The 121,439-nt window shown below is 40.8% G+C and overlaps 3 protein-coding genes and 2 non-coding genes across 5 annotated transcripts; 4 read left to right on the top strand and 1 right to left on the bottom strand.

Moving 5' to 3' along the window:
* Nucleotides 1-9,249: 9,249 nt before the first annotated feature.
* LOC149300448 (ATP-dependent chromatin remodeler CHD8) lies at nt 9,250-30,976 on the top strand. The gene is made up of 37 exons (XM_089484975.1): nt 9,250-9,936; nt 10,087-10,449; nt 10,729-10,843; nt 11,088-11,361; nt 11,514-11,628; nt 13,487-13,672; nt 13,847-13,915; nt 14,065-14,120; nt 14,212-14,413; nt 14,719-14,856; nt 15,444-15,565; nt 16,642-16,885; nt 17,327-17,503; nt 17,831-17,974; nt 18,067-18,322; nt 18,819-19,029; nt 19,128-19,323; nt 19,415-19,582; nt 19,758-19,940; nt 20,191-20,301; nt 21,229-21,422; nt 21,539-21,738; nt 21,859-22,015; nt 22,260-22,349; nt 22,665-22,768; nt 22,902-23,028; nt 23,306-23,378; nt 23,473-23,524; nt 24,113-24,314; nt 24,421-24,629; nt 24,722-25,234; nt 26,449-26,579; nt 26,768-26,968; nt 27,105-27,212; nt 27,893-28,039; nt 29,961-30,077; nt 30,572-30,976. The coding sequence occupies exons 1-37, from the start codon at nt 9,250-9,252 to the stop codon at nt 30,974-30,976; spliced, it is 7,047 nt and encodes a 2,348-aa protein (XP_089341101.1).
* LOC149300449 (small nucleolar RNA U6-53/MBII-28) lies at nt 23,086-23,192 on the top strand. The gene has a single exon (XR_016272310.1). It is a non-coding gene; the product is annotated as a small nucleolar RNA U6-53/MBII-28 (small nucleolar RNA).
* Nucleotides 30,977-35,797: 4,821 nt separating the features above from the next.
* On the top strand, nt 35,798-52,785 carry LOC149300446 (FACT complex subunit SPT16). Its single transcript, XM_089485081.1, has 26 exons — nt 35,798-35,863; nt 36,693-36,785; nt 37,582-37,752; nt 38,756-38,911; nt 39,319-39,465; nt 40,599-40,750; nt 41,051-41,223; nt 42,659-42,749; nt 43,468-43,541; nt 43,756-43,868; nt 44,091-44,156; nt 44,273-44,374; nt 44,549-44,664; nt 45,142-45,295; nt 45,446-45,573; nt 45,655-45,790; nt 45,884-46,010; nt 46,092-46,210; nt 46,313-46,438; nt 49,709-49,821; nt 50,391-50,466; nt 51,011-51,180; nt 51,519-51,648; nt 51,891-52,020; nt 52,121-52,198; nt 52,676-52,785. Exons 1-26 carry the CDS (start codon nt 35,798-35,800, stop codon nt 52,783-52,785), a joined length of 3,117 nt encoding a protein of 1,038 aa, XP_089341207.1.
* Nucleotides 36,394-36,490, top strand: LOC149300447 (small nucleolar RNA U6-53/MBII-28). Its single transcript, XR_016272311.1, has one exon. It is a non-coding gene; the product is annotated as a small nucleolar RNA U6-53/MBII-28 (small nucleolar RNA).
* A 4,125-nt stretch (nt 52,786-56,910) lies between the features above and the next one.
* On the bottom strand, nt 56,911-82,232 carry LOC149300445 (protein fantom-like). Its single transcript, XM_089484973.1, has 25 exons — nt 82,072-82,232; nt 77,874-77,998; nt 73,250-73,382; nt 72,029-72,324; nt 71,846-71,945; nt 71,282-71,425; nt 69,203-69,308; nt 69,077-69,100; nt 68,703-68,849; nt 65,714-65,787; nt 65,408-65,547; nt 64,986-65,161; nt 64,641-64,757; nt 63,892-64,009; nt 63,273-63,722; nt 62,583-62,722; nt 62,104-62,452; nt 61,541-61,701; nt 60,031-60,222; nt 59,782-59,908; nt 59,618-59,703; nt 58,376-58,568; nt 58,108-58,198; nt 57,137-57,267; nt 56,911-57,050 (listed from the first exon to the last, which is right to left on the bottom strand). The coding sequence occupies exons 1-25, from the start codon at nt 82,230-82,232 to the stop codon at nt 56,911-56,913; spliced, it is 3,921 nt and encodes a 1,306-aa protein (XP_089341099.1).
* Nucleotides 82,233-121,439: the final 39,207 nt, after the last annotated feature.

Raw genomic sequence — 121,439 nt, 5'->3', positions numbered from 1 at the left:
TACCACTGTCTTATTTATTGAGTTATTATGTTTACAAAGGGGAAAAAGGGGTTTGGATAAAATAAAAAAACGATTTCCGTTTAAGGCTTTTAGTGCTTACATGTGCTGCAGATGCATAATGTTCTCTGTATTTGAATCATTCTTAATTGTGTTTTTATAATTTACAGATGATTTGAATTGAATTAATCTACTTGTATTTATTAAGCATAGAAGGTACCATGAAGTAAAGCATTATATCTTATTTTTTTGGTTGCCAATGAAAATGTGTTAATAAACTTTTCCCATATTATGAAGAATTGTGCGTATTTTTGTTTGTTTAGTTTAGGACTATATAATTTTTATTGTGATAAGGAATTATGCAAAGTCTAATTGTATGAGCAGAGGATTACCGTAAATGTTTATTCCGTTATGTTATTGATTTAAGCTAACTATTGCTTATACAAAGTGGAGCCATCTGTGTTAGTGTTGAAGTTCTTTTCGTGTGTCACACCATCTTGGTATTGGAAAGAATGATATGCTGGTCCATCAGATCCATAACAGCACCTGCCACCCATGTTCAGGAGGAGCAAAATGATGTATAGTATTTTTATAGTTTATAGAAATAGACATAACTGGCAATGGAGAGATGCATAATATGGATGCCTGGGTAATGAGGAGGCTGAGCAAAGTGAGATTGTGTTAAGAGTAAAGGAGGGGGTCACCTTTGTAAGGTTATTTTAGCAATTCCACCAGACCCCTCTAAAACCAGAATTTAACAATGTTTTATCCGCCATAACAAGGGAAAACCAGACAACAAATAAGCAACATTTGTTAAATGCTTTATGTTACATGCAGCACAGACTTAATTATTATTGCATTGTTTAGGTGATTATGATGGCTAAGATAGTGGTAATAACATCTTCAGTGCATGTATATAATATCACATCAGATCTACATAAGTTACACCCTGCCCATTTCTACTTTATAGTTGTTTGCTAATATTTTATTAAAAAATGCAGTAGAGTTTTGTTGTAATTTTCCAAACGACACCGAAAGTTTGTTAATAAAAAATTTCAGATAAATGAAAAACAATTTGAAGGAACCCACTTGTGTGCAGTGCTCGAGTTAAGCAATGATTGCACGGATTACTTGCAGTGATGCATGTACCAGTGTTTATTTTTTTTGTTTTTAAAATGCAGGTCTTAGGGCTGGGGCCTTAACTGTGACAGGGCTTGGATACATCCTCCTCTTAGGAGGATGGGGGGAAAATATTTTTTGCTCTGGCTTCATTTATGTGGCAAATATATATATTTTTCCTCAGGACAAATTGTTTACAGGACATCTCATAACAATATATACTCAAAAAACCCTAAACCAAATAGTAAAAGTGATAGAAACCAAAGTATTTTCTTAAAAGCCCCCGACCCACCTTAGGAAGTTTATCCAATAAATGTGGTTGTACGTCTATGTTGTCTATAACAGTTTAGGCACCTATAGAAAGGGATAAATCTGTTAATTGTGCTCAAGAAATAACATGTAGATACCAAATATACATGGTGTTATGTTGAAAAGTATGCCATCTGTTTGGCATTTTAGTGCACCGGCTTTCGGGGGCTACAACTCATCATTCTGAAGGCAGTTTTAGTCTATCAAAGTTAGTCAGTCTATATTTTTTGATTGTTCATAGATAAAATTTACAAAAGAAATGTGTTCCTATTTTTTTTCCCTATTTTGGTCGGTGATGGACAGAAAATTGCCTTTTAGCTGACGTTGGTCAGAGGAGATACAGTTTTTGCATGCACTGAAAATTCCACAGTAGAGCCTGATCCCTAAAGGCTTGGCTTTCGGTTAGGGTGGAGAGCTGGCATTTCGGCTGCCACCTCCCCTTGAAGACTACAGTGGTAGCCCCGTGGGTGAGTGGGAAAGCAATGAGAAACAGAAGTGAAAGGTCATCCCACCAGAGGACTGGAGACTATGTGGTCCTCCGTGGATTGAGAAACTGAAGTCGAGGGTCTAATGTAGCTTGTGGTGCCCTCCCCCTCACAGGTTTGCCTCCACCATTTGATGTGTTGCACTAACCTTGCATAGTGCTCTAGCACAGAAAGCTTGTGTATTTATATAACGGTCTGGGGCTGGTTTGGGCTAATGTTAGAGCTACAGCGTACAAAGACAATTTACAAAATCGTATGCTTCCAGTTTTCTGAAGGCTCTTTCCAGCATGACTTTGTCACTGTGCGCAAAACAAGGTGCATGGAGATAGTTTGACAAGTTTGGTGTGGAGGAACTCAAGTGGCCTGCACAGAGCCCTGACCTTAATCCTACCCAACACCTTTGGGATGAATTGGAACGCTGATTGTCCAGGCCTTCTTCTCCAGCAGACCTCACTGGCTGACCTCACATAAGCTTTTTTGGCTAAATGGCCACAAATTTCCACAGAAACACTCTCCTACAAAATCTTGTAGAAAGCCTTCTCAGAAACATGAAGGCTATTATAGCCACAGTCCATATTAATACCCATGGTTTTGGAATTGAATTAATAGCAAACTCTTAAACTCTAGAATAATTAATGCAAAGTTGTCACGAGGATTATAAGGATTGCTTTGAATAATGGTGGGCTGTTTAATGACACAAACATTTAATGTATTTAGTATGGTGTTTTGCGCCATAAACAAGGTACAGGACACTACATTATGACACGGTTGGCAAGACATAATATTGTAGCTACAACGCCCATTGGTAGCAGTATCACGTAACACTCTATCCTTGCAATGGCGTCTTGCCCCTTTAGTGACTGTCTAAGGTTGATTAGTAGTAGTAGGCTAGTGGGGTACCACAGGGGTCAGTTTTGGGTCCTATTCTTTTTAATATATTTATTAATGACCTTGTAGAGGGATTGTATAGTAAAGTATCAATCTTTGCAGACGATACTAAGCTCTGTAACGTGGTTAACACAATAGAGGACAGTGCACGATTACAAATGGATCTGCATAGGTTGGAGGCTTGGGCTGGGATGTGGCAGATGAGGTTCAACACAGATAAATGTAAGGTTATGCACATGGGGAAGAAAAATCCAGGCTGGAAATATGTATTAAATGGGAAAACACTGGGGACGACTGACATGGAAAAGGACTTAGGAGTTTTAGTTAACAGTAAATTTACCTGTAGCGACCAGTGTCAGGCAGCTGCTGCTAAGGCAAATAAAATCATGGGGTGCATCAAAAGGGGCATAGATGCCCACGACAAGGAAATAATTCTACCACTGTACAAGTCACTAGTCAGACCACACATGGAATACTGTGTACAGTACTGGGCACCAGTGTACAAGGAAGATATAGTGGAGCTGGAGAGGGTTCAAAGACGGGCAACCAGAGTAATAAGGGGAATGGGAGGACTACAGTACCCAGAAAGATTATCAGAATTAGGGTTATTTAGTTTGGAAAAAAAGACGGCTTAGGGGGGATTTAATAACTATGTATAAATATATAAGGGGACAGTACAGAGATCACTCCCAGGACCTATTTATACCCAGGACTGTATCTATAACAAGGGGACATCCTCTACGGCTGGAGGAAAGAAGGTTTCTACACCAGCACAGACGGGGGTTCTTTACAGTAAGAGCGGTGAGATTACGGAACTCTCTGCCAGAGGAAGTGGTTATGGTAAACTCAATAAAAGAGTTCAAAAGGAGCCTGGACGTGTTTCTTGAAAGCAATAATATTACAAGTTATGGATATTAGATTAATAGGGACAGAACGTTGATCCAGGGATTTATTCTGATTGCCATATTTGGAGTCGGGAAGGAATTTTCCCCCTGGTATGGGGCAATTGGCATCTGCTTCTTAAGGGTTTTTTTGCCTTCCTCTGGATCAACACAGTAGGGACACAATATGTATATAGGTTGAACTTGATGGACTTTGGTCTTTTTTCAACCTTATGAACTATGTTACTATGTTAGTATATGCACATAGTACCCAGTGAAATGGCCCAAGGCTGGACAATGCCCTTTAAGAAGAATGGTGTCATTGCAGCTGCCTTTAGCTGACAGAGGTAATCAATGGATACCCGGTAACCATTTTTTCATACTATTCTTGAAAAGCCATCATAAGATTCACTCTGAAGACTATCCACGGAAAATGAGAGTGTCTGGGAGGTCTAACGTAACACTGTATGCCTAGGTAATGTTTCCATAGGGAAATACCAGGTAACGATATGGGAAAAAAATAATTAATTTAACTGGAGGGATAAACACAGTTAAATTGTTGTTAAAAAGTTAGTGGGTGTATGAATACTTAATAAATAAGCTGCGCGACCCATATAACCCCTACAGTATACATTTATACAACATCCAATCAGGCGTCAATAGGGCAGCTATCTGAAGGACCCACTTGCCCTCTTTCCCGTGAGTACTTCCTGGAAGGGACACTCTACCTTCTGCGTGTGACGTACTTTGCGTACTTGATTGATGGTATTTCTGGCCAATCGTTTGTCGGTATGGGAGGGTGTTCTGGCATAGAATGCGATGCCATTGACTTGCGGCCGCAGTGACGTAAAGACCCGTGTGAGGGTGCGCTGCGCTGCACTGCCATGCTCCGTATAGCCGGGACCAGCTCATAAAGGGTCAAGAGCGGCCGGGATCCGGACAGTGTGACGTCACGAGTTAGACGGGGCTTTGACGTCACGAACTGGGGTCACAGGTGAGGCGTAGTGGGGGTGGAGTATGCCCTAATAACATAATATACAGATACCGGCAGTCACGTATTAGTAAAAAAAAAAAAAAAAAAAAGCCCTTAGTAGATCTATCACGTGCACATACTGCCACCGATATCAATGGATGTAATTCATGCTACGAAGACCACCATCCTGTTATAATAGATTGCTAGATGCACTGCATTGATCTGTAATATACACACATACACATACACATATATATCTATACACACACACACACACACATACCAGATCTAAATTATTGTGTCTGTACACACACTCACTGTACGCAATAGCTGTTCCTGTTAGTGTCGCTGACCGTATACATGTTCACATTTGTGTGCTGAAACACTAACTGAAATGATGTCTATATACTTCTCTCTTTAAGTGATTAGCGATCCCGAGCGAACGTGTGATAGACATTAACATACTCATGATTGAAACAAAGTAAAATAAGTCATTTCGTAAGGTCTAAAAAATAACTATTTTATACATGAAAAATATCAAACTCAAACATAGAATAGCCAACAATTTAGCAGTTGGGCAAATAATGCAATATACATAAAACATCAAAATATAGAATCGCCAGCAAACCAAAGAGAGATGTGCATACCCCAAAAACTGCCTTTCATCCTTTTTGAAAAGTTATTTATTTTTTTTCCTAAATCACACAAATTTCTTTAAAATCTTTACAGAATATATATATATATATATATATAGTGTGTGTTTAAAAAAACCCCTTCTTCCAATGTTCTCTTTTGACAGCTGTTCCGTGGTTCTTTATACCCCCTGTAAAGTGTACGATATGCATTTTTAATTCACAATTGGGGCATTTGATTATTTTTGGTAGTTTTTAACAAGTGATTGAAAACGTAAAACCTAGTGTGCTGTAATTTCTTAAATCGCATAAATTGCTCCAAATCTGAAGACTGCTGCGAGGTATGGACGTAAAATGCAGTTGGTGATACTTGCAAACTGCAGATTTTGAGTATAGCGCTAAATGCTGAGAAATCGCCGCCATGGAAACTGACCGTCCGCATTAGTAAATAGTAACAGAATTACTAACGCTGGCACTTTATCATTGAAAGGCAAGAGGTTATCAACCTTCTGCTGACACCGTGTTAATAACATAGCACGTTATTATTTATTTTCTGTAGCGCCATCAGATTCCGCAGCATTGTACAAGGGGTAGACAGGACATGATTTGTATTATTTATTGTTTTATATAGCACCATCAAACTCCGTAGCGCTGTACAATGGACAGGACATAAGTAGTATGTAACATAACAATTTGACTTACAGAGACAACAGGTGAGGAGGGCCCTGCTCAAACGAGACTACAATCTAGAGGGATGAGTTCAACCAGATTTTTCATTAGAACAGCCCCACATAGTGTAGCAATGGGGGGGGGGGCACTTGCAGTATGTAAATTACATTTCAAAATGTGTGCAGATATTTTAGGTTTGCTGGGGCGAACCTTCCATCTGACAAGACCTTTGAGCCCCCCAAAAAGCTCATGCAACTACATCTTTCTCCATATCGGCCCAATAAAAGGCATATAGTTCAACCAAACACTCTGTTTCCTCTTTGGCTAAAACCTCTTGTTAACCGTAACCCCTTAAGGACAATGGGCGGTCCCTAAACCCATTGAAAACAATGCATTTTGAGCCCGTACATGTATGGGCTTTGCCATTAAGGGGTTTTAAACTTAGGCAGACGTATATTTCCCTCCAACAAGGAGCCACGTTTGGAATATTCAGTAGACACATTTGAATTGATTTCTGGGGAAGCAGTTACTAGAGAGGCCGTGTAGTTCGGGTCTCCTTCATGATCATTGATACATAATGCCGTTTGTTTCTATAGTATTTAGGTTGTCAGTGGACAAGGGTATTCTGCATTGGAAAGATCTCTCAAAAGAACATATAACTTCCACCAAAACCCAAATTCAACCAGAGATTGTATTCGACTGTCCCTTGATGCCCGGGATGATCGTAGTAGTTAGGTCTCAGCCTATCCACTAATACTATTCCTTTACCAATTATGCCAAATAAGGAATTATTCATAGTGATTTGGTTAAAGAGCCAAATAACTTTGTTCCCCTCTTTCATATTTTAGTACCTTTTAGCGATGACATTCTAACGCAACATTTATGTAGAGTACCGTAGAGTTAAAATGTAACAATTTCAGTGGACGTAACAAAACGTTCTTTATTATCCCTGGAAATCCGTAAATGTGCATAATCTGCATAAATGTGACTCTTCGTAGTTATTATTATAGTCCAGGTGTAAGGTTGCCCTTGCTGGTGGCCACACATGAGGAATGCTGTTCTAGAATAACAGCAATATGTTGTTCATGATGCGTTCACACAGTGGACACATTTACACAATTGCATATAAATCGTTATGAAATGATGGTATTTTACGATGTACTGGTTTAGTAGGGCGATCGGATCTCTCCATTAAATAGGGACATTTCACAGATGCCCTGAAAGACTAGCTGATCAGTGCGATGGCTTCTGTTCTTGTGCTCGCAGTTTCATGTACAGCAGTGTACTCTGCACTGATCTTTGTCTTATAGGTAAAAACACATTTAATTTAGGAAACCGCCTGTTTGTTCTTTTCTGGTAGCTGTTTCCTCGTGTCAGTAAGAGGGGTTCAGCACAGTTATAGAGACCCTCTGTTTGGGATTCAGCTGTTGATTTTTTTTTTCCCTTCAGCTAATTGTATATTATCTTATACTTTCCTTTCTTTCTTTAATGTGTGGCTCAGCCAGGGTATGGCGGCCTTGGTACGCAAGAGGGTACAATGAATGATTTCCAGGGAAAAATGGATAGCATATATGAGGCTGGAATTAAACTGTGAACATAGATAATATAAGTTAATTATGAAAATGTATTCTCTTTTGGAAGTTAGCATTCACCCAGCAGGTGAATCAACTCAAATATTTAGCCCAATGATTCATGCTCTATACGTAAATATTTGGTGTTTTTGTTTTTTTCCAGGGACACATTATTTTACAGGACTTCACATGTCCATGCAGCGCACCCTCGAAATGCCATGCATTAAGTCCAGGTTTAACCCTTTGCGGAAGCGTACAGAGGAGACCTAATATTGTGCGCCCTGCTCGCTTCCCCCGGCTCCCTTCCGCTCAGCGATACTTTGCTTATATTGACTTTCGGTCCTTTTAAGTTGGTAACCGGTTCTGGTTTCACACTCCCCTCCTTTCATTCATTCACTGGTCGCTGAAGCCAGTTAAATCGAGGCGGGTCTCAGACCGGCCTTAGATACGACTAGGCCTCAGAGTAAATGGGAGGAGTAAAGCGCTCAACCTAGAATTACTTTGCGGTGACGCGCATGACAGACTGTTGTGCCGACTAATGAAAGAGCCGCGTGGGTTCCTGGTCAACGAGTGGGTGGAGCCTATGTGTGTTAGGTTACGCTGTGTGTATCTGTATGAGGAGGAGACCGTACTGTTGGAGCAGCATGTGTGTAACCGGGAGACTATGTGTATGTACGTTTGTGTACTTCATAAGTGGGAGGGGTGAAGTTAATGCGTGCTTCTCGTTTAATTAACATGTGTTCAAATAGCGGAGGGGACGTAGTATATGCTGTTTAAACTGCATGAGAGTCAAGGCATAGGTATTGTGGGAATTATCAAAACAGGGCCCTAGAAGAACATGTTGGTGACACAATGCACGTTTTTATTTAGACATCTGAGCCCATGTGCTGATTTAGGTTGTGCTTAGACCTATAGTCCTCAGTGATTTCTGCATTAAATAATTATTTATATGGAAAACTGTGTTTCAGTTGTATATAAAGAGGAGCAGACCTGTTCATATATAATTTGCGTTTTTTGGATGAATTATTACTTTTTTGTCAATTATTGATCTTAAGCAGCATAAGGTGGGATTTGTGCTTATCAGTCCTGTTTAAAACTGTGTGTGTAAATTTTATAAACTGCCCAATTATATAGGACAGAAGCAATCTAATAGAAAGTACTGAACAAAATGTTATGGCATACCAACATGTGCATGATATTGGAGCGCATGTCGATGATACGGTGCTAAAATAGGATGCAATGTACTTGCTTTTTTAAAAAAATTTTAAATCTTTGTGTACAAGTGATATGTTATTGAACCATGGAATATATACATGTTGAATGACCTTTCTTCTTGGTGTACTTGCATGCACACAGGAGAACAAGTGCCCCTTGAAGTGCTTGGTGTTCTTTGTGCCAAAAAAAAAAATCAAGTAGTTTTTGTATTGTGTGGCTTCATAATAAAGTTTGCCACATTTTGTATTTATTTTGATTTTGGAGAGTGAAAGCAAGTAAGTTACTGAATAATTAAACTAATTAGCAAAATCAGTTTGTAAATATTTTTCCCTTTATTATGAAATGACCGGTTGCTAATAGAACACCTTGTTTTCTCTGCAGGGTGCCTTCTGGGGGTTTCTCGCTTACCCGTGGCTGTAGAATTAATTAAATTCATTGCATTATCACTCTGAGACTGTGGGGAAGGCTAGTAGCCTTCCCCATTGCACAACTTTCTGGAGAAGACCAACCATGGCTGACCCAATCATGGATTTATTTGATGATCCAAACCTGTTTGGCTTGGACTCTTTGACATCAGATTCTTTTAGCCGGGATGAACCTGATACCATAGATGAAGCTCTAGGCCTGGGTAGTGTCCTGGAGCCTCTGGAACAGCTTACAACAGACAGGAGAACTGATCAAACCACTGCAACTAGCACTGATGTGGCTGAGCACCAGTCAGTACCTCCGGTTCTACAAGAGATCCCTATCCCTGTTGCTGCAACTGAACCAGTGCTGCTCTCCCAGCAAGCAACAAATCAGGATCCTCTAAGTCAAGGGAACCCTTTTATGGGGACCTCAAGCACTGTAACAGGGGCTCCAAAAATAATGATCCTGAAGGCACCTCCTGGAATGACTGTTGGGGGCTGCCCGGTCACACAGATTCAGACTCTGACTCCTGGTACATCAGGTAATGGAGGAAAAGTGACATTCGCAAAGGTGCTCACAGGAACCCCTCTAAGACCTGGGGTATCCATTGTTTCTGGGAACACTGTACTTGCCAAAGTTCCTAACCCTGGTGTTGCTGGGCAGGCAGGAGCAGTCAGACCGGTTCGTCAGTTGCTACTGCAGCCAGTGCGGACTTCGACAGCCCCGGGGGGCACTGATGGCACCTCTGGAATAAAACCTGGAGTGACTGTAACCTCTGCACCTCAACAGGTAATGGAGCACAGCGAATGAACCTTCTTGTCACTCCCTAGATTCTGTGGTTTATGCTTTACTCTGTATCCAAATGTTTTTTTTTTTTTCTAACTCTTATTTGTATGGAACTGCTGCCTGTTTGACCCTTCTTTTTGGTCTTCCTACCAGGGGGACTCTAAGCGTATAACATTGGTGCTTCAGCAACCTTCCCAGGCAGGCTCTGGAGCACCACAGGGACAGCGTCACTTGGTGCTAGGTGGCCTCCCAGGAAAGCTTGTTCTTCAGGGGAATCAGCTGGCAGCCTTGACCCAAGCTAAAAACCCCCAGGGACAGCCTGCCAAAGTCGTAACCATTCAGCTACAGGTCCAACAGCATCAAGGGGCCACAGGACAGACACCACAGAAGTTTCAGATTATACAACAAGGGCCAGGTGGTCTGACTCTTGCTCCTGCTGGGCAGCAAACACATGTGTTAAGTCAGCAAGGAGCACAGAGGGTTTCTGTTCCTCTCAAAGTTGTCCTGCAACCACAGGTAACCCATAATGCTTGAACAATAAGAATTGACAGATCAGTGAAGGATTTACACTAGAAAGATTAAGTTATCTTGTACTAATAAGATCAATACGTAATTTATTTCAATTGGCATCATGTATTGTATTCGTCTTTTTGTTGGCTAAACTGTTGACTTTAGTGTTGAGAATTTCAAATAAAACAGTTTTAAGTTTGTTGATGAGAAATGGGAGATGCTTGGTCTAAAACGGTGTCAGTTGATACATTTAAGAACATTTTGTTACTCCTCTTTTCCTGACAGGCTGGCTCCTCGCAGGGAACTACACAGGGCCTATCAGTGGTGAAAGTCCTCAATGCCAGTGAGGTGGCAAGTCTCACAGGTGGCCAGACTCTAGTAAAAGTTGGAACATGTGGCGGTACGTTACACATGACTACCACACACTTTTCTGGTTTAGTTTAGATCTAAGGAGGTTGACGGTTTGAAAAGTGACTGGATCTATTGCAATGGACACATACTTACTGTATCATTCACATTTTACAACATCAGTTGTAGCACATGCTGTATATGTTCTTAATGTTTCTGACAAACCATTATATTTGGTTTTGGTAACATCTTCAATACATAAGTCTTTTTGATGTTCCCTAAATTGCTACTTACAGGTGAGCCTCGCAAATTAGACCATCAGAAGAAACAGGAGAAAGCAAACCGTATTGTGGCCGAGGCCATTGCCAGGGCTAGAGCACGTGGGGAGCAGAACATCCCACGTGTCCTAAATGAGGATGAACTGCCACGTGTCAACCCAGATGATGATGATGGGAGCAGAAAGAAAAGAAAGAAGAAGAAGGGTGAAGTTGGGGATAGCTTAATTAATGAAAAAAGTAAGAAAAATAAAGGGAGTGGGAGCTCCAGGCCCAGAAGCAAAGGTAAACCCAGGTAAGAACTTTGTTTATTGATGGAGTGTCAATTGATAATATCCTGTGTGTGTTGGGGGGGGGGGTGTTTGGAGTTATTTGGACGTTGTAGTCATCCAACCATACATCAAATGTGAAAATCTCTGGCCTTTTTTTTTTTTTTTTTTTTTTTAGTACAATTACCCCCATTGTTGGAAAGAAGAGAAAGCGGAACCCTTCTTCTGATAACTCTGATGCTGAGGGGGTCCCATCTCAGGCTTCCCCTGCAGAGGATGAAGATAGTGTCCAGGTACTGTTTTGGGAAACCTAGACTCTCCTATTGAGGAGAAAATGTGAGAGCTCAGCTATAGTGAGCCTTTCAGGGATGCTAAACTGTGCCAGAGGTCCAGGCTCTTTATTCTCTAGTTTTTTTTATGACGTTTTGCTATACCTTGCTTTTAAACAAAAGCTAAACGATTTTAGTGAATAATATAGAAAAATATACTTTTCAGGAGACGTTTCATCTTTTCATTAGTAGTTGGCTTGAGGTATATTGCACAACATGTTGCCATATATGATGTCATAATGACATTTTTTTCCTAATGTTTCATAATATTTAATTAATCATACAATATATAACTATTATATATTCATCTTCTGTCTTCTGAATACATAAATTGTAAAATCTTTGCATGACCACCCCCCTCCCCCCCCGGATATACTGCAAAGTTGTGTAAACTGTAACATCAGAAACATCAAAATAGCCTACACAAAGCATTAATTGCCAGAAAGCACGCCCTTGGGGAACACACTGAGAATAACACTGAAACTGTTAGTATCGCATTTCTTAAAAGGTGGGATTTCAGGTCTGTAGTGTGTGTGTGTGTGTGTGTGTGTGTGGGTGGGGGGGGGGGGGAGACGGTCAAATACGATCCTCACCTTGATCTAGGGCAGGTGCTGGAGTTTGGGTCTGTAGACTCACATGGCTCAAAATGTGCCTCATAGCAGTCAGTTATAATCAACAGCTAGAATGAAAATACTGGGTGAAAAAAGGTGTATATATGAAAAAATTTACTTCAACGAAAAGTGCAATGAAGTGACGAGAAACAAGGAAGTAATGACAAAAGGGGGATGATTGTGGCGTTTTGGAGGTAGAAAGTTGTATGTTGGTGGAGATAGAATTAACAGTGACAGCTGGGAGAACGGTGTAAAAGAGATATCGGTAGTAAAGGAACAGAAAAGAGGACATTGATAGTATAGGAAAATATTAGTGATGGAGGATAGTGGAGATAAGACTGTAATAGATGGGCCAACAGGGTTTGGTGGTAGTGACCAGGGGTTAGGAATTATACTTTTTACTTGTAGTGCTAGGGCAGTGGGATGTGTGTATTTATTTTTTAATTTCTTCTGCATTGTAATCATTGTAATATGGATAGAGATCTCTCAAATTTGTGAACTCATTGATGTCATTGTGACATCACTGGCATACAACAGTATTGTATTTATTTTTATTTATTTTTCATCAATAACAAATGCCTTTTTTTGTGTGATCAGTTCATGTGGGCTCACAGACAGGGACCAAATCAGGGCCTCTAATGACCCTGCAGCTCCCTGGCTGAAAGGTAACCACTCAATTAAGTCACTAGGGACATGCCCAAGTGTGGGGTGTTTAGGCATGGAGCACAGCACTTGCTGCTATGCATTCAGAGATCATACTCTAACGTGAACACTTTGTGATCACATCGGTGAAGGTTAGAGGGGAAGACTGAGGGTCTCCCTCTCTCTCTACACACGGATGTTAGTAGAGACCTGATGGAGGTCACTAAAGACCTCTCAGGTCCCTGCTGTAACGGCAGTCTGAAGCTGATGTCACCAGTGACATCAGAGTGGACATGTCTGAACCCAGAAGTTTAGCTAAGCTTCCTAAGAGGTTGCTAGGAAAGGATCCATGGGCAGTAGCAGCTACAAGGCAGGCTCTGCTCTGCAGGGACACATGTCATTTTAAACCTGCAAATGCCTTGAATGTTTTTTTTGTTATATATAATATATCGTTAAAAAAGCCCATTTGGCCATAATTGGCACTCTAAGTTACTTGTTGGGCTCATAATTGCTCCTCAAAGTGGACCTTAATCTCTTGATAAACTCTTTAAATGTTTTTTTCTTCTCAGAAAAGACGCTCAAACCGCCAAGTAAAACGTAAGAAATACACAGAGGACCTGGACATTAAGATAACTGATGATGAAGATGAAGAAGAAGTAGATGTTACTGGACCTATGAAAGCTGAGCCTGTTTTGTTTCCTGAGCCAATCCCAGTTCCTGATGCTGAGATGGCGCCCTCCATGCAGTTTTTCGTGGTGAGTAAAGCAAGTGTACAGAATGAAGACTCACTGCTATTTTATTATTTTAGCACAAGGTCAGACTGCTAATATAGCTCTAAAAGAAAAGGGATTATTTTACTTCATGAAATTTTCATAGTCTAACTTTTCTTTTGTTTGGTTTATTGACATGCTTATGCATTATGCCTACAGGAGAATCCAAGCGAAGAAGATGCTTCAATTGTGGACAAGATTCTGTCCATGCGTGTGGTAAAAAAAGAGGTGAGAAAATGCAGTTCTGTATTCCAAACTGTAAATTTGTACAGGCTTTTTTTTTTCCCAGCTAGGATTTTTTATTTTATTATATTCATCAAATTGTACTACCTTTTTTTTTTTTATTATTATTTAATTTTTTTTTTTATTTTTTTTAGCTTTCATCTGGAGCTTATATTGATGCTGAAGAATTCTTTGTGAAATATAAAAACTAGTAAGTATACAGATATTTCTGGACTGTGTTCAGATGAGCAAGGCTTCTGTGTATCTTCTGAACAGAGCATTCATGTGTTACATCCTCTTAGCTCGTATCTCCACTGTGAGTGGGCCACAATCGAACAATTAGAAAAGGACAAACGCATCCACCAGAAACTAAAGCGGTTCAAAACCAAAATGGCTCAGATGCGACATTTCTTGCCGGAAGATGAAGAGCCCTTTAACCCTGACTATGTTGAAGTTGATCGAATCTTGGATGAGTCTCATAGCATTGACAAAGATAATGGGGAGGTGAGTTATCCATACAAAATACTTTTGTTCTTGTTCAGAAAACTAACCGTTTTGAACTGGGTAGTGTATTTCATTCCTTTCAAGGGAAAAGCTTTAAAGATATGAATAGTTTGGAGTGTGGATCCTCAAATCACAGTAGATTTCAGTTATCGAATAAATGCTAAAATATTTTCTGGATAATTTATCTCCTCTTATTTACTGTAAAAAATTGAATGAGTAGTATATTTTTATGACCGCTATTAAAATGTATTTTATTTTGCTTCTGTCTTGTGTGTCCCTCCCTCTTCTGTTATTCTTTCTCTAAGCCGGTTGTGTACTACCTGGCGAAGTGGTGCTCTCTACCCTATGAAGACAGCACTTGGGAGCTTAAGGAGGACGTAGATGAAAGTAAGGTGGAGGAATTTAGAAGAATTCAGTCTAGACAGCCCGTCCTCAAACGTGTGGTGAGTTACTAACAACCAGCTACTCGAATAATGGCCTGGCGTGAAGTGAATGAGAGAAAGGGGTTTAAATGTTCTCTGTTTCGTGGGTAAGCTCCAGAAGGTCCACTTCCACTACCATGAAACTTTATACATTTTGTGTAGTCAGTGCCAGATTTTGTCTGCTGCTCTTTTGCCAGAAATCTTATTCAATCACTTATTCGTTACTTTAAAAAATAATAAAAAAAAAAATCATAAATACTTGGGTAAAATATTAATATTGCATGTCTAAAGTAAAGTGTCCAGGTACCTTTATGTCTGAACATCTTCTGCTAGGATCTCAAGCTTACTGTTTTGGGAAAATGTCATCCCTTGCATCTATATCGTACCAAAGAGCGGCTGCGCTTTAACATGTGTTGCCGAGGACATAAACCAAGAGCAAGTCTGCCTTATTTGAACATGTATAATGGTTTCTTGTACATTGCTTCTGCGATGGCACTTATGTGTAACATATGTTTTCACCAAGTACTGAACTTTTGTTGCCCCCCCCCCCCATGGACTCTAGATTGATAATAGTAGCCTTCTTTTACACATTTTTGTTCCTTCCCAAGCCCCGTCCAGCAGCAACATCCTGGAAGAAATTGGAGCTGTCACGAGAGTATCAAAATGGGAACCAACTGCGAGAATACCAGCTGGAGGGTGTCAACTGGCTGCTCTTTAACTGGTACAATAGGTGAGAGCTGGCAGTCAGTGTATTTTCTGATCAAAGTCTGGTTACAGAGCTTAAAGAAAACAAGGCGTAATACACAGTATTATGTGAACACAATTCCTAATTATTATTTTGGCGTTTTAGCCGACCCATTGCTAAAAGGAGTATAAAATTAAGCGTGTAGGCATGTCGTATCTCTATACAAACTTTGACAGTAGAGTGGATCGTACCGAATAGCTCAGTGACTTTAAACATGTCATAGGATGCCACCAGTCAGTCAAGACAAGTTTGTTGTAAAGGAGCCCTGACCTTAACCCACACTGAACAGCTTTGGGATGAATTGGAAGCTGTTTGGGAGCCAGGCCTACTAAACCAGCATCAGTGCCTGACGTCACAAATTCTTTTGTCTGAAGGGGCACACATTCCCACAGACACTTACCAAAATGGAGGCTGTTGTAGTTGCAAAGGAGGAGAGTTCCGTGTTAATGCCCATGGTTTTGGAATGGGGTGTCCAACAATCTCAAATAGGTGTGATGGTCAGGTGTCCACATACTCTTGGCCAAATACTTAAATTGAATTATTTTGTTCCTCGTAATTGGTCCTTGGCTCCTAGGAAGAGTTAGATTCACTGTGGCACCTACGTTTTACAGACAACCGTGAACCTCTGTTACAATTCTGTGGCTCGACATCATGCAAAACACATACTCTGCATGCACCTGAAAGTTTTGCATAGTGTGCCTTATACACTAGATTATTTCTTCTTTTATCCGTACTATTTGCTAAGATAAAGATACGTGTTGAGTTGCAGTGAGATGAAAAATATCCTGTTACCTAGATTGGAAAGCTCCAACTTGTTTTTTTTTTTTTTCCAGGAGCATTTTGCGATAAGCTTATAAGCATTGTGAAATTACTTACAGTAATTGCTGTCTAAGGCAGGACTTGATACCTAGTGTTGCACCGCCTGGAAACCCAAACAAGGGGCTACACACATCCATCTTAGTAAGATGGCATGTTATAGCTCCTGCTGTTGTGTCATGGCCTAGGTTGTGTAAGTAACTGTCATGCTGCTATGTACCTTATCTTGTTTCTCTCCTCTACAGGCAGAATTGTATACTTGCAGATGAAATGGGCTTGGGAAAGACCATCCAGTCCATCACGTTTCTACAAGAGGTCTACAATGTGGGCTTGAGGGGTCCCTTTCTGGTCATTGCGCCACTCTCAACCATCACCAACTGGGAGAGGGAGTTTGCCAGCTGGACGCAGATGAATACCATTGTGTACCATGGCAGCCTAGCCAGTCGGCAAATGATCCAACAATATGAAATGTACTGCAAGGACACCAAGGTAAGCTGTGTGCAATATTTTTCAGATACATTTCTATTTGTCTTTAAACCTTAAAGGGGCACACTTAAGCCATCATATGCATTGCCATGCATACGATAGCTGAGGGATCCCTTCAAATTTCTTTGGTCTCCCCCTTTGCAAACACACGGTGCGTTTACAAAATACATCTACCCCTTCCCCCACCACTCAGTTATTTTCCTTGCAGGAGATGTGTTAAGCCGAACGCCTCTCCTTGAACATGATATACTTACTGCCAGTAGGCAAACGTAACAGGCAAAGAATGCATATTAAAGTAAATTTGTCTCTACTGGGGCTGTCGTGGATATTAAACTGTCCCTTTTAACAGACCTGAAATTTTTAAATTAGTTGCCTATTAAATTTACCCAAACTAGCACTGAGCCAATCTGTTTTATTTCATCCTTGTCTCCTATCTGCTAGCAGGGCCGTCTAATTCCTGGAGCTTACAAGTTTGATGCTCTGATCACTACCTTTGAGATGGTGCTGTCAGACTGCCCTGAGTTACGTGAAATTGAGTGGCGCTGTGTCATCATCGATGAAGCACATAGACTGAAGAACAGGAACTGTAAATTGCTGGACAGTTTAAAGCACATGGACCTGGTGAGCATGTCCACCACTGTGAGCGTTATCAAGCAGAAGACCAGGAATTAATATTCTCAGAATAAATAAATGCTGTTCTTAAAGGGGCATCTCCCACAATTTTAATTAGTAGTATTGGTATAAAAAGTATTGTGCTGTTTTAACTTTATTTTGGACACTTATACCGTGTTATATACATAAATGAGTTTGCATTGCATGTAATATATGTAGACTTAGAATTTTAGTCTTACATTTATGATGCTTGTTATGTGTTCAGTAAATGTGATACGTAAAATGGTATAATCGGTGGTAGGGTCTATTATGGATTTTTTTTTTCCATCCTTCCAGGAGCACAAGGTCCTGTTGACCGGGACACCTTTACAGAACACTGTAGAGGAGCTATTCAGTTTGTTACATTTCCTGGAGCCTACTCAGTTTGCCTCTGAAGCAGAGTTCCTTAAAGACTTTGGCGACCTTAAGACAGAGGAGCAGGTACTTAAAGACCACATGCTATAAAAAAATGTAGACACTGTACATACCTTTTTAACATCATTGTCACAATTTACTGTGCTTCTTTCCAACAGGTACAAAAGTTACAGGCCATATTAAAGCCAATGATGCTGCGACGGCTTAAAGAGGATGTGGAGAAGAACTTGGCTCCGAAGCAGGAGACCATCATAGAGGTGGAGTTAACCAATATCCAGAAGAAATATTACAGGGCGATCCTGGAGAAGAACTTTTCCTTCTTGACCAAGGGAGCCAGTCAATCAAACACTCCTAACCTGCTTAACACAATGATGGAACTAAGGAAGTGCTGCAACCATCCCTACCTCATCACAGGTACAATGCATTTCTAAACATGTATTTCTTTAACAGATTTTCATATTTATCATATCTCCATGTAGTCCCACCTATATATATTTTTATATCATTTTTTATATTGGTTGAATGAAACAAATGTGCATATTTTCATGCTTTTCATTTTTTCCTGTTAATATGTGGCAAATGGCTAACTACCTTACTTTTAAATTGGTTATCCATTAGCCAAGAATTGGCTTGATGATTCCTAATTTGACAAGGTATTGATCCCCTTTGGTGAAAGCTTCCTTTTGAAAGGTATAGGGGACATCTAATAATTGCCACATATATTGGCTTCCTGGATGTAACAGTCTCAAACTTTTTTAATTAAAACACATCCTAATATGAAGTGATTGAAAACAAATGGTGACATCAGCAATGCTGTAGGTGATATGGTTCAAATGTGACAGTTCTTTAAATTCAGTCTTTGTAACATTCCTGTCATAGTATAATTTGTTTCCTTCTTCCCACTACCCAGGCGCGGAAGAGAAGATCCTGTCTGAGTTCCGAGAGGCAACCCCAGTGATTCCTTTTGACTTTCACCTCCAAGCTATGGTGCGTTCCTCTGGAAAACTAGTGCTCATTGATAAGCTGTTACCAAAACTGAAGTCTGGTGGCCACAAAGTACTCATCTTCTCTCAAATGGTGAGATGCCTGGACATATTGGAAGACTATCTTATACAGAGAAGGTAAGTGCCACAAAAGTAGAATAGCATGCATCCGCGCCATTGCTCGTACCAGTTATCAGCAGTTATACAGCACTGCTTATTTTTTTCCAATTATCCAGATACCTGTATGAACGAATAGATGGACGTGTCCGTGGCAACATGCGCCAGGCAGCCATTGACCGCTTTAGTCGTCCAGACTCTGACCGGTTTGTGTTTCTGCTGTGTACACGAGCTGGGGGCCTTGGAATTAACCTTACAGCTGCTGACACTTGTATTATATTCGATTCTGACTGGAACCCTCAGAATGATCTTCAGGTATTTACTTTTTTTCTCCATGTGTGCTGTGTACCTCTGCTGGTTCATTTTCAAAGTTTTCAGCTTCTAAGATTTTTTTGTTTTTTGTTAGGCACAAGCACGATGTCATCGCATTGGGCAGAGCAAAGCAGTAAAAATTTACCGTCTCATAACCCGTAATTCCTATGAGCGAGAAATGTTTGACAAGGCTAGTCTGAAGCTTGGATTAGACAAAGCTGTTCTGCAGTCAATGAGTGGTCGAGAAAATCACTTGAGTGGGGTAAGCAATGTGGACAAGGATGATAGCTTAGGGAAGCAACATAGAGAAAACTACTAGAAAAAATGTTTTTAATTTTTTTGTACATGTGACAACAGTGTTGACGATACATGTGAAAGTAAAATGTTTAGGAATGTGATTTGAGACCGTTTGGTATTTTTCTTTTTTTTTTTAGCAGCCCATCCAGCAGTTTACAAAGAAAGAAATAGAAGACCTCCTACGAAAAGGTGCCTATGCAGCTATCATGGATGAAGATGATGAAGGCTCCAAGTTCTGTGAAGAAGACATTGATCAGATCCTGCTGAGAAGAACAACAACTATCACTATTGAATCTGAAGGAAAGGGCTCCACCTTCTCAAAGGTCTGATACTGGCTTGTTCATACCTAATATATCTTTTTCATGTTTTATGTAGCTTTGTTGCTGAATGTCATGTCATATACATTGCACAAGCTGAGGTGTGCAATGTTTCAGAACTTTGATTTTTGTAATTTATGCCCTATAATTACAGTCACCCAGCTGTGTTCATCCCTTTGTAATATGTATCTTCAATACGTCATATTGATTTGAAAGAGTGTTTCCTACTTTAATGTTGATCCTTATTTCACACCAGGCCAGTTTTGTGGCTTCTGAAAACAGAACTGATATATCACTGGATGATCCCAACTTCTGGCAAAAGTGGGCTAAGAAAGCTGATTTAGACCTGGATCTTCTCAACAGCAAGGTGAGTGATAGGTAGTTAATAGTGATAACCTATGACCACTCTATTCTAAGAAATGAAAAGGTTAAAGCTGTCATGTTAAAAGCTGGCATTTTCCATCCTGATATGGATCAAAATATTGGGCAGTTCATTGCAATTAATTTTGAGGTTTTGTAACATTGGGTGTTATTGCTAATACTAATATTAACCCAGTAAAAACTTAGAAAAGCGATCAGCGATTGTTGCTGCAATACCTCGACATTGGGGCAAAGCCACAAAAATCTAGGGGCCTAGTGTGACCTATGCTTGGATGGTCTCACAGTACTTAGGCGATGTTGCTGAATGCTTATTGAAGTTTTTTTTTTTTGGGCAGTGGCATATGCCAGGAGTTTTACATTTTGTTCCTGAAATACCATATGTGTGGGGGGAAAATCCCTAACTTCAACAAAGGCTGGTAGTAGAACTAGTGCATGGGTTAAAATTCCACTGTTCAAGAGTACCCAGGGTGTCTAGTTCTTTTATATTTTTAAAAAATATAAATGGTTTAATGTTGATTAATTGAATTAGGCCAGCTTCAAAGATGTCCCAAATATTCCAAGTTAAACTGAAATGTGCATGTCCCTAATGTGGTCTTTTAGTCCGCAAAAACGTATGCATGTATGGCATTACAGTACTACAGAGATGTTTCTGAACACAGTTGGGGTGTTGTTTTTTAGTAACCCTCCAAGTTCTTTGTAAATTTTATAACTTAAGAACAATGGGCGGTCCCTAAACCCATTGTAAACAATGCATTTTGAGCCCGTACATGTACGGCTTTATCATTAAGGGGTTAAAGAACTTCAAATCCTGCAATGTGGAACGCAGACTGTAGTAACGACTGAGAGAAGGGAGGTGGTGTTGGCCCGGTGTTCTTTCAGGCCCAGCACTCATCACGTTCTCTTTATTCTGTAGAACACGCTGGTAATAGACACGCCACGAATCAGGAAGCAGACTCGGCACTTCAGTAACAAAGATGATGACATGGTCGAGTTTTCAGACTTGGAGAGTGATGATGATGATCGACCCAGGGCTCGGCGTCAGGAGAGAAAGCATGGTTATGGTCGCACTGATTGCTTCCGTGTTGAAAAACACCTACTGGTTTATGGGTGAGTTCCCAGTTCTCCTTATTTTCTTCCATGCATCTCTGGCAATTAGTTTATTATTATTATTTGTGGAAAGCTTAGTAACCTCTTCTTCTGCTGTGTTTTAACTGTTCATTCAGATGGGGTCGCTGGCGGGACATACTCGCTCATGGTCGTTTCAAACGCGGGATGACTGAGCGAGATGTGGAAAGGATTTGCCGAGCCATCCTTGTTTACTGTCTGCTGCATTACCGGGGAGATGAGAATATAAAAAGTTTCATATGGGACCTTATCACTCCAGCAGAGAACGGAAAAACTAAGCAGCTCCAAAATCACACTGGTAATCAGTCATATATGTACATAAGTAGTATGGTTCATGGTGGATGCATAGCTTTGACTTGATCAACATGTATAGGTACAATATTGATCATTTTACATGCTGATTTCTCCCCTTACCCAGGTTTATCAATCCCAGTCCCCAGAGGGCGCAAGGGTAAGAAGGTGAAATCCCAAAGCAGCTTTGATATACATAAGGCTGATTGGATCCGCAAGTATAACCCAGATACCCTGTTTCAGGATGAAGGCTACAAGAAGCACCTAAAACACCAGTGCAACAAGTGAGGATATATAATTGGGTGTACATAACTATAGATGAGTGATATGTCATTTTGGCACATGTGTTCCATAATGTGTGACATGCCATAATTGGTCATACCAATCTTAAAAATATGCGAGTAATTTAGAAGCAAAAAGCGTAACATGGGAATGTCTAAAAGAATTATAAAACTGTGCTTGCAGTCTTCATAACACAAGTAATGTTCCCAGTCCAGTTCATCTTTTATCTGTCGTGGCTCTTTTTAGGGTGTTGCTGCGTGTTCGTATGTTATATTATCTCAGGCAGGAGGTAATTGGAAATGAAGCTCCTAAGGTCCTGGCAGGTGTGGATGCTAGGTAAGATCTTTAACAAGAGCCATGCCCTGTCATTTTATTACACGCACTTTGTATGTAATTTTATATAGAACCCAAGAATTTGACTTATTTCTTCTATCTTGTTGAAATTGTCAGGGTGGGTGAAAATGGGGAAGTGCACAGGAATCTAGATACATAGTTACATAGTTCATAAGTTTGAAAAAAGACCTAAGTCCATCAAGTTCAACCCTTCTACCTAACCTTCCTATTCTTGATACTTTGTACAAAAGAAATGGTACAGTTTGAGGGAACGGATTTGGTAAATTGCTTAATGCCTATTTAATATTCTCTGTACAGGGAGATTGACATCTGGTTCCCAGAGGTGGATCAGGTAGAGGTTCCATCACTTTGGTGGGATAGAGAGGCTGACAAGTCTCTGCTTATCGGGGTATTCAAACATGGTGAGTTCATCCAGTTTAAGAACATTATAAACGTGGATTGTGTCAGACAGACTATGGATTTGTATTGTGCTTCTTAAGCTCTCATAGCTACAGCCAATTATAATACATGTTACATTGTCCTTTTTCATTTTAGGTTACGAAAAGTATAACACTATGAGAGCAGACCCCGCTTTGTGTTTTTTGGAAAAGGTGGGGGGACCAGATGCACAAGCCATTGCAGCCGAACACCATGCCCAGGACTTTGCTGAGCTACCTGAAGGGTTAGTTTGGACGTACTATAGTCTTGTAGAGAGTAGCTTGTTTCTGCACACAGTTGCTTCCAGTGATGAGTTGCCATGCTAATACTGATGCAACAGCCAGATCCCTGGGAAATGTGCTGGGGGCAAATGAGTTTAACTAAGTTCTCATTTGAACTCTGAGGCTAGCAAAACGTGGGCACATTTAGGGGGAAGTCTTCTGATATATGTGGGGGTTTTGTCAGTGTTGGCTATGCTCTAACCACTATGCGTATCTTTTTTTACTATTCCTCTAATACAGAGGGGAGTTTGATCGAGATATAGAGGATCCAGAATACAGGCCACTCCATGCACAAAAAGAGCCCGAAGATGAGGTACGGCTGAAGTAAATTTGCACCTGATACTTGCATCCTGCAGAGGTGGATTCCAGTGTCTTGCTTCTAACACTCTTACACTTTTGTTTTCCAGGTTGATTCCCTAATGATGGATGAGGAAATATCAGTTGTGGATGGGGAAGAAGGTGAGTGGAGGTCAAAAATCAAGGGTGGGTTGGAGTTTAAGGAAAATATTGTTCTGTGTGTTATGCTTTTTGTAAATATTCATATCTACGTAATATACTGTATGACATCTTGTTAGTAATGTGTTGACTAAGTGTATTACGCCATGAGTATGCAAGGAGACGAGACTGCTGGGTTCAATCCTAAGCCAAGCCATTAAAGAGAATGCTTTGGAAGCGTGTATTTGTACTATCTACGTTTTTATACGATTTGCTGTCCCTATAAAATCGGGAGAAATCGGATAAAAAAAAAAAAAAGTACTGGAAACTGTAAAAAGGGCTTGGAATGTAAAGTGAAGTAAATGATATGTAATTAATGCATGTTGTAACTTTGTGGTCCCTTTAAGTTTTCATGTTGTCCCTTTTTCAGTATTCCCCAAATGCATTTGTGTCTTTCCCCATGCTCCAACTAAATGCAATGCTCCCCTTTGCTGACTCTGGGAAAGTTGCTGTTCATATACCTGCACGCTAGCATAATTAACCTTAACAAATGTGGATGCATGTACTATAGACTAGATTAACTCTTTTCTCCTGCTTTCTTCACTACTGAAGCAACCCCAATGCCAAGTGGTATGTTATGGCCCCCTGGCTCTGCTCTGACAGCACGCCTGCGTCGCCTCGTCACTGCCTGCCAGCGCAGCTACAAACGTGAGCAGCTCAAGATTGAGGCTGCCGAGAGAGGGGACAAGCGCAGGAAACGGTGTGAGGCAGCTTTCAAATTAAAAGAAATTGCACGCAGAGAGAAGCAGCAAAGGTAGGCACAAATAATTTGTGAAAGAAATCTGTTTTGGGGTAGCAAGAGGATAAAAAACGTATCTTGTGCTGCACTGTTCTCAATATTTTTCCATTGTAATTGTCAGGTGGACACGGCGTGAAGCATGTGACTTTTTTCGTGTGCTGTCCAGTTTTGGTGTTGAGTATGACCCTGACACACAGCTCTATGAATGGCAGAGATTTCGTAGTCTGGCACGGCTGGACAAGAAGACTGATGATTCCCTCCTCAAATACTTCCATGGATTTGTGGCTATGTGCCGACAAGTGTGCCGCCTGCCGCCAGCTGCTGGGGATGGTAAGTTCTATGTGTAAAATTGTTTTGGTGCTTCTAGATCGATATTTAGCTTCTGGCCTTTACATATTTACATTTATCTTATTCCTCTTTAGAACCACCAGACCCATCTCTCTTCATTGAGCCCATTTCAGAGGAACGTGCTGCTCGTGCTTTGTTTCGCCTGGACCTGCTTCGTAGGGTGCGAGAGCAAGTGTTGTGCCACCCTCTCCTTCCTGCGCGTTTGTCTCTTTGCCGACCAAACCCAGAGCTTCCGGAGTGGTGGGAGTGCGGACGTCATGATAGGGAGTTACTTGAAGGAGCGGCTCGCTATGGGTTGAGCCGTACAGACCTTACGCTTATGCCAGATCCTTCCTTCTCTTTCCTGCGCTGCCGGCTCAACTACCTCCAGACCAGAGGCATGTCTGGGCTTTCCCGCCCTTCTACCCCCAGCACTCTTCCTTCACTGACTTCCACAGACCTCCAGCCCACACACCTCCTCTCAGTACCCTCATCTGTCAGCTCGTCTCCTGCTCCACGTAGACCCTCATCCTGTTCATCTTCCGTTTCTTCGCATTCAGAGGACTCCTCCGATGAGAGCAACATGAGCAGAGCAGCTAAGCTAAATGGTGAGTCGGAGAAACTTTTGCATTACATTTGTTTACACAGAACTAAGTAAACCTAGCATACAATTTATAGGATTACAATATACTAAAACCAAAAGCATTTTTGTGGGTCATATTTTTATTTTTTTCTCCCAAACCAATTCAATATCTACACACTTGGCAGTGCACGAGTATGACCTGGTGTTCCCAGTTGGATGTGTCTGAGCAATGAAGAGTTGGTCCCTTTGTTGGAATGTTGGTGGCATCTGAGGAATGTCATTTCTCATCCTTCTTTGCCCGAGTTGTGTCTTATTTAAAAAAAAAAAAAAAAAAGACTTATAATGTAAAAGGTTGTAGTTTGCCAAAGCTCTCAGTGAGGCTCTCTGGATATATAGGACTCTAGGATGAATCTCATCCAAGTAGATATCTTGTATTTAACCTCTAACATCGCAGTTTAGTAAATTCTGGCATTTTGTTGTCACCGCTTTTAGCATAGCTAAATTAATTTATTAAGACAACTTGAATTATATCCTTTATGTTGTCAATCAGAGGAAACGTTTGGCAGGGCCCAACATTCTCTGATCAATTTCTTGTCCTGAAGTCGATTTTAATTTTACCATCTCAACCCAACCTTAAACATTCTGTCAGAAGCTTAACAATAGGAGTGATATTACATAATTGGGAGCTGCAATCACATAGATCCAGAGAAAATGGATTCAATATAACTTGTCTCTTCCCTGCGGCAGCCAACAGCTAATACTATCAATTAATTAATTCATTCAGAATGACCAACTCCCGAGCTTAGCTCAGCCTCCCCTTAATGTTTGTTTTGGTGGCGGTGGCGGGGTCTGAAACTCTGTGGACTGGAAATGAGCAGTCCTTCATTTACTAAAGGAAGCGATGGCTGTGTACCTATGTTTTAGTCAAAATTCTATTGGTGCTGGCTAGATGCCAGCATTTTATGTTCCCTAGTGATTGTTTAATTTGTAGCAATGAATGAAATGCAACAAAAGCTGCAACCAAATCAATATTTCAGAAGGATTAATCACACCACTGTTGTCATTTCCCCCCCTTCCATCTGTGCTGCCACCTGTTACATTATATAGATCCTCTATGTAAGATGAACAATTCTGATGCAAGGCTTGAAAAGTGATCTTTATCGCCATAGAATCCAAAACCGCATACATTGCTATGGTGGCTGCCTTGTACAGTACTGTAAGTGTGTGCAATTTTCTCAGCAGGTGTACCTCACTCGGCTCTTTTTGATGATGAGAGCCGCCTGTCTCTTACTGCATCCCCTGCTGACCTTACCACAGAGGACGGCGCTCAGACTGCTTTGGGGACACCACACAGTACAGAATGGCCAAAGGTAACCTAATCTATGTAGAACCTAAATCTTCCGTTGTAGATTGGGAGGTATAACACTTTGCTTTATAGTGTATTTTTACGCTGGTGTTAGTGGTGTTGATTTGAAGCCAGCCATGGGGCTGACTGATCTTATTGAATGCTGCATAATTACATATCTGAGTGGCTAAAGTGAATACTCTTGCCTTTCAGGATAGGGTTCTGATTTGTCGCATTGAACAAGTCTGCAATGCAGTGTTAACCGGAAAATGGGGTTCACCACGAAGAATTTCAGACCCACTTAGCGACAGCCCTGACAGCATGTCCCCAACCCCAGAGGAACAAAGCCCTGCCCAGTTCACGCAAATACGCTCTTCTCCTGATCCCAAGGAGTTTACTATACAAATCAAAAGTGTAAGTACGGGGGTATATGCATAAACCCCAGGAGGCCTGAGGCTGGATACAAAATATGTACCTAATATCTGGTAACCCCATCATTACTTCTGCTTCTGTTACTTTGTGTTGATATTTTTCCCCTCCTTGCTTATAGGAAGAAGGGCTGAAGATTAAATTTCAGAAGCACAGGCTTCTGGAAAACGGTGCTCTTGAGTCCACACATCATGTCCACAAGAAAAAAAGCAAAAAGAAGTCAAGTCAGGTAATTAGGCCTATCTCTGGCACTCTGATTTCCATGACAGCACAATTTCCTTTTATAGCCCGGCAAATTATTATTATTATTATTATTACAGCATATGTCGGCTAAATATTTTCTTCTCTGTTGAGACAATTTGTCTTTATTTTCCTTGTATTCGTTTCCGTGCAATAAACCTTACTAGCCTTTCTGCATCACTGCCCTGGTCCGCTATTATACCGCAGGAGGCAGACTCTTGCTCTCTGGTTGTACCTGGTGTTTACATGGCTTCATATCTGGACCTATGCATTCTTCTAATATTCACAACCCATTCAATGATATGCTTATTTGTCTGACAGCATGGCATCGGCTGATTGGTGGCAATTGGCTCTGCACATGTCTGATCCCTTAAGCATTTTATATATTTTTTTGTGGTCGAAAGAATACAGCCGCTCAGGAGTTCATCCCCTCCCAGCCCTCATGCCAGTCTTGGGTAGCCAGCTGCACTCTATGCATTTCAAACAGACGATGTTCTCCGCATCTTCAGTTTATATCCCAAGTAAAGAATGGCAAACTTTTTTTTTTTTTGTTGTTTAAATCAGTGGCTCACAAATGAGGAGTTTGCCTAAAAGAAACACCATTTCATTGGATCAGCACTTGATGTAGATCTTTTACCTTTCTTTAAATCAATATTTTTTTCTTCCCAGGTTGAGCTTGACATGGACGCCAGGATTCCAGTGGTGAATCAGAGAGATGGCACTGTGCTGCTAGGAGACGAAGCACCTAGACGCAATCAGCTACATGAATGGTTGCAAAGGCATCCAGATTTTGTGGTGGATGCTCGCTTTCTTACGGTAACATATCAAAAAGGACAGAGATTCTGCAATAGAGTTGCTGTTTTAGGATTTGGTGCAAAGTATCTATAGAAATTTATTTTTTCATTTATAAAGCACCATTAAATTCTGCTGTGCAATGGGCAAACACAATACATAGTGCATAACACAACAATTTTGAACTTGCAGAAACAAAAGGTTAAGGAGGGTCCTGCTCAAATGAGCTTACAATCTAGAATGTTATACATGGCATTTTGCATGCAGCTTCTAACTGTTTGTTCTAAAATACAGAATTTTAGAGTGGCACTTTATTAGAACAAGTATTAACAGTAGGGCTGCAACTAACGATTATTTTCATAATCGATTAGTTGGCCGATTTATTTTTTTCGATTAATCGGGTAAAAAAAACCAATATGCACGCTTTTTGTTTATTTAAAATAAAAACTTATAATTTTACATTAAGATGTGCCATTAACACTTTTATCTCTTTATCACAATGGCATTTCACAATTTGCCTTTCTTATTTTACTGACATAATAATTAAAGCTACATTTTAACGAGAACCCCAAAAACACCAAAAAAGCTTTACTAGTAAATATTAATTCATGTAAACTATTTTTTCCCAGTTATGCACATATCACCCCCACCTTGCCTCTCTGCCCCAGAAATGCCTTATACCCCCTATATGCTACTGTGCCCCCATATATGCCTTATACCCTCCTATATGTCAGAGATGCCACTGTGCCCCCTTATACCTCCTATATGCCACTCCGTCCCCTGATATGCCTTATAGCCCCCTATATGCCACTCTGTCCCCTGATATGCCACTCTGTCCCCTGATATACCTTATAGCCCCCTATATGCCACTGTGCCCCCCTGATATGCCTTATAGCCCCACTGATATGCCTTTTACCCTTGATATGCCACCATGCCCCCTGATATGCCTTATAGCCACTTTATGCCACTGTGCCCCCCTATGTCTTATGCCGCCCCCCGATATAAGAAAAACTGACATCGCTAAGATAGGTATAAAATATATAATTTAATAAATATAGACAAAAAAAAAATACACAATACAATATATAAATATATGGACAAAATAAACAATAAATCAAATATTACAGCACATAATTAATAGATCCCCAAAAAAATTCTACCTGCCCCACCAGCGGTTAATATATCAACAGAAGAAACACGGGGCAAATGAGCATAAAAATAAAGATAATACCCCAGGTTTAGCTAATCTAGTGGTGCTTACTTGTCCTGTTTTTCTTCTGTTGATATATTAACCCCTGGTGGGGAAGGTGAAGTAGCGGAGGTTGCGCACATCGCGCACTAAAATCCAAATCCCCCTGCAGCGCTGCAGGGGACCTGGATCCTCTCTGGCAGCCGGTAGGGGTCTGTGCGATGCGTGCAGACACCCTCCGCTTCTCCCCTCCACTTCCGTTGGGGCTTCCATGATGGAAGCCGCACCGGAAGGTCACGTGACGCCGGATTCAGTAATAGAAGCCCCAGCGGAAGTGGAGGGGAGAAGCGGATGATTTCTGCGCGTTTTGCACAGACCCTCGCCGGGTGGCAGAGAGGGTCCGGGTCTCCAGCAGCTCTACGGGGGATCTGGATTCTAGAGTTATAATCCGATCTCTATTTGAGGTCGGATTATAGAAGGAGGGGAGTTTTTCAGAGCATTTAGTAATTTAGAAGGTCCTGAAATTCAACTCTTTAATAGGGAAACTTTAACTGTTTTACTTCTCAAACATTAATATTACAATACATAACATTTAAGGATTCAGGCATACTTCACACACACATCAGGGCAGCTTCTAGGAAAAGGTTATTTCCTTACGTAATGTAAGTGGTGTGTGTGCACATATATATCAATCCAAGCACACAAGTATAAAAAGTTTCTGATCAAATGTCCGTCGCCCAATTTATTTTCCCGCAGTATATGGAAGATCGAAGGAAACGGAAGAAACATCGAAGCAAGAAATCCAAATCGTCGTCAGCAGGTGCTGTTAGTATGGGAAATATGCAACCTCCACACCATCACAACGGGAAGAAGGTAAGTGCCTGAAATAACTAGGATGTTATATTTATACACATGTGATTGTCATTGTCTGTGCGCTTCCGCAAAAGGGTGAAGCCACAGGGACAACCTGCCCCGGGGGAGAGGGTGGGCAGGAGGCTTGGGACAACCTACTTGCCAAATACTGTTTTTTTTTGTTTTTTTAAATGATAAAAATAAACTTATCGTGTCTGTTTTTGAAAGCATTTTTTCACACCTGCCTAAAACTTTTGCACAGTACATTATGTGGAAGAGTGTTGGGTGTCTAACCTAATTTTTACAAAGGCATTATTTTCCATTTAAATTATTGGTCATATATGGCATTTTTTATTTGCTTTTTCTTTTGTCTCTAATTAGTAACATAAATAATTCCTGCACTTTGATATGGCAATGTAACATAGCTGATTTGGTACTGGTGAATGGATTGCTACCTTGCTAGTGAATAAAATGTTTACTATGTTTTAATTTACCATTTTTTTTTTTTTCTTCAGTCTTCCCTTGCAGAGGGCACATTAGACTCCCGACACCTCCACACAGCAGCCAAAAAGAGAAAGAAACGGCCACCGTCAAAAATCATCTTACCACCTACTCTACAAGGGGCTGGTGACTCTTCCCATTCCTTTCCTTCAGAACCTCAACCAGAGCCCAATGCTCCCACCTTACAAACCATGTATGGAACATCAGGAGCAGGAATGCTTCACCCTGCTGGACTTGGAGGGTTAGGTTTTTCCCGCTACCAACAACTCCACACATCATCTGCAAACCGGATGCAAGGAACCAATTTTAATGAAGATTTACCTGGCTATGACCCCCCACAGCAGCACTTCTCTCTGCTTGATGACCCAATGATGCCGGCAAATTCTTCCTCCAGTGACGACGACCTGGACAGACCCTGATGAAATCCACCCCTGTGGGGGACAATAGACTACACCCCAGGAAACTGGGCCAAATTCCCGCTCAAAAGAGATGCCTACTCAGTTTTCCATCTTCTCACTGGAAGCCAGTTCGTTTTTTTGGGTTTTTTTTTTTCCCCCCTCCTTTTCATAACTCACTGTCTTTATTTTATTTTTTTTCCTTCCTTCTGAAGATTCTCCATGGCAGGATTCACACTGGGTCATTAAAGACAAATAGTAAGACTGATTTTTTTTTTTTTTTAATTAACTTTATTGCTGGCGCAGAAGATCTGGGACATTTCAGAAGTCTTAACAGTGCAATAAGGCACTTCTGGTTCTGAGTGACAAGGTTTGGGTTCTCCACTATTCACTCGGCACTGACGTGCACAACTCTCATAGGTCACATGGTGCGGGAGTTTGATGGAGAGGTGTCATAAAAAAGTGGGTGGCATCGTACTGTTCCACATATGGCACAAGAAGCTTTGCAAAGCAGAAGCTGGCCTGTGCAGTAGGACTTATGAGGAAGAGTCGGGGCATTTGTATGTGCGGGATGTGTATGTGCGGGACCTAAGACTGGGGATCAGAAGCGGCATCCCCGAGCCTTCACTTTTCTTCCTCGGTCATCTGGAATATAAGTAAATTCCTTGATTGAATATATTGTCTCTCAACTTGAACTGATGAACAGGCAACCCATTTCCTGTGTCATACAGCATTTCCCCTTTAAGATATCCATGCACAAATAAATGAATGCAGGTCTAATTATTCCTAATGCCATTTTTTTCAATTAAATATCACATAAAATCAAATATATGTTAACGTCTTATTTCTTATAATGTGTACAGTGAGTGGCGTATTCACACACAAGTGTGTTTCCTTTTGAAGGGTTTGAGCCCACATGAACAAAATGTCCCGGGAATTAATAAACCTTTTCTGATGTAAATCAATCCCTACAGACTCGCCGTTTAATTTATAGTTTTATATGCCAGGTCAGACTTGTTTTCTAACCAAACAGTAAAGAAAAAAAAGTGGAAAAGAGGGTAAAAAAAGAAAATAAAGGTATTTTCACAGAACATTAATTGTATTCTCTAGCACAGTAAGGAAATAAACATTTTGTCCCTTCCTCAAAGTTTAATCAAATAAAAAAACCTTTTTAAGATGCTGGGGGTTTTTTTATTATTATTCTTATGGCCACAACCTATCGTGTTTGCTTGTGTATCACATGACAAAAAAATATGAATTGGGTAAAATGTTCCTTGTTTAATGACCATATGCAATGTACTCTAACGCCGACATAATATATTTGGGCATAATAGCTGGGAGATCAGACTAGACTCTCCTGTGTCGGCATTACCCACTTCATGCTGACAGCTTTAGCATGCAATTCCCAAAAATACTGAAAATCCGTAATACAATTGCAATAAGAATACTAGTAAATAATAATTAAAAACTGTAGGAACACCAGTGATATCAACCCAAAGAGTTTACGGATTTAAAAGTATTCCTATTTAACAAATGTTTGGATTGGTCTTTTATTGGGAAAATCTGGTATGATTGGGGGGGGGTTAAAGCATTTCTGGGATAGGTGCCAGATGATATTAGGAACAGTGTTTTTAATTGTGCATTTAGTAACCATAGTGTTAAATTAGGCAGAGTGGGTTGGACACGACAGAAGGGAAAAGGAAAGTGGGGTTGTTGAGATTAAGTATCTCAGAACTGGAGTTCTGCAGCAAGTAAGGGAGAGCATCCTTTATCCCAACACCATCTTTCGGTAGTTTTGAATTGGCCAAATATATCTATCTGTATACAGCAGAGAGGTTCTACGTAAGGCAGACTAGGCACATGCCCACAGTGGCATGTTTTAAGGGAGGTTGTGAAACAAAGAGGATGTGCCAATAACTGATACATCGCTAGCAAAATGAAAACCAGGAACCAACAATTGATATTGGGTGACATTGGTCTCATGATATGTAGCATAGTGGAGGCCGCTTACCTTTGTGCTAGTTATCCTCTTATATTTGAAGAGGATGCCACACATAAGTCGTAGACTGATCAGCTGCCTCTCTAACAGTACTGGCTGTTAGATGTGTCATACACCACACACCACACACGAACAGATCCCATCTCCTACCTGGATCTCTCTTCCTGTAGCTGCAGGACGATGGCTGGGAGATGGCGACACTAACTCTGACCCTGGGCTTCATAAGAGCCGCCACTCTTACAAAACTGTAACAAGTGACTACAGAAGGAGCTTCCGCCTGCCTCGTGACATGGAGTTGGAAGCTCACTCTGTCATCACCACACCTGGGAACCTTTTTAGGCTCTGGCAACCTGGAATGGGCCAGGACTACCCACTGACGTCCGCTGAAATATATGTGTACGTGACGTATTAATGAAATCAAGGGATGTTTCTGATCAATAAATTGGGTCTCCGGTATAGAAGAAATTCTAGGCAAAATTGTAAAAAATAAAAGCGTATTTTTTTTTTTCCATTTTAGTATAGGTTTTTACGTATTACTAATTATGTTTCATGTATTTATATGATTTCATAAGAAGGCCCTACTTGCCCTGAAAAAATAATGTATAATAATTTGTGCTGGTATATCAGATATACGGAAAAAGGAATTATGGTTTAACAAACATGCTAAAACGCACAAAAAAAACTTGGGTATAAAAAAGTGAAACCAAAAAGGTGCATGATGAATGGTCCTAAGTGGTTATGGGGCGCTAGCTGGCCCATGCATATGTTTGAAAGAAAATGTGTCCCGCACAACCCCCTAAGTGCACTGGTGGACCTTAAGGCCAAGGGATCAAGCTTTCCCTCTCACTAGTACTCGCTTGATCTTACTCAAAATGCAGAGACTCGATATAAACACATTTTTAATGCATATTACTGTGTAAACCTGATTGTTAGAGCTGCTTGGCTGCTGGATAATTGTCTCCAATGCGCATACCTGGCAACTCTCCGGGTTTGGCCAGGAGAACTGCAGAAGAAGCGCCCAGTGGGCAGTCCTGGCCGTGTCCCACAAAGGTAGGCTTGGGGTAGCCGGAGCCCACAAACTGCCCTACCAGAGACCTTTTTGTCACCTTGCCCACCATAACACGGGAAATCATCATATCACATATGCACACAGATGCATGCATTTTCCACCAGTATTGTTATTGATTCCCGTTTATGTTTGTGATTCGGTTCTGGCCCTGGCTTTGATACTGTCTGGTGTCCTAACTGGTTTCTGACTAGGTCATGGTACCATCTCCACAGTAATACCCACTGAATACTCAAAGCTCAGAAAATAGAAGCAAACAAAGGAGAAATTAGGTCTTTTATGAGAGGCCTAACCATAGGCTTTATTAGACTGTGACCTATTGCTATTAATATAACTGATTAGGGCATTTTGAAAGAGGGTGACATGGATTTATGACCCAAACTGCTAATGTCCATCAACAGGAACACTCTAATTATTTTCCCTAATAAAGACATCAAGCGTACCCTACAGAGACCACGTAAACCAAGAAATACTCCAGGAATCAAGACATTTGAAGAATGGTTTTGTTGTCTTTTGACACTTGTTCTTATGAACATTTTTAAGTTAAGGGCCACTTCTCCAGGTCATTAAGGAGAAGCTCCAGGTCATGTGAATGGAGTTGCCGGAGCCAGAAAGTTCCCGGATATGCTGCTCAATGACAGGGAAATAACGGTTGGTCCTTTAATTAAATATTGGGCCATATTTACAAACATGATTTTAAATTATCTATAATTCAAATTGTTTGGTTTAGTACCAAATTCACAGTTTGATGTAGCCCTGGCGTATAGTAAAGCCTCGAGCTGTTAATCATTGTTCCATTATGTCAGAGAATTATCACAGCGGTGTAGATTAGGAAGGAGTCAGTTCCAGATTGTGACCCTAAGAATCTGCCCCTTCACACTGAGATTGGGGCAAAATGCCTGCTATTTCCCAGATAGGCAGAGAAGGCAGTCTACAATGTGCTTCAGTCTATTCCATTTAAATCTAAAGGTATCACCTCCTCCATATTGCTAAGTGCAGTTACGAGGTCCATGCTGATCTCCTTGGCTCCAGATCACTCACTTTCTCCCTGGTTTTCACGAAATTTTACCTTTGCTTTTCTCATGGGATTTGGGACGATATTTACCTCAGGCTAATCACGGACTCCAAATCCCACAATGCCTGGCGGGAAGAGATAGGGTTTTAGCATCATGGGAATTGTAGTCCAAGCTTGAAGAGAGGCGGTAGTGGTTGATATACTTTATCTTTTCCCGCTGGTGAGCGATTTACGCCGATCGCACGAGGGCACGAATTTTATGATGTTTGATGTGCATATCCGATGCCGATATAAGTTAACAAGGCGACATGTATACATAATTCATTTCGAAGCCAGTTTAAAAATTTATATATATATATAATATATATATATATAAAATGTGTGTGTATATATATATATCACCCTTTAGCATCCATATAGTGTAGTAGGGCATACACATAGGCTGTACACAATGAGGATATATGTTCATGGCGTGTATATATTTTCCGTTAGGGGGCACTGTAGTTTCCTCTCCCTGCTCCTTTTTGGGGCCTTTCTCTCCTCCCCTCGGTTCTCTTTCCTAGGTCCCCCCGTTCGGGCTTTCCCGCTCTCCCTTAGACCTGCTCTTCAGCTCGTGTTTCTCTTTCTCTCAGACCTCTCCCAGACCGCGGTGTTTCCAGGAAAGCTTACCGAGGCCACGAGGAGGGCTTCCCGGCAAGTAGAGCAGGAAAGACACGCGGGAAGCCCGGCCTGTTCCGGGCGGGAGGCGAGGAGCACGGGTACAGGATGGCGGTCAGCCTGGATAAAGAGGCCTATTACCGGCGCATCAAACGACTGTACAGCAACTGGAAGGTGGATAACTTCATTAGTATTACTGTTGGAGTGACGCATTCTAATAACGTGGGAATATGCCTGTGTGCTTTGTTAAATCAGTTGATTTTATATATATACATATATATATACATATATATATATATACACACACCAAACCCCACGTCTTTCTTACGTTACGTGTTTTTTGTTAAATATTTAACTACTTTGTAATTGCACATACTATTTATCACTATCTTTACATACAAGTGCTTGCTGTGTGTAACCATTTGTCTTCCCCCTGACGGAGATGTTTTCATGGTGGACAATAGACTACTTGTCATTTGTTTTAGCCGAATAATTTATTCTGTTCCCCCCCCCCCCCCCCTGCAGTTGATAAGCTGATAATTACCCATGCTGTTATGTGCGAATAGGCTACAATGCTTTACAGCTTTTTTTATCCCGGTTGTTTACCTTTTCTATGGGTACTGTAGTTCAGTTGGGAGGTGGAATGCTTTTCGGCCTTGTTGTAAATGACGTGCATGCCTGTCTTTGTTTTCCTGCCCTGGCATTGCCTGTGATGAGTTGCCATGCTAATACCGACGCAGCAGCGAAGAGCCATGTGCTCCATGCTGGCAGCGGCTGAGTGTAACCGACATACTGAGGCTGCCAACGAGGGGATTCATCTGTCAACCTCTCACCCTGCTACGCCAATTGGGTGCATTTCGTTTTTGTTCTTGAACAAAGTAGTTACAATTCTTCTACGCTAAAACAAATGATATTTGATTTCCCCGATGTCTGTAAGACTGTATATTTAAACTGCAGAAGATGCTTGTATGATCTGTAACTTTTGTTTTTCAATTTTCAACAGAAAGGTGAAGATGATTTTGCAAGCGTGGATGCCATTGTGGTATCGGTGGGAGTGGATGAGGAGATTGTCTATGCCAAGTCTACTGCCTTGCAGGTGAGAGGCCTGAAATAAGTGTGCTGGTATGTCTTTAAAGGGCCAGTAATGTATATTTTGTATCTGGACATGTGAATATGGTGTGAAGTACCCTTCAGGGCAGCTACGCCATCCCCCTTTCCATTCTCTGATGCCTATGTTGCATCTGGGTTCAGTCAAAGGAATGAATGCTTTGAATTGGATGGCACAAAGGGGACTGTTAACTAAATAGGGAGTTTGCAGGAGAGTTCTTTCCACTCCTATGAAAGCCCATCCCCGGTGAGCTTCTGCGGCAGGGAGAGCTTGACAGGCCCTGTACTATCTGTGAGATTTTTTCCAAAATGTCTGTGACCGTTAATTTATGCAGGGCTAGCTCATCCCTTCTAGCCGGAGAAAACTAGTGGTCTTGGCCCTTCACGAGAATAGTGAGGTGAGAGAGAGAAAACTAGAACTCTGCTGCAAATTTCCAAACTTACAAACCTCTCTTTATGGAATAGACAAAGTTTAGATGACTACAATCTTGCAATAATGAACACGCACTGTTAACACATTTTAGCACATGTAATACATTTATGCGCGGTGAGCATTATTGTTGCCAACCGATATTGTTCTTAAAATTAGTTATGATAGTTATTTGTCACCTGTTTTGTTTTCTTGGTGGTTTGCATTTATGAATTTGAATTCTTTTTGATGTGTTCCTTCTATAATCCTGCTTTCTTTTGATTATATTTAATTTCCCAGTAAATTACTAATGTAACCATATAGGTTTGATTAACTGTTTTTTGTATGCACTGTGTAATGTTTGTAACTTTTATAGACATGGCTATTTGGGTATGAGCTGACTGATACAATAATGGTGTTCTGTGAGGAGAAGATCCTATTTATGGCCAGCAAGAAGAAAGTGGAATTTCTCAAGCAGATTGCAAACACCAAAGGGAATGAAAATGCGAATGGCACTCCTCCTATCACACTGCTTATCCGAGAGAAGGTGAGCTTAAAGTCCTTGGGACTCATTGCTTAAAGGGAGTCCCCTGGCAAGATGTTTTTTTGAACATTAAGTACAATATTGTGTAGACTTATGCATTTCAGTTGTTGTTGTTGTTCCAATAACATTTGGTTGACTCTCCTTCTATGGCATAATTGCAGGAATATATGCATGTGATATTTGAGCGGCCTCAGATAAACTGAACTGATTGCTTATGTCATTGCTAATGTATACCTTTCCCACCGCAGACTTCCATTAAGGAAAACTGCTATCACAATTTGTTTGCATAAGTGAATGCGTTATACAAAGTTACATGAAGTTTGTCACGCTTTGTTTCAATCTAATTGTCTTTGAGATATTTAGTCTAAACATTAAGCTCATGGATGTTGAAATTGGTATACAACTGGGTCGGGGGCAACATTACAAAGGATGCCTGAACCAATCGGCAACTTAACACTAGGCCAAGGATACGATATATGAACAAAATTATAGTGACATCCGACATTAGCTTGTTGGACATCCCATTCCAAAACCATGGGCATTTAGTATGGCGTTTGATAACGGCCTCCACTAGCATATGTTTATGGGAATCTTGTTCTTTGGCCTCTGTGCAGCTGCTCAGCCACTGGTTTTTTTGTTTTTTTTTTTAATCTCATATACAGGCGCTATGGCCTGCCATACTCTGCGCGTGGTCTACCGCTTCGTGGGGCTGAGCCGTTGCTACCCCTAGACGCTTCCACTTCGCAGTTATAGAACTTTCTGTGAACTGGGGCAGATCTAGCAAGTCAGAAATTTCAAACTGGCTTCTGACAATAGTGGCGTCTTATGGCCATGTTTTAAGTCGCTCAGCTCTTCAGTAATAACCGTCATGCCGCTTCTGTTTGCCTATGGAGATAGCGTAACCTTACCATAAATATCAATTCAGTTATTCTAAAACTGGCTCTATGGCTAGACATAGAGAAGTGGCTTATTTTGATTTTTCTGTTTCTCTCCATCTCCTCTGTAGCAAAATGAGGGGAACAAGGCCAACTTTGATAAGATGATTGAAGCAATTAAAGGGAGCAAGAAAGGGAAACGCATTGGCGTTTTCAGCAAGGATAAATTCCCTGGGGACTTCATGAAAAGCTGGTATGACTGCGTAACTAAAGAGGGACTGGAGAAGGTGAGTGGTTTTTTTTTTTTTTTTTTTTTTTTTGTGTGTTTGTCCTAACATCTGCACATATACAATATCAGACTCCTAGAACACACAGATATACCACTAAAAGTTTAAATATAGATTTCAGTCTATCAAGCTTTTATATGCATGTATGTGGAGTGGTTTGCCCTCTGAGTCTTTGTATCAACAGTGGAAACATGAAACAGTTTGTAACATGTGGGGCCGTATGTCAGTCAGAGGGATCTGAGGGGCTCGACAGTATTAATAGATTTCCAAGCACAATGTAAATGGAGGAATTATATAAACCATAGATGGCCAATGTGTCTTTGTGGTATGTAAATGGATTAGATTGGTGTCAACTCGTGGTGAGTCTGTATTCCCAGACACTTAGGCGCCATGTGTTTTTCTTCCAGGTTGATATCAGTGCCGCTGTAGCTTATACCATTGCAGTGAAAGAGGATGGAGAGCTGAACCTTATGAAAAAAGCAGCCACCATCACCTCTGATGTTTTTACCAAGTTCTTCAAAGAGCGTGTCATGGAGATTGTGGACGCAGATGAGGTGAGGTAGAAAATGCCTAATTTAAATCGTGCCCAGTGTGTGAAAATTTAAAAACCCAAGGTTAATGATGACTGTAATCTAAACTTTCAACTATGTGTAACAAGGGATTTCATGTAATCCAAGAGTGAAACGTTTTTAATTAAGGGTTGTACCAGAACTAGAGGACATGACTTGGTTGGTATAGACTACCAGTTTAATTTATTGACTCTGCTTGCACTAATTTAAAGCTTGAGATATGCATAAACTATAGTATAATCAATAGTAATCAATTTTTAAACGGCCGACTAGCTGCTGACTTTTGCTTTACCGCCGTTACTGTTTCTATACATGAATGCATTTAACATTTGCCTTAAATGTTTCCCTTACAACACTATATAGAAAAGGTAAACAAAATGTGGAAGTATGCAGGAAAAGTGCAATTAAAATTTGTGTTTTACCCTTTTAATTCCAGGGGTTTTAGATTTTTCGTACCTTAGGTCCCAGAACTATTTTGCCATTTTCATCATAGATTCCCCCTTTTCTGTGTTTGGTGTACCCACACAAATTATACATTATTTTTTTTCCCAGCACGAAGAGTGTTTTAATTTGAATCCGTATGAAACATGCAAAAATTTAAGTGCTAGAATGTAACAAAACCTAAAAAAAATTAGATGTCCCTGTTGATCATTCACTGAATTTATGCAACATCCCTTGATTAGACCTGTCCGTCTCTTGCGTGGTTATGGTTTTATTGATTCGGAGAAACATTTCTTCCTCTTTTCCCTGCACTGATCACAAAGCAAGTGCCCATAGATGTGCAATGTGTGTGATCAGCCAGTAGGGAGGGAGACCCTTCAGTGAAGTCTCTCAGAAGAGAGAGCCCGATCATGTGCTGGAAGCTGTTTACAAACGCCAGACTTATCTCCAGTGTAGCGGCAACTAGATGTCCCTGTCGGTGCAAGAAAATCGGGACGTGTATGTACGTAAATAGGGGACTGAAGGTGTTGCGTTGTGTAGCCACATTAAGCTGAGCTTTGCCAAGTGTTTCCTTGAGATCCCATTACACATATAGAGGAACAATTAGAAACTTTTGCATACACTTGGCTATATAATGGGAGTATTTGTTGCTAATCGGTCTTCTTTCTTTGTTACAGAAAGTTCGACACAGTAAACTGGCAGAGTCTGTTGAGAAAGCTATTGAAGACAAAAAATATCTTGGTGGCACAGATCCCTCCACAATTGAAATGTGTTACCCCCCTATTATCCAGAGTGGAGGCACTTATAATCTCAAATTTAGTGTGGTTAGGTGAGTGTTCTAACATAGCATGCTTGCGGGATGACTAGTGTATTTTTGCCGGCTAGACATTCTCACCGGGGCTTGTATTTGTCTACATGTGCGACGCTTAGATATGGAAAAACGTGTTAAAATATGCCTTTCAGGTTTTTGCAAATTAGTCTGACAAGATATATAATCCCAAATAGGTGTAAGTGAATACAAAATTAGGTCTTATTGTCCTTTCTTAAACTTTTAAAGTGTCTGGTCTAGACAAGAGATTGGCAAACATGTCTTGTGAGCCTCATATGAGATACATGTCTCTACTTCCAGTGACAAAAATCACATGCATTTTGGAGCGATCACATGTGCGATGGGGATCCGCTACAAATCCTACTGTTCCAATCTGGTACGAACACTTGTTGTAGATCCTACCCAGGAAATGCAAGATAATTACAACTTTCTGTTGCAATTGGAGGATGAGCTGTGCAAAGAACTTAAGCACGGTATGTGGTTAGTGTGTGTGTGTTATTCTCTATAAGCGTGAATGCATTGTCAATGAACCCTTCTTTACTTATGCTATTTTGTACCCAAAAACCTAGGGCTTTTTTTTTTTTCTCCTCCTCTTAATCCACATCTTGTGGACCCACACAAATTATATAGATTTTTTTTCAAGGACAGATGGAGCTTTCTTTTAACCCCTTCATACCAGGGAATTTTCATAACCAAAGGACCTATGTTAAAGCATAATTCCCCTTTTCCATATGTCATGAACCCACACAAATGATAGATCATTTTGAACAGAAGTATGGCCGACTTGTAAAAGACTTGTGCAATCCTAAATTTTCTTCTAAGCTGTTAGCACCACAGCTGAGCAATGACCCAGTTATATACAGCCACATCCATGCTTTACTACCCTATATTGCATATTTTTAATACTGACTTAAGGGGTTGGGCTAGTGATTTTTTTTTTTGCTTCCCCCCCCCCCACTTATAGTGGATGTTTTAAGGGATAGGTTTTTAATTTTTCTGACCCCTTTGGCAATAAATTATTTTCCCCATTATAATTGCAAGCAGCCATCAGGGGGAGCCCAGCAGGGTCTAGAAAGACTCTGGTGAGGCTCTCCTGTCCTTAAATGAACTTTCGGTGGGTATCAGCAGTGACACCTACCGGAAACAAATGGCAGATGACATGATCAGTCATTCCTTGAATGTTAGTGTAGCGGTGCTTGCGGTGAGCATGATCAGTTGGCCTGCCGACGAGGGGGACCCGGTGTAGAAGCAGGGAGATGTCTCAGCGGCTGCAACATTCAGGACATACCTTTACATCCTAATGGGTTTCTTGCCTCAAGTACAGATATGTCCTCAAGGGAGTCAACTGGTTACATTTTTTTTTTTGCACTGTTGGCCTATAATTGTGCATTTGGATACTTATCATGCAACCAGTTAGTCACTGGTCCCTGGCAAAGGGAGTCACAATATTAACTTTCATTGCTTTTCACCTTGTTTCTTAGAATTGTTTGCACAAATTAAATACATTTTGGTGGGTTTCTCTGCAATTGTATTATCTGCATCTCCCGATTACAGAAATACCCCACATGCATAGGTTTTTGTAGAATTTTTGAAATCTACAGGGCACACTGATGTTCGTTTCAATGCACACAGAAAATAGTTTAGATGAAACCAGATACATTTTCACACGTATGCCAGCAGTTTGCTTTTCTCATGCACCTGCTTTTGTGGGCCACAGCTCCCATCGCTCTTACCAGCCTGGCTGAGGGAAATGGGAGTTGTAATCCAGAGATTTATCACCCCGTTTCTAAAAATAACTATAAATGCAAGTAGGACACGATTCAGAGTTAATAGAATTGCCGTGACCAAAACCAGTGTCGCCTGTGCCAGTTTCCTCATTGTGTAATAAGATCTAGTCTTTCTTACCAGGTGCTAAAATTTCTGATGTCTACCAGACCATCATGGATCAAGTGAAGAAGCAAAAACCGGAGCTGTTGAACAAGATCACCAAGAACTTGGGGTGTGTTTTATTCAGTAAACATTGAGTTTTGGGGCTGGCAGGCTGTGAGTTGTATGGTGAACCTAAGGTGCGCAGAGCCGCAACATAATTCGGGGAGTGTGGTAATAGTCGTAGATTGTGTTTAACCTTTTGTGTTCCTATGTCCGACTATATCTCAAATGCAAAAAACAGAATGTTGCAGAATCTTGTAATACCTTTTTTATTGGACTAACAGTATTTAAAATAATAGACAAGCTTGCAGGAGTCCTCCCTTTATCAAGTCAAAAGCATTTCTGACCAAGAAAGTGAAAACACAGTTTCAAACTAACCAGTACATGTTCTGATACAGGGGTTAAAACAACAAGGTAGAGAATTTGCAGACAAAAACTTAAGACGGTCGTAAATAGAAAAAAGTGGCATCTATCCCACAACATATTTTACTGCTTGTGGTCCAATGTCGGATTTACTAGTTGACCACTAGATGTCGCTATTACAAGGAAGAATTAGCCATATTGGTACAGAGTGATTCTGAATGTTTTAGTGATGAAGATGATTATAAAATACAAGGAAAAAATATTGAGACTAACATTTGTATCAAAATTAAGTGTGTTTTTTCCAAAAATTAAATTGGCCCTGCTTGGCACATTTAGTGGACCGCAAGGGGTTAATGGAACATATTAATTTGTCATTGACTGCCTTCTTACAAAACTTGTGCTGTGATTTATTTATTTTTCTGCAGTTTTGCAATGGGCATTGAATTCCGAGAAGGTTCACTTGTAATCAACAGCAAGAACCAATATAAACTAAAGAAAGGTACATTTATACAATCAGTTTCTTGCAACTTAAAAAAAAAAAATTGCCTCTTACATAACTGTGTAAACTTGAGTTTGTTGGAAAAGGGATATATTTTTGTTAAATAAGTGGCTTCTATATTGAGTAGTTACCTTTGTTTGATATGAGATTGATTTATGATGGCAAGCTTCATTGATATGTTTACATTTACCCTTAACTCGGTTCTGTGTTTTAGGTATGGTGTTTAGTGTTCACCTGGGGCTGTCAGACCTCTCCAACAAGGAAGGAAAGAAAGCTGAAGAAAAAACCTATGCGCTCTTTGTGGGAGACACTGTTCTTATCAATGAGGTAAAACCAGATACTTTCTCTGTGGGGGGGGGAAACGGCGTATATGGGGAGATGATTAACAATTAGGAAAACATTTTCATAGCATGAACAGAATGTTGTTTTTTTTTCTTTGTTGTAAAATTAGCTTTTTTAGTAAATACTACACTGGCCATAGCAAAGAAAGTGTAATTCTTCTGGTAATGTGCATTACAAAATGCTTACTGACCATTTCTTCCATATCAGGAAGGACCAGCGGCTGTGCTCACTAATGTTAAGAAGAAGGTGAAGAATGTGGGAATTTTCTTGAAGGTGAGTTGATTTAGAAATATTTAGTTTTTCTGATCACAGGACTGAGTTGCTTGTATTTATTTTCTGCAGCCTAGTAGTCAAAATTAACTGTGTTCTTGTGTTTAATTTGACAATAGAATGAAGATGAGGAGGAAGAAGAAGAGGAGGAGAAAGATGAAGCAGAAGACCTCCTGGGTCGAGGATCCCGTGCTGCAGCCCTTCTGACAGATAGGACCAGAGTATGCTTTTTTGCACACTTTTTTTTTTTTTTTTTTTTCTTTTACTTCTGATCTTTTTAGTTTAAATCAAGAACTGTTACTATAGCTGCTATCTACAAAAGCAGGGATGTCCTGTAAAAATTCTCATCTTTTGCATGTTGTGCTTCCTGGTGTCATGCTCTCACTACATTCCAGAATGAAATGACTGCGGAGGAGAAACGCCGCACTCATCAGAAGGAGCTGGCTAACCAACTAAATGAGGAAGCAAAAAGAAGACTTACCGAGCAGAAGGGAGAGCAGCAGACTTTGAAGTAAGCAATTGGCTTTTATACCCTTGTGACGGTATCGGGTTTTACCGGTTGTCAGTTCCTGAACAGTTACAGCTGCTGTACCTGAGCTGACTTGAGCCTGAGTTCTCTCCTCTTTCTGGAGCAGCTTATGTCGCCCAGTAGTTACGTTATTTTGCAGGCAGCATAATTCACACAAGTAAGCCGAGACTTTACTAAGGGGATTACACCTGGTGACATCCTTTTATATAATAAAATGCACTGTATGTATACAGTTTAGATCAATGGTATCTTGATTAGCTTTCAAATTAGTGTTTCACGTAAACAACCAATCCAGTAAACAGAGAGAAAAACTGACCAATTAAGCTAAAGAAAAGGGAGAACGATATAAAATATAAGACAGCAGAACAGATCACAGAACCTGTAAAAGTTTGGGGATGGGGAAAAGGCTTGACACAACAGGACTCCCTTTCAAATGTTCATTTTTTTTTTCCCCCCCAGAGCTCGAAAATCCAATGTTTCATACAAATATTCATCTCAAATGCCAAAGGAGCCAGAGATCCGTGAGATGAAGATTTATATTGACAAGAAGTATGAGACTGTCATCATGCCTGTGTTTGGTATTGCTACACCCTTCCACATTGCCACAATCAAGGTAAATGGGAATTATGTGGGGTTTTATTAATGCTATTGAGAAGATGTAAAAAAAAAAAATGAAAGGTGGGCATGTCTGCTAAACATGGTATAAATACATTAATCTAGATCTTCTAAACATATTTGACTCTTTTCCCCCTTTCCCCCTCAGAATATTAGCATGTCAGTTGAAGGTGATTATACCTACCTCAGAATCAACTTCTACTGCCCGGGTAGTGCCCTTGGACGAAACGAGGGCAACATCTTCCCCAATCCTGATGCCACATTTGTTAAGGAAATGTAAGATGTTTTACAAAAACCTTATTCTGTCTACTAAAATGCTGTCACCACTCTTCTAAGTCTGACTGTTCTATTCTTCAGAACATACCGAGCCTCAAACATGAAAACCCCAGGAGACCCCAGTGTGCCGTCGCTCAACTTGCAGAATGCTTTCCGTATTATCAAGGAGGTCCAGAAAAGATACAAGACAAGGGAAGCTGAGGAGAAAGAAAAAGAGGTGTGTAGTCCATGCCGTAATTATGCCTAATAATTTTATGGTTTCTTTTTGTTTTGAGCATTTCCATGCTTAGACCTTTACTTCCTTTTGCAGGGTATAGTAAAGCAAGACTCCCTTGTTATTAATCTCAATCGTAGCAACCCCAAGTTGAAAGATTTGTACATCCGGCCCAATATAGCTCAAAAAAGAATGCAAGGCTCCCTTGAAGCTCATGTCAATGGTGAGAAGCAAGTTTTTTTTTTTTCTCTCTTAAAGCTCAACGTGTTGCCTAAGCTAACATTGACCTTCATATTCTTTATAGGTTTTCGCTTTACATCCGTGCGAGGAGACAAAGTGGACATTTTATACAATAACATCAAGCATGCCATATTCCAGCCATGTGATGGGGAGATGATAATTGTCTTACATTTCCACCTTAAGGTAATATGAAAATACTATAGTATTAATGTAACGTGCGCCAGTTTCACTGGATTCTCCCTAACACTTATCTGTTATCCACACGTGACTTGTGTGTTTGCGTAGAATGCCATAATGTTTGGGAAGAAGAGGCATACAGATGTTCAGTTCTACACAGAGGTTGGAGAGATTACCACGGATTTAGGAAAGCACCAGCATATGCACGACCGCGATGACCTGTATGCAGAACAGGTAACATAGTTCATAAGTAACATAGTTCATAAGGTTGAAAAAAGACCAAAGTCCATCAAGTTCAACCTATATACATATTGTGTCCCTACTGTGTTGATCCAGAGGAAGGCAAAAAACCCTTAAGAAGCAGATGCCAATTGCCCCATACCAGGGGGAAAATTCCTTCCCGACTCCAAATATGGCAATCAGAATAAATCCCTGGATCAACGTTCTGTCCCTATTAATCTAATATCCATAACTTGTAATATTATTGCTTTCAAGAAACACGTCCAGGCTCCTTTTGAACTCTTTTATTGAGTTTACCATCACCACTTCCTCTGGCAGAGAGTTCCATAATCTCACCGCTCTTACTGTAAAGAACCCCCGTCTGTGCTGGTGTAGAAACCTTCTTTCCTCCAGCCGTAGAGGATGTCCCCTTGTTATAGATACAGTCCTGGGTATAAATAGGTCCTGGGAGTGATCTCTGTACTGTCCCCTTATATATTTATACATAGTTATTAAGTCCCCCCTAAGCCGTCTTTTTTCCAAACTAAATAACCCCAATTCTGATAATCTTTCTGGGTACTGTAGTCCTCCCATTCCCCTTATTACTCTGGTTGCCCGTCTTTGAACCCTCTCCAGCTCCACTATATCTTTCTTGTACACTGGTGCCCAGTACTGTACACAGTATTCCATGTGTGGTCTGACTAGTGACTTGTACAGGGGTAGAATTATTTCCTTGTCGTGGGCATCTATGCCCCTTTTGATGCACCCCATGATTTTATTTGCCTTAGCAGCAGCTGCCTGACACTGGTCGCTACAGGTAAATTTACTGTTAACTAAAACTCCTAAGTCCTTTTCCATGTCAGTCGTCCCCAGTGTTTTCCCATTTAATACATTTTCCCAGCCTGGATTTTTCTTCCCCATGTGCATAACCTTACATTTATCTGTGTTGAACCTCATCTGCCACATCCCAGCCCAAGCCTCCAACCTATGCAGATCCATTTGTAATCGTGCGCTGTCCTCTATTGTGTTAACCACGTTACAGAGCTTAGTATCGTCTGCAAAGATTGATACTTTACTATGCAATCCCTCTACAAGGTCATTAATAAATATATTAAAAAGAATAGGACCCAAAACTGACCCCTGTGGTACCCCACTAGCAACAGTAACCCACTCAGAGTATGTACCATTAATAACCACCCTCTGTTTCCTATCACTGAGCCAGTTACTTACCCACATACACACATTCTCCCCCAGCCCAAGCATTCTCATTTTATGTACGAGCCTTTTATGTGGCACCGTATCAAATGCTTTGGAAAAATCAAGATATACGACATCCAGCGATTCACCCCGATCCAGTCTTGAGCTCACCTCCTCATAAAAGCTGATCAGGTTAGTTTGACAGGACCGATCCCTTGTAAACCCATGCTGATATGGAGTCATACACTTATTTTCATTGAGATACTCCAAAATAGCATCTCTTAGGAAACCCTCAAACAGTTTACACACAACAGAAGTTAAACTAACAGGCCTATAATTCCCCGGATCACTTTTTGTCCCCTTTTTGAATATTGGCACAACATTTGCTATGCGCCAGTCCTGGGGAACAGACCCTGTCACTATAGAGTCCTTGAATATTAGAAATAGGGGTCTGTCTATTACATTACTTAACTCCCTTAGAACGCGGGGGTGAATGCCATCTGGACCTGGTGATTTGTCTATTTTGATTTTTTTTAGGCGGCACTGCACTTCTTCCTGGGTTAGACAGGCGACATGTACTGGGGCATTTATCTCATCCTGCTGTATATTACCTGGCATTTCATTTTCCTCTGTGAATACAGCAGAGAAGAATATATTTAATAGATTAGCTTTTTCCTGATCCCCATCTATAACTTCTCCCTCATTACTTTTTAAGGGGCCAACGCTTTCATTGTTAACCTTTTTACTATTTATATAGTTAAAGAACATTTTGGGGTTTGTTTTACTCTCTTTGGCAATGAGTCTTTCTGTCTCCAATTTTGCTGCTTTTATCTGATTTTTACATATTTTATTTTTTTCCCGATAGCTTTTTAGTGCTTCCTCATTGCCTTCCTGTTTTAGTAGCTTAAATGCCTTTTTTTTGCCATTTATTGCCCCCTTTACATTTTTATTTATCCACATTGGTTTTCTCTTGTTCCTGACTCTTTTATTCCCATACGGTATGTACCTTTCACAGTGAGAATTTAAGATATTCTTAAAAATCTCCCATTGAGCGTCTGTACTCTTGTTTTTGAGGACATTTTCCCAATTTACAGTGTTAAGGGCTTCTCTTAGTTGATCAAACTTTGCCCTCCTAAAGTGCATAGTTCTTGTGGCTCCTCTAAGAGTTCCCTTATTGAAGGACAAGTTATAATGCATCATATTGTGATCACTATTTCCTAGATGTCCCCTGACCTGCACATTAGTTACTCTGTCAGGTCTGTTGGTTAATATTAAGTCCAGTAGGGCGCCCCCTCTGGTCGGGTCCTGTACCATTTGGGACAGATAATTATCCTTACTTATAGTCAGAAACCGGTTTCCTTTATGAGATTCACAGGTCTCGGTTTCCCAGTTTATGTCGGGATAGTTAAAGTCCCCCATAATAACCACCTCATTGTGATTAGCTGCCTTGTTTATTTGCTTTAATAGTAATAGGTAAGGGGACGTAGAACAGCAGAAGACTGTTGCTTCACGTTCAAAACTGTTCAAGCTGACTTCTACATTTGGGAATGGTACACTCGTTATGTCTGGACAAACCTATCACTTAAGAGTCAGGACAAAAAAACTCAGTGATGGACCATTCAAAAAAATATTTATTTTCCGTTTACTCGCTGTCTTAGGCAAATGCACACTTTTTTTTTTAAATTAGTTTATGAATTATTACTTTGACGTAAATTTTACATTTATCATTACCCTCTCAATCTGTTCACATACAAGCAATTTGTCCCTGCCCCGCAAGAACCACAAACCAATTAGCATTAAAAATATATAATTAAAAGGTTCCTTTATTAACGGTCGGTATTAGAACTTACGAAGTGCTCTAAAATGCAGCTGTTGCTAAAAAGTTCACCCCGTGCTTGGCTGGTTATGTTCAAATCCTGATTTGCCATTCTTTAAAGTTGAAACAATTACTATTCGGGCTCAGCAAAGCTGCTCTTTACAAACTATTAACTATAGCTCAGAAAAGTGTTAGAGATGACCTTTTGTTTTTCAGCCCTGGGTTTCACATTTATCTCCATGTTTCATTTCTTCTGTTTTCCTCCTAACTAGTTGGAAAGAGAGATGAGGCACAAGTTGAAAACTGCCTTCAAGAACTTCATTGAAAAGGTTGAATCTTTGACAAAAGAAGATCTGGAGTTTGAAGTCCCTTTCCGAGACCTAGGGTAACAAGTCATACACTTGTCACTTTTGTGGAGTGGTCCAAAGTAGATTTGTGACACCATTTTTTTTCCCTATTAAGTGACGTGAGATTTTTTTTTTGCCATTTTGCCATCTTTGTTCACCCATGATTCCCCTTTTCCATGTTTTAGTGTAGCCACACCAATGATATTGGGTTTTTCTAGTTATATTTATAGTGCGAGGGGCATGATTTTTAATGTGTGGACCTATCCCCATGGAGCCTTTTTTACCGACACACCTGGCAGAGAATGGCCGGACCTCCGTTTAGGCCTTCCCCATTATTCCAGTGTAGCTTGTGCATGCGCCAGTTACACCGGATTGTTCATGATGCTTTTTATTATATATATATATATATATATATATATATATATATATATATATATATATATATATAATATATATTTTTTTTTTTCTTCCCTCACACTAGTCTCGCTTAAAGTGGATCTCCCAAATTCTACATATTAAAGCTGTTTGGTACATTAAACCTGTATGCTTTAGAAGTCCACCTCACTTGACACTAATATTCCACCTGTATGTCATATCTACCTTCCAGGTTCAATGGAGCTCCATATAGAAGCACCTGTTTGTTGCAACCAACCAGTAGTTCTTTGGTTAACACCACGGAGTGGGTGAGTATCCATAGCGTTGTCTGAACGTTGTCTGAACTGGTTTTAAAGACTCTATTGCCAATAATAATTTCCCCCCTTATGTGTATTCTTCTCTGGTTCTGCTTGGTATTTATACAAAAAATTGATATTGCTATTTTGGTCCAGGGGAAATGGAGTCTTGAATCCATCTGAATAAGATTTCTGCTCCCACAGTCAAAGTAACTTTACATACATTTCTATTTTGTCCCAATAAAACGTAACATGTTGAACCTTTAATTCATGCATCAAACAATGAAACCGTTCAGGATTGAAGGTGTGCATGTAAAGATTTAAACGTAAAGAAACAATTATGCTGTTCCACTATTTGGTTTTCTTTTTAGTAACCTAATGTCTCATTTATTATAACTAAAATGACTTTTGATTATGCTATTGTATATTAACAATAGCTTTTATGAGGAAAGGAAACTTAATTAGCCTGATGAACATTTCACCCCAAGCCAGTTATTGCTCAATATTTATAGCTCTTCCGTAATCTTAAATCTTGCTATAAAACTTTTTTCCTCAGCCTCCGTTTGTCGTGACTCTGGACGAGGTGGAGCTTGTTCACTTTGAGAGGGTGCAATTCCATTTGAAGAACTTTGACATGGTTATTGTCTACAAGGACTACAACAAAAAGGTCACAATGATCAACGCCATCCCAGTAGCTTCGCTCGACCCAATAAAAGAGTGGCTTAAGTGAGTGCCCTGTTGGCCAACCGATTAACAGCTCATAGTGGAAGGGGCCTTATGTTTAATACTCCAAATGATAAGAAAAGAGATGTCCAGGAGGGGGGTAGTTCTCATCGGGATTTTGCATGAGGTTTCACTGCTCCCTGTGTTTTGTAAACCTGTTTACCTAGTCGCCTTTACCTAATTAGGTTAAAAAAAAAAAAACACCTTTGCAGTTTCATTTAAATTTGAAATGCCATCTATACAGTCTTTGGAAATATACTAATATTTATGCATAGTTAGGCAAACCCTTGTCTAAAAATAAACAAGCCATATGTGGCATTTACTGATCTACCTTTCCATAGCTCCTGTGACATCAAGTACACAGAGGGGGTGCAGTCACTGAACTGGACCAAAATCATGAAAACCATTGTAGATGATCCAGAGGGATTCTTTGAACAGGGTGGTTGGTCCTTCCTTGAGCCAGAGGGCGAGGTAAGTACACAACAGCCCTTTCTTGGTCTGGATATGGAAATTACTCCAGTATAGCACCTGTAATTTTAAGCTATGGCTGTATATTCATTATATTTAACTTGGTCACATAAAGAAAACAAATGTTTAATATTGACTATGTGTCATAAGTGACAAACAGATAACGTGTAATTGACAAACTGGAAGTCTATGGTTACCTGTATGCGTTTAAACGCATCTTCGTTATCTTGCTCTATTTTAATTAGGGAAGTGGTGCAGAAGAAGATGGATCAGAATCTGAAATAGAAGATGAGACCTTTAACCCCTCAGAGGAGGAGTATGAGGAAGAAGAGGAGGACAGTGATGAGGATTACTCTGATGAGACAGAGGAGTCAGGTGAACATTGAAATCATATTAAATGATGTGAGCTTAATGTACAATGAGTCTTATTGGCTGTATGCAATTTGGTGACTAATGTATTGATTTATTTTATCAGCTTATAGTGAAGATTCCCTGGGTAGTGATGAGGAGAGTGGGAAAGACTGGGATGAACTTGAAGAAGAAGCTAGGAAAGGTAAGACAAGATAACAAATTACTATTTTATTACAAATGCCTAACAAAATATAGTGCAATATTAACCTACATGTTTGTTTTGTTACGGTAAATGATTTCTAATTCACAGCTGCCATCTTTCTTGCAGCTGTCGGATATTTGCATGTTTGTTTTGCTTTGTGCAAACACCCAGTGAGTTTGTTTGTTTACAAGCTTTTATTTAAAAGGCTCAGAATTTTGTGTTGTAGTCTGCAGTTGGTAATACAGCAAATGGAAAATCTGCCTAATATAACTTCAACAGATCTGACTTTTTTTGTCAAAGATGCCTGTATCCATTAAACACTTCTAGCAATAAAGGCTGTAAGGGTTCATTAACATGACTGTTTTTACCTTGTAAGTAAAATGTGATCTGTTTACTGTTGTAATGGCTATGCTTACACTAGATGTTGATGACTTTCGCGTGGATTTGATTTTTTAGAATTTTGATTTTCTTCCCCAGCTGACAGAGAGAGTCGTTACGAAGAGGAGGATGAACGCCCCAAAATTAATTCTAAAAAGAGGAAGAGCCATGCACCTGCTCCCACCCCATCAAAAAAGAGGAGGAAGTGACATCCATTACCGCAGATATTTCTTCCCCTTTCTGTTCTATATTCCCATCCCTTTTTCCAATTTTTCACCACTTCCAAAATTCAGGATTTCTTAACTACCTTCACATGGCCTGTGAGTCTGAGACATTCTGCTTTAGCTGCTTCTGCAGACTGTTGGCTAATGAAGGTTAAATGGACCAATAAACCAATACTTTTTATTTTTTCCTCCTTTTCCCTTCCATTACTGGACTGAAAAAAGTTGGCATTGCAATGAGAACTTCATTACAGATAAAATTTGAAATATTCTTCATTTTATTTTTGTCTGGGGAAAAATGAATTTATTTTTTTTTGTATCCATGGCACTTTCTGTGCTTCAGGGACAGTGTAATGCTGTGACAGTGTAGTGGTTTAGAGCAGCTCCTGAAACCACTTGTGCTGATAGGTTTGCTTGTTCCCTGTGCGTTTGACCAATTATCTCCTAATTTTATACCCCTTCCCTTTGTTTCCTGTGCTGTTCACATAGAATTTCATTAAAAGAGAACTTTTACATTTTCATTTGCAGAACACATTTTGTTTTAAGTATAAAGAGTCTGAAATAGTTCTCCTCTCTGCTGCCTCTAACTGTATTACCCAGCTTTTGAGGTCTTAATGGCAATGATTTAAATGTTTGAATATATTATATTTTTTCCTTCTGTGCTTTTTTTTCTCCTCTTAGCAGTGAGGTATAAGTGGTGTTTTTCAGACTTTGAAGAAATGTAAACAAAAAATAAACTCTTTTTGTAAGTATTTTTTCCTGTTTGCCATCTTTTTGCAGTTCCACGGTAAATTCTGGTTTTGGAAAATGCACTGGTTGAAATGATTCACCCTGTTAATGATGCCTCAGTTTTTCAGTCCCAATTTAAAACAATAAATGAGATTCCTCAGGGATAAATTACATTTTGCTTGCTGTTTCTTGGTTTGATTATTTACTACTTTGCTTGCAGATGGCCTGTACCTGAGCTGCTTGTGATCTTAAAAGTCCAGTTCTCCATGAATGACTCAGTCATTCCTGGTAGCATATAGTAGGCGATAACTCTGCCTATCCAGTTAGGACAGAACATTGTAAAACTCCCTCTTCTAGGTAGGTAGGTGTGTTATCTTCCTCCTGTTTGCTTTATTGAGCTCCTGAGAGGACTCTGTACCCTGCTATAGCCTTATGTGCAGCCCTGGTTGGGTCCTTGGGAGGGCCATACAACTACCAAGCGCTGGGTGCAGGATCTCTAGAGCCTTACAGCTCTTGGGCGGGCTGATTACGTGCTGACTGCTGAAGATCTGTTTCTGCTCCACAGTAGCTGATGACTAGAGCGCATCCCCATATTATGGCCTACCTGCCTGCTGCTCTTTCCTCTCTTGCCAGGCCTCTCTCTGTTTCTGCAGGCCTCCTGCTGAGCCTTTACTATTGGCTGTGTCATCCCTATTAAGCTGCTGTACTCAGGTTCTCAGACAAACAAGTTACCTTAAAAGTAGAAGGGAAACATCTCGTCTAAGCATCCAACTTGTCAGAGTTGTGGAGATACTCTGACCCCAGTAGGAAGCTTTGTTCTGCTTGTTCTAAGCTAGTCGGTTACAGACTTAAGAATTGGATGATGACCTACTTACATATCAGAACACCTATGTTCTCCATGAGGGCTTCATACCCTCATTAGATTAGCATTGGAATTAAGAGGGTAAGATTCTTCCGGTGCGCTATACTTTTGCAACTGCTTAATCTACAGAAGTGTGCCCGTGTAGATGAAACAACCAGGAGGTCAGCTTTTCCAGGCACTGTAAGCAGAACGGGCTGCAAGAGAGGTCTTGTGCGCGGCTGTTACTTTCTGTGGCTAGATCAGTCAAGATTTAGCTGCAGTAACTGCAGCATGAAGTGGTTGGAAGAGCCATAGAAGAGATTCATTGTATTGTCATAGGTTTCTTGCGGATGGGCAGTACCAGAATACATGGCCTTTTTTCTGGCCTTCACCATCTTGTGCCTTTACCAAGGAATGCTTACAAATTATTCATTTCCTGGATGTCTTTTTAATGGTTGAAGCATCCTTTCATATTCTCATATTCAGAACCTTTTCCACAAGTCCGTTGAAATTTTTGCCCTGGTACATATGCTTCGGTCTGCTGTAAGTGCTATTACTGTGAAGTGGAAGAGTGTTTAGGGGTGACAGCAGTACAGGCGTTACAGAGCAGGGTGGGCCAGTGCTGAAGCATGTAATGAATAGAAATCGCCTGTCCTCTCATTGGAGAGAGCACTGCGTATCGCAAGATTCATGAAATGGGTTTCCATGGCTGAGCAGCAATACACAAGTATCAGCCACTGGACTCTGGAGCAGTGGAAATATGTTCTGTAGAGTGATGCAACATACCTCAATATCAGGAAGTGTAAAGTTTTGGTAGAGGAGGGATAAGGGTCTAGGCAGGGGCACTAGGGGTTTTACTGGGGCTGATGCGGCTAAAAGCTGCTTGCATACTCTGCAAGCAGTGAAGAAAATCTACTGTCGAGCTGTTGGGGATGAGTGGGGGAAGGAGGAAAAGTGCTTCTGAGCATGCATGTAGGTTTCTGAGCAAGCACGGATGTGTGTAAATATGTACACGTTAGTATGTGGGCATGTGTTGGCGTGATTGTGTAAGTCTGTGTGTGTGCCACTGCGTATGTAAGGTACTGGGGGAGAGGCAAGGAAAATATGAAAGATGCCAAATATAATTAATATTAGTAGAGATAGGGAGAAAGGAAAGAAATAAAAGGGAGGAGCTATGGGGACAAAGGGGAAAGAAAGAAAAGAGATTCAGAGAAAGAGGCGAGAGATGAGAAGTAGGAGGGATAAGAAGTGGGGAATAGATAAGGGGAAAAAAGTGAGGTAAAGAGAGGACGTGTGATAACGAGATGAAATGAATAGGAGACATGAGAGGGGACTCAAATGGAAAAACAGAGTGGAGATTTTCATTAAGGGGAGATATAGGAAAAGAAAAAGGTGAGGTAGAGAGCAAAGACAAAAGGGAACTGATAGAAAGAAGAGAATGAGAAGGGGGATAAAGGGAAAGAAGAGAGCTAAAGAGCAAAGGGAGGACTTCAATGAAGAGATAATGAGAAAGTGGAGGATAAAGAGGCGACCATTGTGTGCAATCTGGGTGCTGGGCCAAGTCCTTATGTACATATAGAGTTAAAGTTGATTGCATATTTCCAAGAAGAAATCAGAATTTTGTTAATTTATAATTGTTCTACACATATTTGTGCTTGTGTGTTTATATATGTGCAGTGTGCGCAGCAACCACTCCCACAGAGGACTCCACTGCTGTCCAATCTGCTGTGGGTTCTAGCGCCGGATCTTTTGGAAACTTAGCAACGCCTTTGGGGCTAGGGCTGTTTTTCAATGCAATTTGTGGCACCATTTTGGGGAAGGCCCTTTTCTGTTTCAGCACGTTCCCCTGTGCACCATACAAGGTCCATAAAGACATGGTTTGACGAGTTTAGTGGCCTGCACAGAGCCCTGACCCCATCGAGCGCCTGCTTCTGCAGCTATTGGCATCGTTAGAACCTGAGTACTGCTCAAAATTATTTCTGGGAGGGTCTTTTGTCATGTATAGTTTGCCAAATATTTACACAATAAGCTGCTGCCATATATAAAAAGATTTTGTTGTATAAATACATTTATTTGCTTACATACTAGAGAGCATATAGAATATTTTGGTCACGTGGAACCAAACCTTTATGCTGTCATGATCATGAGACAAAAGGAATACACATTTTGGGGTTTATTATCTTAAGGGGGGGGGGTTGTTTCAGCTTCTTCACTTCAGCATACATCATGAAGAGGCGACCATAGTATGCTTTTGCAACAGGAAGGGCTTGGCTGGCCCTCTACAATGAATAGGTAAATTAGTGAGATTTCTGCTAAGACTCCTCACACACGGAAGGATACATTATACAGGATCACCCAAACCCTTCACCCCGAGAAACTTGCTGGAGTTGACCTTTTATAATAAGTGAAGTGAGAGAGTTAAACACTCTCCTGCCAACTCTCCCTTTGGTGAATAAACCCTTCATACCTAAGGACCAGAATATATGCTTTCTCAGACGTATTCCTATGCCTTTTGGTTTGTTTCAATATAATGGACGAAAAAGTCAGTGTCTGTTAAGGGATGAAGACAATGAAGAATGGAGCTTTGTTCTCTTCTCTCTGTATACTGTCCTAGCAGCATCTTTTGCTTCTATTGCAACTCGAAGTGCTCCAATTACTTGACTTTGATCCATCACATCCACAACTGTAGAAAATACATTTCAGCAATCAGTACCATGGGCAACAATGTGTGATAGGTTTTTAGATTAGCAAACTTTTTCCTTTACTCACTCTGCAGGGTTTCTTCCACAATGTCCACAGATCTCATCATCAAGAACTGTAAGCCTAAGTAGGCATACCCCAAATTACGACATTCCTCCTGCTCCTCATTAATGGGGTCACTAACCACTGTGAACTTTAACCTTTAAGCCAGCAATAAGAAAAAAAGCAAGCTTACTCATAAAATATAAATTGTATTAGCAAAATACTTGCATGCCTTAATATATGTATATATAAATTAGTGTACAGTATATGCCTGTCATTAAAATGACTTGCAATTTAATATATCTTCCTTTTCTCCTTCCATTTATTCTCTTATTCTATATAGCCCTTTTAGATCTCTCTCCCTCTTTTTTTCCCTCTCCCTTTTCTTTTTCTACTCTACCCTTTATTCATTCTCCACAATATCATCCACACATGCTTACTTATCTCTCCTTCTCTTTACACTCACATTTTCCCTCCCTCTTTCTCTGGTCACTCTCCCCCTATCATTTACTCTCTATTATCTCTATTTTTCATTACTTTATCTCTCCCACTCTCCTTCTCTCTCTCTCTCTCTCTCTCTCTCTCTGTACTCCCCCTTTATCCTATTTTTTTATTTTCCCTACCCCTACAACACTATGTATCAATTGAGATAAGGGTCTCTTCTGGGGCAGCTGGTCTGGGGGGGGGGCGAAATTCTTGAAACAGGACTGATCCGTCTTGGTTTGGCCCACTTATGCAGTCATGAATGCAGTGATGTCACATAACTCAATGTTAATGGTGTGGCCAGAACATGTCTTCCCTCCTCTGCTCTGTTAAAACGTAAGTAGTGAAAGTAATGCCCAGGTGCTGCAAGTAATATAAAGGCCAAGAGCAGTTAGTGCCTTCTTATTAATAGCTTATTTATTTTGTAGTATATCATAATTCAACACATTTTTTCTTTTTGATATAAATGATAATCATAAAAAGCCAGTAGTCTATATTTCAGAATCTCTACATACTTGTTTCTCGCTCCACAATCATCTGATCCCTCAAGGAGCATGTAGAGGAACTGTCTACGTTCAGCATATTCCACACCATCCAGGTGGATCACTGGGTGAATAAAAAAATTACATTTCATTGGATTTCATATCTGTAAGGGGAATTTGTGAAGAATTATGCTGTTACATATGAAAAAGAAGGCATTCCAATAATTATGCTCTACAAGTCTACAAAAGGAAATGAAGGGAAAAATAGCATAATAATAATACAAAAGAGATTTAAACAGACCTTTGCTGAAGTGGAAGTATATTTCTTCACCTCTACCGGGTTTCCGGAGTGACATAGGAGTCTCGGTTTCCTCTCGGGGCACACCGGGGAAGCAAAATTCAACAAAAACCCTTTGAACTGTCTCATCGGAAGCCACCTCTGAATATGGATCTAAGGTCAAAGAAGCTATCTCCACACGAATTCTTGAAGAAGGCTGTATTTCGGGAGAGAAAGATAAACCCCACGCTGCTCTTTCTACAATTTCCTAGGCAGTATATCATTCATGAATGCTATTTATTGTGACATTACTAAGATATTTTATATTTGTTAAAAACGTTCATGTTGCAAATGATTCTATTCAGTAACAACTGAATTTCTGCAGCCAGCCGAGTACAGTTTCAGAGAGCTTTAACTGAATGAAGCCATAGCTCAAGATGTTACTTTATGGGGTATGTGTATTTTGTCTGTCACTAAAAGAACAGTAACCTTTTAATAGGGCATTGCTATATGGCTTCATCATTGCTCTTCCAATGAAACACACTAAAATTACTACAAAATAAATCACCTCCACCCTTACAAGTTATCAAGACCACCTGATACTGGAGAAGTACATCAAGTTCGTCAGTCTCTCTCCTAAATCCAGCTTGGTTTATCAGGCTGCACAGAGCATGCCCACCACCCCTCTTGTTTCAACTCTACACATCTGTAGACCACTGGAGTAAACTTGGGTTAGCAATTACACGTTAACCATGACGGACAGCGATGTGGGTTGTCCTTTCCAGTGATTCATTAGATAGCTACAAAGAATAAACACAAACTGCAAACCAAACTCATGGTCTACATTTTCTAGGGCTTATTAATAAAATGTGCATATGTAAAAGTTTAAAAAATTGTATTTTCACCATAGCAACCAAAAGTATACTCCAGGCAGCATGAACATTCAACTGCTGCATAAGAGCTGCAGTTTTGGAGATGTCTGACCCAGTCATCTAGCCATCACAATTTGGCCCTTGTCAAAGTCGCTCAGATCCTAACGCTTACCCATTTTTCCTGCTTCTAACACATCAACTTTGAGGCCGAAATGTTCACTTGCTCCCACCTACTGACAGGTGCCCTGATAACAAGATTATCAGTGTTATGGCTGTTTGGTGTGTGTTAAATAGGATAATTAATGTGATTGTGGCAGAGCTGAACTAGTGTTTCAAAAATGGAATTAGATAATTGCAGGCAAATTCAACTGGTAACCATTTAATTTAAACTCACAGGTTTGCGTGGAAGTTGTGGCTCAATAATGATGATGTCATCGCTTTCTGTGCTTTGTGAATCACTGTAATCGGTGGTCTGCTCACCTGAGTACAGAACATGAACATTCTTATCAGTCATATGAAATGATTTTACCTGTTACCAATCAAGTGATAGTGTCTTACCACACTGCAGAGGTAGATGGGATTCTCCTTTGCCTATGTTGGGATACAATGAGCTACTGTGCTCGACTTCATTGGGATCCTCTTCCATCATGTGCTTTTTCAGTTCTTCAGGCTCCAGTGTGATTTCCTGTCAACCGGAAAATGAATGTGTGTCAATGTATATTTCCTTCCCTTAACATTTACTTCTCAAGAGATTCCTTTGTTTATATTTCCACGTTAATAATGTCAATTAAATTGTTATTTACAAACCTCCACATCCATATCAAATTCCTCACTCTGATGCACCGCTACTAAGCCATTTGGTTTTTTCACCTGTCCATCATTGTTACTCTTCCCCCGTTTTCTGAAATGATGGTCCCACTGCAGGTTCTCTTCAACCTTTCGAGACTTGGGTGGTCTTGGCTTACCTAAATCAGTCTTTGAAATATGTAAAGACTTACTCTGCAAAAAAACGAACAAACAAAAACAGCCATTTCTCATTGCTTGAACAGCATGCAAATATCCATTCTACCTCCTGGTTACATATCAGGCCTAGTTTGAGAGATTAATCTTCCTCAGCCAAATGCTGTCTGTGGTGCTCCAGATGTGAAACCTGTTATGTGGTTCTATGGTTGTAACAACAGTATTTGGCAACGGGGCATCAGCTCCTTGCCCTCCACTGGTAACCTCCACTGGCCTTACACCCATGCTCACACACAAACATTTACACATGTACACCCGTGCTAACACACACATCAATGTTCACACATACACTTCCATGCACACACACACACACACACACACACACACACACACACACATACTCACTCACACACAAACATTTACACATACACACCCATGCTCACACACACTTGCGCATACACACCCATGCTCACACACACTTGCGCATACACACCCATGCTCACACACACTTGCGCATATACACCCATGCTCACACACACTTGCATATATACACATCTGTGCTCACACACATTTGCACATAGACATCTGTGTACACACACTTGCACATACACACAATGAACCCCCAAAGGGTCATATGTACCTTTAACCTCCTAATAGGGCTGTTTCATTCATTTAGTACTCTCTCAATCACCAGCCCTCCTTTGTTTTTTTTGTTTTTTTTCATTTTTTTTTTTATTGTTTATATGTTTCGTAAAGAGTTCAGATATTGCATTTCTGTTACACAACTCTCATATAACTTGTATCAATTTAGCTGTAAAGCTTGCAGGTTTAATTTCTATTAAGCATGCAGGAGAGTTGGCAGTACTAAATATACAGATACAACAGAAGTTTCCTTCTGCATATCTGCCTATACTACAAACTACATTCACTGCACCTTTGGTTAATAAATCCACAGTGAGCGCCTTTACCTGTGAAAATGCTCCCTCTAGTGGCACATACACACAATGAACCCCCAAAGGGTCATATGTACCTTTAACCTCCTAATAGGGCTGTTTCATTCATTTAGTACTCTCTCAATCACCAGCCCTCCTTTGTTTTTTTGTTTTTTTTCATTTTTTTTTTTATTGTTTATATGTTTCGTAAAGAGTTCAGATATTGCATTTCTGTTACACAACTCTCATATAACTTGTATCAATTTAGCTGTAAAGCTTGCAGGTTTAATTTCTATTAAGCATGCAGGAGAGTTGGCAGTACTAAATATACAGATACAACAGAAGTTTCCTTCTGCATATCTGCCTATACTACAAACTACATTCACTGCACCTTTGGTTAATAAATCCACAGTGAGCGCCTTTACCTGTGAAAATGCTCCCTCTAGTGGCTTTTCAGGAGGTGTTTGACTATTAGTGACGGATTCCCAGAGGTACTTGCCAGGAGCCTGGTAGGGAAGCTTCCATTCCAAACTGACCTGTGCTGACCCTGTACACTTTCCATTGGGATCCATCAGTGCAAAATCGCCTGAGAAGTGATAGAGAGGAAAAGAACATCTGTTACGTAAATGAAAAGAAGAGACAGTCAATGGGGCTGGGATTACCTAGAAAAACCTGCAAGGTTATGTGTTAAGGGTTTCCGACTAGAAATGCAATGGGCTATTGGCTAAAAAAGATTAAAAAAAAGTCATTTTTTTTCCATCTATTGCCACGTTATGATTTCTTTTTAATGACTAACCTGCTCATTTGTTTTTACAGCTCTAAAAATAAAAAAGTACACAAACAGTTAATAGCGCCTTATATTGATAAATAATGTGGTTTATATACCCATATGTCATCTATCTGTAAGTGTCCCTTGTAGTAAATTCCCCTGTCACTGCTTTCTGTAAGCTACATGCTGAATATAGGTTCATTATGCCTCTGTCCTCACCTTGAATGCTTTTTCCTTGTGCTAAAGCCAACAAAGGCACCTCTACTTTCCCTAAGTACCCTCCAGGTTGTGTCTCCTCATCATCAAACACATAAACATATAGGCGTTCCTTCAAGAGATATCGCTCCAGGTCAGTGGTGAGATGCAAAGGATAAAAGGCTTCATCCCCAAACTGGGGGTTACTACTGCAGGGTATAATTGAAGTGGTGTGGTCTTTATGATGATAGAATTGGTAAACTGCATAAGGACTGGGTTGATAACCAATGCGTCCTCCCCACAGCCTTTTACAGCCCCAGATCCGAATGATCAGCATGTTCTGAGGCCCATCAGTGGACGATGATAGTATGGTCTGGAATATAAACCATTATAAAAGGCAAATTATTGTCATCATTTTTGTGACTATAAGAAGCCAACGATTCAAGTGCTGCACTTCTTTCATATGCCTATATGTTTTTATATTCTAGCCACTCTGCTCTCACCTTGGCCATGGCCCCTTCTTTGTGTGTTGAAAGGTAGCTGATGGCTTTGTTTCTCTGCTTCTGTAAATGTTGAGTCTGGGAGAGAGGTCCGTGTAGATGCAGCCAATAATCCAATTCCCCAATGATTTCCCCACTGGCATCTGAAAGTACGTGTTGCGGTCACAATGCTACATTGATATCAGGCTGCTTTATTAGAGACATTAATGTGTGTGTTTTTATGGAGTGGTAAAACACAAATGTATGGTTTGCACTGCCCAACAAACCCAAAACATTTAATAACGTCAGTCTAGTTTTTTTTACATTCTATCATACAGCCAGCAAATGTAATAATAATAAAAAAAAGCATCTTTTCATTTTAGTAAATAAAATTAATATTTATGCATTGAAAAGATAACTCAAAGAAATTTCAGTAAACCTTCTTCAGATGTAGGAAAGCACCTTACACAAGCTTCTTTGTATTATTTTCTCCTTATATAATCCAATCAACTTGTTGTAACACAAAACAAGAGGTATCTATTGACTCGTTTTCAAACAACAAAGAATAAACCAAATGGAAAAAACTGCTTCTAAAGATTGATAAAGGAACACCGTTGACGAAATAAGACAGTATTGGGTTTCGGGGGAAAGATGCAGTACGGTAGCATAGTAAAGCTATGGCTTATTTGTTTAGCATAAATACTGATATGTTACCTGTAAGGATGGTGGTTCTGTATACTCTGTCTCTGCTTTGCAGCGTTGCTTCAAGACTTATTCGGGCCCTTGCCAGTTCACAATGTTCACCCCCAATGACTTGATATAGTTCAACTGTTAAAGTCCCCACCCTGAGATAGTGCAAGAAGTCACCAATAGGAATGACCGCATAACTAGAGGTGAAGTTATATTGAGGCTGTGCGCCATTCACAACGGGTGTAGCATGTGTCTCAAAGTCATAGAAAGAGTAGATACAGAAGGTGACTGGCTCTGGATCACAAAATCTTCTCAGACCCTGTGGTGAGAAACAGATGCCCCCAATGTGAATCTCAAAAAGAGTCTCCCCTCTGTGCAGGAATGGAGTAAAGGAAATATCCTCATCAGAAGAAGGGGACTCCTTTGTGATTGCTCGGGGGTGATAGGTCCCATATGCAATGTCCTTGAGCTGAGCTGTAAAGAAGTAGAATATAAAGACAAGAAAACATTTTTTGTATTTAGAGCCAGCGACAAAGTGAGCACCATAAAATGATTGTACAGCTGTGCCGGAAAGTGTTCAGTTTTTAATAAAAGCTTACATCTACATATATTTTGACACAATGTCCATAATCTTGGATATTACCCTCCAGCTTCTGGATCTTGGATTCACGCTGCAGCAGCCTGGTTTTATAGACTTGTTCTGTCTCCTCTTTCTCTCTGCTTCCATTTTCAGCTCTAAGTCTCAGTGTCTGAAGCTCCTCCTAAAAGGCATGGTCACGAAAATGTATATGTCATGAAACAAGAACTAAAGTAAGGCTGGGCCAGTAACATGCTCTAAATTTCTAAAACTGATAACAGCAAAAACTCTCCCCTCGCCCTTATTATACCCCTTATGCATTTTTTTTATATTACGTATTTTGACAGGTAAACATTTTAGGACAAGACATCCTCATGAAAACATCTCTTATATTAAAAAGGCAGAGCTGAGGCGGATATTTAGTTCACCTTTTTTTCTAGCGTACAGACAGTTTTGGATAGTTTAAAGAATAGTAGATATTTCGTACAGTTATAATTAGATTATCAAAGTTAGTTTCCTAAGCCTTTATACCATTCCCTTTAAAAATTACATAATATAGTCTAGTTAGGCCTGTGGACCTGGCTGTGTCACTCTTGACAAGTTCTTCTCACTTAAAGTACCTGATAATCATTATTGATTTTGTGTTGTAACAATAGCATTTCTCGAGTCTTGTCTAATTCAAGGATAGTCTCAGCATGTGCTGCATCCATTCTGTGAATCTTCCTTAACATTTCCTTCTCCTCCTCTTCTCTCCTGTTTTTTTCTTCTTTCTCTGTTCCATTGTACATGGTCTCTTTATGCCTGGTGTCCTCTACCTTTCTAGTTTGATCTACATTCTTCTCAATTTCCCAGGTCCTTCCTGTTTCTTCATCCCCTCTCTTCTCCTGTTTATTAATTTCTGTCAGCTTTACATAGTTTGCCTTTTCAGGAGTCTGCAAAAAATAACAAAATAATTAATCATTAGAAATGCTGATTGGTGTTTTACTGTACTAAAAATAAACACCTAGAGAAACTTATTATGGATTAATGGATTGTACTTATGCTGTAATGCTGCCATGTTTCCCATGAAGGACACTTCAAAAGTACTTATTAAAGTTCTTTTCAACTGAGTTACTTCACTGTAAAGCATTCATCTTTTAAGAGACAATGAAATTTCTCACTGTAGAGTTTGAACAACTCTTGCCCACCGCCATTCTGTGAGATGCCTCTTCTTTGTTCTGGTGATCTCTTGTAGCTCTTGAAGATAAAATGGATGACACTTTCTCCTCTTCATCAATCTTCTCTAAGAGTTGGATCTGCAGTTGAGATACCTCCCGCTTTAGTTGTTCATTTAGTTCTGAAAAAAACAGCAACATGACGACTTGTACAGCTGTACAACTCTTTGTGACATATTTGATATCCCTTGTTCACTGAGCAATACGACAGCTTTATGTGGGTTGTGTTATCCAAGCACCATGACTGTGAATGAAAAGGCAATGGCTATAGTTGCTGCTCTGTCTCTGAAAGAAACAATGGTATCAATGGTCCTGCTAGAAACCAATACTACAATATGCACCTGTGGGTGGCATTTAGATTCATGTACCTCTCTCATGCAAGACCTGTTCTTTGTTGTGCATGTGCTCAGACATAATTGTGCGGTTTTGGTTATCCAAGTCAGAAATCTGATTCCTTAATTCCTTTTCTGTCTCCTGCCAAGAAGTATGGCAATCAGAGTCCAGAGTACTGCAAAACAGACATGAGAGGGCAGACATATTATCTCAAAAGGAGGACAACAAAGAAAACAGATGCAAAAAAATATATTTAGGAAAACGTAAATGGAAGGTGCTTTATATACATCAAAGATGACATTTGAAATGAATATTTTCAGGGACCCACAGTATTATTTTACCTTTTGAGTAGGTTTTCATAATGCTGTTTGATAAGTTCTTTCTCTTTTTCAACATCACCAACCCTCTCTTGGAACTGAAACAGAATGACAATGTTGTTTCTTAAGAACATATCAGGGACATGGAGGCTTATTTTATCTCTGGCATTTGCATACAGGCTTAAATTTATGTAAAACTGTTTTTTTCAAGTCTATATCATAAGACCTTACCCACAAAGTACCTGAGTCTTAAATGGCATATAAAAGAAAGAAATCATACATCAGCTTCTATATAAATCACAAACTCCAAAACTTCAAAGTATGTAGAAAAATGGTTTAAATTGGTATTTAATTTGGGCACAAAGATGTTGGGTTGAGGCACAAAGATAGTGCAGGCAAATTGGTTGGGGCGCAAAGATAGCACAGACAAGGTTTTGGGGCACAAAGAGAACAAAGACAAGGTGTTGGGGAACAAATATGGCACAGACAAGTCGTTTGGGAGTACTGACAAGCCATCTCAGCCCAATGATGGCACAGACAAGTAGACTTGTGGATTTGTATTCAGGCGAACATGAAAACGAACACGGAGGCTGCGATTTCATTGTTCAGCCCAAATACGGAACATACGAACATCGTGGCGGCAAAAACTATACAAAGACGAAGACACACAACACAAAGAATCTTCGAGTTTGTCTTCGTTTACTAATCTCCCTGGTCTTTTCCCCATCTAGCCTACCTTATCTACGCAGCATCGCAGGGGTTAACGGGAGGTTTGCCGTCAGGGCCGTGCGAATTACTCTATTGGTCGCCTGCAGGGGCCTCCTCTGGCATTAACTAATTTCGTACGGACCTTTAACTCTTAAAGTGGGGAGACCAGTGGTCTCGCCCGGCCAAGTTGCGGCCCCAGGATTTTAAAAGTCTGTACGAGCAACTATATTGGTCGCCAGCAGGGGGCTTGTGTGCCATCAACCAATGAAGTGCAGGTGCGACCAATAGAGTTGCTCGTACGGACATTTAAAATCCTGGCGCCAAAGCTGTTGCGTAGTGCGTACCGCGTTAACCCCGTATTAACCCCTTCTACAAAAAATTAAGAAAAAAACAAACACAAAGAACGTACACAAATATTCACCCAAACCGGACACAGGAATGGGCGAATATTCGTGGAATATGAAGATCTTTTCCCCGACAAAGACGAACACGAAGAGTTGGCCGGCCCCCAAGCCTACAGACAAGTCATTTGGGGACAAAGACGTTGTCAAAGTGTCACAGGAGACTAGCGACGCCTCTATCAGTGAGAGCTAGGGTGACCACATTTTATATATATATATATATATATATATATATATATATACACATATATACACACACACACTACATACACACTGATATGCACACACCGTCACATGCACATAAAATACATTTTATATTATAGAAATTATTAGCCTTGGGAACCTTGCTGATTTCAGATTTAATAATATATTTATAATATACATACAGTCATTACCATACATAAGACATCTCAGGCAATAACCCCCTTATTACCAGACATGAGCAGTCTCAGACAATTAACTCCCTCTACTATTAAACATTACGCATACAGTCACACAAACAGAAAAACACAGTCACATACATACATGTATCACACATTCATTGGATTCCTTAGCTGGTGCGGGTTGTAGCCTACACTAAGCTCCGTGTGGCAGGCCAATCAGGAGAAGCTTCTTAAAGCTCAGCCAATCAGGAGAGTTGAGATGTCTCTGATTGGTTGAGACCTCCTTGACCCTAGTGAAGGCTCCTTACTCCAGCCCCCTCTAATAAGTGGTCCAGTGCACAGCTTTTTTTTTTTTTTTAATGGAGAGCGACAGCTGTAATGGTTGTACCACCCTGATGGTGGCCCTGCATTTGAGGGCACTATGTAAACATATGTATGTTTAACAATAACTAATCAGCCCTTTGGCTGCTTTTATAAATAAGTGAAATGCATCAAATGTAGGCTTTAAGAAACACTAGGAACTCTTTGAGGCAAGGGAAGAGCATACTAGCCTGCCCAAAGAGTTGGCGGGATCAGGAATATATTTTATATATATCTTAAGTATCCAGATCAAGAAACTGCAGATTTACTATATGAAGGTTTTAGGTTTGGTTTTTAAGTTGTTTGCAGATGAATACTCTGAACTATGAATGTTTGCACATGAATACCCCGGTAAGGATCATTCCTGTGCCCAGTTTGCAGAATCAGAAAATGCTTTGTCCGGATGGAATTGGGAGCAGTTCCTGATCATTTAGCGTAGATGTTGTGGCGGAGTTAAGTGTGAATTTGAAAAAGGGAGATCGGTTGCCTACATTGAAATGTGTATGGTTTGCTTTAAATTGAATGGTGGGTCAGGATTTAACTAAATATTTTTTTGGTATCTCAAGCATTAAAGGGCTAGAAAAAATGCACTAGTGAGTTGATCTGGGGGGTGAATGATAGGTATGAGTCAAAAGTGACCTCAAGACAGTAAATAAGGTTTCAAAGTAGAGATTCAAGGGGTTGTGACAGGGACACCTCATAGTGAAAGAAACGAATGGTTAGATGTGAGGTTATGGTCAATAACCATAACTGATGGTTTCAGTTGTTCAATGCATTAATCTTTAATAAAAAAAAGTTGCAGCATTAAAGAAACAACTGCTGCAGACAATTCTTAATCCGTATTGGTGTCACACATGTTTTATTTATGTTATGTCACAATTATTTACATGTTGTAAATGGGGTAGTAAAAATCTGCATTTATGGACAATGCAAGGGTCATGTAAAAAGTGTATTTCACAAATTATGGTATACTTTGGAACTTTATCAAATTTGGCTCAAATAAAGATTCTATGTGACTGCCTGTCTGCTCCAACCTTCATTTCTATTAGGTATTTAGGCTTGCATTGGACTACATTTGTATTCTTCCCTATTCCCTTGCATATTGACTCATGGATGATTGCCAAAACATATGCAACAAAATAGAATCCATCTAGATCTCACCTCCAACAGTGACTTTTGTAGGTTGAGCACACTTTGCTTTTCTAATTCCAAGGCCACTACCTTGGCCCGTTCTTCTTTCAGTTGTGAGCTGAGGTCCTCTAACTGAGTCAAGACAGCCTTGTTGCTCAGTATCAGAGATTTTTGCTTCTACAAGAGAACAAAATAAATATGGTTGATTATTTGTGTCCAAGTGAAACACAGCTTGCTGCTGTGGCCTACATTTTGATTGCCTGCTATGTAAACCAAGTAAAAGAGGATTTGCACTTTGCCTAAGGCAATACGTGAATCTAATATCACATACTACAAACACACTGAGATCTCTAATTAGAATGGGTGGGACACTTTAAGTCGGATATTTAGTAGGACACACTTACCTCTTCTAGTTCAGTTTCATAAGACTGAAAAAAGAGCACAATATTAATACCAAGGCTAGATTACTTATTGTAAACATCAAATGGTAACTTGTAACTGAGGAATTTCCTTTAGTACACCATTTTTACCTCTTTAAGTTGTTGAAATTGTTCCCTGAGGGCACATAGACTTGCATTTTTCTCCCTCAGCTCCTTCTGCAAACGGATCTGTATCACATTCTCCTGGAGGACAGCTCTAGGGGTTAAAACAATTTTGAAACAAATGAACAAAAAAAAAACATTAATTGGGGAATAAAAACAAGACCAAAAAGACTGATTACATCTGTTACTGTCTACAAGATTTAAAGTACAAGGCTTTAAGTAAACACATGTCTGCTATAATAAGGGTGGTTGAGTTTGGAAGTAATTGCTTACTTATATGTCAACTATGGCTAATAGTTTTAATGATTAAGGTTTGGTCATACTACAACTTCTACCAAAAAGTTCTGGTTCATCCATAGCAGATGCAATAGCTGGTGATATTACTGTGGAGTGATACTGTTACTACTTCGAAAACAGGGGATGTAGAAGTGGAGACATTCATTCTGCCAAACGAGCTTACAATCTAGAGGTATTTTTGGATATATTTTACAAGGGGTAAAAGTGCAATTGTTTGGGATGGACCAGCCACATTAGTATAAGTATTGCAGGAAATGGACTAGGAAAGGGAAGCTAGGGGATATGGGAGGAAAGACTTTAACTCTTTAGTTCATAGGCGTCCTTAAAGAAGCCGGTCTGGAGGAATTTCTTGAAGATCCGAAGGGAGGGGGAAAGACACATATGGACAATCTTTGAGAAATCTTGTAGGTGTGCATGAGAGCTAGAATTCAGAGCAGTGGACAGGCAGACATCGTGATGAGCAGAGAGACCGATTAGGAGTGTATTTAGAGATGAGTGAGGAGATGTAAGTGAGGAAACCGTTATGATTAGATTAGAAAGTAAGAGTCAAGATTTCAAAATTAATTCTGAAGTGCATAGGCAGCTAGTGAAGAGACTGACAGAGGGGACAAGGGTTAGTAAAGCGATGGAGAAGGAAGATATGTCTGGCAGCAGTGTTCATGGTGGATTGTAGAGGGGCAAGATGGGTATGAAAGAGATCAGCTAAGACAGGGTTAAAATAGTTAAGGTGGGAGATAATGAGGGCATAGACAAGAGCCATAGTGGCATCTTGAGTTAGAAAGGGACAGACGCGGGCAATGTCTTTAATACGGAGACGGCAGATAGGAGGTGAATGAGAGATCTCAATTAAGGGTGACACCAAGGCATGAGCATGAAGGAGCAGGGAGATGATTGCACCATTGACATTGAGGGATACTATTGAGGAAATGTTAGCATTGAAGGGTAGGAAGTTTCATTTTGGAGAGATCGCGTTTTAGGAGGCAGGTATTTACACAATCGAAAACGGATGAAGAAAGATCAGGAGATGATAAGTAGATCTCTGTGTCATCAGCATACAGTTGTCATTGAAAGCCAAAGGTTGATATTAATTTGCCAAGATAGGAAATGTAAACAGAGAACAGAAGGGGTCCGAAGAGCCTTGTGGTACCGCGACTGAGAGAGGAGGGGTAGGGGAAGTGTTACTGGAGAAGGAGATGCTGAAGGTACGATCAGAAAGGTAGGATGTGAACCAGGAGAGAGCAGTGTCACGGAGACCAAGATTGTGAACAGAGTATTGTCCCCAGTATCAAAAGCAGCAGAAACGTCCAGTAGGAACAGCATAGAGTATTGGTCCTTGGGTTTGGCAGAGAGTAGGTCATTAGTAACTTTAGTAAGGGCAGTGTGTTCCTCGGAATGGAATTCCTATAGAATGGTCTTTCAGTGTCCTAATATGTCTCCCCTTTGTGGTCACCTCATATTTAAAACTGCAACCCCATGCACATACCTTTTAGTGAGAAAACTCCCTTTTTATATTAGAAAACATGGAATTTTAGATTCCACTTTTTGTTCCCTCTTCCTAAAACCTCTAAGCTAAATACATTATCTAAAAAAAATCTATGTTTATTAAGAGCATTAAATGATATGTTGTTATTTTTGTTTTTTTTGCTTTATTTAAAATGTGTTAAATTATATTGCACTGTATTGATTGTTTCTTGTTTTATACTATTTTAAAATAGAGTAGGCGGCATGAGATAATCTACAGGGTTCACGCAGCCTACACACATGGCTCACCTTTGATCTTCAGCCTGCTGCATTTGCTGAAGAGAGTGCAGCACCTCTAGACTCATATACTTGTGCCTCGCAGTCTCTGTGTTCTTCAACAACATGGCGGATCTCTCATCAACTTTGTGGTTTTGACTTTCAACAACGTGGAATCTTGATAAACAAGATACAACTCCAAAATGTAATTGTTAATAATGGTTGCTTGGAGTAATTAAAGAGTGACACTCCCAATTGTATCTACTGGGATAGTGGCTGATTAAATAAAGGCAGTTGGAGATTATCAATTAGGCACACTAGGCCCATGCGTACGGACACCAGAGCTCTGGGAGACCTGCTGCTCTAGTGAAAAAACTGCAACAGGCTATTGTAGTCAGGAGCTGGGCACTCAGATGGGTCACATTATGTGATCCTGCAGTACAAGTGCAGCAGCTCTCACATCAGGGGAGCAGAATTGAAGTCACACATTTCAGAAGTAAGGAGATGTTTGTGACTGTCTATGTATGTATCTGTGTGTGCGCATGCATCTAGAGGGTCCAAATGAAAAATTGACTAAAGATCTAACATCTTACTTACAGCTGGTCAATCTCTGCTCTGGCTTCATCACTGAGGGCATCTCCATAACTTTCAATAGATACGTGTGGGATGCTTTTTTCGAGTCCTTGCACACGTAGACCTGGAATCGTAATCCGGATATTGTCTCATGTAACATTTCATTTTCTACCTACAGGCTGTAAAACTATAAACTATTTGTCTCACCTCTCTTTGTCTTTTCTGGCAGAGCTGTATTTCTCCTAACACCAGAGTTGATTCTTGCTGTTACTGTGCTGTAAGGACAGTGTCGGCATACTTCTTGGATCTGTAGGCGATGCTTGTATGTAGTCAATCGATTTCTTAAGGATTCATTTCGGCGCTCCAGGTCTCTCACACGGTCCTGCAGATCTTCAATTGTCTCTTCTGCCTCTAAATCTCTTCCATCTCTCCTTGAACTCACTGTTTTACTTTCCCCTGTCTGTCCAAGTTCTGAAGTCAAACGTAGCAATTTGGTGGCCATTCTATCAAAGAAAATGATACCTTCAATTAATGTTGGTAATTACACATGGTTATAATGCCCAGATAATGACCTAAGAGGATGTGTATGCACAGAGGTTAGTTATCACCTCAGGTGTTCCCTGAACATAGGTGAACGTAGGTGAACATAGAATTAGCTCTGTAGCACATGCTTAATGAACCTAGAGGGGATCCCCAGCTTCTAACAGCTGCTTCCTTTTTCTTAATGGGTTCTTGGAGTTTAGCTGCAGATCATTGCTGTGAAATCTTACTCAATAATGCTAAAACAGGAACTTCATGTTACTAATTCTCACATTCAAGCTGAAGCTGAGTTGAAATTCTGAGTAGCTAAAAATGAGGTTTATATTTTATAATAGAACATTCTTTTCCAATGTATTGCAAGGCATCATTACAGTAAGAACAGTTATAACAATTAATAAATTGATTAATTATTAGAAAATCAGACAAAGGAAATTTTGCAGTATGAAGCTATCAAAACAATTGCATAATCGTTTAGATGATAAAGAAATTACAAAATTACACAGAAAATGCATCATTAATGATTTTAAGTAATTGCAAACCAAAAGTACATAGAAGCCTTTCTTATTTGCTTCTTTTTCAAATGTTTTGTATTTTTGCTTCAACAACATAGCTGGGCTACAAAACCAATAAAGGGAACTGTGCACATTCATTATAAAGAAAGGTTGGAAAAGTATTTTTTTTTTTTACACTACAAAACGGTTTCTTAATATATAGAAATAGATATACGGCCAATGCAAATGGCAAAAAAAGCAAGGGGTAATTTATTTAGATTTCAATATAGAAATGTTCCCCTAAACCAGTGAAAATAATATACAGTGATACAGCTGGTTATAAGGAAATTATTAGTTACTAGAGAAGTGGTCTTTGTAGGGAGCAGTCTTTTGTTACCTCTTGATTTTGTCTTCTTGCTTTCTAGCATAGTCCTTGAGCAGTAGGTTCTCCTCATGGAGGTGTAGAAATTTGTCTTCTAGCTCTTCCCTGCTGATTAATGACACTCGTCTACGAACCCTTAAATCCTTTTCTAAAATACAAAACATATATTGTGGGTCCTGCCATTCAAGAAATCTGGTGAGAATGTGCAACTAACCTTCTCAGCTATACACTAGGCATGCACATTTGGATTTGTACAAACTTTATTTTCAATATTTGCCATTTTTGTGTGTTTGTACTAATCTGTGATAACGAGGAGGGTCCCCAACGAAACAAATGAAAATGAACAGCAAAATCTTTATAAGATTTGTTCATTAGTTGCCAGAGTGTGAGTGTGTGTGTGTGTGACAGCAAACCCATGCCACCCGGCAGCAGCTGCCAAAGCAAAGGGGCATGATGAGGCCTCAGCCTTCTTTAAGACTGGGACTGGTTCCTATAGACAGGTGGGGCAGGGGCATTCACTGTACCAGCCTACCCTATAACACTTTAGGGCTTTGTATTAGAGGGACATGCAAAAGCAGTAGTCAAACTGACACGACAGTTGGAGGTGCTTCCTTCTACATTATTGAGGGAGAGCCCTTCAGGCAGCTACTAGAGGCCATTACTCCCTTCTACCGCCTCCCTTGTCGCACCACTTTCAGCAGGACCATAGTGCCTTTCAGTTACATTTCTTGTGTCTCATTGTTGGACAAGCTTTCCAAGCCAGCTGGACAAACCACCCACATCACCACTGTAGCTTGTATAGACAGACAGGATAACTGGAGGGTCCGTACTGAGGCAGAAGGGCATCAGGGTTATAGATCCTTTCTACTCCATGCAGAGGCTATCTATGAGCAGGACACATCAGCACACATTTTGGCAGCTCTTAGGAAGAGTCTGATGCAGTGGATTGGACCACAGGCAGGCACAACATGGGATTGATGGTGACTGATGGGGCAGCAAACATGGTGAAATCAACTACATTTGGTGATGAAGGCAGCTATTCCAACTGACGGGCAGTGTTGGCTGATCAAAAAGTGCCATAAGATTGTCCGGCACTTTTACATGGAGATTGAAATGCTGATCTGAAGGAGCTGTAGAGGAGCTGTCCAGTCACATGCATGCTATTATGGACACCTCAAGGAATAAGAACAAGTTTCCCCTTAAAAATAATTTTTAAACTTAAAGAGACATAATTGTCTGTAGGGCACGTGAGATGCAGCACAAAAGGGACATACTAAGCGAAAGAGAGATGCAAAGTTGGAAATGGAAGTTCCCAACAGCAGTGGCAGTAGTGCCACCCTCCCAAGTGCTTGCACCCATGCAGAGCAAAAGCACTAGATCCACTGGAGCAGCAGCCATTTTGGCAGAGGCCCTTGATACTTTGGTGGGTACCAACCAAGCTCCCCAAAGCCAGACTAGCACCTCTGAAATGGTTAAAGCCTAACTTAAAGAACTGTCACTACCTCCTACTACTGGCCCTTATTGGGTCCAGAAAAGGTTTTCTTTGTGGCAGACAATATCCTCAACCCCCCAGAAAATGCTTTCCCTGCACCTGGGGTAGCGGATGAGGCTTAAGCTGATTTCTTACTCTAGGGGATCAATTCTTTTAATTAGGGAAACTCACTCCTGTACCATTTGGCTGGATGTAAATGATATTTATTAAAACATATGGACAAATATAGCATCTTACATTAAAATCTGGAATGCAGAGTTCACATAGAAAGAGTCCTCAAAATCACTCTAAAAACAAAAACGCTCCTTTCACCCTCCTTTGGGCTTCTATGAGAACTCTGCATTCCAGATTTTAATGAAGGATGCTATATTTGTCCATATGCTGTAATAAATACCATTTTTAACGCTTACCTTATCTCCTACTTTGCTCTGAGTGATAAGTCCTGGTCCGTTTAAAGGAATACAGCCACTGAAATCAGTGAGTGAGCATTATCTCAAATCATTGCAGCACTTTATTGGATTTAAACATATTGCACTATATATTTGTAGAATGAAGGTGTCATGTTTTATCTTGTTTGCACATTGGTGTAGTAATAATAATAAGCACACAACCCACTTGTTTATGTTTATAAGTTTTATCCTGTAATCTATGAACCATTTTAGTAGCCCCTCTCTGAACTTTCTCCAACGCATCTATATCCTTCTGGAGATACGGTCTCCAGCACTGTACACAATTCTCCAAGTGAGGTCTCACCAGTGATCTGTACAACGGCACAAGCATTTCCCTCTTTCTACTGCTAATACCTCTCCCTATACAACCAAGCATTCTGCTAGCATTACCTGCTGCTCTACTGCATTGTCTACCTTGCTCTGAAATAATTACCCCTAAATCCCTTTCCTCACACGTTGAGGTTAGGACAGTATCAAATTATCTATAATCTGCCCTTGGGTTTTTATGCTTTAGGTGCAATACTTTGCATTTATCCACATTAATTGCCAGTGGCCACAGCTCTGACCGTTTTTCCAGTTTACCTAAATTATTTGCCATTTGACTTATGCTTGTGCTCCGAATATACTCCATTGACTACAACCCTCTGTTGTATATGCCATTGGCAAATACAAAATTGAGTCTGGATCTCTTCCTTAAGTGTTGCTTAAGGGTTGCAGCTGTGGTTCCAGATACACAAGGAAAGTCATTAAGGTTGATTATTCCTACCATTCACTATCCTATTCCCTATACTGGTTTTTCTCACGTTTTTTACACATCTCTTCCTAAACCTCCAGAGTCCAGAAGGGGCACAGACCATTTATTTCTGAACCAAAAAATCCCTCTGAATTTCATCTAAACCGAACTGTTGGAAAACAAGTTCGTTGTCCAAAAACAAATGTGGCAAAAAAGATTTGCTTGCCGTGCAAGTCTACCATGCACTATGTAGATGTACATATAGATCAAAGATTAAGCAAGAGATATTTCTACTATTCCTCAGTTTTCCACTACTGCTAATTGATTAGGTAATACTGTATGTACCTGCATCTCATTCACTAAAAACTGTCTGAAAAAGACTGATCTAATTTTATAGCTTTGCTCCTGATGAGTTGAAAGGCAATACACAGTACATATTAATAGCATCCAGATTAAACAAAATACTCTGTTATGCACTGTAGAAATAATTAGAAGATGACAAATTACTAACATTTTGGTAAGCTGCCTAGTCTGAAATTCACAACTGACATCAAACATGCCACAGATTTATTTACCAATTTACTAAAATTGTATGTTAAACTGTGTATGTTTTTGATTGGGGTAAGGTGGCTTTACTTTTGAAGATTAGCAAACTCAGTGGGTTTTGTCAGTAGTTATTAGGATGCCACCAGTTTCTACCAATGTGGCCCAGTCAAGTAATTACAGACATTAATGGACATCAATTGATTTCTTCACCACTCTTGGCAAGACTCACAATTTAGTTTTCCATTGTGGTAAGTGAATCACCAAGCATAATAGTATTAAAATTATCCTACAGAAAGTATACATAACAAACAGAATCTCTTAAGTAAACCTGTTCTAAGTGCCTGCAAAGTAACCCACTAAGTCTCAAATACTTAAAGGGGCCTACCTCATGGAAAGGAGAAGGAAGAGGTATAGGAAAGCGAGACTTTAGAAATTAAAGGGAGCACAGAGAGTGAACTGAGGGTGGTTGCGGAAGAATACAAACGCATCGCCCTGAAGGAAAGACTAAGACCCCTCTCACAAATACAGACTGTAAACAGCCTTTATATATATATATATATATATATATATATATATATATATATATATATATATATATCCTCACTACATGGTTCAAATAGCTATTGTCTTTCACCTGTTTCTGGGCTACCGCTCCCATTACTCTAAGGTGAACTTATGGAACCTCTCCCACCTTTCATTTTGGGTGCTGTTCGAGTAACATGATGATGATGAGGATGGGATCCTGATGCCAACTCTGAAAAATAAACATAATTACGATGAGGAAGCTCTGGGTACAACATAACATAATATTATATATAGTCTATAATATTATTTTAAAAGTTATATTATAACATAAATTATATAAATTAAATGATATATGTTAAACTAAGCTCTTGGTTCCATAATTAGTCTGCAGGGATGATCTGACTAACAAGTGGTCTACAGGTTCCAATTCCATAATTGTAATACTTTCTTTCATTTCAGTAATTAACACCAATGTGTTGATGCTTGTATGTCTCTAATAGCTACCTGACTGGGGAATGAAACCGGACACACAGTATACAATATTTTTCACAATAGTGGCTGTATATTGCAATTGTTACAATATTCTCCAACTATTAGGGCTAACTTAGCATCTCCCGTGATGCTCTGTTAGGATCTGCCTTTTTGCCACCCTGAACAACAAAAAGTATGAGCTACAAACATTAAACATTAGATCTGAAATACGAAAGAAGAAAAAACTAAAGATACAGCGCTGACATTAGATCTGAAATCGTAAACCATTGTTAAACCATTTCTTGATGTAGCAAAAGTGTACACATGCTGTGAAAAAAAATATTTTGCAAAACATAAGCTCTGTTTGTCTAGTTTAGAGATCAATTGGCGGGCAAAATAACTCCCGCTGAAATATTCTTATACCTTGAATGACTTTAACAACTGCTGGTTTGCAATCTGTGTCCTTTACAGGTAGGTCAGAGGAAGTCTCATCCATTAGTGACATCTTTACTCCAGTTACTGGTAGAGGTCCACAGCTAGATGAATACCTAAGAGAATAAGAAAATGCTGCTTTTGATGATCAGTGTAAGAAAATGAAACCATTTTTTGTGATTAGTGGTTCCTACGCTATTAGCAATATCAGAAATGTAACAGAAACATGAACCCACCTTGTTCACAATCCAATTTGTTCTGTTCACATTGTTTCCCCCCACTATGATTTATACCAAATCTTGTATTGATTTTTAGTTCCCTGTTCCTGACTCTCGCTTTACTGTCCCACTTACCTTTAGCAGCCTTTCATAGCTTTGCAGTGTCTCTTGCTGTGTCACTTCTCCTTGTGGATTAGTTTAGTGATAATCTCTGTCCCATCTGCTGGATAAAAGGGTTGGCCAATCAGTTGAGAGCATTACTCAGACAACTAAAGCTAATCTTTGTAGAGAAATCCTAACACAGAGAATAATTCATCCTCTGTGGATAAGAAGAAAATAATGAAAGACAATTCAGTTTGTCATCAACAAATTAAGACTTGCTTTCTTGTTGGGCCCTGCTGTAACGCACCACTGTCATTTGCCAGGAATGGCTCTGCTCTCACCTCCTGCATTTTAGTAAGAAAATCCTACAGTCCTACACTCACAGCACTCTCTATGAGGTGTTTCTTGGGTGTCTCTCTGGTCTTTGACATTCTGCCTTCAGACTTATGCTGAAATTGGACTATGTAGTAGATTTATATTAAACTAGCCAGAAAACAGTTGATAATATTATACAATAAAATATTACACCAAAACATTGTACTCTACTCAATCAAACCAGGAACACATCCCATCTACACCCTTGCAAATGTTTTCCAACAAGTCATGCCACTGTTCGAGAGATCTGCATTTATGATACCAAACTTTTCCCTATTAAGCAATATGCTAGGATTCAGTTTGGGCGAGGACTACTGGCTGGGCATTTTATGTGACCCATGTGCCAATTCAGAAGAAAAAATGTGTGGAATATGTTCACCTCCCTTTTACGTAGTATACTGCCTTCTGAGCCAAGATGTAGCTTGATGTCTTATCCTTAAGAATTATATTTACTCTTGCAATTTCCTCGCACTACTCTCCTTGACAGGTGTGGATGCGTTACAAGTCAGTAATAATAAGAAGTAGGTTCTTCTACCCCAACATGTCTCTTCATGGGACATCACAGCCATTAATATCCAGACAGCGTGAAGTCAGAATACAGTTTACTTAATGTACACCATGGCACATTTATGGATTAACCTCTCAGGTCAAGCTTTTGATTGTGATTAAAACCTATAACAAAATGCTTACATTTGTAACTTTATTACAGGATATTTTATCAAGAAACTGCGCAAAACCATTGAATATCTCATATCTAACTACTCTCCCAAATAGGAATAGGCAAATTATATATACAGTATATCAGTAAGCTTTAGTGAATAAACTCAAAAGGACACAGGAATCAGGAAACAAGTAATTGCTGGCTATGGGCCATGTAGTGAAATGTTCTCTACAACAGCGGCCCCCAACCTTTTTGGCACCAGGGACCGGTTTTGTGGAAGACAATTTTTTACGTCATATTCCGGCGCTCAGCATGAAATGCCGGCACCGCTACCGAGCTAGAGGCCTCGCAGAAGAGACTGAGGGGTGCCGAGCGGTTGCTGAAAACTTCATGAGTGACCCCTCTCCGCCCCTCTCTCTCCTATAAAGGATGGCATTTGAAGCCACCGGGACATGTGGTCACCCTATCGTGCGGCCCAGTTGCTTATAGGCCACGGACTGGTACCGTTCCGTGGCACGGTGGTTGGGGACACCTGCTCTACAAGACCAAATGTTGCCTACCTATACTGCTGTAAAACTGTAAAATTTTGTTTGCATTCTTTTTTTTCCATTTCTGCAATTCTGCTTTTTCAGTGGGAAAATATGGTTGTGTATATTCTCATAAAAGGATGTGGTCTAGTAAAGTATCACGCACATCAAAATGACACTGAAGTAGACCGATTGAGAAGCACAGTAAACCACATCAACGAGAAGGTATGAGACTATGTCAACACTTTATTCCAACTATCTTTGAATTATATACATACTTACTAATTTGTATATATGTTTGTATATAGACACTGTTTTTTTATTAATGTTAACGGAGGTTAATAAATACTTTACAATTCATTCCTGCATACCTGCTATTAAGTTTTGCTTTTATCCAATATCTATTTGCCAACCAATAAACTGAAACTGCTCTGATTAGTTTTCCCAGGCTTTCTAACTCTTTCAAAACTGGTTCATTGAGGAGGAGAGATGGGGGTTGTGATTTACATTTACGGTATATAGCAGGCAAAAATTCATTACTAAAAATGCCTTAAATGTTGGTTACCCTCTTAATCCTTTCCCAACACCTTTACTAAGATGACAAGAAGGCTTGTGAAACTTTAAAACATATCATGTAGGGCAGCAACCATTTATGTGCTACCTTGCAGTATATAATTTCCATAAGTTCCCCCTGTTTAATGAGGTCATCACGTCACATTTAGGGTCTGTTGATTAATTTAGTGCCATTTTCGGTCTTCTAGAGCAATAAGGCTCAGGAACAATGTATTTCAACCAAACTGTGCGTTTTATTTACAAGTGCACAAAAACACCCCAAAGCAAAATCATGGCCCTGGCTGACTAGCCCAGCTAATCACTAACTTCCCTGCAATGCCGAGCTAAGACAGGCTCTGAAAATCTTCCCTAAACAGCGCACACAGGTCCAGGTAGGTAATACCACTCTTGGGTCAGGGATTCTTTTCAGGTCCTCCCTCTTCACCGTGGATCCCCCCAGCCTCCAGGGGATTTAATTGTCCAGCACCTGGACCTGATTCATAGGAATCCTAGACGTGATCCTGCAGACATCTAGTCTCTTGCAAAATCTGGCATGGACTTTCTACTGGGAGGGGGAATGAAGCATTAGCCCACCATGCTCCACAATTGCTCCACCCCAGGGACCCATATGTATGATTTGTACAGCATCTGTGCACAAAAGCCAAACAAATCCTCTCCCTGGGGCTTACAGTGTCACACACATTAAGGTAACGTAAAACATCTTACAAACTGTTGTGGATGCAACCTCTTCCAATGTGGGGATTAATTGTTTAGCATAAATAATTATAATCACATTTTGGTGTGTTTTGGACTTGCTCTAGCATGGGCCCTATGGTATGATGTGGGTAACACGAATATACTGATGCTCCAATAAGAGTAGGTTACATGAGATTGGTGTTTCAGCGCTACTTGATCCAGAGTAGATGATTAATGTAATACTATGAATGATGCTGACTGCACAGTTTATATTAATATCAACACTGTAGGATCTGCAAGCTCTTCTATAATTATAATATTGACATAATATATAATATTGTAGCATGTGAGATAACTGTTCAGTACAAGTTTATACTTTTTACTATATTTTGCTCCTACAGGTTAAATGATTATATGAATACTCAAACACAATATTTTACAATACATATGCCCTTGGTGCTGCAAGCTGATGATATGTGATTTTATTAACGTTTGGATACCATGCTTCATCTGCATATGGTTATAGAGGTATTAAGAGTGATGGGAAATACACATAGCACAGTTATACTTTCTTGCAGTTTTGCTGCAGTCTCATATTCTAATGGTGTCCTTTCCTTACCTTTTCACAGGCTTTTATTGGTAAGATGTCACAAGAGGAAATGGGTCAACCTTCTCGCTACCTACTGTCAACACAGGCATCTTTGTTGTCAGATAGTTTATCATCATGCAGCATTATCCCTAAGAAAGTTGTCATTGTCCTTTCGTGCCTATATCCTCTGGTCTGCCTATTGGGACTGACATTCAACATTCTTGTTCTGTGGGCAATGTGGCCACAAGTCAAAGACTCTCTAACCATCCCAAGTTATGTGGTCAGTGTTCTTTGTGCTGCACTTCTGGAAGCTGGGACCTTGCCCTTTGGCATGGCTTACATTCTTGACATCTTGACATTGGGACCCGTGTCATGCTCCATTGTTTATATCATCCCCACAATTTCACAGAGGATTGGGGCTATTTTTGTAGTCTGGATATTTGTGATACGGTATGTGGCAGTATCTCACCCATTGGTATATCGTAAGCTCAACTCAGGATGGGTCTGCAGATGGACCAGCATTTCACTCTGGCTGATCATCATAGCCTTTGCAATGCTGGAACTGACTGTTTCTTCAAGTGATGTAAATCTTTGCTTCCCAGGATTTAACACAGTACGAGGCATGGTCATACTTGACCTGGCATTGTCATTGCTCTTTGGGTTTCTCCCTTTGGTCCTCCTTGTTATGTTTTGGCATCTTATCTGTCATGCTCTCAATTGTTCTCCTTCAGTTCCCACTAGACAACGTAAAAGAATAAGAATTCAACTCCTTTTGGTTGTGGTTGGATTTGGTGTATTTTTTGGTCCCATAACCGGCTTTAGAGTTCACCAATATATTTTAATATTACTTGGTCAATCTCCCTATAAGGTTACAAAGGACTTTATCTTAACCAACCAGTTGATATTTGCTTTTCATAGTCTCTGCGTGGTGTTCACTCCTCTTTTCTACTTCTTTAGCTCAAGTAGGATCAACAAGAGGATAGTTGGGCTTGTTGGGAAGGTGCACTCATGCACATAAAAAATATGCATGAAAATGTATGTTTGTTCAGCATATTATACAAAATCATTGTGTAAGTGAAAAAAGGTAATTATTTGTGTATAATTTTATAGGTAAACTGAAGCATCTAAAAAGGTATGACAGAACTTAACAAATACACTTGGTATTGGTCAATGTATGTGTTTTACGGTAATTATAAATTAATTGTAAAAATCTACCTGACATATAACCAGGGCCGGCCTTAGGGGAGTGCGAGCTGTGTGGCTGCACAGGGCGCCATGGCAGCAGGGGTGCCATACGGTTGACCCTGATTGAGACAACGTTTTTAATTTTTTGGCGCGGAGGAGAGAGAGGGGCGCCAATCGGTCGCTGATTAATTTTTCAGCAACCGCTCGGCGCCCCTCACTCTCCTCTGCGAGGCATCTAGCTCGGTCGCGGTGCCGGCATTTCAAGCTGAGCGCTCAGCAGTGAAGCGTCCACGGTGGCAGAGCAGGGAGACAGATAGGACTCCTGCAACAAGGTAAGTGAACTGCAAAGGGGGAGGGTAGATAATGAGATGTGGGGAGAGGGGGTAGATAATGAGAAGGGGCATAGGGGGAAGGCAGTGAGAAGTGGGGAGAGGGGGTACATAGTGAGAAAGGGAGAGAGGGGGTACATAGTGAGAAGTGGGGAGAGGGGATAGATAGTGAGAAGTGGGGAGAGGGGGTAAATAGTGAGAGGGGTAGATAATAAGAAGGGAGAGAGGGGGTAGATAGTGAGAAGGTAGAGAGGGGTAGATAGTGAGGAAAGGGGGAGAGGGGGTAGATAGTGAGAAAGGGAGAGAGGGGGTAGATAGTGAGAAGGGTGAGAAGTGGGATAGGGAGTAGATAGTGAGAAGGGGGAGAGAGGGGGTAGTAGGTAGTGAAAAGGAGGACTAGATAGTGAGAAAGGGGATAGTAAGAATATTGAAATAAACAAAGAATGAGTGAGTGAGAGAATAAATCAATTAATGTGCGGATGAATTGCTTGAATGATTTGTGAGAATGCGAATATGTGTAAATGCTTGGTGTGAATGAGTGAGTGTTTGTGTGTATCATGGATGTTTAAGTAAAGGCAAAGATGGCACATGCACAGTGTTTATGGGACAAAGATGGCAAAGGGTGGGCTGTTTGCGGACAAAGATGTCCTACACTGGGTTGTTTGGGGACAAAGTTGGCTCAGGCTGGGCTGTAATATGTGTGTGTAATCTGGGTGCTGGTCAGGTTCTATGTAGGCAGTGTGGACACCAGGGCTGGCTTTGGGGTGTGCAACCTGTGATCTATACCTGTAATTTAGGAGGTTTATCTATACCTTTTAATGCTGAGTTTACATGTGATTTCCATTTGATTTATACCTGCAAAGCTGGGTTTGTGTGTTATTCTATTGATCTGTATCTGGTACGCTATGTTTCCATACATTATTATTGTATAGCTGCAAATACAGGATTTGTATGTCTGATTCTGTTTATTTGATCGATACCTTCAATGCTGAGTTAACATGTGATTTTCAATTGATGTATACCTGCAAAGTTTGTTTTTTGTGTTGATTATGTTTTGTATGTGATCTATACATGCAAGTGCTGTTTGTATGTGTTGTTTATTTGATCTATAGTTCACAGGGAGGAAGGAAAACAGAGGTAATGCTTAGTGAATGAGGGGACAAAGGGACTCTGGGGAAAATTACAGGGGAGAAGACCTCTCAAAGTCAGGGTCAGGACGAGGAAAAACTGCACTGACTCTCAGTCTTCCCCTAATCTGCAGTCAGTGTGGCAATTTTTCTTGGTGTGGTAGCAGAGGGAGTGATTGCATGCTAGCAAGCGTGTAGCAGGGCCCAAATAAATTCTTTCCGGGTTCCAATTTTTTCAATATTTAAAACAAATAACATTTAATTAAAACTAGTTGTTTGTTACAAGATTTTTTCCCTTCTTTTTGTGGGATGGGGGGGCGCCAGAGGAGTAGTCCGCACAGGGCGCCTAAACACATAAGGCCGGCCCTGCATATAACTAACTTTGTGTGTTTGTGGGTTTTTTTTTTAGATATTGTACTTTTTAATGGGTTGGAAAGAGTTTACAGTCTTTTTTCCAGCATGCTGTTCCTTTTATTTATTTTTTTACAGCACAGCCCTGGAGGGAGAGAAATGGACGCAGGGGCCCATGACTGGGGGGGCCTGGGCTGCCCTTCCTCTCCTCCTCCACTTTCACCTTTTGAACTGTATAAAGTTACTAATTGCCCAGCTATATGTAAATCTGCAGATTAGGGGGTCACTCGGGGTTGGTCAGCAGCCCCCTGGTGCCCCCCCCCCATGATATGGGCTATAAATTTGGCTCCCTACAGGGTAGGGCATTATTCCTTACTGCCGTTTGCCTGAAAATATTGCTGATATTGCTGCTCTTGCTGTTTAAACCCCTTTACTTACCATGGATGATCTGATTTCTGAGCTGCAGTCTTTGGAGGGTCCCAGGGCTGAGTGGCTTCGTGGCCGGATTGCTGGGTTGCTGTCCGAAGCTCCCCCATCTGCGGTTCCGGATCCCGTGGCCCCCGATGTCCCTCGTACCCGGTCGAGGCCTTCCCGGCCTCCGGAGCGGCTGAGCCCTGAAGCAGGCGGCGGCAGGCGTAGCCGTCGTTCCGAGAGCAGGCCCGTGCTTTCCGGCGGGCCTGCGAAGAGACGTAATCCGCGTTTGGTGCGGTCAGGCCGTGCAGCTCGTCCCAGGCAGTCCGAGACCGCTGAAGCTGATGTCCGGCTGTCCCGGAGCTCCGGTTCGGGTGATGAGGTGTCCCAGGATCCCGGCGAGGGTCCGTCCGGTGTGGCGGTTTCCAGGGAGCTGCCGCGGAGCCGTCCTGGTCGTCGGCGTGTTCCTGAGTCGCCTGTGAGTGGTGAGGGAGCTGTGCGCTCCGAGGCTCGCGCTCGGGAGCTTGTTGCTGCTGGGGTGGCCGCCGTGCGGTCTGAAGGGGCGGGCACTCGGTCCGGTGTTTCGCGCGCCTCACCTAATATGGCGCCCGCCGCACGGGGATCGGCGGCGGCCATTTTGGAAGGGGAACGCTCAGCTGCTTCTTCACGCGCTGATGCTGAAGAGGATTTTCTGGGCACACCTGCTTTACTACGGCAAGGTTTTTCTGCGTCGCCCAGTTCTTCGGCCAGGCCTGTTACATCCACCTCGGCTGGTGGTCAGCTTCCTGGTGAGCATGGTTGTTCCCTTCCCCCTTTTTCCACTTTTTCTCCGCTTCCTGGGTTGTCGGTTGGGGGGGGTTCCGGGGTGTCTTCGGGGGGTTCGGGTGTTGCTGGGCCCCGGGCTGATCCCTCTCTTTTGTTAGGTCAGTTGTTGACGGGTTTTGGTGACTTGTTAGAGGCGTGTAAGCGCCAGGTTAGTTCTGCTTCTCCGGCTGGGGTTTGGGGTTCTTACGGGGGGGCTGGGTTTCCTCCCGCTGCGCCTTCCGTGGTTTCGAGTCCGGCCCCTGGGGTTGAGCAAGTCTCTTCGGCGTCAGTTACGGCGGGTCCGGTAGGGGCTGCTAGTGAAGTGGTTGTGGGTACGGTTGCTGGGACTGTCGGCGCTTCTACTGAGAAGTCTGGGGGTGATGACCTTGTCCGCTTAGCTGATGCTTCTCGCGGGGAGGTTTATGTGTGTTTTGAGGCCCCTTTGGGAACTCATTTAAAGCAGGAGGTTCGTGAAAGAATTTGGAAGGGGGAGTATGTTGAGATTTTTTCCCTCCTCCCTCTGGAAAAATTTAATTTGGATAAGCCTACGAAAGGGGAAGCCAGTAAGAAGGAGGATGAGGAGAGACGGCGGTATCGGCTGATTCCTCGCACTTTTACTAACTGGCTTCAGGCGTTTGCGATCTTGGCCAGTGTGATTGGGCAGAAGGCGCCGGAGCATTGTACTGGTCTTTTCTGTTATTTGGATAGTATTGGTGAGGCTTATCGGACTTTTGGGGGTCAGTCTTGGCTTCGGTACGATGAGCAGTTTAGGCAGCGGATGGCTTGTAGGCCGGGTTTGCGCTGGGACCACAAGGACATTGCTTTGTGGTTGCGTGTTATGGCCCCTGGGCGGCCTGCAGGGCAGACATTTCCGGGCGCAGCCGGTGCTTCTGGAACCCCGGGAACAGCGGCTGGTATGCAGAAGGGGTTTTGCTGGAAGTACAACGAGGGGCAGTGCAAGTGGGGCACCTTGTGTCGTTTCAAGCATGAGTGCTCGGGGTGTAATGGGTCCCACTCCCTTGCAAAATGTCCCAAGCGCCACAAAGGGGGCAAGGGTTCCGGTGGTTCCAAGAGGGGAGACTCCGGTGCGGCTGGAGAAGATGCTTCCGTGGCTGAGTAGGTACCCTAACAGAGAGGCTGCTGCTTTGCTGTCGGGTGGGTTTCGTGAGGGTTTCCAGATTCCCTTTGTCGGGGTGTCTGGGGAATATTCGTCTCGGAATTTGAAGTCCGCCTTGGCTCATCCTGAGGTTGTTTCTGAGAAATTGGCTAAAGAGGTTCGGCTGGGCCGTATGTCAGGCCCGTTTTCTGTTTCCCCTCTCCCGGGTTTGAGAATTTCTCCGTTGGGTTTAGTTCCTAAGAAGGAGGTTGGTAAATTCCGCCTCATTCACCATCTGTCATTTCCTAAGGGGCATTCTGTTAATGATGGCATTGATCCGGAGTTGTGTGCTGTATCCTATACCTCTTTTGATAAGGCGGCCCATTGGGTGAGGTCTTTTGGCCAGGGGGCTCTCATGGCTAAGACTGACATTGAGGCGGCGTTTCGGCTGTTGCCGGTTCATGCGGAGTGTGTGCACTTGTTGGGTTGTCGCTGGCAAGGGGGTATTTATGTTGACAGGTGTTTGCCTATGGGGTGTTCCATTTCCTGTTCTCATTTTGAGGCGTTTAGTTCATTTTTAGAGTGGGTCGTTAGGGAGGTGTCTGGATTGCCTTCGGTTATCCATTACCTGGATGATTTTTTGTGCGTGGGGCCTCCGGGGTCCTCTCAATGTGCGGTTCTTTTGGCTTCAGTCCATCAGGTGGCGTCGGATTTTGGTGTTCCGTTGGCTCCAGAAAAAACTGAGGGCCCTTGTCCTGTTTTGAGTTTTTTGGGGATTGAAATTGACTCAGTTGAAATGGTGTGTCGGCTTCCGGAGTCCAAGGTGGTCGAGCTGAGGTTTTTGGTGGGCAGTTTTTTGCGGCTTTCAAAGGTTACACTGCGGCAACTTCAGTCTCTGCTAGGGAAGTTGAATTTTGCGTGTCGGGTTCTCCCTATGGGGCGGGTCTTTTCCCGTAGATTGTCGTTGTCCACGTCTGGGGTCTCGTCTCCCCATCATTTTATCCGGTTGACAGTTCCGTTGAAGGATGACTTGCGGGTTTGGGATCGGTTTTTGCAGGATTACAATGGGAAGTCTCTATGGTTGTCTTCCCCTGTGGCTAATGGGGACATTGAGTTGTGGACTGACGCGTCCGGTTCGGTTGGTTTTGGGGCCTATTTTCGTGGTAGGTGGTGTGTGGGGCAATGGCCGGATAGTTGGTGTGGGCTTGGCCTCACTAGGAATCTCACCTTTTTGGAACTCTTTCCGATAGTTGTGGCGGTGGAGATCTGGGGGGCTGACCTGACGAACCAACAGGTTCGCTTTCGGTGTGACAATTTGGCGGTGGTGCAGGCCGTGAATGGTCTCACCTCCTCCTCTGTTCCTGTTCTCCGCTTGTTGCGGCGATTGGTTCTGCGTTGCCTACAATTGAATATGTGTTTTCGGGCGGTTCATGTGCCCGGTGTGGATAACAGCATCGCCGATTCTCTTTCTCGTTTGCAGTGGGAGCGTTTTTTCCAGCTGGCCCCGCGGGCAGACGGAGTCGGTACGCAGTTTCCCAGGTGGATGTGGCAGCTGGGCGAGTCGGAGCAGGGTCGCTCCTGAGGAGGGCGCTGGTTCCTGCTACTTGGAGTTTTTACCAGAAGGTTTGGGCTGAGTGGGGTGAGTTTTGTTGCCAGGCTGGGTCTCCTTCGACTGATGATTCCACGTCTGAGGTCCTTTTGTGGTATATTGGGTTTTTGTTCGGTTCAGGGGTGTCAGTGTCGGGTCTGGACCGCCGTGTGTCTGCTCTGGCCTTTATGTTTAAGGCGCAGGGTGAGCGGGATTTGACTAAAAGTTTTCTGGTTAAGCAGGCGTTGCGTGGGTTTCGGAGGGGGTCTCATTCCCGTGATTCTCGCAGGCCGGTTTCTTTTGGGTTATTGGTGGATTTGGTGGGCCGTTTGTCTGAGGTTTGTGTGTCGCATTTTGAGTTGTGTTTATTTCGCCTGGCTTTTGTTTTGGCGTTCTTTGGGGCTTTTCGTGTGGGCGAACTGGTCAGCCCTAATAGGACGGTTCGGGGTGGTTTGTTGTTCTCGGATTTCGTTCTTGAGGCTGATCGGGTTTGCATCCGGCTTCGTCGGTCTAAGACTGATCAGGCTGGTAGGGGGCGCTTTGTTGTGCTACACAGCTTGTTGGATAGTCCTGTTTGCCCCTGCGCTGCGGCTGTGGCGTTTTTGGCTGTTAGGCCTTGTGTGGACGGTTCTTTGTTGATTCATGGGGACGGCACTTCATTGTCACGGTACCAGTTTGTGGCAGTGTTTCGGCGCTGCTTGGGTGCTTTGGGTCTTCCCGTTCGCGAGTTTGGTACTCATTCCTTTAGGATTGGGGCCGCCACGGAGGCGGTTAGGTGGGGGTTGGAGCAGGATGTGGTGATGAGGATTGGGAGGTGGGAGTCCAATAGATTTCGTTCTTATGTCAGGCCTCATCTGCTTTAGTTTTCTCGTTCTTATGTCCGGTTTTGTTCTTTTTTAGGTTCCGGTAAGGTGGTCGTGTGGATCCTGGGGCACTCGTACGTGTATTGGGCGGCGAGACGGGCAGCGATTCGTCCCTCTGGCAGGCAGCTTGGATTTGATCCGGATAGGGTGGTAATCCGGTGGCTGGGCTTCCGAGGTATGCGGTGGGACAGAGTTGGCAGGGAACTGTCTCGCCATGTCCGGATCCACGGGGTGCCCCAGGTTCTGTTGTTTCATGTGGGGGGGAACGATCTTGTTCAGGTTCCTTTGCGGGTTTTGATCTCCAATATGAAGGCTGATTTTCAACAGTTTTGGTCAGCTTATCCTTCCACGTTTTTTGTCTGGTCTCATATTGTTACCCGGTTGCGGTGGCGGGGGGCTAACTCTCATGCTGGTGTGGAGCGTGCTAGGAAACAGGTGAATAAGACCATTTCTCGTTTTTTGGCTTTCCGGGGTTCCGTCGTTATTCGGCATGACGATTTGGAAGGGGATCTCTCGGGTTTGTTTCGTCGGGATGGGGTCCATTTGTCCGATGTGGGTTTGGACATTTGGTTGCTTGATATTCAGACAGGCCTCGAGAGGGCTCTGGCGGTGGTGGGGGGCCAGTAGAATGCAAGTGGTCGCATTCCCTGGCTGTGGAGGTTTTATGCTGGCATGGTGCTAGAGCTACTCACCTTTAGGGGTGGTTGGCTCGTGGTGCACAAGCCTTCGGGCTTAAGTGCAAGACACTCCTTGGGCTAAGGGCCCTTGCGATTCCTATTGGTGCCACGGGCTGACGGGCAAGGGACGCCGTCAGTCACAGCGGGTATATGGTTTACACGCCTATGCCAGATGGTGTTTATTCATTGACGGTTTCACTGGTTACTGTTTCAGTTTGATGGTGTTTAGTTAATTGTTAAAAGGGGCGTTCGTTAAGCGCCCAACACATTGGTGTAAAGTTTACAAAGGGTTAATGGTACTTAACCCTTGACACATTAATTGTGTTAGTGTCACGGTGCGGAGATGCAAGTTGGATTGCACCGTGGACATATTAATCCATATCTGACTTTTATTGACATTGTTAAATAAATAAAGTCAATTTGTTAAAATTACATTTGGTGTATGTCTTTATTGTGGTTATGGGAGGAGGGGAAAAAGGGGGGCTGCCAGGTAGGCCCTCCTCCAGTCAAGCACAGCCCTGGAGGGAGAGAAATGGACGCAGGGGCCCATGACTGGGGGGGCCTGGGCTGCCCTTCCTCTCCTCCTCCACTTTCACCTTTTGAACTGTATAAAGTTACTAATTGCCCAGCTATATGTAAATCTGCAGATTAGGGGGTCACTCGGGGTTGGTCAGCAGCCCCCTGGTGCCCCCCCCCCATGATATGGGCTATAAATTTGGCTCCCTACAGGGTAGGGCATTATTCCTTACTGCCGTTTGCCTGAAAATATTCCCTCCCACCCTCCCCTTTTTTTTGTGTTTGTTTCTATGGTGTAGGTTTTATGCTGGCATGGTGCTAGAGCTACTCACCTTTAGGGGTGGTTGGCTCGTGGTGCACAAGCCTTCGGGCTTAAGTGCAAGACACTCCTTGGGCTAAGGGCCCTTGCGATTCCTATTGGTGCCACGGGCTGACGGGCAAGGGACGCCGTCAGTCACAGCGGGTATATGGTTTACACGCCTATGCCAGATGGTGTTTATTCATTGACGGTTTCACTGGTTACTGTTTCAGTTTGATGGTGTTTAGTTAATTGTTAAAAGGGGCGTTCGTTAAGCGCCCAACACATTGGTGTAAAGTTTACAAAGGGTTAATGGTACTTAACCCTTGACACATTAATTGTGTTAGTGTCACGGTGCGGAGATGCAAGTTGGATTGCACCGTGGACATATTAATCCATATCTGACTTTTATTGACATTGTTAAATAAATAAAGTCAATTTGTTAAAATTACATTTGGTGTATGTCTTTATTGTGGTTATGGGAGGAGGGGAAAAAGGGGGGCTGCCAGGTAGGCCCTCCTCCAGTCAAGTATATACAGTATATTATGGTAACATGAAGCCATGTTATGACTTTAATTTTAGTTTGTTTATTGTTAGAAAGGAAACAAAACTCTGCCTTCACTACCATTTCTATTTACTGGAAGTCTTGCAGGTACGTTAAGGAGCAACTTGATAACCTCTGCTTCCCTACAGAAACATTGTGGAGATGGTATCCGAGAGTGCCACTATGTATGTGGTATGTAGTTGGCACGCTAGCAGTTTTGTGCAAGCCACATACCACAAGAGTTACAGCATTAAATATACAGAGATTTATGCCTCTTCTTCTCTTCATTCTACGCTATGGGACAGAGAATGTTAACTTAGAAATAAATAAATAAATAAATAAATAAATAATTCCTATCAACCTACACCCCAACCTACACCCCAAATGAAATGGGATGGCGTTATTAAATAACTCAAGCATTAAATAAACATAACAGAAGAAACTAATTGAAGGCACAGTTTTAGGAATTATTTCCTGCTGTTGTGTTCTGCTCTCAGTGCACAGGTGTTCCTAAAAAAACATGTTCTCGTAGCTAGATTTGAGTTGGTCTTTTATTCCTAGCTCTCAATGTCCCAACAAGAAAGAAAAAAAACAATTTGCAATGCTCAAATCAGATATAATGTGAGAGGAGAATTGTTACAGGGTCACTGTACCCAAGAGCTGAGGATCCCAGTCCTTCACATTAACTTTTATTATCTTTGCTGGAATCCAAGTTTGCTTCCTCTATAGAATCCTTCATGGCCAAGATGACTAAATATGTGGCACAACCTCAACCTATCTGAACTCAGGATACAGCACCATTAGATTCTGCTCCTGCACAGGCTCTACAAGGGTCAAATGCATATGATTCAGATCAATCTGAAGACTCTTATGCCCATAAATGCCCATGGAAGGGCAGGCAATGGAAAAGCTCAAGCCAAACATGCAAAATACAAAAATTCTTGCTGAGTCTGGCCATATGTCTCCGCTTTCTCACAAGCCTGATGGTGTGATGACACTTCTTGTATACTTCATCTGATGACTCTCAGTATTCAGTTATCCTGGCCCCGTCCAGGAGAGAACACTTGCGCTTCGTGAGTGAGTCTGTGGTGAGTGGTGAGTCTGTGGTGAGTGAGTAACAGCTGCTAATGCCACTATTTCTCAGACTATTCAGTCCCCAAAAAATGACACCCCAGTTCTGAATCCATCGGGAGAAGTTCTGTTTGATCCTGCTATAATGTGACATCCTAGGGTTACATAATTGACCCCTCCTGAGCACATTGTTCTTTACTTGCAAAAATAGCTATGGCGTCAGTTAGAAAAAGAGGTGCAAAATAAATTACAGCCAGAATGCCCTCACCCGGTGATCCCAGGGAAAGTGACTATGACCCCAGAGTTTCACCCTAATGTGGTCACTCTCCTTTCATATAACAAACGAGATCCCCACAAGGGTTTAGAGCAGGGTTTTAAATCGACTCAAGATAAATTGCTGGATGTAGTCGGTCCAATTACCCAAATCTTATCTCTGGCCGATGGAGCATTTCTACAAGATGCTACACTTGACCCTAAAATAATTAGGGATCTGGGCTTTCCGGGTCATATGCCTGCTAGGCAATGCAAATGTAGCTCTTTCAACATAGAAAAGCAGCCTTGTTAAGAATGGATGCACGTCTGGCTGAACTAGGATCTAAAGAAATGGGTCCTAACGGGTTATTGTTTGGCGACACTTTCGTTAAAGAGGTGAACCGCCATGTTTCCATTATGACCTCATGGCCAAAAGCTAAGACTTCTATGCTGAAGGTGTTTCAGAAGGACACTCATTTTTTGTCTAGGGTTGGATGATCAAGGGGCCGGATCTTCAGCAGTTTGAACGAGCCAGGCCCGAGGTTTTATCAAAACCAGACGTCATCGGCATTCCAAGGATTGTTTCGCTCCAGATCCACAGCATTTAGAGGAGGTTTCCGTGGTAGAGGAGCTGCAGCGTTTGCCCGAGGTCGATCCAACACCAGTAAGTCCTCTCTAGGGTTATTTCTTTTCACAGGTTACTGGCCGGATATCCATTTTTTTCCATTATTGGGAATTAATTACTTCCAACCCATGGATCCTCCAAATGGTCCAAGGGTAAGGCAAGGTCTTTAGTTTGCAGATTGAGAGTGTGCCTTGACGTGGCGGGTGAGCTTAATTATGCTTTGGCCAATTCATATAACCAAAACCTCTCATTTTTATTATGTTTATACATTTGTTGCCAACTTTATTAGGGTGAGAAGCGCAGACAGTTTTTGTATACACTGTACAGCAAATACACTGTATTTGCAGCATGCTCATGCCTGTTTGATAGCCCTCATATTACACATTTGTATTATTTGAGCCTGAGACTAGCTTAGCGCACCAACATTTTTTCTTTTCTGCTGCTCTTTAGCTATATGGATTAGATGGTCATTGTCTTTAGCAGGTATAGATAGGCATTTTGGTGCCCATTTGGTTAGAGGCACGGCAGCATCTACTGCTTTTCTTTCAGTTGTTTTTTTAAAGCGGCTGATCGGTCTCGAGTCACGGCCTTTCGTGAGTCTTATTTCAAAACGTTATCTTCTGCTATTCCATCCTTAGTGTCCAGACTTCCAGAAAATTGCATATACGAGCCTCCTGTCTTGCCATAAAATTACACAATTATTTTAGACTTGATGACTGAATAATTGGAATTTTAATAAAGACAGGAGATGAATGTTTCCCTCCCTCCCTTAGGTTATTTATTTCATGGGATGGTTTTGTTCCCTCATACTTTGTGACAGTACTTTGCATTAGTTTTTATTATCTATATTTATGAGTGTACTCTATATCCCTGCTGTCGCAAATTCTCTTCTTTTTCAGTGTAAAAAAATTATCTTTTTTTTCCTGGTCCAGATTCCCTTTTTGCTGGGTGACGTAGTGCTCCATTGGCAACTTTCCAACAGAAAGAGGAGGATGGAGGGAGCTACTGTCAGCTATATTGTATTACCAGTATTGTGATTGGTTCACTATTGTTTGTATTTTTATCCTTTGCTGCTATGGTGAGAAGCAAATATGAGCCTCCTGTCTTTATTAAAATTCCAATTATTCAGTCATCAAGTCTAGAATAATTGTTTAACTCACTAGTAAGCAGAAAGAATTCTTATTTAGCAATAAGGAGCAGAGATGAACATGCACCTTACTTGATTGCTGATACTCTTACACTTGAGAACCACAAATGATATACACCTTCATACTTTGAGTGTTGTCCAATGATTACTAGGCTCTCAGGTAGGATTGATACTGATACTTGTCATGTGGAGAAAAAACAAAATACACATTCAATGTCTGTGTGACAACTATTTTTTTTTCCATACCAAATCTTATGAGTGCCTTATACCTGATTCACATACCAATGCAGAAGAAGGATTTTGTAAAATGTATTTATAACATCCCAAAATATTCTGCAATGTCTCCTGAGGGTTTAGAAGATGCTAATGTTGCTCAATATGACAGAGACCTCTAGGAACAAGGAGTCTGTGGCTCAACCCAATATACTACAATAGACTGATGTACTAACTACATATGGCACATATAACATATATGCTTCTACACTTAAAGACATGAGAAAATGAAGATGGGCTCTTTCGAAAGAAAAAAAAGATAAGATGATACATACTGGTTGTAGAGCAGAGTGTAGGGAGAGGAAGAAAAACATGATGATAGCCCTTTGCACTATTTTTAAGTGAGATATTAATGGTGGAATATAAGTTTATCAAGTTTATTGAAAAAACTAGTCATGCAATAGAATTACACATACTACACCTAAACTATAGTGTTATTTTCCTTGTATTTATTATTCAGCCTGTGTCTTATTCTTCTTTGTTCTGCAGAAAAAGAAGACAAAAACAATCAATGTTTGAGAAATTCTGGGGTCCTCAGACAGAGGTGCAAAATATTCTGGGTAAACAAAACTGAATGTTACAGATTTACAGAAACAGATTTTCCAGGTTTTCTGTAATCTTAATTCTCTTACTCACATATACAAACATATTTATGATTTGCCTTTTACAATTTGAAGTAATATTATTAAAGAAATACATCTTATCTTTTTTTATTGTTTACTTATATCTTTCTTCTCTTTCTTTAACTCTCTTATCTCTCTATTTTTTTTACTTTAACTCTCTTTACTCCTCTGTTCCTTTTTTCATTTTTCTTCTCTCTCTCCCTTAACATTCTCTTTGTCCCTTCCCTTATTTATTACCATCTGTCCTTCTTTCTAACTTTTTTCATCTCTCTATTTCTTTTTTTCTTCTCTCTCTCTTACTCTTTCTCTCACTCTCATTTCTTTTTCTCCTTTTAATCTTTTTTTCTCTCGCTTTCTTTCACTGTCTATTGTATTGACTCCCTCATGCCAGCCCCTTGTATACATTATCCATCAGCAGTTGACATTATCTGTATTATGACAGATTGGGGTCTCCACAGACCCAGTGAGTCCATGCTACATGGAGGGAATTCTCTAGCTACATTAGAGATGAAGTCACTGGGAGGAAATGCCTGAATCTTCAATCAGGCACTTAAATTCCCATTGTATGTAATGGGAATTTAAAACATGCTTAAAACAGTGAGTGGTAATAGTAGTATGGACTGGATTAATTCCCTAATGTGACTTGCATCATTATTTTAAATTTGCCTCATCAAGTCAAGAAAATATCTGATGCACAAAGGTTAACATGAGTCAACAATTAAAGCTTCTGTCTCAATGTAATTCATACAGTAACAGATCATTAATTAATTAAACTCAAATTATTACTTTGTACAAATAACTGGCAGTAAATGTGGATCCTAACATTAACTTTGCTGTCAGAGTTCTGTGTAGTATGCTGGCATTAGACAAATCATGTTGTTCTGATGAACATATATATATATATATATATATATATATATATATATATATATATATATATATATATATATATAAATTTTGTGTACCTTTTTTTCAACTGTAGGATCTGGACCCCAAAAACAATCATCACAAAGATCAAGACGAGTAGCTTTCCTAAAAGGACACTGCCATACAGCTTAATTACTGCACAAAGAAAGGAAAATGGTTACTCTATTTCCACTTCAGTTAAAGGACTCTTTGCATGTCACAACAACATAACAAAGGAATAGTATAAATGATATCATTGTATACTGTGTGTCACAACACCGAGCACTTAGTGGTAAACCAATGATGTCTTCACATTGTCTTCTGTCTTCACCTACCTTGAAAAGGAAAGGCATTGTGTTTTTGTGGATCCATATTTTTACATTGTCTTCCACCGGTTTCTGAAGATTAGAACAAAAAATGCTAATAAATAAATAGGTACACTCACTAAATGATAAACAAGTTGTTGTGTTCATAAAGCACATGTTTTAAATCTTCATTTGATAGATACCTTTGCAAATTATGGGCAGAACACAGACAGAAAGGGCCTTTGCCAAGTCTCTGCTTGTATCCCCATCATCAGCTCTGTACCTGCCTCTCATTATTAGAACCTATTACCTAATTTAAAAAAATGGGTACAAAGTAGCACTTTCTGTTCAATGTAAATTTATTGTAAATTCTAAAGAAAAACACATTGTTCCTATGACTAATCTTCCACCAATATATACATCAAAAGTGGTGTGAGTTGTAACATCACACGAACACCACATTTTACCCCAATTTAATCGTTCTGTTTCCCTCTCACCCCTATTCATTTTCCTTTTTGTCTTTTTATATAGGAACAAGGGCTAGCTTCATTGATCCTCTATCAAACAATGCTTTCATCGTGCCTGAAAAATAAAGACGATCTGTTTTAAATGTATGTAGTCTTACAACATATTAGGGACATGCTTCACTTCTCTTATAAAAGAAGCCGACACCATAACTAATTAGCACTATTTTAAATTGTCATACTATATGCTTTAACCTAAAAATACAGATTACTTTTATAACTTCAAACTGTACATAATCTCACCTTTTGCTGTCAGAAACAGCTCAAAGCTCTCAATGGATGGAATCTCCTGCCCAAATTGTATCCTGAAGGTCTTGCAAAAATAGCACCCTTCAAAAGCCTGTGAGTAATTCTGGATTGTGAAAACATTTACTTGGCTTCCCAATTTTTCTGTTACTTCCTTTCCATTTTGATAAAACCGGTATCCATTCACAGTAGAAGGAAGTGGGGTCTGACAGATCAATTGTACTTCTTTACCTACAGTCTGTGGATTGTTTAGATGAAAATATAAAGTTGGAGTTGGAAGGGGTTCTGAAAAGTAGAAATAATAGTTAAAATGCAATATGGTGTCATAACCCAATAGCCTCAATTAAGAATGAAGGACCAACAAAAAGAAGTGGTGCGCTGTGTGATTATCTTATTAAAAGGGAAAGTGATATTAATAAGGCTGCAACTAACGATTATTTTAATAATCGATTAGTTGGCCGATTATTTTTTCGATTAATCAATTAATCGGATAAAAAAATGCAATTTTTTTTTATTTAAAATAATGTAATAAAAAACGTACAATTTACACTTTCATCTCTTTATTGCAATGGCCTCTCTCTATTCACCTTCTTATTTTACTGACATAATAATAAAAGCTACAAGAACCCAAACACAGTGTTTCTCAAACTAGGTTTTAATACAAAGTTATTAGTAAATATTAATTCATATGTTAACTATTTTTCATATTTAATAAAAACTGAGAAAAAAGCCTTGTTTATATTTTCTTTTATTTACCAAACTGCTCCCAGTTATGCACATCTGACCCCCAGCTTGCCACTCTGCCCCATATATGCCTTATACCTCTTATATGACAGAGATTCCACTGTGCCCCTGATATGCCGCTGTGCCCCCGATATGCCTTATACTCCTTATATGCCAGTGATATCCAACTGAGCCCCCTGATATACCTTTTACCCCCAGATATGTCTTATGCCCCCCTGATATGCCTTATAACTTCCAATATGCCACTCGCCCCCATTTATGCCTTATACCTACCTATATGCCACTGTGTACCCTGATATGCCACTCCGCTCCCCATAAATGCCCTGCACCACCCTGAAATTCTCCCTGATTCACCACTCTGCCTCCCCCAGATATGCCACTCTGAAATTCATTATACCCCCCATACACCACTCTACCTCCCCTATACACCACTCTAACTCCCCGAGATATGCCATTCTGCCTCCCTGAAATTTATTATATCCCCCATACACCACTATAACTCACCCATACACCACTCTGCCTCCTCCCCCCTCCCATATACCACTCTGCCTCCTCCCCCCTCCCATACACCACTCTGCCTCCTCCCCCCTCCCATATACCACTCTGCCTCCTCCCCCCTCCCATACACAACTCTGCCTCCTCCCCCTCCCATACTCCACTCTGCCTCCTCCCCCCCTCCCATACTCCACTCTGCCTCCTCCCCCCTCACCATCCAGCAGAAGGATGAAAGGAGAGGGTATTATCTGTAAAACATATATATGTATATAACACCTGGGAAGGGTCTGGCTATCTCAATGCTGGTCCTGTGACTTATGTATATAACATCATATCTTCAGTCTTCAAATGGCTTTTGGACTAGAAAAAGAAAATTCCCCAGCCATTGTCTCTGAAATATACAGTTACCCTTTGGGCTGAATATACCGAGCAGGATCTGCTCAGGAATATGACATGAGCCTTTTATTTTTCTATCTAGGCTATCTATCTCCCTGGTTATAGGATATATTACACTATTATGTGTTCTTTTTTCTTTTAGTTTTTCTTTGTTCCCATTTAATAAGGCAATCACACAGTGTAGGGTGTGGGTTAGGGCACCACTTCACTTTTTTGGTCCTTTATTGGTGGGTTCTAGTAGTGAGACATTAGAAGATTTAGAGCTGCTTTCCAAACAATAGAGGTGCAGTATACGGTACTTATTCGGCAGTATAAATTAAGAACGAACCATCAGTGGTACAGAGACAGCATCTGTGCCATTACTGTGAGTTTGAAAAAAATTCTAAAAAAAAGAAATCACAGTTGAGACTTGTCTTTCTTATTGTAACACTTACATAAATTTGTTTCAGCAGTACAGATATTGTAGCATAGGCCATTGTAGCATAGTTTTAAGGTACACAAAAACGATGAAAGAATGGTGTATAGTTTACCATTTCTGTAAATAGGCTGCAAAATGTTTACAGTGTCTTTTGATTCCAAAAATATTGTATATATATATATGCAGACTGTGTTGTCATTGGATTGAATCATTAAATCATACAAAATGGATAACATCAGAAAATGGACTTCTAGATTTGCAACAATGCCATACTGTATATGTATCTAAAGATGATTTGAAAATGAATTCAGAACGTTATTCAAGAATTGATTGCTATTAGAATTATTTAAACATATAAACCTCTTGACATCTTTTGAAGCCCTTCAGTGTTGTGTATGTCAAGAATCTATAACCAATCGGAAGTAAGAATGGAAGGACTAATTTTATCTAGACATGGTTGCCAAAATCTAAATTAAGTGGGCAAACTGTCTTATACCTATGACCTAAGGAGTGCATTTTATTTAATAAAAAAAAAAGATAGGTGGCATTTAACCCCTTCAGTCCCCTATAGACGTACCAGTACATCCATAAAACACATGCCTGTATGTCCTGGCCTTCTTGCATCTACACGGGAGATCAGGCTGCCATTTGACAGCCCGGACTCCCTCCTGTCAGCAGAAGCCAGCATCACTGGCTTTCTGCTGCCAGATCTCCTGTAACAGCTGCCGGTGTGAACGCCGGAAAACTGTTACAATTTTAAATGCTGATGTGACCCGGAAATTCATTGTAGGGCAGGATATCCCCTACAGGGTCTGTCTAGATCCTGCTGGGATATCCGATCACTCCGATGAGGCACTGATCACAGACACTGTGATCTCTATGTAAGTCTGTGGGGACTTGCATAGAGATCACAGTGTGATCGGTGCAGGGGGGATCGCAGGTAGGAGAGTGAGACCATGTTTCTCACATGCTGAAACACAAATCAGCAAAAGGAAAAAGAAAAAAAACAGTGTTAGTGATTTTTTTTAACAATAAAAAAATCACTAAAATAATACAATAAATAATAATAAAAAAACATGTTTCTCACGCTTCTCACATGCTGAAACACAAATCAGCAAAAAGAAAAAAAACAGTTAGTGATTTTTTTTAAACAATAAAAAAAATCAGTAAAATAATAAAGATCACCAAAACAATAAAGAATAATTAAAAAACCCCCAAGTGAGCTTAGTGATGTCATGGTGACATCACTGGCATTAATAGCATGTTCAAGAGGTCCTTGAACCATACTGCCCTGATAAGAGTGTATTTAAAAAAAAAAAGATAATGATAATAATAAGAAAAAACCCTTACATCCCATTGCCCTAACACAACATCTAAAAGGTATAACCCCCCGTTCACAACCCCCAAACCCATTAAGCCATAAGTATAAAAATACTACCCTATATGTAATGGATGGATATCCCTCTAAAAAGAAAAAGAAAAAAAGCACATGAAATAATTTCTGCGGCCACTTTTGACAGTGATTGGTGGCCAAATAGCTGCATGAAGAATGCCCAAATACCCCAAATACGATAGTCTGGGTTGCCTGCTTTACAGACATATATACTTTTGTGTGCATTGTTGGTTTATTGGTTTAAAATTAAGAGTTGCAATCCCATCATATCTAATGTAAAAATTCTATGGCTTTGTAAAGAATAATGTACACCTTATAGTATGTTCCCTATAAGTGCTGGGAAAGTATGGAAATTCTATATACATTAGGTATTTCTGAAATCGGGACACATGAATTGATAAACTTGGAGTGGATTTTCTGTCACTTTACCTAATTTTGTGAGGATTCAGAGGGGAAAATATAAAAAAAAAAATATTTAGATTTTCTAATTTTCACTAGTTTTTACTACATTTCTCATCCTAAATTTTTAGCTAATTATCTTACTATGGTATCAAAAGAAAGCTCTCTCTCTCTCCTTGAAAAAACATGTAGTTTACATGGGTACACTATTTGCAGGAAAGGGGAACAATCGCTGAACCAACATACCGAAAAATGGCAAAATTGCTCCGGGACTTAAGGTACCAAAAACCCTGGGACTGAAGGAGTTAATAAAATCTTAATGCCACTTCAGCTCTGCTTTCTGGACACTAACTAGGTTTTTTCATGACTAGACATTCGACAAGTACCTGCTACTATCAATTGCTGTGTAGCGCTGAAATACGATTGAGCCTCACGTCCTGAGAGAGGAATTTTGAAGGCACAGGTGTAATTTCCCGCATTTCTTTGTTGGACTTCATTAAATGTTAGGACTCCAAAATTATCAGTTTCGGTCACTTCATTCCCATTATGATACAGTGTGATTGCTGTAACCCCTGATCTCCTTTGCAACAGGCAACGTAGGATTACCATCTGGCCTACAAAGAAGAAGGGGGACTGTGGCTCCACAGAGATTGAGGGTGACTCAGGACGATCTGCAAGTAAATAAAAACAGCCATAATGACTACGGTTGCAAACAGTTTAAGAGCCATATTTACAAGGCTAAACTCGAGCAAATATTATGCAGTGTTAAATATGATGTCATATACATTTTCATCCCAAACCTTTCTTGGAAATATATCATTTTGTTCTGAAGATTTGATTTCTGAGTTGTCTATGCTTAAAGCAAGTAAAGCAGGATCTGTGCCAAGGGAGCTGCTCTGTTACGTCACATGGTTACTTTTGTATTAATTCCCAAATTCTATGGAGCAAACAGAATTTTCTTTGTCTGCAGAGCTATCATAAAGTTCTAACTTGGGTCCTCCAGCTCTACTGTTTCACTGTATATGGTTAGTTGATTTCCCCTAATCAATGAGATGCCTAGGGCTTATTCCTGATATTGTACTTATTCTGCACTTTTAGAGGTCAACTAAACCCTTCCACTGTTTCTAGAATTTTCTAAATAATTCTTAAGAAACAGCTAAATTCTTGTCCATATTCTGACTGCTGTACACTATTAGCATTCCCCCTCTTCTCTAATGAACTCTTAACACTGCTGTCTGGCTAATCTACCAGATCTACGTAGCTGTTCCTCTGTGCTGGCCTTTATTAAAAAAAAATCAAAACTTCTACATCAAATGTTCTCTGACCTATACAACATGTCAACACCTGGATTGTCTTGTGCTGCTCAGAGCATCTAAACGTTTCTTTCCTCTTACCCTTTAGTGTATCAAATGCTCTGTTGAAGGCATCTACATTTGTGGAAACATTTTCATGGTCTACCAGGTCTTCAAATGATTACTCTACTTCACTTTCAACCATATTTCTTATATACATCATTAAAGTTTGCTTAATTTACAGAACAATCTAAAACTGTAATTATGAACAATAATGTAGTAAATGTTAATGTTAACGGATTGGAAATGTGCAGAGGTATAATCATAAAAGGTCCTTGGCGTCAGATGCCACCAAAGTGTGAATGTTTCTTGTAGGTAACAAAACTAATAAATAGATGGATTTTGGGACTCACGTACATACCAGTTGCCATATGTCAATTCCTTGTCATTCTTAAAATATTTTAAAACGGCACACAGATGGCAAGACTAACCATTAACACATTTATAAATAAGTGGATTAATAAACTTTGGCCAACCCTTTAATCTTAGAATGTGAATATGTTTTTTTATTCCTATAAACTAACGGATGAGTAATGCAGTTTTTTGCTCACCAACAATAGTAAGTTGTATTGTATTACTCTCAGCAGATTTGATTTTAATGTTGTCGACGTAAGTGCAAAAATATGTTCCAGAATCAGTCTTGGTAAGAGAAGATTTCTGTAAAACATTTGAGGGAATGCTCTTCAAAATCTCTTCTCCATCCTTGTAAAAACTATAGCTTTCTACTTGTAAGGGATTAACAGTCACACATCTCAAGATGACAGATTCTTCCACAATATATGCTGGCTGTTCAGGCTCGATGCGAAGGGCTGGTGCCTTAGAGGCCACTACAAGAAGAAGATCAGAGGCAGGGTTAGCTTGTACAATGTACAGATTTGAATCTTTAAACAAATAATTTCATGATACCTGCAGTTTTTCCATAAACTGTAATATAACTTTCTGAATAAGGTGAAACACATTATTTAATAGTAGTGCATTCTATATTTTACCACATTAATTGTAGATAAGCAAAACGAATGTTCTGTTAAGTTTAATAATGCATTTGTATTAAAATGTAACTATATCATAGCATATACAAGCAATTGATGTTTTTTTGCACAGCATGCACTGACTTTCTTTAGAAAGGATGAAAAATAAATGTATTGCATTATTTTACTGGTGTCCTCTTCATATTTTCTGAAATCCAAACCAGAAACTGTTTGGATTTCAAGATATACCCTGACTTATTTCTTCAGTGATATTGAATCTCAGAACAATTACCATGTTATATTATTCAGAAAAAAAACAAGTTTCTGATGACATTTAAAGATTCAGTTTTCATTCCACCAAATGCAGTTTATACATTTAGCTTCCATATTATGGTTATTGTTAGTGGCAATCTAAATTACTATAGAAAAATCCCTCCACTTTACCAAAAAAGCCTTCAGAAAGCCTTTTGCTGGTGTTAATTTTTACAAAAAAAATGGAACAGACAATGCTCTAAACAAAAGGAAAGTACTTAAACTATTAGAACATTTATGAAATATAAGCACGAAGAACGATACTATTAATGTGACAATACCCCTTTAAAAAATAAATTTGATTAAACCTAATAATTTATGAGTAATTAAATAATACACATGTATAAAAACATGTGAATATGTTGACAAATATTACCAAAAAAGGAATAATGTTGTTTTATAAGGCCAATGTGATGGTTTTGAAATGTCCTTAGAGCTAAGGCCTGGTTCCTGTAATTATCACCCAACAGAGTTTCATAAGAGGAACATCTATTAACCAATTTGTTAGGAAAATAAAGTAAAATTAATAATATCTTGTGGAGCTTTATAGAAATGTTGCGATTGAATTATGAGTCCTAAAAACACATGCTTCTGGGGGAAAAATATATGAAATAATCATGAGTCCTAAAAACAAATTCAAACTAGCTTCTGGTTTTGAAGCAATAAACTGAAAGAAATAGAGTTTACTTTTTAAAAAATATATATGTATAAAAATATGTATTTGAAACTTAATTATAAGAGAGTTTTATGTAGGTTTATGCATTTATGTCCTGTTTTATCTCTAGCTTTTCTATAGTTGACTGAGATCTGTCATGATGAAAAGAGCTTCAGTTCTGAGGGGCACAGTTCTGGACCCTGTCCAGTTTGGTAAGGTGTCTGTGAGGTGGCCTGGATACAGATGATAACTGGGGCACATGAAATAAATCACGTATAGCGACCTATACAACTTAGAATTGCCATTGCTTAACCCTTAGATGAGCTTATTTAAACAGACAGCCATACTTTTTACTTGACATGTGTGGCTATTAAACATGCATTTTATGAGCAAGAGGATACCGAACATAACACTATTTGGAAGATAGGTTACAGGATGCAATGCATGCAGAAACACATTAGTCAATGGGTGTACCATTTGGCTATGGCAACCAATTTTCCTCAGCCAAAGATTAATTTTAGAACATATATAAGTAAAATAATCCAACAATAAGGCAAAAGTCCCTATTATAGAGAATACCCAAGCAATAAATAAAATTAATTAATACAATAATACAACAATTGGTTACACATAACTGGTTTACCTTTGACAATATGTTTGCAGTATAAACAGAAATATAGCTAAGCAAAGGTACTGCTGATATATCTTATATATATTACCTTGGGCTTTCACACACATGATGATAGAGAAAAACCCTGAAAAAGAAGATAAAACATTACAACATTTAAAAATGCTTAAAATGATGTTCATGAAAACAGCTTCTCAGCTTCTCACATTGAGCGATATTTGTAAGGGTTTGGAAATATAGTAAATGTGGTGTAATCACCCTGGAATCAAATAAACTTTGCTGCTGATACTTCCACATTCACCACTTTGTACCACAATTGATTAAGAATTATGTATGTTCAGTCCCTCATGAAAATTGTTTTCCATTCTGTAGATCTTTGTAGAGCTTTTTAATTTATTGTGTGAAAGAGTTAGTAAGAATGACCGAGAGTGTGAGTAAGAGTGACTATAAGTGAAACATCAACTAAAAATGTCACATTAATTTTTTTTTAAATTAAACAAAGGAAATTTTCTTCTATGAATTAAACAACAAGTGTTGGTTACTCATAAGGCCTCTACTATCAGTAAATAGCCTTTGAAAATATTTGGTATGTATATGTGTACTTGTGATTATTGAAACTATTCAGTATTAGCAGTTTATAATATTTATTCAAAAATGTAGTTTATTAATTTTATAAACTACACATGAATAAATAATATTACATACATGTATTTCTTAATATTTATATATCATTTTTGTAACAAAATGAGGATGTTTTGCAGCTCTCAAACATCTGAAGTCTATAGTTTCAATTTGAAACCAGACTGTAGAGGGTCGAGGAGGGAATTAGATGAGATGATGTTAGTAAAGGGATTGTACACAATCAGTTAAAGCAACTTAGAGTTAAAATGAAGCAGAGAGATAGGGCGGTAGTTAGTCAGACAAATGGGATCTAAGGAAGGATTTTTTAGGATGAGTGCATGCTTGAAGGTTGTTGGTACAATTTCAGATGATAGAGACAGATTATATATGTGGGTAAGTGATGGACCAAGGGATGGGGATAGAGACTTTGTGAGATGTGATGGGGCCAAGGGGCTAGATTGGTGGGTAAGAGGAGGAATGAAGAGTGGTGAGCTCTTCTTCAGTTGTAGAGGAAAGGGCAGTTAGCATGGGATGAGCAGGGGGAGTGATGGTGGCAGGTGCAGGTTGTCAGAAGAAAGGGAGGATATAACAGTAGAGATGTAGAATTGTTTAACAAGAGAGGGAGCAGATTTGTATGTGCGAAGCATGAATCAATAGTGCTTAAAGTCTTCACTGGATTTGGATTTTCTGAAGTAGCATTCAGCAGTGTGGCAGCATTTCTGAAGAAAGCGTGTGATTTTGGCATGCCGTGGTTGGCGGTTCAGTTGTCGGGGGTAGCATACAGTAACAGGGGCTATGCTGTCAAGAGCTGAGTCAAGTGTATTGTTATAAAAAGAGGCTGCTGTGTCTGGACAGGAAATGTGGAAGGTAAGAGGTTCCAGTGAGGCTGACAGTTGGGTAGGGGTATTATCTGGTAGTAGCCTACAAATATAAGGTAAGTGCTGCAATGTTTTGTTAGAGGTTAGCACTGGAGAAAAGGTTAGAAGGTGGTGGTCAGACAGAGCAAAGGGAGAGATGGAGAAATCTGAAAGGGAGCATGACCTGGAGAAAACCAGATCAAGTGCCCCTCAGTGTGTGTGTAGGGGAATTAATCCACTGAGAAAGACCAGAAAAGGATGTCAAGGAGAGGAGTTTGGAGCTAACAGACTTGTTAGATTTGTCAAAAGGCGTGTTAAAATCACCCATAATAAGACAGGGGATATTAGAAGAGAAGAAGAGGAGCCAGGCAGAAAAGAAAAAACTGTGAGGTAGGACCTGGAGGGTGATATATTACATTATATATAGGAACAGAATGAGCGGGAGGGCTTGGTATATGCTGGAAGGTGCAATGAGGGGAAAGATGAATGCCTACACCATCACCCTTCCTGCCATCAAGCCTAGGAGTGTTCACATATAAATGTTTATTGCTGAGGTACTGCGGTAGCCATGGAGGTGGAGAGATACAGAGGGAAACGTTTTTGAATAGTCTATTAGAGCCTAGTGGGGAATAAAGGGATGCAAGGAGATTGTGCCTTATTCTGGCATGTGTAAATAGGTCAGGTGATTAACTGTCTATATATTAAGACAACAAGACAACACAGGAGCAGGTGGGAGGGGTTCAGGGAAGGAGGGCAATTATTTCAGTTGTTGAGTGGACAGGGGCTGTTACAGGGCAGATATAAGCAAAAAAGGCTTAGTGGAGCAGAAAGCTATTAAGTAAAATATAACAGACATAGGCATGATATACATTTTTCCAAATAAAAACAATCCGTGAGAAAATGCCACATAACCCAGTATGGGCATTCCTGGGCTCTTAAGCACAGACAGACAGGGGTAATGGGCAATTCTGACACCGAAACAAGAAAATAATAATACAGAAAACAATAACCGATTATTAACCGACAAGAGAAGTATATTTAAACAGGAGGAGACATGCCAGTGGTAGTAATCTAGAACTAGAGGTTTCAATAAAATGTAAAGGAGTTTCACTTCATTGAAGGGGGTAAGGAGCTACAAAGGACTGCTTTACTTCCTTAAGGCAATACTACCTAATTTATGTGTGGATGTGTTATTTCATGGATCTGTCTGACATTCAACCAGATACCTTGTTCTGTAACAAACAGGCTTTCTAGCAGATCTGATAGAGGTTAATACAGTGAATTAATTTAAACATGTATGGCACAACCTAAATATAAAAAAAGACCAAGGACCAAATAAAGTTTCAGGTTTTCCCAGCAATAACAATGGGGAGACTAGATGGTTGAATGTTTCTTATCTGCCATCAGATTCTTAGTTTATATGGTATGTTAAAGTTTTAACTTAGCTTAGGTAACTCCCTCATTGCCACAAAGTTAATACATTTCCCCTTCACTGTAGAAAACATGAAATCATTGTAGAATGACTTACCCATCAGATGACTGGGGATTGCAGACATCATCACCAGGAAGATAGTGAGGTTTATCCTGTTATAGAGATCAATACAATAGCAAACCTTAATACAATATGAGAACTTTATCTCCCAAGAAAACCATCGATGACCATTGTATCCAATAAACATATGACTGGAATACCGTGACATGCTAAACTACACGGTTCATTCCATAAAAGTTGAGTTGAAGGTGAGTTTTCAGCCTTAAGCAAATTATTTATTTCCCTAGTAACAAAGTTACTCCAGCTCAATACTGTTAAATGACAAAATCTCAAAATGAAATAAATAAGATGTAGAGCATGTGTTTCTGTCTTAGGGTTAGCAATGTTCTTTAAATGAAAGTCATTACGCAGTGAATATAAGTTAAACGTGACAAACAATGTCTATGTAAAAGCTGGATAAATATTTTGTTACTTTTTTAGTACAGATACAGACCACATACCTGCAAATTTTAGTTCTTTTAAATCCAGTGCTCCACCGGCTCAGTGCTAACGTATTTGCTGTGGTCTGGTTCGTTTATCAGACACCTAGAAGACGTTACAAGTTCCTTTTTTCCCCCACTTACACAACATCCCCAGCATTGTGAAATACAGGATACGACAATAGTGTAAACTGACAAAAACAAACTTATTTGTGTAGGTGAAGTAGTTTTTTTGTAATTCCTTTTTTAATAGAAAGTTATTTTGTCTGGTCAATTTTAAATCAGTCCTTATAAAGTAGATGTAACATCTCCAAGTATGAATGGGAAGAAAACTAAAATACATATTATGAATAAAGCATATATCTGTAGAAAGGCAAGAATGAAAATAAATCAGAACGAGGTCTACTATGGGAGTGCCCTCAACTTTACAACACAAAAGCCTTCTTGACATATTATATATGTAGACACTGAAGACAAGCATGGCCATGACATTTATAATACTTTGCAATGCACTTCTTTGTTGGTACATTTTGTTATACCAATAAAACAACTAAAAAAATATTAAACCAAACAAATTTTTGCATTTCTTTTTATTTATTTATTTATTTTATTATATAACGATAACAATTATAGACATATACAAATAACATAGATCTTTCAATCTTAAGTCGTAAAAATAACATTACCAGTGTACCTATCGAACACTCATATAAAAGACGGTGAATTAATATAAATATAATTAGAAAAGAACTACTTAAAATATCGAGGGGGGGAGAGATGAGAAAGATAATGATAATATTACTGAACATATTAAGATAAAGATATATTGGTAATAATTGCCAAGGTTATATAAGGGTTCTGTTATACTAAACCAGTTAAGGAGATCATCTTTTGGCATGGAGACCATATTGCATCATATTTTTTAATATTGTTATGAATTCGATAGAAATGCTTCTCCATATTATATTGATAATTTATCTGGGAAAGAACCTGGGACCATAATGGAGGTTGTTCCATTTTCCAATTCCGTGCAATACAGATTTTAGTTGCGGCCAGAATATTAATGGCCAAATACCGTTTCGTTTTATTTTCCCAAGGTAAATCAATATGAAAAAGAAAAGTTTGTGGATACAGTATAAGATCAATCTCAAATAAGCTCTTAAATATATTAGTAATTTCAGATCTCATGTTAAGAAGTTTATCACAGTCCCACCAGATATGTATCATAGATCCCGGTTCTGATTTGCATCTCCAGCACTTATTGGAGGTGGAATTATACATTTTATGCATAGACGTTGGAACATAATACCATCTGTGAAGGAGTTTAAAGTACTGCTCATGTAAGTTTATACAGTGTATAGCTTTCCTTAAATTACTCCAGGATTCAGACCATGAATCAAAAGAATATGAAACTCCCTTTCCCATTTCAATATGGTATTTGGTTTATATTGGGTAGACTCTTGTTCTAATAGATGTCCTAACCGCATAATTAGATTTTTCTTATAATGTGTATTTATAAAACTGTCTAAATTATTCAGTGGTTTCAACGAATTGCTTTTAATAAAGTTTCTAATCCTTAAATAAGAGAATAGTTCTTTGCTTGGGAGATTATATTTAACTTGGAGTTCACTAAATGAAGCCAAGTCTGAGAAGGACCAGATATCCGATACAAGAAATCTTTTTGCATTTCAACGTAATTTTCAATCCCCTCTGATCCAACTGTTGCTGTGCTGTGATAATTAAATATACTCACTACACATGCGCATGTATTTAGGCAACCAGCAACCTTTTAATTTTTTATTTGCTGTGGTCTGGTTCATTTATCAGACACCCAGAAGACGCTACAAGTTCCTTTTTTTCCCCACTTACACAACATCCCCAGCATTGTGAAATACAGGATACGACAATAGTGTAAACTGACAAAAACAAACTTATTTGTGTAGGTGAAGTAGTTTTTTTGTAATTCCTTTTTTAATAGAAATTTATTTTGTCTGGTCAATTTTAAATCAGTCCTTATAAAGTAAATGTAACATCTCCAAGTATGAATGGGAAGAAAACTAAAATACATATTATGAATAAAGCATATATCTGTAGAAAGGCAAGAATGAAAATAAATCAGAACGAGGTCTACTATGGGAGTGCCTTCAACTTTACAACACAAAAGCCTTCTTGACATATTATATATGTAAAGACACCAGAGCATTTGCTCTGAAAAAAACCTCGTCTTATAATCGAGCAAATACGGTATTATTGCACAATGATACATTCTGTAATCACCTAGAGTTGATCTATACATCCAAGTGCTGTTTCCATGTGTTGTTTATTTGACCTATACCTGAACTACAGGGAGTAAGTAAAAGAGAGGTGTGGTTTAGTGAATGAGGGGACAAAGGGACTCTGGGGATGATTACAGGGGAGAGGTCATGGTATGGTCAGAAGGGGGGAAGACTGCCCTAACTCTCAGTCTTCCCCTAATCTACGTTCAGTGTGGCAAATATTTTTTTGGGGGGGAGGGAGTGGAGGGAGTGATTGCATGCTAGGGGGCTTGGAGCAGGGCCCAAGGAAATGCTTTCCTGGGGTCCAATTTTTTTCAATATAAAATATATTGGCAACAGGGTCTAATATTTATATATTGGCAGCAGGGGCTGGTATTAATATATATTGGCAGCAGGATCTAATATTAATATATATTGTCAGCAGGGTCTGATATTAATATATATATTGTCAACAGGGTCTAGTATTTATATTATATATATATATATATATATATATATATATATATATGTGTGTGTGACAGAATTATCTGTCATACAGGGACCCAAGGTATTCAGAGATGGCTCCAGCCTGGCTGCCAAACAGGCAGGAACTCCATTGTTAAACTAATCCCATTAACAGGATGGCTACCAGGGGGATATTCAGTAGCTAAAGGGGATTAAAGGTTGCGTTGTCTACATGTACCTGTTTATCAATATTGATTTATGTTAATGAAGTTCTGTGGCTATATCAGTCTATGTTTTACAACAATAAACTGTTCATTCCTGCTGTACTCAGTTCAAGGTAGTTGTATGTCTACTTATTGGGTACACATAGCAAGGTTCCAAGGTGCGCATGCTGACTGGTGCTGGAAGTGATTCCGGGGACAACAGGAGGATACATGTGGGTGATCTCTGGGAGTTACTACAGCTCTCTTGGTGAACCCGTTACATTGGCGGCAGCGGCGGGAACCTCCTTGCAAACGTCCCAGCGGAGTACCAGCGGGTATACCAGCAGCAAGCCAAAGATGGTTCCAGCACTACAGGACGTGTTGGTGCACAGCAGAGTCGCAAGTTACATAAATGCCTGGATGGAGGCTCTTAGAGTGGACCAGGGTGTCCGGGGAATAGTCCTCCCATCCTCCAAGGAATGGTACGTGCTACAACTAGATTGGCGAATGCAGTACCTGGGAGAGCAGCCTCAAGAGGACTTGGTGGCTGAGTTGGAGAAGTTGCTTCCACTTGAAATGACTGTGGATTGTGGATACCGGGCCCTGTATTGGCAGGCCGTGCAGTGGTGTCCAGAGCTGAAGGATGACTACATGCCAGAGGGCGATGACTTTGGCGGCCCGGGATTGATAATGGAAAGCCTACAAGAGGACCGAGAATTTGGGAGCCCATCGAAATATCGGTGCGAGGAGATCCGAGAGTTCAGGGAAGGGATTCTCGCAGATGTTCCCTGTTACCTGCCCGACTTGTGGGCTGATTTTGATTATTTGGTTTACCAAGAATGGTTCCTGGAGCAGGCCTACTGAGAACTCTTTGACCGTGCTCAGCAGTGTGCCCCAGTGGATCCTGTGAGTATTGTGCCCCCACCAGAAGCCCAAACATCCAAGCAGAGCGCAACTGGCCTCTGCCCACTCCCTTCCCTCACCCCAGACACTTTGCCCTATTCCCTGCAATATGGCCCAGAAACTGACCAAGACCCCCCCTGCATGTCCCAGCCAGATCCCCCAGCTGAACTGCTGGCTTCGAGGCAGAGCGCTGCTGGCCTCTGCTCACCCCTTCTACTTATTCCCAAGCCTGACCGCAGTAACCAAGGAGGGTCCAATCAGGCAGCCACAGAGTTGGTGATGCCCCTGGATTTTACAAATGCAGCTGAAGCCCACTCCCCTCTGTGACCCCAGCTCCATTGGCTTTACCCCCCCCCAATGTTGCCCAGAGGCAGTGATTTCTATGGACCCTGTATCCCAAGAAGAAGTGTTGGCAATGGGAGAGAGGCAGATCGACATCTCTCCCCAGCAGATGGAGTATACAGGAGGGGATGCATGTGGTAGAGCCCTGCGCGGGACTACTTTTTTAATCCCGCTCCCGCCCGCTCCCGCGGTTTTTAATCCCGCTCCCGCCCTTACGATTATCCATATTGCTCCTGCAGCTTCTGGTTTTTCAGTCGTTTCTAAGTTACTCCTTCACCCTCCCTCCGTTAATCAAGTTAAAGTTGGTGCACTTGTTGGGCCGTTTAAGGTGTATAATGGTAACTCCTTTAAGTAGAAGTATGCCACCCTGTGTGCAGTGCCCTGTCTGGAGAAAAGAATGAACTTGCAATAATTACGCAGCCTTCTCTTTCTCTGACTCTCAGAAAGTTCTGTTTGTAGACTGCACTGCTTTATTTGTGCTACAGACTCTGTTTGCTTCTGAATCCTACTGCTCTGTCTGTACTGCTCAGATGGCTGTCACTCTGCAGGACTTGCTATTCTGCATTGTTTTATCAGTCAGGGCACCCTTTAGACCTCAGCAACTCAGACCAGCATGTAGGGACTTCTCCCTTCCTCTCCTCACTCCTAGTTGTGACTTTCTACTCCAAAAGCTTTATCTATGTGTGCACTTTTGTGTAGCATTTCACCCTTTGAGAGCTGGGAATTGCCGTGCATTTTCCATGAGAGAGACTGGGCCAAAAAAATTTATGGTTTGATGGGATAAATTGGAGTTTCCGGGTTCAAAGATAGAGCATAGGCACAGACTGACCAAAATGGAAAGAGGCACACTTTCCAAATATGGCATTTTAGCCCTCAAACAACCAGACAAACCCATGCATGTGGGGTGCCACTGTACTCGGAAGATGTTGCTGAACACATATTGGGGTGTTGCTTGACATTGAATTATACCAGTAGTGGAGAATTCATACCTGAACTACAATGTGTGTGTGGAAAAAACCCCCACAAAAAATACCACTTTAATTTTGACAAAGGTTGGTAGTAAAATAAGTGCATGGAAAGAGTTAATATACAGTCATTTCAAATACCCTGGGGTGCTTAGTTTTAAAAAATATATGATTTGATGGGGTAAATTAAAAATGGTGGCAGAAGGACCATATGTCAAGGCTCCAAGTTAAAAAATTCTCACTTCCCAAATGTGATGTTTTACCTTCCAAACAACCCGACAAACCCATGCATGTGGGGTATCATTGTACTCGGAAGATGTTGCTGAATACATATTGGTGTTGTTTGATAGTGACGTATACCAGGAGCTATAAATTCATACCTGAAGTACAATTTGTGTGAACAAAGTAGGCTGGTGGTAGAATCTAGTGCATGGAAAGGGTTGAAATACCAGCATTTGAAATAACTTGGGGTGTCTAGTTTTCGAAAATGTATGGTTTGATGGGGCACTTTGAATTAGCCGGCTTAAAAAAATGGACCACTTAGGACATGGGGACAGTAGGACCAGATGTCAAAGTTCCAAGTTAAAAAATGCGGACTTTCCAAATGTGCAATTTTACCTCCCAAACAACAGAACAAAGCAATGCATGGGGGGGTATCACTGTATTCGGGAGATGTTGCTGAACACATATTGTGGTGTTTTATGACAGTGACATATGCCAGGAGCTGTACATCCATACCTGAAGTACAATTTGTGTGAAACCCCCCCAAAATAGATTACTACCACAAAGTTTGACAAAGGGTGGTAGTAGAATTAGTGCAGGTACAGTGGGGCAAAAAAGTATTTAGTCAGCCACCAATTGTGCAAGTTCTCCCATTTACAAAGATGAGAGAGGCCTGTAATTTTCACCATAGGTACACTTCAACTATGAGAGACAGAATGAGACAACAAAGTCCATAAATCACATTGTCTGATTTTTAAAGAATTTATTTGCAAATTATAGTGAAAAATAAGTATTTGGTCAATAACAAAAGTTCATATCAATACTTCGTTATATACCCTTTGTTGGCAATGACAGAGGTCAAACGTTTTCTGTAAGTCTTCACAAGGTTTTCGCACTGTTGCTGGTATTTTGGACCATTCCTCCATGCAGATCTCCTCTAGAGCAGTGATGTTTTGGGGCTGTCGCTGGGCAACACGGACTTTCAACTCCCTCCAAAGGAGACTGGAGACTGGCTAGGCCACTCCAGGACCTTGAAATGCTTCTTACGAAGCCACTCCTTCGTTGCCCGGGCGGTGTGTTTGGGATCATTGTCATGCTGAAAGACCCAGCCACGTTTCACCTTCAATTCCCTTGCTGATGGAAGGAGGTTTTCACTCAAAATCTCACGATACATGGCCCCATTCATTCTTTCCTTTACACAGATCAGTCGTCCTGGTCCCTTTGCAGAAAAACAGCCCCAAAGCATGATGTTTCCACCCCCATGCTTCACTGTAGGTATGGTGTTCTTTGGATGCAACTCAGCATTCTTTCTCCAACAAACACGACGAGTTGAGTTTCTACCAAAAAGTTCTATCTTGGTTTCATCTGACCATATGACATTCGCCCAATCCTCTTCTGAATCATCCAAATGCTCTCTAGCAAACTTCAGACGGGCCCGGACATGTACTGGCTTAAGCAGGGGGACACGTCTGGCACTGCATGATTTGAGTCCCTGGCGGCGTAGTGTGTTACTGATGGTAGCCTTTGTTACTTTAGTCCCAGCTCTCTGCAAGTCATTCACTAGACCCCCCCGTGTGGTTCTGGGATTTTTGCTCACCGACATTGGTGGCAAGCGGCGGGATTTCTTCTTAGTCTGAGGGACACTTACTTTCTACCGGGATTGACCGACAGGACGGCAGACTTCGGTCGCCTTGGCAAGGACATGGATGTGGTATCCGAATTCCAGGGACTGCTGCGGGTCATCCTCTCCTGCTACACCACTGCTTTGCCTACAGAACAATACCAGAACCTGAGGCAAGTGGTTCGACGGTCAGTATGGCAGAGGGCTGTTATACGCCGGGGTCAGTGTCTTCCAAGCTCCGAACAAAAGATTAGAGACCAGCGGGAACTACGGATGTCTTTCCTGGGACAGCAACCCCAGGAGCAATGGGTATCCGAATTGGACAAGCTGGTCCAACAGGAGGTGGAGCTGGAAGATCACTATAGGGCTCTGCAGTGGTATACAGAGCAAGCATATTGGGGAACTGCGAAAGATTGTTCTCCAGAGGGCTATGACTTTGGTGGCCCTGGATTATTATGGGATAGTCTTCAGGAGGATCCGGACTTCGGCAGTACAGCGGAGTGGCGGATTGAGGACATCCGGGATTTCAGGGAGTGGGACCTCCCAGATGCACTAGGACTTAAAGGTGATTTAGACTTTTTAATTACGCAGGAGTGGGAACTGGAGAAGGCTTATAAAAAACTGTTTGACCGCGTTCAACAGAATGCCCCAGTGTCCAGGGATTGTGTGGATTTTGTGGATGTGATTGAGTGGTCAGCTGAGGGTGTTGACCCAGGTGGGGTGGATGGGACTGCGGTCTCCACCCCTGAGTCAGAGGGATACTGGGCAGCTAATCCAGATCCGATACTGGAGCTGTGCGACTGTGCTCCACAACCAGATCCAGAGATTGTGGATCTAACTGATTTTACATCTGAGGATGTTAACCCAAGAGGGGTGGATAACACTGCGGTCTCCACACCGGGGGCCTCAGAATGCTGGGCAGTCTGCCCAGATCTCTTAGTCCCAGCTGAAGAGCTGGCAACAGGGCAGAGCGCTGCTGGCTTCTGCCCCACACCTGCAATGATTACAGGGATCCAGGGAGATGTGGCAGCCGGCCCTTCTCCCCAGCGGCAGCTCACATGTCCGGGAGCGGAGGAACTTGTTTTTCCTCCCCAGCGGCAGTGGGAGGAACCGAGAGATGTGACAGCCGGTCCATCTTCCCAGCGGCAGCTCACATGTCCGGGAGCAGAGGAACCGGCCCTCCCTCCCCAGCGGCAGGCCGACCCACAAGATTCCCTAACCCCAGCTGAAGTGCTGGCAACCAGGCAGAGCATCGCTGGCCTCTGCCCAGCACCTACCAAAGCTGCAGGAGTTCAGGGAGATACAGCGGCCGACCCGCCCCCCTAGCAGCAGAACCTAATTCCAGGACCGGATCAACCGGAACTCCCTCCTCAATGGCAACAGGAGCACCAGGGAGGGGATGCAGGCGGCATCACTCCCCAGCGGTACCCGGGAGATGGCGCAGCCGGCCCATCTCCCCAGCAGCAGCAGGAGCACCAATTTTGGGAGGGCATTAAGGGGCCAAATAAACTGACTGACTACGGAGTCAACCCGTTTGGGGTCTCATCCTATGTCAGTCCAATTCGAAGGGGGGAGAATTGTGACGGAAGCCTCTATCACTGGGACCACTGGAGAAGCCTGATTGCCAGCCTCCTCCCTATTGACTATGGGCCCTGGGTTTGTAAAGGCTTCTGTGGCTACCCCCAGCAGTATCCTCTCATCACTGGCTGAGGGGATTATCTCCAGCAGACAGCCAGGATCTGCCACCAGGGAGTGACCACCATTCTTTGATGTTTAATGTTGTATAAATCAGTCTTCCCCCACCTATTGTATTGTTAATCCCGTTACTGCCCCTGCTGTCTCTGAGAGGCAGATTAAGGGGGCGGTTTGTGTCCCAATATCTTGTTTTATGTTAATGTGTGTTTTGCTGGATATATCCAGCTCTGTGTGTCTAAAATAAATCAGTCTTCGTTTGGTTTTACCCTACACTGAGTCTCGGCTAGTGACTGGGGAACCGGGGAAAGTGTGTTGTCCCAGGCTAAGGGAGCACAAGACAACGGAGGCAGTCGGTCGGACTAGCCAGCTCCGTGACAGTTACCATACAAGCAAGCAGCCATTTTAGGCTTCCCATTCCCTGCGGTGATCACTACTGGATCTCATTTTTACTTTTTCTATTAATATTTGTTTATTTTTTTATTGCAATTCTCCATGATTGATATATAGCATATTCTTATATATATGTATATATAATTGTAGGGAATCCCAAGGCACACTCACCAATACACAGGAACCTGGTGCGGTCTCAAATTACTGCAATAGTGTATATCCAAAGCAATGGGAGCACACAGAATCTACGTTTCAGACCTCTAAGGGCCCTTTATCAAGATGAATAAGACATGGGGTAGAATTTTCAACATGTCAAAATGCAAGTTGAAAAATTGAATTGCGTATGTCCCAAATGTGGCCTAAATCCAGGTCATTGTCCTCATCAAGATCGTCATCAAAGATTACCATATCCTTTTCCACCTGGGCAGAAGGCTGAGTAAAGTCCACTCCTGCTGTAGAGTAGAGCTTCCCTCTTCTTCCTCGCTATCTTCTGGTGCAAAAATAGATCTGCTGCTATAATCTGACAATGCCACTGCTTGCTGCCCCTCTTTGCTATGGAGAGTGCTGTCAGTGCTGACGCTAGTAGTAGTGCCAGGGGTGGTAGTGGTAGCCCCATGGGTGGTTGTGGTTGCACTGGTAGTGGTGGTTTTATTCAACGCTTCACAATAAAATGACTTGCAAGTTATCTTTGCCCTGGATCCTTACCCCTCAGTGAGTCCTCGGTTGTAATTGTGACTAAAACTGCTCATTACTTTGGTAGGCGGGGTGGATATTATATCCATATATACCATATATATATGGAAGTATGGTAGTATATTGAGGATGTTTGTCGGTATTGCTGCAGCTGTAGTGGTAGGTGTAGTTCAACTTCTGACTCCATGCAAGAAGGCTTCTGCCTACTAGGGACTGGTATACCGGCGGCTACCTGACTACTACTTTTTTGTACACCCTACTGTCAGCTCTGTCTAACCCACGAATACTGAAATCACTTTTGTCACCCAATGTTTATTTATCAATGAAGAATAATAGATGATATGATAGAAACAGGGCCGGATTAAGAGCATCATGAGCCTGGTGCTGAGGATTTTGGTGGGGCTTTTTATGGAAATAAATAAAATAGGCAGAAAAGGCAGAATCTTAACTCCTCGACTCCTCAAGGGGCAGCGGCCCCTTTTGTCCTGCGTTAAAGACGGCCCTGGCGGCAAGGCCGGACTGGGAATGAAAAGCAGCCCTGGAAATATTTGGACACCAGCCCCATGTATTGTATTGCGTGGTCGAGCTCTTGTGCCCACACGTCACACCCCTTACACACACTTATCTGAGCCACACCCCTTACACACATCTATCTGAGCCACACCCCTTACACTCGCCTATCTGAGCTACACTATTTACCATCCAAATAGCTATAAATCATTCTTTTTAAAATTATATTAATTTTCTTTATGATAACAGAATACCGCATTATTATTAAAATCCCAGGATTTAAAAAGACCAAATAAGTACCTGGGAATGGACAGAATATTAAGTCCTCGGCATCCATGTGTGATAGATAAAGATGACATCAGAGCTCGGCAGATGTATGAGATAGAATTTTATGTGATGGGATTGGGAGTATATCCATACACTAAAAAAAGTCATGATACACCTGAAGCCACAATTTACTGCCACTAATCCTTTTTTGACAAAATATGCAGAATGAAATAGAGTAAATACAAAACCTTTACTTTTCCACTCACTGATTTCTGGGCCTAGAATGTTTTGTCCTCTGAAGTGACTACAAATTCAGGAGGGCGTTTAATCTCTGGATAAATAAAAATTAAATAGTTCAATTTATTCCTACAGTAAGTAAAGTGCAAGGAAACAGATGACCAAATACACACCAGGACAGGCACTGCCACACCAATGCCTAAACACGCACACCAGGACAGGCTCTGCCACACCGACACCCAAACACACACCAGGACAGGCTCTGCCACACCGACATCCAAACACACACACCAGGACAGGCTCTGCCACATAGACACCCAAACACACACTAGGTAGGACAGGGCCTGCCACACAGACACCCAAACACACACCAGGACAGGCTCTGCCACACCGACACCCAAACACACACACATTAGGACAGGCTCTGCCACACTGAAGCATAAAAAAATTTCTACACTGTTTTGTCATTAACTGCCCCTTTTGTATTTTTGCCCCTCGTGTATTGATGCCCCAGACAGCCCCCCTTTACTATTGATTTATGCCCCCCCCACAACCTTGTGTTTTGCCCCCTTTGTGCATTTATGCCCCCACACCCTTGTGTATTGATTTATGTGATGCCCCAGCCAACACCCTCCCCTTTTGTATTGGTTAATGTGATGCCCCCACTGCCATGTGTATTACCCCCAGCCACTTCCCCCACTGTTTATATTGATTTTGTAATGCCAAAACCCAGCTACCCCCTCCCTTGAATATGGGTCCCCTAACTATTTTTTTGGTAATACTTACATTTTTGTTTCTCTTTTTTCCTGCTCTCCTCCGATGTCACAATCCTCTCCTTGTCACAAGGAACACCTTCTGTGAGCCCGCCCCCTTGAACGTCACGTCTTCAAAGCGGCAGCCCGGCCATGAAGGTAAAGCGGCCAGCAGAGGCGGTCTTACAGCTGCACAACGGCTGCTTTGAACTTTGCGGCCGGGCAGCAGCTTTGAATGTTGGTCTGCCACGGACCGGCCGGCCCACCGGGAAATTTCCTGGTTTCCAGATGGGCCAATCCGGCCCTGCCTGGCGGCCACACATAGGCCCAGTCAGTCCGGCCCTGACTGGGCCTATTTTCAGGTAGGGGCCTGGAGCTGCAACTCCATCAGCCCCTAAATTAATCCGGCCCTGGATAGAAAGATAATAGAAAAATGAACTTGTCCACAAATTACAAGTTGGTTCTAGCAAAAATGGGCAACTGCCTTAAACTAACAGGTTTTCAATTTTAAACAGCTGAAAGACAATCACACTGTGTGCAAGCCGAGTAGAATACCTGGTTTTCTCACCAATATTTATTTATCAATGAAGAATAATAGATAATATGAAAGAAAGGTGATAAAAAAATTAACTTGTCCACAAATTACAGATTTGGCTGGTACAAGCATAAATGGACTACTGTCTTTAACTACTCAGGAACAGGTTCTAAATTTTAACCCCTTGACCACAAATGGGTCACCGAGGGGGTCTAATGGAACAAGACAGGGAATGTGCCTTATCTCCGTTATCGTATATACGGGCAGTACAAAAAAGAAAGTAAAAAAAAATCAGATTTTTCGAAGTAAACTGGCGACAAAAATAACTCTTGCACTTTTTAGACATAACCTTAATAAAGCTATTTTCATGTCTGTGCTGGTTTTGGGAACATTGCATAATAAACTGGCGGAAGGCGAGGTGGTGATTGTGCTTTAGAATATATTGTTTGTCCTGAGTTTGAAAAATCCTTGGAGATAGAAGGTTTTGGTGTAGATGTAGTATTCTTCACAAGAGGTTGGAGCTGGTCAATTTCCTCATACACAGGCTGATTTTCCATCTCCTTTCTGACCAGTAATGGTATGGCCGGTGGGTAAGGTGCTATCATTGTATTTTGCAGATCCATATTATCCTGCCAATCAGAAGAAATACAAAAGAAAAGTTAATTTGAGAAGCCAACTCGATAGTGTTCTAGTTATCAAAATATATTTTAGTCCATGATTTCTAATTACATGAGTGCTAAGGAAAAGGGTAATAATTAAACTTGTGCATTTGGAATCATACAAATTGAAAATTTACAGAATTTTTGTAAATT

Source organism: Sceloporus occidentalis, unplaced genomic scaffold (genome assembly GCF_023333645.1).
Source record: "Sceloporus occidentalis isolate IW3139 unplaced genomic scaffold, rSceOcc1.0.p SCAF_24, whole genome shotgun sequence".
Taxonomy (NCBI): Eukaryota; Metazoa; Chordata; class Lepidosauria; order Squamata; family Phrynosomatidae; genus Sceloporus; species Sceloporus occidentalis.
Note: the sequence above shows the minus strand (reverse complement) of the source record. Positions and strands in the feature narration are given on the sequence as shown.

What these genes read in the sequence shown, in the direction of transcription:
- LOC149300448 (XM_089484975.1), top strand. Translation starts at nt 9,250, where the DNA reads ATGGCTGACCCAATCATGGATTTATTTGATGATCCAAACCTGTTTGGC. An exon ending in AAACACCTACTGGTTTATGG is followed by an intron (nt 21,423 to 21,538) that starts GTGAGTTCCCAG and finishes CTGTTCATTCAG; the next exon opens with ATGGGGTCGCTGGCGGGACA. An exon ending in GCAGCTCCAAAATCACACTG is followed by an intron (nt 21,739 to 21,858) that starts GTAATCAGTCAT and finishes CCCCTTACCCAG; the next exon opens with GTTTATCAATCCCAGTCCCC.
- LOC149300445 (XM_089484973.1), bottom strand. Translation starts at nt 82,232, where the DNA reads ATGACCATGCCTCGTACTGTGTTAAATCCTGGGAAGCAAAGATTTACA. An exon ending in TACAAAAGTCACTGTTGGAG is followed by an intron (nt 65,788 to 68,702) that starts GTGAGATCTAGA and finishes ATTCTGTTTCAG; the next exon opens with TTCCAAGAGAGGGTTGGTGA. An exon ending in GATTGTGGAGCGAGAAACAA is followed by an intron (nt 57,268 to 58,107) that starts GTATGTAGAGAT and finishes GCTGGCTTAAAG; the next exon opens with GTTAAAGTTCACAGTGGTTA.
- LOC149300446 (XM_089485081.1), top strand. Translation starts at nt 35,798, where the DNA reads ATGGCGGTCAGCCTGGATAAAGAGGCCTATTACCGGCGCATCAAACGA. An exon ending in CACTGCTTATCCGAGAGAAG is followed by an intron (nt 37,753 to 38,755) that starts GTGAGCTTAAAG and finishes TCTCCTCTGTAG; the next exon opens with CAAAATGAGGGGAACAAGGC. An exon ending in GGAGAGCAGCAGACTTTGAA is followed by an intron (nt 44,665 to 45,141) that starts GTAAGCAATTGG and finishes TTTCCCCCCCAG; the next exon opens with AGCTCGAAAATCCAATGTTT.